This window comes from Sarcophilus harrisii, chromosome 5, assembly GCF_902635505.1.
Source record: "Sarcophilus harrisii chromosome 5, mSarHar1.11, whole genome shotgun sequence".
NCBI classification, from domain to species: Eukaryota; Metazoa; Chordata; class Mammalia; order Dasyuromorphia; family Dasyuridae; genus Sarcophilus; species Sarcophilus harrisii.
The window spans coordinates 172,112,117-172,253,895 of NC_045430.1; the positions used below are offsets into that span (position 1 = coordinate 172,112,117).

General features: G+C 33.6%; 1 long non-coding RNA gene and 1 pseudogene across 1 annotated transcript; one reads left to right on the forward strand and one right to left on the reverse strand.

The window, feature by feature from the left end:
- The first annotated feature begins 17,181 nt into the window (after window positions 1-17,181).
- Window positions 17,182-120,247, forward strand: LOC116419366 (annotated as a pseudogene).
- Window positions 86,731-94,744, reverse strand: LOC116419367. The gene is made up of 3 exons (XR_004229661.1): window positions 94,545-94,744; window positions 88,229-88,422; window positions 86,731-86,876 (listed from the first exon to the last, which is right to left on the reverse strand). It is a non-coding gene; the product is annotated as an uncharacterized LOC116419367 (long non-coding RNA).
- Window positions 120,248-141,779: the final 21,532 nt, after the last annotated feature.

A 141,779-nucleotide genomic window follows, 5' to 3' on the forward strand; every position in this document is an offset into this window, starting at 1 on the left:
TAAGACTTATTTTTGTATCTCCAGTATCTGGCACTGATTGTTAAACTAAGTTGAATTGAACTGAATGAATTACCCCAACTTTTCCAGGGTACTTCTGAACCCATAGTCATAAGACAGCCTTTTTAGAAATATCCTTTCAAAGCAAGAATATTGTAACTGAGAGCTAATCCATACCGACAGTTTAACCAATCTATAGACTCACAGAACTTTGAAATTCATCAGGGACATTAGAGACCATGTTGTCCCATATTCTTATTTTATAGATGAAAAAACTAAGCCCCTAAAGATTAAACAATTTGGTCCTTGTTAGACTATTAATATTATAGCTTACTTGTCTCTAAAACAAACTTCCTGATTGTTAGTACACTGAGTTTTTTCATGATAAACCTTTTTCCCCATGAAACTTGATGCTTAAAAACATTGATTCAATCAAAGTGGAAGTGGCAGCATATAACAATGATGACATTAATTGTTTTTAGTGATTTTCGGTTATTATCGGTTATTTTCTCTTAATGGATCCATTTGATCTTCTACTTCATCATTTTCTATTATATTAGGAAAGAATAAATTATTGTTTTCCCATGGGTAGTCCTACAATATATGCAAACACCACTTTTTTTCACTGTTATTTTAAAAGCTTGTGGTATGCCAAGCAATTATCAACTTAGCATCCATGTCTTTGCTATTTTCAAAATATTCTGATGGCCCTGTCCTACTTTCTCTAAATTGGTTACTAATAAAGATGAAAATATCAAAATAGGAACATGCACATAATGTTCTTCACTGTGATGAGCCAAGAAAAATTGAAATATTTGACCTATCAGATACAGGGTTCTCAAAGTATAAGAGTTAAGTTCATTCAGTTCCTACAAAACAATGGACTTGGGGATCAAGTGCTGTGTCATCACAATTCAGCTTTATTGAGCTCATAGGAAAAAGGAGAAAAAATACAAAATATAAAAGTAAAGAATCTAAAAGCAAACTCCTGACTTTTTAAAAGAGTTTTTAAGCATCTTAGTGATTGGAGAATTATCATGAATAGGCTGTTTTTAGGGATGTTTGTTTTAGGAAGAAGAATAGTATATTATGAGAGGACATGGAAAGGTAGTCAGGTTTAGAAGGGGTCTAAAAATATTTTTCCATCTGAAGTAACAAAGACATCTGCCAGCATCTATACCCACTCATTTTTAAGATAAATGGAACTGCCATACTATGACATCATCATTTACATGCATTTACTAGAATAATACATATAATGGTACCCACAATGATATTGGTCTCATCACAAAAATATTAGATGCAAAAGGAACCTAAGAGACTAACAGATTCTTAGTAAGTTGACCTGTCACTCACAGAGACAGAGGACATTTTAGTTTTTGTTTTATTTTTAATTCTGAACTTAAACATTAATAAAATAAGTACTTAATAAGGAAGAACAAATAAAATAATTTTACATGCAACCATGAATTGCTATATTATATACAGTTTGTTTTCTTTTTCAGTATGAAAAATTCAACATGTGATTGAAACAAATGATTGTGATGCCTTCTGATTATCTATATTTGGCATTTTAAAAATGCTTCAATAATGAATAGAGTGTACTTTGAGGATTTTTTCAAAAAGTAGTGATAGGTGTGTGCTGTTTCATCTATATTTTACTTTGGCCTTCTGGTGACTAATTAGTAGACAATTAAAATGCAATTTTGGGGGATTTCATGGTTCTACAAATGGAGTAACACTAATAGTAATTTTTTAAATATATATTTCTTTTCTATTTCTAAACCATATACTTTTAGTTGCAACTCTTCAAAGGATTGGTGATCTCTCCAATGTTAATATTCCCTCCCTTGGTGCATATTTCAACATATATATGTGTGTGTGTGTATATATATATATATATATATATATATATATATATATATATATATATATATAGCTTCTCACTTTCATCCATATGCTTCCATAAATTCTATACTGAGATACTGACTGGTATAAGAAATATTCAAAGCAAGATGTGTATAGTATGGCCAAAAAATTCAAAATCAGTTTGTAAGGACAAGTTAGAGTCAAGGAGTACAAGCCTATTTATGAAATAGCAGAATCAACTTAAATAGGGACAAGATAATAATAGATCTTCTATAGTCATATGCTTAGGTTTAATATAATAATATAAACATCAGATAGAATAATGCAGCTTCCAAGATTCTTGTAATATATCTAGATAGCTAGAGCTATTTATCATAATAGAGTATAGATGTTGGCAGATGTCTTTGTTACTTCAGATGGAAAAATATTTTTAGACCCCTTCTAAACCTGACTACCTTTCTACTGTACTACGATATACTATATAATTCAAAATTAAATAAGAAAATTATCTGAATTATTTAGATAGATTCTTTTTGACTATTTAAGAAAATTCTGGAGCTAGTTATCTTATTTTTTTTACATGACCAAAACATTATTTTGCTGTACAAAAAGAATCAAACTCTGAAATATTGTACAATTAGCTTGTGAAGGAAATCAAAAATGCAGGTGTGCATAAATAGAGGGATTGGGAATTCAGTGTAATGGTTTTTAGTCATCTCCCAGAGTTCTTTTTCTGGGCATAGCTGGTTCAGTTCATTACTGCTCCATTGGAAATGATTTGGTTGATCTCGTTGCTGAGGATGGCCTGGTCCATTAGAACTGGTCGTCATCATATAGTATTGTTGTTGAAGTATATAATGATCTCCTGGTCCTGCTCATTTCACTCATGGAGCTAGTTATCTTAGACAGAAATTATTCTACCGTCTTCCTTCTTTAAACCATGCCTCTCTCAAAGTTTTTGCATTGGCCTTGGATTATATTGAGATTCTGAATAGCATAAGACTATTAATATTTATCGATGTTACCTCAAACACTTGCCAACTTCCATATGAAACTATTTCTGGTAAATACATATTTAGACTCACTGGAATATTTACTAGTTTTATCTTATTATTCTACTTGGATCTTAAAAGCTCTTTCTAATGAAAAGAAAAATCTCTACCCACATAAGATATCCATACCTGGCACTATTTCATAGACAAAAGATACTTGTGCATATACACACACATTTGTACACAAACACACACACACACACACACACACACACACACACACATATATATATATAGAGAGAGAGAGAGAGAGAAAGAGAGAGAGAATATGTGTATAGATATATCTAGAAATATATGTATATGGAAATCAGTATGTCTCTACACATATACATATATGTGTACATACACATATACAAAGAAAATGTATTTTTGTTAGTCATATGATTCATCACTTGTCTATGGGCAAGACTGGGTAACTAGTAAGTTTCAGAGTCAGGTTTTGAATCCAGGTATTCCTGATTCCAAATATAATGCTAGATTAGATATGATAGATTAAATATAGCTCTATTTTAAATACCCATAGACACACATGTATATACATATATATGCAAATGAAGTAATCCATATAATAATTATATATGTTCGTGGATGTGAACATGGATTTTACATATGTATAGATTTATGAGGGGTAGGAGGAAGCAGTATGGCATAGAAGATGAAAAACCAGCTTCTGGGGGCAAAAAAGGCTTGGATTATAAGCCTCACACTGACAAATATAGACACGTCATTTCACAGAAGACAGTGGTCTGGTTATATCAAAACTATGAACAACATAAAGTCTCCTAGAATAGATCTATAACATTCAAACTGTTTGGCATGATCATCCATATAGAATAAACAGTGGATAAATGAAGTCTATTGTCCAGATTATAATATGCAATTATATGGACAAACTATAATGTTTATCCATTATAACTTTCTTCCCATTGTAAGTTTCATTATAATGAAAACAGACAATAAATGGCCCCAAAGTTAAACAAGAAGAAAGTGGCTTAAATTGAAGTCAGGAAAACTTCTTCAATGATACTAATCAAAAAAGGCTTATATTTGTTTTTAATTCCAGTATTATACAATTATAGTGATGACTTTGATTCAACGTTCACAAATGAATTGAAAATGAGTACCCTTTAGAATACATTATAATATTCTTTAGAAGAGTTGGGGCAGCTAGGCAGTATAACAAATAGAATGCCAAACTTGGAGACAGGAAGACTCATAATCCTAAACTCAAATCTTGTTCCAAACACTTATTAGCTGTATGATCTTGGGCAAGCCACTTAACCCTGTCTACTATAAAATGAGCTAGAGAAAGAAATGGCAAAACAATATAGTATCTATACCAAGGAAATCCCAAATGAGGTCATGAACAGCTGGATATGATTTAAAAACAAAACAAAACTGAACAACAACTATTGCAAACTGAAAGAAAAATATTTGGTAGGTATAGACAAACTTTAACACATGACAAACAAAATATTCAAAGAAGAAATGCAGGTAATCAAAGAAGGGTAATATCTGAAGGAAGGAAGGAAGGAAAGAAGGAACAAAGGAAGGAAGAGAGGGAGGGAAGGAAGGAAAGAAGAAGGAAGACAAGGAAAGAGGGAGGAAGGAAAGAAAAATGGGTAAATAATTTGGATAGAAAAAAAAAGAAAAATTAATGGAAGTAAATGTGTTCCAATATATCTGCATTATATCATGAGAAAGTGAAGGAGGCCATGTTGAGTGGATATCCTATAGGGGAGAAAAAGGACAAACATTGATAAGAATCATCTAGGAGAAGTAAGCAAAGAAGGGTGGTGATTTAATTTCCAGCTTCTTAAACTGTGGTTTTTGATCTCATATGGATCCTCATAACTGAATGTTGGTATTACAAAATTATGATTTATTATCAGTAAATATTTGATTTGTATATTTATTTTATATTCCTACATACCTGGAATCATATAAAAATTCTCAAGCAAAAAGGAGTTACAAGTGGAAAAAGCTTTAAGAAACCCTGTTCTGACTCATTAGAGGAATCATGCACATCACTAAGATTACACATTCACTTGAGTATTTGAGAAAATATTCCTCAATTAACTGCCTGGTACCTATCAGTAAATCATAAATGGTTGGCCATTTCTATAGTTCCTCATACTGACAGAATCACAGATTACATATTTAAATACACAAATACTCATGCACATGCACATGCATACATGCATGAGTTTCTGTGGTGTTCTCTTCTTTAAAATATAATGGTTCTCTCTGGAAGCAGGTTTCTTGGAGAGGTTTTCTGGAGGCAGTCTTAGTTTCAGTTAAAAGTAATAATCATTCCAAATACAGTCAGATGATAAAATGCAAATGTTTACTTTCTCCTTCCTTGGGCCCCAGGTAGCTTTCTTAGAGGCCTCAGATTTCCTTGGTTCTGAGAGGTCTTGCCGCTAATCTTTTGCATCTGCCAGCTTCGGCTTCTCTTCTTCCAAATATCTCTAGCCAGCACCAAGATGAAAGTTGGAATGAATCTGTCTTGCCTCTGAAAGAGGGCTTCTGGCTCTCCCAGAGTGCTCTGTGTCTGTCCCAGAGTGCTCCGTGTCTGTCCCTTTGCTTCTGCCTCTGCTTTCTTCAGCCTCCAGCCAGCACAAAGGTGGAAGATGGAATGAATCTGACTCCACCTCTGAGAGTGGGCTTGTGGGCTTCTGTATCTCCCAGAGTCTCTGCCAGCTTCTTATATATGATCTCCCAAAGGTTGACTCCTCTTCTGAGAGAGTGGGATTATGGGATCTGAGAATGGGATTATGGGTTTCTGATTTGTGAATCTCCCAAAAGTGTGAACTCCAATGTGTACTTAAATACATTAGTGAGGTAGAGGATTTGCTAAGTACCATGCTAAATTAGGCAATTGACTTGTCACTTTGTAAGGATTCTAACAAGTTTCCTTTGAGAATGCATTTGAAGGTCTTAAGAAATTTAATATCCTAGCATTTAATGCATTCTAACAATTTCCTACCTGGATTTTTATTCTTTTTTACTTTATTTCTAATAGATTTTCTTTATGATCTACAAAAACAGGACATCAAAGAAAGTGCTAACCTTTTCTATTGCATTTTAGCTTAAAATGCCAAAATGCTCAGCCCTTTCCATCGTTAACACACAGAGAGATCTAATATTGTTAGCTTGACAGGGCAATGTTGGGATGAATTTAAGATTAGAAAGCATGAAATGTATGGCTAATAATTATGCCTGAGTAATTTGAATAATTCCTATTTAAGATCTATATTTTTTTACTTGTAAACAAGTCTCTGAATTATTCCACCTTATTTCTGGAGTTTTTTTCCCCCTCTTTCTCCTTTGCAGAAAATGGCCTTCTCTATTATATCCTCTACCTTATGTATTACAAAAGATTTAAGTCATTTTTCTTCTTTTAGAAGATTCAGACATTGTTCTGTTTTTTTGATGTGTGTAATATAGACTAGTTATGAAAGCTGAATTATCGAAAGACAACCTGTGCATTTGATAGATGAGCAGAATAAATTTTATTCAGACAGATGAAGTAGTACTTACTTTAAAAAATGAAAACCTGTTTATCAGGTATGTTTTGTCTAGCTTCTCTTGGCTAAATTAGACCAAAAAACAAAAGGAAGGGCAATTCTGATAAGTGCTTTCAGTGTGCCTACTTTAAGTCCTTTGAAAGAAACTAGCTATCTTAAGTTGAATCCTTTAAAAACGTACATTTATCCTTCACACATTTCAATACATTGGTGAGTCATAAGGTGCTAGGCATTTCCTCATGTTCACTCCACTTAGTTGTATTATTGCTTGAGAGTTATGTCTCGCCATACCAGGAGTATCACTGATCTTCAGTTTCTTTTAACCTGAACAGGGGCACTAAGCAATTCCTGTTGAGTTATTGCAATTGTGCTTGAACAACTTATTTTTCAAGAATCATTCATATATAAACAGGGCCCAAAGTTGAGGTTGTTATAAGCAACTGTGAGACTTGTTCTGCTCAAACCTGACTTTCTACTGTTTTGATTAGGTTTTCTTTAGGCGCTGCACACTCAGTCTAAGAAAGTGGAAACATACACCTCTGAACACATAAACTGTAGCCCTGAGGAATAATAAAAACCAATGAACACTAACAAATAAATCTTATCTGTCTGCCTTCCTTCTAGTTAGACCTATTTGTCACACAGAAGAGCTGCCTGGAATCACCAGAAGCAGACTGCTAATGGGCTTAAAACTTTAACAAGGGCAATGAGCAAAATCAGATGCATCAGGTCAGAATGAATGAAAGAAAAAATGATATCTTGTTAGTTCAAATATGGTTTTTGCAACAAAAATAGACAGTATATACCTAAGGAAATTTTGTAAATAACTAGTTAAGAATCCTAAGAAAGAATTCCCACTTCAAATAAATATGTTATTTCTTCCCTAAAAAAAAATTATTTTAAAGACTTGAAATTTCAAGTACAATAAAAAGTTATATTATATTAATTCTTTTGTTCATCATTCCTATTTAGATATTCTACAATTTGTACTTTTTCATGTCTATCAAATATCCAGTTTTGCTCATAAAGTGTTTCTCATTTTAAATATAAATTATTTCATTTGTTCAATTAAACTCACTCTTCCATTGCTACTATTGCTTAGGATCTTATTTAGAGGTGCTTCTGTGCCGCAGTCCCACAGAGATGGATTTCTATGCAGGATGTTAACAGTCTTTAACAACTTTAGATATCTTTCTTATGCTGATAACCAAGGTAAATAAGGAGGGAAATGTGATATTAAACAGAAGTTAAACAGTAAAGAATTTGGTTCCAGTCTGACCTCTGACATTTACTATGTATATATTTTGTCTCTCCAATAAGAATTTACTGTCTTTGAAGGCAATTAATTTATCTGTGTCTCTGTGGTACCAGGATTGGAGATAAAATCCCCAGAACTAGGCATTTAATAAATGATTGGTGATTATTTACAGACTTTTCAACCATAGACAAACCTCTTCATCTGTTTCCTCTTCTGTACAAAGAGGATGATAATATTTATGATACCAATTTCACAAGACTGATGAGATAACACTTGTTAGACACTTTGTAAACCATAAATAAGTGAAGGTGACGAATATATTTAAGTGATTTTCTTAAATGGCCACCACAGAAAAGTAGAAGAAAACAACAAAATGGGAAAGACAAGAGATCTCTTCAAGAAAATTAAACATTCTAGTTGAGAGGGTGGAGGAAAGGGAGGGAAAATTTTGGTTTTGCAAGGGTGAATGTTGAAAATTATCCATGTATATGTTTTGAAAATAAAAAGCTTTAATTAAAAAAAGAAAATTAGGTATTAAAGAAAAGTTGTATGTCCTAAAATGGATGTGATAAAAGACAAAAATAGTAGGGATTGAATAGAAGTAAAAGAGATTAAGAAGAGGTGGCAAGAATATTTTTTTTAACTTTTTATTGACAGAGCCCATGCCTGGGTAGTTTTTTAAATAACATTATCCCTTGCACTCACTTCTGTTCCAACTTCTCCCCTCCCTCCCTTCACCCCCTCCCCCAGATGGCAAGCAGTCCTATACAAGTTAAATATGTCACAGTGTATCCTAGATACAATATATGTGTGCAGAACTGAACAGTTCACTTGTTGCACAGGAAGAATTGGATTCAGAAGGTAAAAACAACAAAAATGCAAGCAGTTTACATTCATTTCCCAGTGTTCTTTCTTTGGGTGTAGCTGCTTTTGTCCATCCTTGATCAATTGAAACTGAGTTAGATCTCTTTATCAAAGAAATGCACTTCCATCAGAATATATCCTCATACAGTATCATTGTTGAGGTATATAATGATCTCCTGGTTCTGCTCATTTCACTTAGCATCAGTTCATTTAAGTCTCGGGTGACAAGAATATTTAAAAGAATTATATAAGAAAGATCTTATTGTTACTAATAACTATAATGGTGTGGTTACTAAGCTAGAGCCCAAAGATATTCTGGAGAGTAAAGTTAAAAGAGCCTTAGGAAGTATTGCTAACAATAAGGTCTTGGGAGTGATAAAATTCTAGCTTGAGTTATTTAAAACTCTAAAAGATAATGGTATTATAGGGCTACACTCAATATGTCAGCAAATTTGGAAAAACAAAACAGTGGCCACTGGATTGGAAAAAGATGAGATTATGTCCCAGTTTTAAAGAAAGACAATGTCAAGGAATGTTCAATCACTGAACAAGTGCTCATTTCACATACCAGTAAGATTATACTCAATATTCTTCATATGATACTTCCAGTAATATGTGAGCTGTGAATTACCAGAAGAACAGAGGTTTTTAAAGAGGCGAGGAACTAGAGACCAAATTGCTTGCTAATATGCATTATATTATAAGGAAAGCAAGGAATTCCAGGAAACAAATTAACTTCTTCTTCATTAATTAAAATAAATCTTTTGTGTGGATCACTACAAAATGTGGTAAGAACTCAAAAAGATGGGAGTACCAGATTATTTTATTAATCTCCTAAGGAATTTGTATACAGACCAAGAAGCAACAGTTAGAACCAAACACAGAATAACTAATTGGTTTAAAATTAGAAAACTATTTGACAAGATTACATATTCTTACATTATTTTTTTAAATTATATGCAAACAAAGTATATTACATGAAATGCCAGACTGGATGAATCAAAAAGGTGGAAATAAGATTTTCAGGAGCAATTTCATAATAATCCTGCTATTTTTCAAAATACACGAATTATTACTGTGATGACAGAAAGTGAAGAAGAATTAAGAAGTTTCACTAGGGGGTAAAAGAGGAGAGTATAAAAGCTGGCTTGAGGTGCACCATAAAACAAACAAACAAAATAAAACCCAAACCCTTAAGATCTTGACAACTTGTTTCATCATTTCCTGGCCAATAGAGGGAGAAGAAACGAAAACAGTGTCAGATTTTATATTCTTAGATTCAAAGTTGCAGACAGCAATTGCAAATAAGAAATCAAAAGACATTTGATCCTTTGAAGGAAAGCTTCGGCAAATCTGGACATTGTACTAAAAAGCAGAAACATGCTCTTGATGACAATCGTCCATAGTCAAAGCCATAGTTTTTCCAGTGTCAATGTATAGCTCTAAGAGTTGGACTATAAAGAAAGCTGAGCTGCAGAATTGATACTTTCTAATTGTGGTCCTGGAGAAGACTTTTGAGAATATCTTGGACAGTAAGGAAATCAATTAGTCAATACTCAAATAAATTAATTCTGATAATTCACTGGAAGATCAAATACTGAAACTGAAGCTTAAATACTTTAGAAATATAATGAGAAGATGAAAAGGATGCTAATGTTGAGAAAATTGATGGCAAAAGTAAAAAGGAACAGTAGAGGATGAGATGGATAGATAGTATCATGAAAATAAAAAACTTGAACTTGGTTAGATTTCAGGAGATAGTAGAAGATAAAAGTATTTAACATACTGTGCCCTATGGGGCCACAAAGGGTGTTAAGATCTCAGGGATAGTCTGCAACATCTTACTTTAAGATGTAAATATCTTTCGGAGTAATGGTGTATTAATGGTTGTTATGGTAGGAATGGAACACATTGGTCAGCACCTTCTCTGCAAGATATATTCTTAGTGTCCAAAGTCCTGACAGTATAGGTGACTTACTTAGAGTTACAGCCAGTTTTTTTCAGGAGCAGGAATTGAAACTTGACTCTTCCTGGTCTTCTTGACTCTGAGGCCAGCTTTCTATTCACAGTACTATGCCACCTCAGTTATTGGACTAGTAGGAATCATAAATAACTTCATGTAGAATTTTTTATCAAAGAATTTTCTTAGCTGAAAATTAAACAGTAAGGAAATTGAATTTCTCTTGGGGAAAAGACAGGCATGATTTTGTAGCATGAGATATTTCAGAAGGCAAGTAAAATATTTGTAGAAAGGAGGGTGATTTAGATGGTTAAGACAAAATAAGCACTCAAGAAAATTAGAGGGACATAAAAAACAAATGTGGGAAGGCAAACACAAAACTTGGATCATTTTACAACTTTGCCTAAGATTAGAATTCTCCTCCAGCTTAATTCCTATCTTGTGCCTGCTTGGGCTATGCCTAAAAATTTATGTAAGAGCATAGTTAATTTACAGTTGAGGTTAATTCACAAATTGAGTATTGTGTCTATAGCCTTATTTGGGATGACACATTCATATCAAAAATTTTTCTGTCTGGCACCCACACAAACATTTCTGCTTAAATCAAATGAAATGATAAGAGTTGGCAAAGTCCCAAGGATATAATTAACAAAGAAGCAAAAGAGATGATATTTTTAGGATACAGAGTTTTAAATAAGAAAAATATCATTAATAGTAAGTATTCAAAGAAATTAAATGATCATTTTAAAAGTTTCAACCATTTTAAAAACGTTGATTCGTTATCCATTACCATTCAGAAAATATCATCCTTTTTGATAGTCAAGGCTTAAATATGTTGTCAAATATAAATTTAAACTTTTTAAACCCAATTATTAAATAGATTAAAAGGACAAAGTAATAATGACTGAAAAAGTATTTTCTTTCTAATATATTTTCTTTCTTATTATCTACCAGTTAAATGTTTAAAAAAATAATGTTTGTTTTGTTAAATGTCTAAATAAAAAAGATGGAAGGATTTCAGAAAAGGTCTGTTTCACTTGTGTAAAGGGGGAGTACAACCCAGTGTACTGGACAAGCCAGAGGGACACTCAGCAAGAACACACAAAAAAAAAAAAAAAAAAAAAAAAACTAAGGTCCCTCAGTACTGACTCAGCAGGTTGATGCCATTGTAGGCCTGCTATGAGGTATCCAGCCCAACAAACCACTTTCCCTGGAACCCTTAGCATAAGGTGTGTGACTAGGCCAGCCCACCCTAATGCAGTGGAAAGCCACCAGCACCTGAGATTCCAGTGCAGAAAAGCCAGTGACCAGGCCAATGGATTCCAGTACAAGAAAATTGGAATAGTACCCCTGTGCACCAGAAACAGAGATCAACTTTAAGTCATAAAATAAGTTTAAAAAATGAATAAACGTCAGAAAAAAAAACATAGAAAGCTACTATGGTGACAGGGAAGATCAAAATACAAACAATAAATGCCTACAAAGAAAACCACAAGGGGGAAGATGAATTGGTCTCAAGACCAAAAAGACTTCTTGGAGGAGCTCAAAAAGGATTTTAAAAATAAATGAGAGGGAGAAGAAAAATTAAGAAAAGAATTGAGAGGTATGCAAGACAGAATTAACAGATTGGAAAAGGAAGGACAAAAATTGACTGAAGAAAATGATTCCTTAAAAAAAATTAATTGACCAAATGAAAAAAGAATTCACTGAAGAAAACAACTCTAAAAAGTAGAATTGATTAAGTAGAAAGGGAGATATAAAATCTAACTAAAGAAAACAGTTTCTTAAAAATTAGAATTGGTGATGAAGAGAGCCATCTACACCCAGAGAGAAGACTGTAGGAACTGAATGTGGTTCACAATATAGCATTTTAATTCTTTTTGTTGTTGTTTGCTTGCATTTTATTTTCTTTCTCACTTTTTTCCTGTATGATTTGATTTTTTGTGCAGCAAGATAATTGTAGAAAGATGTATGCATATATTGGATTTAACATACATTACTACCATGTTTAACATATATTGAACAACTTGTCATCTAGGGGAGGGTATGAGGGAAGGGGAGGAATTGGAACATATAGTTTTGCTGAAAAATTGTCCATGCATATGTTTTGAAAATAAAAAGCTTTAATAAAAAATATTGATATTGGGCAAGTAGAAGTTAATAACTCTATGAAACATCAAGAATTAGTCAAACAAAATCAAACAATGAATAAAATAAAATAAAATGTAAAATGCCTCATTGGAAAAACACCTCACCTAGAAAATATACCTGGAATGATAATTTTTAAATTACTAGACTACTTGAAAGACATGATAAAAAGTAGCTTAGACAGCATTTTTCAAGAAATTATCAAGAATAACTTCCCTGACACTGATGCATTGTTGATGGAGTTGTAAACAAATCCAACCATTCTGGAGAACAATCTGGAATTATGCCCCAAAAGTTAACATACTGTGTATACCCTTTGATCCAGTAGTGCTACTACTGGGCTTATATACCAAACAGATACTAAAGAAGGGAAAGGGACCTGTATGTGCCAAAATGTTTGTGGCAGCCCTGTTTGTAGTGGCTAGAAACTGGAAAATGAATGGATGTCCATCAATTGGAGAATGGTTGGGTAAATTGTGGTATGTGAATGTTATGGGTTATTATTGTTCTGTAAGAAATGACCAGCAGGATGAATACAGAGAGGCTTGGAGAGACTTACACGAACTGATGCTAAGTGAAATGAGCAGAATCAGGAGATCATTATATACTTCAGCAACGATACTCTATGAGGATATATTCTGATGGAAGTGGATTTCTTCGACAAAGAGAAAATATAACTCAGTTTCAATTGATCAAGGATGGATAGAAGTAGCCACTCTCTAAGAAAGAACACTGGGAAATAAATGTAAACTATTTGCATTTTTGTTTTTCTTCCCGGGTTATTTTTACCTTCTGAATCCAACTCTTTCTGTGCAACAAGAGAACTGTTCGGTTCTGCACACATATATTGTATCTAGGATATACTGTGACATATTTAACATGTATAGGACTGCTTGACATCTGGGAGAGGGACTGCAGGGAGGGAGGGAAAAAGTCAGAACAGAAGTGAGTGCAAGGGATAATGTTGTAAAAAAAAAAAATCTACCCAGGCATGGGATCTGTCAATAAAAAGTTAAAGGACTCTGTTCTTCTGAAAGTACCCACAGCCAGTGGCTACTGCTCCTGCACAAACCAGGTATATGCTAGCTCCTTTTTCCCCACAGCTGCAGCTTAGTAAACATCTGGTCTGGACAGTTTCTCTTGGCATCCCTCAAAGTGGAAGATCCTTCAGTCTTCTTCTACCCAGCCCTCAGATGTCCACACTGTCCTTGAGATGAGTTTCTAAGGCTACAGCTAATTGCCAACCCCAGTTGCTCCCAGAGCTTGTTCTTTGTTGATTCTTTACTCAGCCAGAGGTGTTTGCCTTTTACTCAGTCTGATCCTCTGCCCATGGAAGTTAGGTCTATATATGTTCACAACCTTTGTTTAGCAATTGGGAAATAGCTCTTATTTTTATAAATTTGGCTCAGTTCCCTATAAATTAATGAGATTTTTATCACAGAACTATGCAGTAAAATTTTTCCTTACACTCCTGTCTTCCTTCTAATTTTGACTGCATTAATTTTTTTGTGCAAAAGCAAAAATCAAAATTATCTATCTTTCTTTCCTTGTTCTTCTCTATCTCTTTTTTGGTCATAAACACTTCCATTTTCTGTAGACCTGCTAAGTACATTTTTCCATAATCTCCCAGTTTAGTTATGACATTGCACTCTATGTCTATGTCATGTATCCACTTTGACCTTATCTCGTTATATGACATGAGATTTTGGTCTATGCCTAGTTTCTGCCAACATTCTTTCCAATTTTCCCAAAATTTTTCTCAAATGTTGCATTCTTATCCCAAAAGCTTGGGTCTTTGGGTTTATTACATACTATGTTGCTATGGTCATTTGGTACTATTCATGGTGTATCTAATCTTTTTCTTTGATCCACCATTCTGTTTCTTAGCCAAATCCAATATTGATGATTACTGTTTTGTTACATAATTGGAAATCCAAAACTGTCAGGCAACATTTCTTTGCATTTTTTTCATTGATTTCTTTGATATTCTTGATGTTTTGTTCTTCCTGATGAGTTTTATTGTAATTTTTTTCTAGCTCTATAGAATAATTGTTTGGCATTTTGACTGGTCTATCACTGATTTACTAGATTAATGTAGGTAGGCTTGTCATTTTTATTATATTGTCTGGGTTTATCCATAAGCAATTAATATTTCTTTAATTGTTAAGTCTATTTTTATTTGTGTGGAAAGTATTTTGCAATTGTGTTTCTGGGTTTGTTTTAGTGGGTAGATTAAAAAATATATTTATATTATTTGCAGTTATTTAAATGAAATGTCTCAATCTTTCTTTCTTGAGTTTTCTTGGTAGTATATAGAAATTCTGATAATTTATTGAGATTTATTATATATCCCACAATTTTCTGAAAATATTTAATTATTTCAATGAATTTGTTTTTAGTTGATTCTCTAGGATTCTCCAAGTATATCTTAATCTCATCTGCAAAGAGTGATAATTTTTTCTCCTCGTTGCCTATTTTTTATATATAATACATATACATATATATAAATGTTCATGCATGTACATTCACTTTTTTACATATTTCCTTGGGAGTCATGTTAGGAAAGAAAAATCAGAACAAATAGGAAAAACCATGAAGAAAAAGAAGTTGAAAATAATATGCATTGATCTACATTCAGTCTCCATAGTTCTCTTTCTTGATGCAGAAGACATTTTACATCAAAAATTTATTGTAATTGCTTTGGATCACTGAATTGCTGAGCAGAACCAAGTATATCATAATTGATGACCACACAATCTTGTTATTGCTGTTTTCCTGTTTTCTGTTTTGTTGTTGTTGTTGTTGTTGTTTTCCTGATTCTGCTTGTTTTACTCAACTTCAGTTCAGTAAATCTTTCCAGGCTTTTCTAAAGTCAGTCTATTCATCATTTTCTATAGAACAATAATATTACATTAGTTTCACATACCATAACCTATTCACTGATTCCCCAACTGATTGTCACTCAATCTCCAATTCCTTGCCACCACAAAAAAGAGCTGCTACAAACATTTTAGCATATTTCATTGGAATACATTTTTGTGATCTTGTTGGAATATAGTCCCAATCATACGATCAAAGAGTATGCAAGTTTTATAGCTCTTTGGGTATGGTTCCAAATTGCTCTCCAAAATGGCTGGATCAGTTCACAATTCCACCAACAATGCATTAACGTCCCTGTTTCCCCTCATCCCCTCCAACACTGATCATTTTCTTTTCCTGTCATCTTAGACAATCTGATAGGCATGAGGTAGTACTTCAGAGTTGTTTTAATTTGCATTTCTCTAATCAATAATGATTCAGAGCATTTTTCCATATGATGATAGATGGCTTTAGTTTCTTCATCTGAAAATAGTCTATTCATATCCTTTGACCATTTATCTATTGAGGAATTACCTGTAGTCTTGTAAATTTAACTCAGTTCTCTAAATATTTTAGAAATGTGGCCTTTACCAGAAACATTGGCTGTACAAGTTGTTTCCCAGATTTCTGCTTCCCTTCCAATCTTGTCTACATTAATTTTGTTTTTTGTGCAAAAACTTTTAAATTTAACGTAATCAGAATTATCCATTTTATTTTTTGTTTCCTGTATGGTCATTCAAATAGTTAACATTTTTACTATCCATAAAGTTAACAAAGGCTTAATATATTTTATTGTTTTTGATCCTCACAGTAACTCTGTGACTCAACTTATTTTTACAAAATAGGAAATGGAGATTAAGAAAGGTTAAATAATTTGATCAGGATCACACAGCTGGTAAGTATCAGAGACAAGATCCAAGACTTGGTCCTCATCAGTCCTTTTCACTATATCACACTGTCTCTGTTCCTGAGGCATTTCGTTGAACTGCTCTTTCCATACATTTAGAGATCTTCTCCTAAGTACTGCTTTCACTGCATCTCACAAATTTTGGAATGGTGTCTCCTCATTCTCTTTAATGAAATTAATAGTTATTACTATGATTTATTCTTTGACCCACTCATTCTTTAGATTATTTAGTTTCCAACTGCTTTTTAATCTCTAGTTCCATGGATTGTTAGTAAATTCAATTTTTATTGCATTGTTGTCTGCATTTTGGTTGTGAGGTTTTTATGACCTACTACTTAGTCAATTTTTGTGAAAATATACACAGTTGAGAAAAAGGTAAACTTTCTATTCATATTCGGTTTTCTCCAGAGGCCTATCATATCTAACTTTTCAAAGATTCTATTCATCATTTAACTTTTTTCCTATTTATTTTATGATTATATTTATCTAGCTCTGAGAGAGAAGTTTATGTCTTCACTAGTATAGTTTTACTGTTTCCTCCTATACTTCATTTAACTTTTCCTTTAAGAATTTGAATGGAAAATTCAAAGTACTCTCCTATTTTCTGTTGCCACAGAATACACTCCCTTTATCTCCTTTACAAATGGATTCTGTGGCCTAGTATACTCTTCCCCCAAGCCAGATCACTTGTGATCATATACTTCAGTTTACTGCCTGACAGGTGCTGCTTGGGAGTTGCCACTAAGGTTTACATTATCACAAGAAGAATAAGCAACATGGAAGCAATCTTATCTAATGGTTTACTCATGTCAATCCATGACTATTGCCGTAGACATCTGGGTCCACTTCCAACAGCTCCTGTGGAAGTGCTGACTATTCTGGGAAAATTTTCCCCTATTAAGCTGATCTTCCTAAATCAGACCCAGGCCACTGATGGGTAAGCTTTCCCCCCACACTCCCACACCCCCCGGGAAATTGAGTCATTCTTCTATGACAATTGTGTTAGAATCCCCAGAGCACTCAAGAACTTTCAGATTGTTCATGGCTCAATCACCAGTGACCTGATTGAACCTATAAGGAAGCTGCATGTGAGCAAGCCCAGCAAAACCAGAACTTGTCCTTCTGTGTGAGTGTCTGTACCCTCTTTGCTGCTTCTCCCCTAAAGTGTTCTAGATATCAGAGCTCATTTCCTCTTTCCCTTCCCTCTCCTCCACTTCCCTTTCCCACCCATTCTTTTAGACCAGACAGACTGCTTAAGTATAAAAGTAGTTGTATTGTTTGTTGCTTTTTTTTAAAAAAGAAAAACAAAATCAAAACACCAAAAAACAAGTAAAGGAACCACTCTATTGTTGGTTTTTTACTATCTGAATCAGTAATTTTATTTATTTTGTATTCAACAAAAATTAATAATCTTTTATCAGCCTTTAAAAAAAGAATTTTAATGCTCTGCTATCTGATGTATATATATTTATTATTGATAGTACTTCATTTTCTACAGTGCCTTTTTTTTTTTTAGTAAGATGTGGTTTCTCTACCTTTTCCTTTTAATTTGGTATATTTTACTTTTTTCACTTTTGTTTTTTCTGAGATTATTAATGATGTTTTTGTTATTGTTATGGTTGATTATACTGATAGCTTTCTTAATATTGAAAGGAAGAAGGGGAAGGGAAGATAATACAAGGACAAGTGAATAAAAATAAATAATGGTCAAAAGCAAAACAGACTTTAGAAGAGGGGTAGGATAAAAAGAAAGAGAGAAAGATAAACAAAAAAAAATAGAATTGAGAGAAATGCACAACTAGCAATCATAACTGTGAGTGTGAATGGAATGAATTTAACCACAAAATGGAAGCAGACAGCAGAGTGGATTAGAAATTTGAATCCAACAATGCCATTTCGAATTCCTCTAACAACATTTGAAGGCCTGTTATTTATACATATAATAATTCTATTCTTTGATAATAAAAAAAAGTATGTTGTAATGTTTCAACATCTATGAAGTTCAATCATCTTTTAATTTACTCAAATTCAAGCATAGGCATCATTGAGATGGAGATAGATACACAGAAACCAAGGGAATAAGGGGACAGACACACAAAATCAGAAATAGAGAAAATTTAAATTGGGCAATTCTGACTATTGTTTCTCTCAATTAGAATATTATTCAGAGTTAGAATGAGATGAGATGAGAAAGAAGATGAGAATCCATCCTTCTTTCAGTTAGTCTTAGTCCTATGCACCTTTCAAAATGTGAGCATTTCTCTGGGTTGAGTATGGTTCTAAGATCTTCTCTTTGTCCATTTGGAAATTCTACTTAAGCTAGTGAAGCTAATGAGAGGGACAGCCTTAATTGTCCTGCTTTATATTCCTGATAATCTAGAAGACCTTTACTCTGTTCCTTCATTTCCTCGGGTTCTCTCTTGCAAGAGAAAGTGGGATGATAATACCACTTTCTACTATAATTATACTTGTTTATAAAGTCCTTTCAAGCCTGAATCATCAGTTTGCCTTTCTGCTAAAACTTCATTTTTTCTTTTATTTAAAGAAAGTTCTATTCCATTTCTCTCTCTCTCTCTCTCTCTCTCTCTCTCTCTCTCTCTCTCTCTCTCTCTCTCTCTCGTTCTTTCTCCCTGTCTCTGTCTGTCTTTTTCTTCTTCTCTCTTTCTCATTTAACTTGATCTACTGGAAAATAAAAATTTCATTCCATTTTTTCCCTATAGTAACCCACTCAGACGCATCTGTTCTTAGTTACAGATTGTCTTCTTTTAAAGAGACCTTAATCTCTTTTCAACTACAACTGATTTTTAAAAACAATGCACTACTTTAGTGAACAATTTAAGAGCTCTTCAAGGATAATTTTTGAAATCCATGATTTTCAAATTACATTCTGACTTTGTTACCTCATTAAATGTAAGATGTGATTTCATTGTCTAAAAAAATGCACATTTTTTCTATCATTCATCTTGATAAGGTTTAGATTTAGGGAACCAAAATGAGATTAGGGTTTCTGGTTGTCACAGAGTTAAATGATAAGGTCTAGTGGCAGGTGTGGGGTTCAGGGAACCAAATGGAGAGGTTTGGGCCACCTTTACCCCCTTGGGATTCGGTGCAAGGGTAGGGAGTTTTGAGGACTCCTTTCTGGTGGTGCGGAGATTCTCTGTAAAGGAATTTACAGACCCAAAAACCTAGATTGATAAAAGAAGTTTAATTATAAGGATTGGGGTGTAAGGTTAGATACCTTGAGAGAGAGGTGTAAAGTTTAGTTAGGGAAAAAGGTAAGAGTAAAGAGAGGGTGACACTGGAAAAGAAAATTCCAGTGGACAGAGACTCCTTGGTATAGCAAGCATGGTATAGCTGGCATGTTTGGAATCTCTGGAAAGAGAAGATTTTAGTTTGGCTCTTTTATATTGACTGTCTTAGTGGGGGCTGGGACAGCCCTAGTTGGCTCATCAGCTTGGGCTAGGATTTGAATAGAATTCAATGAGTTTCAGGACTGAACAGACCCCACCTAGATAACAAGAAAGAAACTGTTTGTCCTTTGGGTGGGGTCCCTCATTGAGGCAGAGTTGAAGGAGATTTTCTCCTTCAAGGATTTTTAGAGTTTTGGGGTCCCCTCTTCAATCTAACTGTTGTCACCTTCCTTAAATACCCCTTTCTCCATCCTTAAACATCCTTGGAATGATTTATTTAATCTTTTGACAAGTTTCCTTTAAACTGTACCTTTCTTCCTATAATTTATAATTCTATGAAGCAATACAGACAATTTTACATAACTCCCCTTCAAAAGATTTTGTCAATAAACTTGTATTAAAAACTAGTGTTGATTTACATCACTTAAGCTTTCATATAGATTATTATAATTGGTATTAGTATTTTTTCCATTCACTTTACAAATTTAAATTCTTTTCTTGACAAAAATATTTATGCTGTATAGACATGAGAATTGTTTTAATGTATAATTTTTGATAGTTCTTATTACTTGCTCCAATCAGGAATTCAAAAAGAGTACACATCTAAAAATAATTAGCATAAACATCACATTAGTAACAAACAATAAAAATCCATGTGATGAAGGTTTACAATTCTCACAGTAGTCTGTTGCTTTCCTTAGAACATATTCCAGTCTGTCGATATTCTTCTTACAATGCGCAATCTAGAATTAATTCCAAAATACTCTTGATATGGTCTGACTAGGGAATTTTTCTGAGAATAAAGACATGATCAAGAGTTCTTACTTTTCCAGTTTTAGTTTCCAATTTATAGGCATTGATCCACACTTAATACCGTACACCAAGATGAGGTCAAAATGGGTTCATGACCTAGGCATAAAGAATGAAATTATTAATAAATTAGGGGAACAAAGGATAGTTTACCTCTCAGACCTGTGGAAGGGGAAGGACTTTATGACCAAAGCAGAACTAGAGATCATTACTGATCACAAAATAGAAAATTTCGATTATACCAAACTGAAAAGTTTTTGTACAAACAAAACTAATGCAGACAAGATTAGAAGGGAAGCAATAAACTGGGAAAATATTTTTACAGCCAAAGGTTCTGATAAAGGCCTCATTTCCAAAATATATAGAGAATTAACTCTAATTTATAAAAATCAAGCCATTCTCAATTGAAAAATGGTCAAAGGATATGAACAGACATTCTCAGATGAAGAAATTGAAACTATTTCTAGTCATATGAAAAGATGCTCCAAGTCATTATTAATCAGCGGAAATGCAAATTAAGACAACTCTAAGATACACTACACACCCTGTCCAGATTGGCTAAGATGACAGGAAAAATAATGATGATTTTGGAGCGGATGTGGGAAAACTGGGACATTGATGCATTGTTGGTGGAGTTGTGAACGAATCCAACCATTTTGGAGAGTAGTTTGGAACTATGCTCAAAAAGTTATCAAACTGTGATACCTTTGATCCAGCAGTGTTACTATGGGCTTATATCCCAAAGAGATTATAAAGAAGGGCCTGTATGTGCATGAATGTTTGTGGCAGCCCTCTTTGTAGTGCTAGAAACTGGAAACTGAGTGGATGCCCATCAGTTGGAGAATGGCTGAATAAATTGTGGTATATGAATATTATGGAATATTTTGTTCTGTAAGAAATGAAACAGGATGATTCCAGAAAGGTCTGGAGACTTCACGAACTGATGCTGAGTAAATGAGCAGGACCAGGAGATCATTATATACTTCAACAACAATCCTATATGATGACCAGTTCTGATGGACCTGGCCATCCTCAGAAACGAGATCAACCAAATCATTTCCAATGGAGCAGTAATGAACTGAACCAGCTATGCCCAGAGAAAGAACTCTGGGAGATGACTAAAAACCATTACATTGAATTCCCAATCCCTATATTTATGCCCACCTGCATTTTGATTTCCTTCACGCTTAATTGTACAATATTTCAGGTCTGATTCTTTTGTACAGCAAAATAACGTTTTGGTCATGTATACTTATTGTGTATCTAATTTATATTTTAATGTATTTAACATCTACTGGTCATCCTGCCATCTGAGGGAGGGAGTGGGGGGTAAGAGGTGAAAAATTGGAACAAGAGGTTTGGCAATTGTTAATGCTGTAAAGTTACCCATGCATATAATCTGTAAATAAAAGGCTATTAAATAAAAAAAATAAAAAAAGAGTTCTTCCTTTTTCTCCCAAATCAGATTGTAAACATCACCCACAAAGCAATAACTTTAGAGAAGTACATGACGGGACTTATGTTTATGAAGGGAAACAGAGTTTCATTTATATATCATGCTTAACATAAAACACTGCAACTTTTATTTCTGACAGTGACAGTTTGAAACAGTTAATATTAAAGCTTTAGCACCTCATAAAATTTTATTTTATTCTATACACAGGTACCTGAGACTGGGTTCAGAGCTTCCTGGGAGTTGCTTCATTTGAAACCCTAGATCTCAGCCTTGGGCCAGGCCATTAAAAAAATAAGCAGCAACAATAACCTATAGAAATATTACCTAAGGAAAATGAGAGGGATTAGTATTTACATCCTTTTATATCAGTATATTGCAATTTATCAAAATCTCTCCTACTCATTTCAGGCTTTGACCTATGATAATTTCAATGAAAGACATTTGACTTATCAAGGAAAAAAGCAAAAACTTCAGAATTTCCTTGGTAGTTTTTGATTCTTACTATTTAGTAGTTTTCAGAAGTCTCATAATTTAATTTATGCCAGCATCTTTCCTTTCTATTTTCTGCTACCGTTTCTAGAACCATCTACCAACTTCTACCATCACATTCTTCATAGTAGGAGAGGCAGAAGTTTATTTGAAATAAGAAACAAGGTTTTAGATGGCTATCTTTGAAATAAATATAATCACTTCTTCAGGATGGGGGTAAGGGAGAGACAAAAAAAAAACCCAACACCCCAGCTTTTATGAATAGACATTTTTTTTCCCTTTTTGACCCCATCATCCTACCCTGCACAGTCAATAAGATTCATGGTGTAAAAAAAGTAATTCAGACAAAAGTTTTCTTTAGATGCATTCAATTTTTGGCTTACTTACAATTTTGCATATTCAGAGTTTCCTTTCAGTTGCTTAGAAAACCTGATGTAGAACTTTTCTTCATACAAAGCTCTGATTGACACCAGTGGGAGTTGTGTGGGGGACCAGCTGCTGGGTCACTCCTTCCAAATGGCTTAACTGAACATACTCAACCTTAAAGAACTGGATTGTCAATGAGCAAACATTTTGTTCTCCTGCTTTTTTCTCAGTGAAGTGAGTAAAATAATATCTGGTCTTGCTGTCTCTATTCCATTGCTAGTGTAGAAGGAAAAAAAAAAAAACCAGGAAATTAGAGTCAATGGATTATGAGTTCTAGCCATGGAGAGGCTGTAATGAAGTCATTTTCCCTTCTCAAGGCTCATTTCCTAATATCTAAAATAAGATACTTGAATGAATCACTTCTAGAAGTGATTTCCAATTCTCCTTTTTTATAATTTTACGATTCAAAGAAATTAATGGAATTTTTAAAGGTTTCTGCAGCTTTACTATGTTCTCTCCCAGTTGAAAGGGAGCTCTTGAGAGCAAGGACTGCTTCCTTTTCTATTTGTATTCTTACTGCAATGCTTTGCACAAATTAAGTGCTTTATAAATGTTTCTTTATTCGTCCATTCATCAATTATCCATTCATTCATTCAAACATCCAAAGTATTTAACTAGACATCCAGGTCTACCTGAAAGACTGAATTCAAAACAATAAATTTCCTGCTATTGGCAAAATCAAAATTCAGTTAATCACAATATCTAATTTTTAAATTAAGTGAGTGAGGCTAGATCAAGGATCCTTAACATGGTATCTATATACTTTTAAAAGTTTTTTTTAAGGATATTTCAATATAATTGATTTTAAAGTATATTTCAATGTAAATGATTTCCTTTGTAACTATATGCATTTTGTTTTATACATTTAAAAAACATTATTCTAAGAAGGAAATCAAACAGATTTCTTAAATTGTCAAAAGATTCTATGACATAAAAACGTAAGCTTTAGCCTGGATGTTTTTTAAGGTCACTTCCGGTTTTAAATTCTTTGGTGCTATGAATTTGATTTAATTCAGTGCAATTCAACAGATAGTTGTTAAGCTTCTCCTATATTCAGAAAATGCAAAAAAAAAAGTATTAAAATTTTGCATAGTCCATAACTCAAGGAGTTTATAATCTAATAAATCAATGACACACTCATACACACACACACACACACACACACACATATTTACACACACAGGTACACATTCATGATATAAAGTAGAATGAATTAAGGGCAAAGGAGAGACAGAGATAAAATCTTAGAAGCAAGTTCAAATTATATAGGATTCAATGCCATATTTGGGTAGGATCTACTTCAGTTAGTATGTAAGTTATTTCAAGTACTGTTTCATTTTTGCCTTTGTTAATCCCTAGTACCTAACACAGCACCTGGAATACAATAAATACTTAACAAATCCTTGGCAACTGACTATAGTCCATAATACCATATAGTGATGGTCACAAAAGTATGTGAATGTGATATATTATAGAAAAACTGAAATCTGTATTTTAACCTTGAATATATCATAGAAAGAACTGATAAGTAGAAGTATATGTAGGATAATTTTACAAATATATATTTATAAATTTATATATATGTATATATATATATATATATATATATATATATATATATATATATATATATTTACCTACCCACCTACCTACCTATTTGTGTCTAATGGTAGCCATCTCTGGGGTGGACAAGTAGGGAAGAAAAAAAAATTGACATGACAATTTTGTTGGATTATGTGAAAGAAATAGTTAAGTTGCATAGTAAATTTTCAGTTTCATGTACAATCACATTTTTATTGTACTGTGTTACAGAAATACTTATTTTATTCCATTAATAGAAAATTAAAAAAAAAAACTATTGAAAAATGATTACTAATTAGCAGAGTGAAAATGGTACAAGGTCAATATAGTGAAGGATTTTAAGGTTATAGTTAAGGAATCATAAAAGTGACTGACTGTGGAGTCAAAACTTGATAGAAGCAAGAGCAAACAGACTAAAAGGGGATGGCACCTATCCCATAATGCAAAGATTAACTGCTTTTCAATTCAGCTAGCAACTATCTTACCCTATTTTGAGGTTAAAATGATGATTTAATTAAAATTCATCTTAATTTTATTAGAATTTATTCTTTTCTTTATTATCATTTCAATGTTAGCCAGTTGAGACTCAGGAAGAAAAAGAGACAATGTGGTATAGTAAAAAGGACTCATGAGGACCTGGTCTTGGATCTTGTCTCTGACATTTACTAGTTGTATGATCCTGATCAAATTATTTAACCTTCTTAGCTTCCATTTCCTATTCTGTAAAAATAGGTTGTTTCACGAACTGTGCATACCCTTTGATCCAGCAGTGTTACTACTGGGATTATATCCCAAAGAAATACTAAAGAAGGGAAAGGGACCTGTATGTGCCAAAATATTTGCGTCAGCCTTTTATGTAGTGGCTAGAAACTGGAAAATGAATGGATGCCCATCAATTGGAGTATGGTTGGGTAAATTGTGATATATGAATATTATGGAATATTATTGTTCTGTAAGAAATGACCAGCAGTGTGAATACAGAGAGATTTGGAGAGACTTACATGAATTGATGCTGAGTGAAATGAGCAGAACCAGGAGATCATTATATACTTTAACAACGATACTGTATGAGGATATATTCTGATGGAAGTAGATATCTTTGACAAAGAGAAGATCTGACTCAATATCAATAATCAATCAAGATCAATAATGGGCAGAAGCAGCTACCCCCAGAGAAGGAACACTGAGAAATGAGTGTAAACTGTTTGCATTTTTGTTTTTCTTCCAGGTTATTTTTACCTTCTGAATCTAATTTTCCCTGTGCAATAAGAGAACTGTTCTATTCCTCACATATATATTGTATCTAGGATATACTATAACATATTTAACATGTATAAGACTGCTTGCCATCTAGGGGAGGGATTGGAGGGAAGAAAGCGAAAAGTCAGAATAGAAGTAAGTACAAGGGATAATGTTGTAAAAAAAAAAAATTACCCAGGCATATGTTCTGTCAATAAAAAGTTATGATAATAAAAAAAAATTGCCTCATGGAATTACTGTGAGGATCGAATAAGACAAAGTATGTTAAGTCGTTTGCTAACTTTATGCACAGTAAAAACATGAACTATTTGCATAATGCAGCTAAAAGAACACTGAGCTGAGGACTAATCCAGATTTACCAACTAGCTGTGTGATTTTGAGAAAGTTGCTTTCTCAGTACCCAGTACCTTTTTAGTACCCAGATTTTTGATGTGCAGGGAATGGAGTAGATCAAATTTCCCTTTCAAATTAAATAGTCAATGATTTTATGTCTAAGTAGAAGATGAATATCATTCTTATGATCTTTATTTGCTTATCTATTTTGATTTCATTATTATATGTAATAACCTTTCAAGTTCTCAAGTAGAAGAAATAGATAGAAATCAATGGAATAGAGATTGCCATGTAGTTTCATTCTACTATTTTTGGTGTGTCTATTCCAAGGTTTGTATTTATCAGAGGTTTTGCTAATTTATTGTTCATTTTATTCTCCAAATTATTAGCAAAAATATTGAGTTAGGAATCAAGTGCTCAATGTGACATTTAAGCACTCTTCTTGTGGAAAAAATGCTAATCAGTTGTATATTCCTGGTATATATTAGTTCCACTTACTAAATATCCCTCTCATTTTCTCATTACAGAAATTATTACATTGAACCACATCAAATGTTTATCTGAATACTGAGATGATCAGATAATACTGATATGCTATTAATGTTGGAGCCTCCACATGTAGAAAAAGAACTTGACATCTCCTGGAATGTGTATTCAATATACAGTAAAACAATAAAAAGTGAAGTGAGAAAATAGGCATTTCTCATAAAACTTATGCCCTTTACAAATCTCATCTTCTTCTATTGTTATATGTAGAAGATGCTTTTTGAAATAGATTGGGACTTCTCTTCTGAGAATTTTATCTGAAAAGTAACTATATATAGTTCCAACTTTTTACCTTTACCCCTTGAATAATGTCTATCTATATATAATTTCCAAGTGTTTTTGTTTTTCTTTGTTTTCCTAATCAAAAAGAAAAGATGGAAATATATTATATGGATGTCAGAGAAAACAGAATCTATTTATAATTTATAATTTGCACATGGGACTATTGTACAAAACTATGAAGTTATTGAACCCTGCACTAAAAGATGGAATTTCCTTTGTCTAGAAAGATTCAAATGGGAAAGATAGATGGAATCCTACACTAATAATCCTACACTAAGAAATGAGTATCTTGAGTCAGATGAGAGATGGTTTCAGGTAAAGCACTGAACTGGGTGATAATCATGTCAAAGGGACTGTCATTCTATTCCTCTGCTCTATTGTTCTTCTTGAATGTCTTCTTCATTTTTTCCCCACTTGTCTTTCAAGCTGGAAATTTCTTGCTTGCTTGCTTGCTTTTTCTTTGCTTGGCTTTCATTGCAAAAAGCAAGTTGAAAATATAGCATTATGACCAAACTTGTTTATTTTTACCAACTTCTGTTTAATTGTTCAATCAATTAACAAGCATTAATAAAGTGTCTAATATATGTCAGGCACAATGGTGGGCTCTGGGGATACAAAGAAAGTGACAATTGTGTTCCTGCTCTCAAGGAACTTATATCCTGAGTGGAAAGAACACAGTATTACCTGTAAGTAAATAAAAAGTATACACAAGTGATTTCATTAACCCTCTAGTAAGTGAAGCTATTTTTTAATGCTTTATGTAAGAGTTGACACGTGACTGAGCTTTGAGGGTAGCTTGAGATTTGAGAGTAGCAGAGGCCAGGAAGGGGATTTGTGCCAGAGATAGAGGACAGCTTGCACTGAGTCACAGAGATGAGAGATGAAATGTCCTATGTGAGGAACAGAAAGTAGGTCAGTTTGGCTGGAACAAAGACAATGTGAAGAAGAGTAACATTTAAAGAATCTGGGAAAGTATTTTGGAATCAGAGGATTTTGAATGCTGACTAGAAGATTTTGTATTTTATCCTGAAGGCAGTAGGCAGTTGCTCTAACTTTTTTTTGAGAAGAGTAGTGACATAGTCAATCCTATACTTTCTGAATATTACTTTTGGAATTGTACAGAGAGAATATAGGCTATTATAATAATCCAAGTAAGAGTAGGTGAGAGCCAGAACTAAGAGGGTGACTGTGTGATCAGAGAGGAAAAAAGGAAGTGAAAGATATCTTAGATGTAGAATTAATACAATTTGTTATGACCTGTGTTCCACTTAGAAACTAAATCTGTCCCCAGATTAATGCATTGAAAACATAAAATCATATAACTCTACCTTATGCCTTTTTAGGATAGCTTGTTATCACACATACATATACATTTATACAAAATAAATTTCCTTACATAAAATAAATTCATATAATTATACATGAGTGTGTGTGCATGTATGTGCTATAAAGGGAAGGAGAAATAATGTAGGATAATAGTTAATAGAGATGGAATAGTGGAGGTTTTTTAGGATAGGGGAAACACAAGCATGTTTGGAGGCAGTAGAGAATAAACCAACAGGAAAAGATTAAAAATAAGTGATAGAATGTAAATGACAGAGAAGAAAGTCTGCTGGAGGAAATGGGAAGGCATGAGTTTGCTTAAGTAAAAGGGTTAACTTTGGTAAGGAGTAAAGACAGCTCATAATATGAGAATGGAATTAAGGAGAACCTAGTAGTGGAAGGCATATGAGTTGGAAGTGGGGATGAGGAAGAAGAGAAAAAAAAGAGCTCAGCTAAGAGTGTGAGGAGAAGGATATAAAGGTTTGGAAGAACCCTTGCATGTGATAGAGTTGATAAGGAAAGTTCAAAAGAATTGTCTAGCACAATTAAAAGAATTGTGTAGCATAAATTTGAGTAGATCCAGTCAGAATAGTTGTATGGTTTTCTCCACCTTCGTTAAGCAAAATGTGTGTGGGAGTGTAGCCCTTAAGAGTGGGAATGATCCAATTTTGATGTTTAGTAAAGTGTAATGAGAGAAATGATAAAGGGGCTTGAAAGTTTAGAAGAGGAGGACACTTAGAGCTTAATTGGTCTATCAAGAAGTAAAGATGTCGAAACGAGGAAAGAGTGAATAAGGAAATTACCTTAGAAAGAATTGAAGGGTGAAGAAATTGGAAATCACATTATGAGCAAGAGTAGCCTCTCATAAGGGAAGACAAATGGCAAGGTAAAATGCCAGTAGCTTGTGGTTGGAAAAGGAAATTTTAGAATTCTTAAATATGGAGGTGGTAAATTTGTGGGTGATGGGAAGATCGAGGATATCATCATCTTTTTGTGTAGCTTAGGTGAGGGTAGAAGAGTAGGTCATAAGAAGTAAAAAGGTAGATGAACTGAGTAGTTACAGTGAGAGTTCAGGGGTGAGGGTGCAGGGAGAATCAATATGTTCATTGAGGCCCAGTAATATTAAGGTAGAGCGTGAGGAAGAGAGAGAAAATATAAGCCATGTACCCATTAATTGAAGAAGGTGAAGAAGGTGAAGGAGAAGAGGAGAAGAAGAAGAAGAAGGAGAAGGAGAAGAAAAAAGAAGAAGAAAAAGGAGAAGAAGAAGGAGAAGAAGAAGAAGAAGGAGAAGAAGGAGAAGGAGAAGAAGAAGAACAAGAAGAACAAGAAGAACAAGAAGAACAAGAAGAACAAGAAGAACAACAACAACCACCTACCTGGAGGTAGGTTTCAGAACTACTAGAATTTTGATTGAGGATTAGATATAAAAAGAATGAATCTTAAAGAAGAGGTTACTGAGTGATGGAGATAAGGGGAATGTCTGGAAATGGCAATGAAGAACAGCCTAACCAATGATTTTTTGAGGGAAATGAGTGAAGGTACAACTAGTACTGGAAAGGATAACCAAGAAAGCTGTCAGGTGATTGCTAGGAGATGGAAAAAGTGGGAGAGAAAAGAATTTTGGATGAAGATGATAGCACATGTATTATTTGTATCAAATTGCCTGCCATTTTCAGAAGAGGGGAGGGGAAAATTGAAATTCAAACTAATGTAAAAATGAATGCTAAAAATTATCTTAGCATATAATGGGAGGGGGAATAAAATACTATTAAACATAACAACAAAAAAAAAAAAAAACAGGAAAAGAGCTATAAAAAAGATTCTTCCCAATCACTTCATTGAACTTTGCTATCCTTCTATTCTTCTAATTTGGGGAAGGGAGACTCTCTCAAGCTCATTTGCAAGTCACTATCTAAACAACTCCATAATTGAAGTGTGTCATTTTTTGGCTTAGAGATTGGTTGACAAAGCTAAGCAACTTGTCCACATTTATCTTCAGGAGGGATTCATTTTCCGAATTATCTTTCGAAGCCTTCATTTATGACAAGACTCTTATTTTGTTGCTCCTTGCCAATAAGAATGGAAAGATGTTAAGTGTGTATCTTTGTTTTAATGCATCTGGGAGACATACCACAAATTAAGATACCAGATGGTACTAACCAATATTGACTTTGTGTAATTCAGAGAGACTTGCCAACATCCCATTAATTTTATGTTCCAGAAGTCCAGACACCAGCCTAAAAATAATAAATTAACTATATTAAAGTAATGAGAACTCTTTTGTTTTTCCCTAATGAGGAAAAATACATGCAATATACAACTATTTATTAACACCCTGTCCTAATGAGTTCATAGCTCCTTTTACCCTTTGTAATTTATTATCTAAAAGATTTCTCTTCTGATGTGGGAAACTAATATAATGAAATACATTTGGAGTTCTGTAGGATGAAACATATTTATTCCAGTTTCTTTCTTTATACAGTTTCCACTCAAATTATAGACACAGATAGATAACATAAGTTATATTGTGGAAAATGAATCAAAATCAGAGTATGGTTTAATCCACTGCTATTAAAAACAATGCTGGAAATAAGAAGGTTGGTGGGAAGTGGGGAGTCAGCAGGAAAAATACAATATTTGGGTGAAACAAGTCTCAAAAAAGACAAGAGCAATAACAGTCAATATATGTTTGAAGGAATTCTAGCTAAGAGACTAAATACAATAAGAACCATCAGTGTTGTAAACAACCTCTCCAACCTTCTCAAAGCTAATTTGATTGCATGGCAAAAGTCCATGACTCTGTCCCACTAGTCTGTTAGTCAGCTTAGTCTAGGGAATGGTGCTGGGATTCCATGAGGATATATGAATATATCATTGTTCTGCATAATTTTAAGCAACCCATGGGCCTTCAATGTCTATAGGATGGAGATAAAGTTTAATTCTTTTCAGATCATCTTTCCCAATTTGTAGAAGAGATAGACTGCTCTATATGGGCCTAAGGAGCAACAGAAGGAAATCTAACAGTGAGAATAATTGTAATTCATATTTTCATAATATTTAAATTTTAGAAAGTACTTCTCACAATATCCTTGTAAATCAGGGACAAAAATAATGATCTCATTTTACATATTTAAAAAAATGAAATATAGATGATGAGGTCCTGGTAGCTAGATAGATATTAATAGAGAAAACCTGAAGCTCCTTGGGGAAAACTGGAAGGGAGCAGATGAGATCTGCTCAGCCGTAGGGGAGCCTTTTTTTCTTAAGTATGTCTTTTGTTCAAGTAGACTTTCAAATACAGATCCATTCCAAAGGAAGGCCTTTCAAAACCCCACCTTAACTATATCCAATAAGAAAGCCAAGTTACAATTTCAAACCCCTGAGATTACATTTGCCTGTAAAAGATTTGCTATAGATCTCTGCTAAATCCTTTTTAGCATTAACCTACCACTTAATGGTGTTATCCCCTTTTCCTACTAACTAACTCTTTTTTGGGTAAGTCTGATAAACTCTTCCATGGATTTAGCCTACAGTCCCACCTCATAATGGGACTTTATTCTCTTTAATAGCATCTTACTTCTGGTTAACTATTATTTCCACTTGAGAATTTATCTTTCCCTTGTTAATTGTTAATGATCAAAACCTCCTTTCTTGTTAACGCCTATGTGTTAATTCACATAATAATTAGTATTCCTTTGTAACCTGTGGTAGATGACTTGTCTTGGTTGCTCCATGTTGTGAACTGAATCTCTATTTTGTTATTTTATATAATATTCTTTTTACAATTAATTGCTCTTTCTTCCAAAATTATTTTAAATTTACCACTCTTGATTTCCATTTTGCCTCTTTATAGAAAGGTTATAGTAAATGTCCAGGATAGTCACACATATCAGAGTCCTGGATGGAATTTGAAATTGTCTGCTGACTACTAGTCAGTGCTCTTTCCATTATAACACAATGTTAAATCAATGAAAAGGACTGTGGTTGAATGCATGGAGAGAAATGTGACTGCTAGTGGTGCTTTATAAATAAAGATATATGACTAATTGGTTGAAACTCAGTGAGAATGATTAGAATCTTAAGTCAACTACTTATACAAAGTATCTAGTTGACATGAAACTAATGAGATGACCTACTAATTTGCTTGCTCTATTATTTCTCAAATTATGTTATACTTATTTTTTTTCTTCTTTTAAAAATTTTTTTATTGTTATATATTTTTATTTACAAAACATGCATGGGTAATTTTTTTTTAACACTGACCCTTGCAAAATAATATGTTCCAAATTTCCCCCTCCTTCCCTCCACCTCCTCCCTTAGATGGCAGTTAGTCCAATACATGTTAAATAATATGTTCAATTGAATCTATGAATACATATCTATACAGTTATCTTGCTGCACAAGAAATAGTGGATCTAGAAAGAAAAAAATCTAAGAAGGAAAACAAAAATGCAAAAATAACAGAAAGAGTGAAAATGCTATGTTGTGGTCCATACTCAATTCCCATAGTCCTCTCTCTGGGTGTTGATGGCTCTCTTCATTACTGTACAATTGGAACTGGTTTGAATCATCTCATTATTGAAGAAAGCCATGTCCATCAGAATTGATCATAGTATAGTCTTCTTGTTGCCATGTATAATGATCTCCTGCTTCTGCTCATTTCACTTGCCATCAATTCATGTAAGTTTCTCCAGGCTTCTTTGAAATCATCCTGTTGGTCTTTTCTTACAAAACAATAATATTCCATAACATTTATATACCATATTCAGCCATTCTCCAATTGATAGGCATTCATTTATTTTCCAATTTCTAGCCACTACAAAAAGAGCTGCCACAAACATTTTTGCATATATGGGACCCTTTTCCCTTCTTTAAGATCTCTTTGGGATATAAGTGCAAGAGTAACACTGCTGGGTCAAAGAGTATGTACAGTTTGATAACTTTTTGAGCATAGTTCCAAATCACTCTCCAGAATGGTTGGATTCATTCACAGTTCCACCAACAATGTATCAGTGTCCCGGTTTTCTCACATCTCCTCCAACATTCGTCATTATCTTTTTCTGTCATCTTAGCCAATCTGACAGATGTGTAGTGATATCTCAGAGTTATCTTAATTTGCATTTCTTTGATCAATAGTGATTTGGAGCAACTTTTTCATCTGAAAATTGTCTGGTCATATCCTTTGACCATTTATCAATTGGAGAATGGCTTGTTTTCTTATAAATTTGAGTCAATTCTCTATATATTTTGGAAATGAGGCCTTTATCAGAACCTTTGAATGTAAAAAAAAAAGTTTGTTCAGTTTATTGCTTCCCTTCTAATCTTGTCTGTATTAGTTTTGTTTGTATAAAACCTTTTTAACTTAGTATAATCAAAATTTTCTATTTTGTGATCAATAATGATCTCTAGTTCTTCTTTAGTCACAAATTCCTTCCTCTTCCACAGGTCTGAGAGGTACACTATCCCATGTTCTTCTAATTTATTTATAATATCATTCTTTATGTCTAGATCATGAAGCCATTTTGACTTTATCTTGGTATACACAGTGTTAAGTGTGGGTCAATGCCTAGTTTCTGCCATACTAGTCTCTAATTTTCCCAACAGTTTTTATCAAATAGTGAATTCTTATTCACAAAACTGGAATCTTTGGGTTTGTCAAACCCTAGATTGCTATAGTTATTAACTATTTTGTCCTATAAACCTAACCTATTCCACTGATCAACTAGTGTATTTCTTAGCCAGTACCAAATTATTTGGATGACCACTGCTTTATAATATAGTTTTAGATCTGGTACAGCTAGGTCACCTTCATTTGATTTTTTTTTTTATTAATTCCCTTGAAAGTCTTGACCTTTTATTCTTCCAGATGAATTTTGTTGTTATTTTTCCTAGGTCAGTAAAATAATTTCTTGGGAGTTTGATTGGTATAGCATTAAATAAATAAATTAGTTATCATTATCTTTATTATATTCACTCAACCAATCCAAGAGAATTTGATATTCCAATTGTTTAGATTTGACTTTATTTGTGTGGAAAGTGTGTAAAGGGCTGAAACTCTTGAGGCGATGCACTGAGGCCAGTTCAAGCACTTAAGGCTGATTACCAATCGGACAATACTCTATAAACATATGCTTGGAAAATGGCCCTTCCCACTATCCTGTGTTGGCTCAATAATTGGTGTATACAGAGAATTGTAGGAGGGACTAGAGGGTGGAGTAAGATTATTCAGGATCACTGCTGGCCAGGGACAAAGAAGGAAGATTGAGGAGATTCTTCTTCCATCCAATTCAATCCTACCTCTAAAGACAAAGAATAAAGAACAAGGACTTTTGCTTATTCTGACTGTCTGATTCTAAGGTATCCAGGGTGCTAACGCAGTCATCACAAAAATGTTTTGTAGTTTAGTTCATATAGTTCCTGACTTTTCCTTGGCAAATAGATTTCCAAATATTTTATACTATTAATGGCTATTTTAAATCAAATTTCTCTTTGTATCTTTTGCTGGTGGATTTTGTTAGTGATGTATAAAAATGCTGCTGATTTATGTGGATTTATTTTGTATCCTGCAACTTTGCTCAATTTGTAGATTATTTCTAATAGTTTTTAGTTGATTCTCCTGGGTTCTCTAAGTATACCATCATATCATCTGCAAAGAGTGATAATTTGGTTTCCTCATTACCTACTCTAATTCCTTTAATCTCTTTTTCATTTTTTATTGCCAAAGCTAGCATTTCTAATACAATATTGAATAGTAATGGTGATATGGGCAACCTTGTTTCATCCCTAATTTTATTGGGAATGGTTCCAGTTTATCCCCATTATGTAGGATACTTACTAATGGTTTTAAATAGGTACTACTGACTATTTTAAGGAAAAGTCCATTTATTCCTATTCTCTCAATGTTATTTTAATAGGAATGGGTATTGGATTTTATCAAATGCTTTTTCTGCATTTATTGGGATAATCATGGTTTTTTTTGTTTTGTTTTGTTTTGTTAATTTGCTTATTGATAAAGTCAATTGTGCCAATAGTTTTCCTAATATTGAACCAGCCCTGCATTCCTGGTATAAATCCTTCTTGGTCATGATGTATTATCTTGGGGATGATTTTCGATAATTTTTTTGCTAATATTTTATTAAGATTTTTGCATCAATATTCATTAGAGATATTGGTCTATAATTTTCTTTCTCTGTTTTTGTCATACCTGGTTTAGATATCAGTACCATGTCTGTGTCATAAAAAGAATTTGGTAAGAGTCCTTCATTCCCTATATACTAGTTTAAATAGTATTGAAATTAATTGTTCTTTAAATGTTTGGTATAATTCACATGTAAATCCATCTGGTCCTGGGGATTTTTTCTTAGGGAGTTGATTAATAGATTGTTCTATTTCTTTTCCTGAAATAAGACTATTTAAGCAATTTACTTCCTCCTCTGTTAATCTGGGCAATCTATATTTTTGTAGGTATTCCTCTATTTTACTTATGTTATCAAATTTATTGGCATAAAGTTGGGCAAAGTAACTTCTAATCATTGCTTTAATTTCCTCTTTATTGGTGGAAAGTTCTCCCTTTGCATTTTTAAGACTAACAATTTGATTGTCCTCTTCCCTTTTCTAATCAAATTTACAAAAGGTTAAACTATTTTATTTTATTTAGTTTTATTTATTAATTCAATAGTTTTATTAATTTTCTATTTTATTAATCTCTCCTCTTATTTTTAGAATTTCAAGTTTGGTATTTGATTGGGGGTTTTTAATTTTGTTCTTTTTCTAGCTTTTTTAATTGCAAGCCCAATTCATTGATTTTCTTTTTCTCTATTTTATGCAAGTAAGATCTAGAGATGTAATGGGCCAGAACTCTGGAGAAATATACTTAAGTCTCAGTATGATTGATTTAGTACAACAAGGTGTTAACTCAATGGAATTGATAATACAATGGTTATCTAGTTTTATATGTACTTAGTACTTACCATAGTTATATAAGATTGACATCTTTTCTACAAAATTGACACCTATGATGATGTAATGATAATAGAGTATATAAGAGACAACAAGGACTGGAAAGAGATATTCATTCCATCTCACACCATCGTGGTGGCTGGTCTTTCCTGCTGCATTTCCTACACTGTAACCAAGGCTTGTCTGAAGGGCCTCCAGAAAGCTAGGTGAGCCCCAGTCAAGGAAACAGACTATGAAGGAGAGAATAAAGACTTTGGGACTTTATCACCTGACTGCATCCCACAAATTTTCATATGCTGTCTCATTATTGTCATTCTCTTGGATGAAATGATTAATTTTGTCTATGATTTGTTGTTTCACCCTTCATTCTTTAGGATGAGATTGTTTAGTTTACAATTACTTTTTGGTCTATTTTCCCCTGGCTTTTTAATTGAATGTAATTTTTATTGCATTGTGATCTGAAAAAAATGCATTTACTATTTCTGCCTTTCTGTATTTGATTTTGAGGGTTTTATGTCCTGATATATGGTCAGTTTTTATATAGGTTCCATGAACTGCTGAGTAGAAAGTATACTCCTTTCTATCTCCATTCAATTTTCTCTAAAGATCTATCACCCTTAACGTTTCTGGTATTCTATTTACCTCTTTAACTTCTTTCTTATTTGTTTTGTGATTTGATTTATCTAGTTTTGAGAGTGCAAGTTTGAGATCTCCCACCTATTATGGTTCTGCTCTCTATTTCTTCTTGCAGCTCTCTGAACTTCTCTGAATTTCCATGCTATACCACTTGGTGCATATATATTTAGTATTGATATTGCTTCATTATCTATAGTGCCCTTTATCAAAATGTAGCTTCCTTCCTTATCTCTTTTAATTAGATCAATTTTTGCTTTTCCTTGATCTGAGATCAAGATGGCTACCCCTGCTTTTTTACTTCACCTGAAGCATAATGGATTCTGCTCCAGCCTTTTACCTTTACTCTGTATGTATCACTATGCTTTAAATATGTTTCTTGTACACAACATATTGTAGGATTCTGGCTTTTAATTCAGTCTTTTATGGCTTCTGCTTTATGGGAGAGTTCACCTCATTCATATTTTGTAATGTTCTGGTAGGTTTTCTGGAGGTCTCTGGACCAGCCTTCGTTTCAGCTGAGTAATCACCATGAATAGCCAGGTGTTAAAGTCCAAAGTCCAAATTATTTATTGTCTCCTTCACAGTCTAGTTTCCTTGCCTGGGGCTCAGCTAGCTTTCTTGGGAGCCTTTCAAATGGCCTTGGTCTCAGTGGGGGGAGCAGTAGGACAGGCCAACCACCATGAAGCTGATGAAGATGGAATGAATCTGGCTGAGTTTGTCCCAGCTTGTATGCTCTATTCTAATTACATAATCAGAGGTGTGAAGCTTGTAGAATAGGTGTCAATCTAGTGGAACTAGATTGCCCTCTCCCTTTAGAGTTCCTCCCCCTTTCTTATACTTTTCATTTATTTTTTTCTCTTTTCCCTTCTATTTAGTGTACCCCTTCCGTTTTCTCCTTTCCCCTCCCACTGTTCACTAAGGTGAGAGAAGTTTCTCTGCAAACCAAATATGTATAATATTTTCTGTTCAAGCCTAATCTTATGAGAGTTATGTTCACACAATGTTCATTCCCCTCCCTTCTTTCCCTTGAATGTAATAGGTTTCCTTACCTATTCATGAGATGTAATTTCCTCTTTTTACCTCCACTTTTCCCTTTTTCTGATACAATCCCCTTTTCACATCTAGTTTCTTTTTTTATATTATGACAGTAAAGTCAAATTAATCCACCCTTTATATATACCCATAACAGATATACAGTTCTCAAGAGTTCTTTTTACCTTTTTATGCTTCTCTTAAGTCCTATATCTGGAGGTCAAATTTTTTGTTTAGCTTGGGTCTTTTCATCAGAAATGAATAGAATTCACCTGTTTCACTGAATGCCCATCTTCTTCCCTGGAAGAAAATGCTCAGTTTAGCAGGATATTTTATTCTTGGCTGCATTCCAAGTTCCTTTGCTTTTTGGAATATCAGATTCTGGGTCCTTCAATCCTATAAATTGGAAGCTGCTAGATCCTGGGGTATAATCCTGTAGATTATTGTGGCTCCTTGGTATTTGAATATTTTTTACTGGCTGTTTGTAATATTTTTCCCTTGGTGTGATAGTTATGAAATTTAACCACAATATTCCTTGGAGTTTTAATTTTGGGATCTCTTTCAGGAGCTATTCGGTGAATTCTTTCAATGACTATTTTACCTTCTGAGTCTATGATATCAGGCAGTTTTATTTGAAGATTTCCTTAAAAAATAGTGTCTGGGCTCTTTTTTTCATCATGGTTTTCAGGGGGTCCAATAATCCTTAGATTATCTCTCCTAGTTCTACTTTTCATGTCAGTTGTTTTCCCAAGTAGGTATTTTACATTTTTTCTATTTTTTCTTTTTTTTTTTTTTTTTGGTTTTGCTTGACTGATTCTTGATGTCACATTGAGTCATTCATTTCCATTTGTTCAATTCTGATTTTTAATGAATTATTTTCTTCATTTACTTTTTTTACTTTTTTCTGTATTTGTCCAATTGAATTTTTAAATGAGTTGTTTTGTTGTATGGAATTTTTATCCATTTTACAAATTCTGTTTTTAAGGAGTTATTTTCCTTTTCCATTTCACAAATTTTGTTTTCCTGGGGAGTTATTTATCTTTTCCATTTCACAAATTCTGTTTTTCAGGGAGTTGTTTTCTTTTACCATTTTATCAAATCTATCTTTTAATGAGTTATATGCCTTTTCCAAACCCTCTTGCAAAGTTTTCTTTTCCTTTCCTTTCCCGATTTTTCTTCTAGCTCTCTTTTGAGATCCATTTTAATTTCTTCTAGGAGAGCGTTTTATGGTGGGGACCAAGTTATATCACCCTTTGGGGTTTCATCTGGAGACAATCTGCTTTTAGTCTCCTCGGGGTTTGAAATCTGTTGTTCTCTTTCACCATAGAAACTATTGATAGTTAGAGTCCTCTTTGCCTTTTTACTCATATTTTTTTAAAAGTTGGGATCTGCTTTTAGGAGAAGGGAAGTTTTCCAAGCCTCCTCTACAGGAAGCAATAAATAGTTGCAGAGTGGAAGCAGTTTCACTGGGATTGTGCCGAGTCACTCCTGGTGCTGGGTGGCTGTGGACCATGAGACTCTGTTGCTTTGGGGTTCACTCTTTACCTTTTGTGTTTGTGTTGATGTTTTATAACTTTTCTACTGATCTACTTGCTTGCAATCAGGTCAGAGTAGCCAACACTGTGGTAGAGTCATCCCCGAAGATTCTCCACTCTGTGGAATCTGCACCATTCTGTGGAGACCACACCACCTGGGTCTGCACAGCATGCGCTGGCATCCTGTGCCTAGCCACCTCCCTCTGTCCAACTGAAACAGACCTTTTCTGGCAATCTTTGAAATTGTCTTCTACTGGTAATTTGCTGTACTCCCAATATTCATGAATTCTGCAGTCTAGAATTAATTCAGAGGCTGAATTTGCTAATTAGTTGAGGATACTGAAAGGAGATCAGAAAGAAGCATGTGTCCTCTCCACCATCTTGGCCCTGCCCCCTATACTTACTTATATGATGCATATCACATTCCTACATTCTCAGGTAGGGGAAGAGGACAGAGCAGGAACTATTTTTTTTTTTATTCTTATATCCTCATTGCCACGCACATAGTGAATGTTTAATAAATATTTCTTGCAATGAATTGACTTCATTTCTTAACAAAGAATTAGGAAGATTTAGTGAGAGAAGATTCACAAAATGAAGGACAGTCACAGACAATGATGGAAACAAACTTAGTCTGGTAGACCCTAAGTAGAATTGGATATGTTTAATTAGAAAGAAAGGAAGAAAGAAAAAAACTTGGCTGGATTGGACTTGAACTCAGGTTGAGTTCTAGTTGCTATTCTTTTCATTATATCACAATGCTACATACTTCATGGGATTAAAAAGAAAGACATTTTAATAGGATTAGAAAATAACAAAGGACCAATCCTAGAGTAATCCACCTCCATGAGTACAATGAGCTAGGACATGATTGTTATTACTAGAATAATGATTTACCTGGAGGCTATGAGAAATGTTGGTTCCCAATTTTTCTGGGTTTGGTAAAGAATAGGACAATATACATTTAACTGAACCCTGCATTTTCAAAGCAATTCTTAATTCTGCAGGAACATTTATTATCCATAGGAATATGCTTGTTTAAAATAGCCACAGTGTACTAGATCTCTAATTTACATGCCAGTTAGATTCAAGTTGACTCATGTGGGCTTAAAGGAACTAGGTATATGAAATCCACAGGACACTGCAAAAGGAAGTGACACTTGCCTAACTCTGCCTAATATTTGCAATGCTAAATTTCATTGTTTTAAATAATAATGCTTATCAGAAGAGATGATTTAAATCTACTCATTGAAACATTAATGTATGAAATTTTCCTTTATGATGAAAATGACTGTAAGATGATCAGATGAGCTTTTTTTCTTTTCCAAATAAAGCCGGTGAGCTACATAAGTCTATGAAGAACTACATTGGACTATGTTCAGATCTACTCATACCCAGGCACAAAAGCAGACTGGATATAAAGTCTGTGCACAATTGGATTTACCTCTGGAAAACAGATTTACCTTCAGGGAGATGGTGGGGGCTGGAACAGAGGGACAAAAACATATGGCTCAATGTCTTTCTGTGCTGCTGTTTTGAGCTTTAAAAACTTACCTGGTTTCCACATCTTTTTACTTGTTTACTCTCATATAGAACTTTCATACAGAATCAAATATGTGGTGGGCTTTTTCACTTGAGTGATATTTACATCATTTAAAAAACCCTTCTAATTTAAATATATTTATTAAAAGCTAAAATTTTAAAATATCATAAAGTATCTAAGTCTACAAGGCAAGTATGCAGAATGTCACAATTTCTATATATAAAAAAGAAATATTAAGCACATTATCTGACCTCAAGGCTTTTATAATTCATTTGTAGAAATAAGACATATACTCACAAAAAGGTAACTAATATGGAAGTATAAATACAAAATGAATGGCATTAACTATTATCATACAGCAGTTTAGAGAGGAAAGATATGAGCAAGGGTTGAATGGGAAGTTTTCAATTTTCTATCAGCTGCTTCAATTGCCTGTCCTCTGGAGAAGCTAGAGAGCAGAGCATTGTATTCTTCCCAAAATCTTTCTTTATAGAGAGTTCAGATCTTCCTTGGTAACTTTCCATTTTCCATCAGTGACTCTGCTTTGAGTTTCTTTTATGATTTAACCCCTGGGAGCTATAATCCCTACTTATGTAATTATCTAATTTTACTTTATAAATAGATAAGAGGATAGAGAGAGATGGCATAGATGTGTTTGTAGTTTTAAATATATTGATAAAAATTAATACATAAAAGAAAGCACCTCACATAATTCAATTTGAACTGCTTGGCATAAACATTCAAGGCCTTCTACACCTGCTATTCTTTGTCTGGTTTCAAATCCACGAAACAAAATACTCTCATATGTGGTACCTCCTAATGTCCCCTTTCTTCCATCCCTCCTTTCCTGCCTCCTTTTGTGTATTGTCTTTTCCTATTAGATGGTAAACTCCTTGAGAGAAGAAATTGTCTTTCTTTTTATTAATTGTATCCCAAGTTCTTGGCACAGTAGCAACTAGTGGGGACTTAATAAATTCTTTTTGGATTAGATTAGGATATAGAAAAGACAATCATGAACAGTAAGAATCAGCTCTTGTCCCATATAAGTATGAGATAGTTATGTTGACCTAGGTCTTGTTATATAGCACGGAATTTTGTGAACATGCCTAATGTAGACATCTTTTCAAGTCTGGCTCTTTAGATGTTTTAATACAGGTTTTCATTGCATGGAGATTAGTTACAATGGATTACTTGATGTGTTATAGGAGCATAGTTCTTCCAGTCTGATTTTCCTAGATCTACTGAGGTAGATTTTCCCTCTGGATTAATCGCTGTAGACATGAAAGAACAGTGGATTTAAAGGAGAAAAATTTTGCTCTGTTAATTGCCACATATTCCTTTATGACCTCAGTTTTCTTATATGTACAGTGAGGGGACAAATATAATATTGGAGTTGGGTTAAAAAAATTATTGGTCAAAATCCCAATTATTCCTCTTTTACTAACTCTCTGACTAGTCATTTTATTTTTCTGAATCTCAAGCAATTCTAATATTATCAGTGGTTGTTGTAATTGTTCTTGGGATGAAATCTATACCAACATTATATATCTTGCACATATTGACAAGTCTAGTACTTCAGATCAACATATGTTATCCCTCCTGACACATGATTTGTCCATCTCCTTTTCCAACCACACTTGCTCCTGGTGATATATTTTATGTGTCTTCTAGTATACATTATCAATAATATATTGTTGCTACTTACACCTGCCATATATTTTTCCATGTCTTCTGGTATCACTTTCAATTATGATTATCCTGATAATATTATATTATATTGTTTGGAGCCATATGATAAAACTAGAAATATATTGGGGTTAATATTTCTCTCTTTGTCTGCAAAATATTTTGTCTGTGTGTAAGATACATAAACATAAAAATAATACATGGACATATTAATGGAAGTTGGATATATTTAATAGAATTCTGGAAAAAAAACAACAACTGTGAACCTGTTTTATTCTCAGTTTTGAAACTAGTTGTATGACCTTAAATAAATCATCTCTACTATGATCAAAATAACTTCTTTTCTCTTACTATTTAATTTATTATAAATAAAGAGTAGGGGTACCAGATGAATTCTAGGATGCTTTCCAGCTCTTGTTTCTCAATCTTTCAATTGTATCTGATTCTACAGGACCCAGGAACTTTGGGGGGTTTTCTTGTCAAGGGTACTGAAGTGGTTTGTCATTTCATTCTCCAACTCATTTTACAGATAAGGAAACTGAGGCAAAGAGGGTTAAGTGATTTGACCAGGGTTACATAGTGCTTTATCCAATTAATCATCTAGTTGTCCCTTTGTGACAGAAGTAGAATTATATAAAATTTTTTTCTGACTAATTTCTACTTTTAACAAACTTGATAAATTATGTGTAACCCTAGGGTAGGGGTGGTGGATGAAAAATGTTGATATCTAAGTTTAAAGTAAAAGAAAATTCTCATAGAGTAGTTTCAAAAAATTATAAAACTGCTAACACAAAGAAATTATTAACACAAAACTAAGATGCTTGGGTAGTTTAAGGCAGGGTAAGATAAAACCCAAGATTGGGTTTTGAAAGAATCAAATTATTTTAAAATATCACTTAGGAGCAAATTACATTGATTCCCATCCACAGATGATCTTTCTATATGCTCAGGTGAATCCAAATCCCTCCTGATGCTGGAAGACTGTATAAGTATAGTGCTACTCCAGGCATGCCCAAGAAAATATTTGACTGTCCTCTGATTTGGGCCACATCTCTAGGGATTTCCCTTAACAAGATGTAAAATTCCATCTCCACCACAACTGTCATTTGGTACCAGAAATATGACCACTAAAACTACTTATATTTATCTTGACATTATGGCTCTGCTGAGATCTCTGGCTATAAACCAGTCATGACATTATTTGTTTATTGGAGCTATAATTTTAAGGGTGTTGGAGTCCCCTAGCAAGGGTTTTCTCCCTTCCTCCCCCCCCCCCGACATATATTTATACCTTTTCTATGACTGTATAGTGTTAAAGAGCTGGAAGGGTCAATGAAAGTTGTGTCTTGCTTAGTGCCAAAATCTTGTAGAGTTAGACATGAACTCAAGTCTTTCTGATTTTAAGCCTTGCTCTCAGCCTACTACCTAGACAGTATATGGCAGAGATCAAATTTAAATCCAACTCTTTCTGACTCTTTAGTTAGTGTTTTATCTACTATCCCTTATTGTCTCTTCTAATGACATCATTGCTGAATTCTACAACCTGACTTGGTAAATTTGTCTTTTGAAGTCAGTTTCCCTATATTCCTTTTTCCCTTGGAGAGTTTTTTTTTATTTGTTTCTTCAGAAATGATAACCACATGGGCAGAAAGGGGAGGTTCAATGGATTTATGGAAGCAAGTGAATTTAACTGTAATTTTCAGAATTTTAAAACCATACTTATACTTCATCTTTAGATGAAATATAAAGACTTTTGCTATAAACAAATTGGTTAGATAACTGATTTCTTCATTGGTTTTTTATACTAAACAATATGTCTCCTCCCTTCCACAGCCACACTGATAATGTGATTTTTTTAAACTTTTACAATTCAGGCTTTCTGAAATCTAAGGCATCTAACAATAGATACTTCTGGGGCTATTTAAAACATTTCTGGCACATAAAACACACATTACATTTAGCTTGGAAAAAAAGAAACTAGAAACATTAATGAAACCAAATTAGAAGGTTAAAGCCTCTGATAATTGTTTATGTGGAAGAAATATTGTATTGTACAAGAATATAAAAGAAGATTGTGTTTAGGTCTATGCACAATAGTCAACAATTAGAAAAGTCATGTATGTTTTTTAAATTCCCAAATATATCCATTTTCCTAATTTTTCTTTTCATCTAGACTTCTGATTTCATTGGTTTTAAAAATTCCTTCTACCATTGCTGAACAGCAAATGTTCTTCCGTTTATAGTTTTAGAACACTGAGGGGTTAAGTGATTTGTCCAAGATTACTCAGACAGTTTGGAAGAGAGACAGGCTTTGAATTCAATCCCCCTCAAGTAGAACTCCTTGAAACTAGTCCTTAAATCAGCTCTCCAACCAATATGCCATCCTGACTCTTCTCATCACCATATAGGGTTAGGAAGAGTCAGCATGATTGAACAACAACAACGACATTCTTTATGCTTCATAATCAGAATTCTTTTAAAGAGTAATAATCTACCAATAAAGGTAAGACTTTTCCAGCAATTAAAAAATACTTGGCCCTGACAGTGATAGATGTCCAGATGTTGATGGTCTCAGGTGAGCAGTTGTGCCCCCCCTGTCATAAGTGAAATATACTTTTTAGTATAGTTTTACTAGAAAGAACAAGAGGAATATGTCTAGAGAAGATCTGAAACTATAATTATAGTAGAAGTTTAGGCTATAAGTACTTTAGGAGAAAGAATAAAGGGATCCTAATAATGAGAGATATCTTCCTCAAAAAATTTGTGACATTTGAGTTTAGAGCTAAAAGTGAAAAATAAAGCAAATAGACCAATTCTCTTTTTTCTTACTCTCTGCTCCTATCAAGTGGGAATCATACTAGTTTCTTCTATTTATAGGTACTCTATTTATATCTAGGTATAGCTACATATCTATATAAATAAATAAATAAATGGTTAAAGTCAGATAGTAGATAGATATATTAAAGATGGATGGGTAGATAATAGTTGGATAGATAGGCAAGCAGGAAGATAGATGTATAGACAGAGAGATAAATAGATATTTCCTTCATAGACTAACATAGTGATCATACCTCTTTCTGTGTAGTACTTTAGAGATACAAAGCACCAGAGGTATATTAAAGCCCAATCTAAATGGTTCTGAGAGAGATTCAATAGCTAAATTTTTAGTTTGAGCATTTACACTTTTGAAATCAGTAAATGCTACAAATTAGGACTTGATTTATTGTTCTAGTCATTTTCTAGACATAAGAAAATGTAGTGATTCAGATTAAACTCAAAAATGTATCCTGAGTTCTTTTTTTTTTTTCCTTTCTAAAGGCTAGGTTGTTAAATATTTACTTACTAGCATGTTGCCTAAAAACATCTCACTATAATGTTACTACTCCTAGTGACCCTCCCAACAAGCCTGTGTAGTAGAGCAAAAGTTATTTTCCTCATTCTACAAACAGAAGCTCTGCTTGTAATAATTAAGCATTTTGTCCACAGTCACATAGCTAGTAAATGACAAAATCAGGATTGAACTGCAAATTTTCTGATGCATAATCTACTGTTTTTTCCCTTTGTATTAGACTGCCTCTACATCACCACCCAAAAAGCATGTGCTTTGAATTGTTTTTTTCCATTACATAATCTGAATCATTCTCATAGCATCCTTATTTTTACCAGTGCCATGAATTCACAGGAGAACTAACTGGCTGGGAGGAGAAATTAATATCCTTTGACCAACAATACATCAGCTAGTTTTATCCCACAGGAAGTCAAAGGCAAGAAGAAATGCCCTATATATACAATAAAAATTTTAACAGCACTTTTTTTTGGTAGTATGAAAAATGGGAAATAAGTAGATACCCATGAAGGGAAATGTCTAACAATATTATAACATAAGAATATAATGACTTATTAATTCTAAGAAATGACAAATATGAAGAATTCATAGAAATTTGGGCAATATGTTTTAACTTATGCTATGTAAAATAAGCAGAATCAGAAAAATAATTTACATGATGACCACAGTGATATACAGGAAATTAAAAATAAAATATTTCAGAACTTTGATCAATCATAATTTCAGAGCAGTAGATTATAGAGGTGGAACAAAGTATACATTTTTAGACATGACAAAGGGATTAATTTATTTTTGTTTCTGAAGAAAGTAGTTGGTAGGAAGTGGTGGTGGTAGGGATAATCAGGAAATGACAGGTTTTTTTCTTATTTTTTGATTGATAAAAATCTACCTTCTCTCCTTCCATTTCCCTTCCTCCAGCTAACTGAAAAGTAAAACCCTGGTAACAAATATACATAGTCAAACAAAACAAATTTCTATATCGGCCATGTTCAAAAAATTATGTAACAGGATTGTTTAGAAACGAGAGAAAAAAGATCAAGAAAACATTTTTATATGATGGTACAATTTCTGAACATGAAAAAAAATAAAACTTATTGGCCTATAGCTATCAGTCATAAATTATTGGTATGAAAAATGGAATTGCCATAAATATTACAAATAACTAACTCCTCTTTAATTAAAATGGTTTAATTTGGGCAGAACTAATAATAATATCAATTAAAGTGTTGCCAGCCCATCAAATAAGATTCAAAATAAAAAGCAAATTTTGATGGATAGTGTAAAACTATTTCAAGCACTTTCAAGATGAGATGTTGGCTCATTTTGGCCAGCTGCACAAAAGATGACCTACATGTTACAATAAGATCATCAACATGAGTAAGACTATAGAGAGTTGAATTTGGGATCCATTAGGGTCTTTTGTTAGAGAAGTTTTATTTTAAGGAATATTCTGATCTCAAGGACTTCTATTTCCAAAAATATTGATAAGAAAGACAAATACAGAAGTATTACATAGAACATTAATAAAAACCAATATTCATTTTGTCACCTTCTTGTTTTACAAGACAGTTTTATAAACAGTGTATTTTAGGAAAGCTAGATAGCACAATGGATAGAGAACACCCCTGAAGTCAGGAAAACCTGAGTTCAAATTCAGCCTCAGCTGAATACTTCCTAGCTGTGTGACCCTGGGCAAGTCACTTGACTCCAATTGACTCAAGAAAAAAAGTTCCACTTTTCAAAAACTTTGCTACAAAGTATTAGACAGATAATACAACGTCATGGTAGAATCCTGATCTCTGCCACCATATAAAGAATTATTTTTACTAGCAAAGAGAAAAATATATTGAAGAGCATATACTTTTACAAATGTGGGGGATATATATCTAAAAATGACAAGTGGTTAGGATAGATTCTAGCCTTTGATTTCTGATTTAATCACGTTTACTAGTTTCTATCTATCTATGCAAAAAACATTGACAATTCTAAAGTGAATCAGAACTCAAGAACTGGAGGAGGGAAGAAAAAGAGGGGGAGAACAACAACCAGACACTCCTTGCCTTTAATAGGGTTACTAAGGGATATTTTATAGTACATTTTGGTAGTTGTTATTCATAACTTAAACTTAAAAAAATAAGTCCGTTCTCAGACTAGCAATACTTTGTATGTGAAGGATAAAGGTGAGATGAAGTCAACATTATAGGTCATACATATATGTACACACATACACACACACCTGAGAGAATATTGATATTCATGAAAATTAGAAAGTTAAATTCAGAAGGTGTGGGAGTAAAGATAATGGGTTCATGTTGGTTAGAGATATTAATGGACCATTTAGGTAAAAGGTTTTTAACCTAGAGTCTCTGAACCATTTTTTGTGAGACAGTTGGGGTTAAGTGACTTGTCCAGGGTTCATAGTTAGGAAACATTAAGTATCTGAGACAAGATTTGAATTCAGGTTTTTCTGTATCCAGGACTGGTGCTCTATCCACCTTTATGGATCTAGGTACCTTTATAAACTTCTTTAAAAAAATTTTTAATAATTGTTTTCAATATAATTTGTTTCCTTTATAATTCTATGTAGTTTATTTTATGCATTTAAAAATATTATCTGTGGTGTTGGGAGGCTTTATTAGATAGCCAAAGATAACCACAACAAACACAACTCTCCCCTCCTCCCCCAACACACATACAAAATTGAAGAACTCCTGACTTAAGCAGAAATGCAAATTAGGTATTTAGAAATGTGTATGTGGAACTTGGGAAAGAAGGCTATACTTGGTATGTAGATACAGAGGTTATCTACCTAGAGTCAACATCTAAAGTTATGGGATTGAACAAAATTACAAAAGGATCCATTATAAAGAGAAAAATGAAATGAACCATGCCTGTGGCCTTGAGGACAAAGTCTATTTACCACAAAGGGCCTTCTTTAGCATAGTCATGCTCAGAGACATTACCAAATTTTCCTTTTATTGTTCTCCATCCAGTCGAATCTTTCTGCAAATAGAAAACCTGTGTTAACCATGTTCTTCCAAACACATCAAATTATTTACTTTACTTCGTTTACTATAGTATCCAGCTACTTCCTGCCTATGCAGATATTTAGGTATGATGAGTTAGCAGCTTTCCTTTAATTGGCTGTATTGGTAGAAGTAACTAGGGAAGTCTTTGATTCACAGCCCCATTTGTGACAACCTGCCTCACTACCCTGCTATTCTGTCTAAATTCATTCAATTAGATTACCCATATTCATGTTCCCCTCAACTAGGGAGGGGACAACTGAAACTTGATAGTAAGACAATTGAATTCTGGGACACTGAGGCAAAAATACTTGAAAAGATATACTCATTGTTCTCCCAAAGATACATTGGAGAATCTGCCACATCTCTAGATGTTTAAATGTTGATCACACATGGAGCTATTTCCCTTGCAACAACTGCTTCTGTCTTCTACTGATAAAGTAGTATTTACCCAACACTTCAAATGCATTTCCCCTTTCTCAAAAATCCTATGAATTCCTCATAATGTTTATAGAAACTTTAATGCATTCATAATTTATCAAAACTGCAGCACAGTTTTGCTGTAACCACAGAAAGATGACAACTGCTGTCAATAGCCCTAAAGGGGATATTAACTTTGAACCCAATCTAAGACTGCAAATAAACAGATAAAATCAAGGAGAATTAGTACTTCTACACTGCTGTTTCTAAACTGAACTTCATGTTGTACTCAGAGTACTAATTAATTGACTTAAAAGAAGGAAATCAAGAGAATCAAGATTTCTTCTTGACAGACCAGTATGCAATGTGATCATAGATTGGTTTTTCTCTTTCTCTGTCTCTATCTGAAAATCTGTTTGTCTATCTGTTCTCTCTGTTTGTCTCTCTCCCTCTTTCTTTTTCTTCTCTCTTCTCTCATATCTCATTTCAAGGCCATTCTTGAAATTGCCTGAGGTTTTAGACACACAGAACACCAAAGGACTGAATGATTGTTTCACAGGTTAGTAATTGTTTTATCCTTAGCAACACGTGATTAGCCCTTCATCCTCCATGTATCTGTCATAGGCAGCAGGACCTAGAAACATTTCATATCAAGCTTCTTAAGCATTGATATCAACCACCTATAAAATTTTGAGTTTCTTGCTGGAAAGATGTTGTGTTATGCTTTCTAGAGTCCCCAAGTTGGGGTGACAAAATGTACCATTGCTTTCTAGATCCCCCACACCAGGGTGATTAAAATATACCTTCCTAGTGGAGAAGTGATGAGGCAGAGGATGGTGGAAAAATTGAGTCTGTTTATTTCAAGGACTTTCCCCTTTATATAATGTAACAAAAAAAACCACTGTGCATGTGGGACCACATAAACAACTTGCTATTGTACATAGTTTGCCACCTGGTATCACTCTTCCACCTGGTATCTCTCTGCTTCAATCTCAACACAGGTTGTCACTGCCCTCTGACTTCTCAGGAAGGTTGAGAGCCTTTAGGAAAATCAGGGAGCCTAATCAGACATTGTTAGCAGGTTCCTTCTGGGCTGAAGGGTCTCATACCAGTTTCCCCACTGACTGTGACTCTCTACAGAAAGACACTATATAAACACAGAATATTATATGTACTTCTATAAGCTGCCAAGATCTTCATTAAAAAAACTGCATCCATTTGTTTTGATTCTGACAATTCTACACTATTTTGAATATCTCTGCAAACAATAGGTGCTCAAAAGGGGCTTTTGATGACCTGACTTTTCCCATAGTGAGCCTACTTTCCCCCTTTAATCAGAACCCAAATTGTGACTCAATCAGTAAGATTACTAGAGCCTGATCACAATATGATTTTAAAGTAAATAAATGACCTCTTATGGATGATGATCTTTATAGCCCACTGTGGTAGAAAGAACCCAAAACTAACACTGAAATGTTATTCAATTCCCAGACAAGATTAATTGGGAACACTAAATATATTTTGCTTTCCATTAAATCGGAAGACAGTAATGGCAGTATAATACAATCCTTGTCAATCAGCCTTCTGGGCCAATCATATGAAGAAGAGTGATAATACCAAAACAGCAAAGCTGTTCTGTTCAGCAAATGGAAGTTGAGCAATCACATTAATGTAAGTAAAAGGCACTTTTCAAGGACACCAGGAAGCAATGTAAAAGGCTATTGTTATCAGAATGTAGGAAGTAATTATGATAGACTTAGAGCAATCATAAAAAGATAGTTCATGGGGGAGGGGGTGGTGGAAAGGAGTAAGAGGATTGAAATGGCTGAACCAGAAAAGTCAGCTAACAGACTATAAAAAAAAGATGCTTTCTGATAAGAATTACAAAGTACAGAGGTTTCTTTATAATGCTTATCATGATTAGACATAGAATAAGCTATAGATCTCTATAGAACAATGACAGAGAGAGAGAAAGACAGATAGAGAGAGAGAAAGAGAGAGAGAGAAAGAGATGGTTTGAACCTAACAGACATAGCATTTTTATCTATTACTTGTATTCACACATCTATATACATAAGGATATCAGTGGACAATGAGATAAAAGTAGCCTTGAACAAACAATAACCAAAATAGGTGATCCTGGATCTCTAAGGGTAGTATCTCTGGTTATTACACTTGTAAATAATAGCCTTACAGAAACCAATCTACAAATAACACATTCAGTTTTAGCTCCAGAAAGTTGTATCCAAAATGGGTTAATTTCATGAAAAAATTCCTAGTGTACCAGCATGTATTCAAGAATTTAGGTGTAATGTTCTCTGGTTTGGTTTTCTTGGGCTCTCCGGGAGTCTTGGGAACAGCCTTCATTTCAGTTCAGAGTAATCACCACAAGAGTAGCCAGGGGTTAAAGTCCAAATCCTTTATTATCTCTTTCAAAGTCTTGTCTCCTTTCCTGGGGCCCAGTTAGCTTTCTTAGAGGCCTATCTCTCTCCTTGGTTCCGAGAGCTTGAGCTCCCTCTTGTCTTCTCTGCCCTCTGAATCTCTCTGAATGAATCCTGGCTGAGGGTCCTAACTTATAAGCTGTACACTGAGTATAAATCAATCATGATATCACTAGGAAACCATTATTTGTTGTAAGATTAAATCAATCATACTGAACTATGTTAAACTAGAGAACCATCGTCTCTATCAATTCCACTGACTTAGCTCCTTGTTTCAAGTTCAGAGTTCTGGGCCATAACCTTTAAGAATTGGAATCAGATATTAAGGATATGCTTATGGTCCCAAAGGAAAGGACAGAAGTGTTCTATAGAACATAGATCAAGTAGTGAATGTACTAACACTGCAAGAATAATTAAATTATACTCTCTGGAAAGTCAGAAAATGTCAATGATTACATATTGTTGATTACATTACATATATAATGGTATCCAAATCAATAGTACCAAACACGCAGCCAGTCATTGAATGTATCAAATCTTCCTTGTTACTTTGAACTAGAGTAAGACCAGATTCTTTAATTTCTTTAATTAAATTAATTAATTCTACTTTCTTTCTATCTTATGTCAGAGATTATCTTCAATACTGATTGGGATGCTTAAGGAGAGAATCCTACTTTGTGGGACTAGTATTCTGTAAACAACTCCTTCAATTGTAAGAATATCTCCTTCAAAGATAACACATGCATTAGAAGATATGCATGTGGAGGAGATATGCAATCTATAGACTATCTATTGACAAATCACTAGATTTTAATGAAATAAAGGTTAAATTTTTAAAATTACAATATTTGCAAGTGGGAAAAACAATTTGATTCATTTTTGGACCATTCTTCAAATTTCAATTTTGAATACCAGAAAAACTAACCTTTAGGATCTCATCCTCATTAACTTCCCCTAGCCAAGTTAACCTATAGGATATTAAGTTCCTTTCACTGACCTAAAATCTCATCTATTCTCCTCCTCTTAAATAGCTCAGACCCTTATCTATAAAACTGAGATTATTTTTGTTTTATGCTTTTTAATCTTCTTATTGTTACAAAATATCTCTTTTTTATTCCTCTTTGTTCACTGGAACATTTTAATTTTTTCCAAGTAATATATTTATAATTATCAATATTCTAGACAAATTATTTTTTCAAGAACAAATCTTTAACATCACCAGTGCTTTTCCTTTAAAAAAAAGTCTCCATTTTGAAATCTTGAATTACCTTTTTACTTCCTTTTACATATATGATATTATCACTTCATACTCTAAATGATGACAGTGAAAATTGTGTACAGACTCAATTATGGCACTCAAGCCAAACAGGGTTTGGTTCTAAGAAAGAGGTACCTGAAGGGTGTTGGATGCTTGATCTCATGTCATGATGTAAAGTGTTTTTTGGTATGATTCCCATGGAAAGTTCCAGTTAGGATTAAAGAAGGAGAAAAACATTTGAAATTTAGATTAACATTTCTGCATATTTTATTTAATGAACCTCCTAGACATGATTGAAAGTTATTTGATGGTTCTTCCATGATTACTAATAAAATAAGGGAAAGTTTTAATTCAGGTCCTATAATAAATCACTTCACTGACTACATCACAAAAATTGTTAGCAACTGATCTCTCATTAACTGCCAGTGAAGGATTTAATGTATCTTGACTAAGCAAGAATTGTTCAAGAAAAAGAAAAAAAAGGAATCTCGTGAAAAATAACTGAGTTAGCAAACATTTTGCCCCCAGTAGAGCATTATCTGAAACTTAAAAATATGTATTTCAGAATTTCTACCTTGTCCCTGAAGATGGTGTTTTTTCTGTGACTTGTAAGATACTGTGTCTTTACTGTCAGCAATTAAATGGTTATTGGATCTCCAAGAGAAAATCTAAATCTACTTGACTATATATTCTTTAGTGAATTAACTAACCTGTTTCTTCATTTTGGTATTGTGAAAACTTTAGTCAGTTGATGAAAACTAGTCTTTGTTTACATTTTCATCAAATAGTACATAAGCATTGGTTTGAAAAGTACTCAAGTATCTAAGTTCCAGTGTTAGGCTAGCTATCAGTAAACTAAAACTCTAGGCAAGGTCAGTGACTTCTTTATATCTTCATTTCATTTTCTGTGAAATGTAATAATCATACTTGTACCACCTATATCTCAAAGGTGCAAACCTTCAAAGGAAAGAGATCTACAAAATTTTTTAAAGCATTACATAAATGAGGTTTATGTGTATTATCATGAAGAAGGATTTTATGACAATCATCATTTAGTAAAAATCAATTGAACACAAAGTTATGAATAGGAAACAGTAAACAGATACAGGCTTCTGATATCTCTTTTTGCCCTCACTTTTATACTACCAAAAAGGAAAAAAGTCATCTGAGATTTTTTAAAAAGCAGGCTGTCCCTGGAATAATAAGGAAGTAGGGAAAGACTGTAATGCATGAATAATCATTGAAAACTTTTCAAATAAGGTAGAAGGGTTTAAATCAGTAGTTCAGACACCTTCATTTGAGAGTACTTAAAAATTGGTCGAAAGCAATGAATATAATAATGAATATCTTCAAGAAGAAAATGAGAAAGTCAGACCCATATATTACAAACCCAGAAGTTATAATAGGTATAACCTCTTATATACAGAAAAAAACATTGAGGTGAGGAGAGGAGAAGGAACCTTTTTTGGGAACTGTGGACCTGTGATTTAATTAGATAAGAAACTTCCAATGCAGAATCATCCTCAATTTCTTTATAATATATAGTCTAGGGGAATCAATTAGGGAAGAAAGATAAATATATTTATACTTCATATAATCAATATAATTCAATATGATCATATAGACAATACATGGTCTCAGAGGCAGAACATAAACCCAAATCTTGACCCTGAGGTTGACCCCCTACATAGCTGTCATAGCCACCTTTTAAAAGAAATCTTCTCTCCCACCAAATATCTAAGAACATAATATATCATAGGGTCTTTTAGGAATATATGTATATATAATAAATATACATATATATAATAAATATACAAAATAACCTCTGGGTTTGTAATATATGGGTCTGACTTTCTCATTTTCTTCTTGAAGATATTCATTATTATATTCATTGCTTTTTTTAAAGTACTCTCAAATGAAGGTGTCTGAAGTACTGATTTAAACCCTTCTACTTTATTTGAAAATACAAATATATTATTATTATTAAATTAGAGGAATGCACATATTTTTACAGATAAAAGAAACTTCAGAGATGATCTGGTACAACTTTTTAATTGATAGATGAATAAATTGAGACCCAGAGAGAGGAAATGACAGATCTAGTTTTCTTTCCAATAAGATATGCTGTTATTTCCAAAACCAGGGAAGTTAAAACATTCTTGACTTCAATAATACTTTAAAGTTTTTTTTCTATATGACTTTGTTTATAACAAACTTAAAATAGAGGTAAAGTTAGATCAAACTGGCATGAGGTAGACTTGGAAAACTTTTATGCTCAAAGACCATTGTATAGATACTCAAAGGTTTATGCTCAAAACATACAATGATCAAATCTCTTATTCTAGATAGTTCTTTGCTGTCTTAAACTTTATCATCAATCATGTAGACTATATTGTCACCAAGAATGTAAAGAAAGAACTACTCTATAAGGGTTATAATAGCATGAAACTGAGTAAGTGGATAGTACTTCTATTAAAACGAAAAACTCCCTTAACAGAGAATTTTTGGAGGAAAAGTGATTTTAAAAAACTGTGATACTGACACAGCCAAAGAAATTGAGGTCCTATTGTATTTACTACTGGTCAAGATTTTATTGGTAATTTGGGATATTGCAGTGACTGAGGGTCATGAAGAACATGGCAAAGACTCAGAAAACTGCAATAACAATTACTTAATGCTTAGAGATGAAAGCTTTTAAAGAATAGCTAAAGAAATTGGAATAATTTATCTAGAAGAAGAAAATCTGATGAGGGAATTTAATAGTTTTCAAGTACTTGAGTATAATGGGTAAGGTTTTGTTTGCCACTGTTCTTCTTTACACTTATGATTCAAACAAGACTTATAATGAACTTATTTATAGCATAGGATAATTAAGCTTACATATATTAAAAGTGAGATTATCTTGTTGTTTACCAATGGCACAATCTTGAAGATCAAATATTTAAATTTTGCTAAATACCATAGATTTCATTCAACTCTTGATAAAATATCATCACTTCAGCACTAAGGAAGTGGAAGGAAGAAGAGAAGGAGGAGGAATAGAAGGTAGTGAAGGAGGTGGAGATGATGATGACAGACTTTGGATCAGAATTAGCAAGTCAAATAGAATTGATGCATTAAAGTATAGCTTGTTATAGTATTTACTCTTCCCCAGGCAGGCTACATTGAGCACAAAGTGATAAATGAGAAATTTGTGGCCTTGTCAAAGGACTCATTGGCATCCTGAAGCCAAGTCTCATAGGAAAGAGTATGTTTAGAGCAATTAACACCTTCTCAAGAGTAATATTAAAGTATATATCAGTTAAATGACCCACAACGGACAATAAAAACACAAACAATATTAACAAAATATAAAGACATAATTCTAAGGCAACCACAAAAATGGACATTTTCTTATCAAAAAGGAGAAAAAAGACTGAAGTTGTAAACATTTTAAATCTATAGAAATATTTCCTGAAATTTTGGTCCTAATAAATGCTCACTCAGAGAATAACAGCAAACACTAACAATAGACACGTGCCACTCAACTTATCATTGAAATAACTAAAATTCAGGACCGGGACTTCATAACCAACATGTACGTGAACTAAAGTAACAATAAGTCAACAAAAGTAGCATAAAACAGAGATACAACTTATTGTGATACAAGTATAGGAGTGGTACAAATTAGAAATTGTTGCTATTAGAAATTTCAGAAAGTCCAAGAGACATCTTGTACTAAGCTATTCAAAGCTCATCTATTACCTCAACCACAACCTCCCCCTCAGACACCAAAAGACAAAAGCTAGGACCTGAACCCCAAATCATCATCTTTACTTCCAATCCAATCCAATCCTATAGTCACCATCTAGGAAAGCAACTCTTATAAAGAGAACTGATTATTTTTTCTACTTGTGCTATAATCCTTGCTTCATGAGCAACCACTGCTACTGAAGACCTGGAAAAAAAAGTTCTTGCCACCTCAAGTCCTTAGTTAAACATTCAGCAACAGAAATGTATCTGGTTTTATCAATGGACATAAAATTAAAGAAGCTCCATTATCAGCTATTTTCCCACTGTAACTAAGGAATATGGGGTTTTCCCCTTGGACTTATAGCTGAAACTTTCTATGAATATTTTCTCCTCCATTAGAATGTTAAGTCTTTGAGGGGATGTATTGTTTTACTTTACTGTTTGTAGTATGTTTGTAACCATAAATACTTTTTTTCATTTATTCATTCATTCTTAAGTATCTGGATTAATGAACTGATTCACAGTTTGTAAGGAAATAGCAGAAACTTACATGACAATCCTGAGTGATAAGTGCTATTATTATCCCCATCTTAGTAAGGAAACTGAAGGAGAGAGAGGTCAAATGATTTATCCAAAGTCACACAACTAGTAAGTAACTGAAACCAGTTTTTAAACTAAAAATCTTCCTGACTCTAGGCCAGGGCCAGTACTTTATTCACTGTGGCACCTGCCTGCCTTTAATACTCACTGAATATATAGATAATTATTATTAGGTGACCAAAATCATATACTGGAAACTTGCTGATCTTCATAATATAACAGGAGGAAAGTCCCTCTGTTGCAAATGAAAACATTCTAAAGCACCTTGAAAATTCAAGGACTTAATTGTATTAAAATTGATGGATTACTAAAGACAAAACTGTAACCAGCACTGAACACTGGCCCCCCAAAACTGAACACTGTCTCCCCAAAACTTAGGAGCAATATATTGAGCTGTTACCATGTCAAGTCCTCCTAAATCTCAAGCACATGGAATGAAAAGCTTTCAAAAAATAGACTTAGAAATCAAACCCATGCAGAAACAGCACAAATTATATACCATCCCAGTTACCATGTCTGAATTGTCTGAATAATGCTATTAGTGAGTCTACAGGAAATAAATTCCCCTCCCAATACTTTTATTCAAATCCAAAAAAGGAATAAAATCAATCATTTTATTGATCTTTAAAGTAGGCTGCTGAACAAGAAACTTAAAATAATAATAGTACAATAGTATTATCTTAGGGCTGTTTCTGACTGAATTACATCAAACATAAAGCTGAAAAGAATACTACAATAATAACCTATATTTATATAGTACTTTAAAGTTTTCAAAGACCCTTTACACACAATGCCTCATTTTATTCTTATAGGTAACCTATGAGGCAGATACCATGGGAATTATTATTATTTCATTTATCACTTTTTATAGGTGAGGGGAACAGAGACAGAGGATGTTTTGTTCAAAGTCCCATAGAAGTCTGATTCTAGCTTTGCTACACAAATGACATCCTCTTTACCTTATTAGGCTTTTTGTTTGTTTTTTGTTTGGTTAGTTGTTTTTTTTTTTTTTTTTTTTTTTTTTTTTTTTTTTTTTTTTTTTTTTTCTTTTTTTGCTGAGGCAATTGGGGTTAAGTGATTTGCCCAGGGTCACACAGCTAGGAAGTGTTGTGTCCGTGATCAGATCTGAACTCAGGTTCTCCTAACTTCAGGACTGGTATTCTACCCACTGCACCACCTAACTGCCCCTCTTTGTTAGTTTCTGATTTAAAAAAAAAAAAGCAAATACTTGCCCCCTGTAAGGAAGGGAGTGGAACTAAAAACCTATTAAAAAGAGTAGCAAACTGAGTTTTGATTCCCAGTCCTAGTTTTGTACATATGGCATTGGAAAAATAGTTTAACCCATTCAGAGCCACCCTTACTTCATTACATTTTTCTCTCATCTACATACATATGACAAAATATTTTGAAGGTAATATAACTGAACCCTTCCAACACCATGGTAAGTCATGACTATGTACACTTCTAACACAATTTTATTATTCAGTACTTTACAACCATCCAACTTTTCACTATCCATAATAAAGCCCATCTCATTGGGTTCATGTAAGAAGAACAAGTCATCAAGGATTTGGTCAAGATAGACTTTGAAGAAGGAAGTTGAGATGCAGCAGTTCTGCAACTAGAAATATTCTACTCATAATCACTTCCTGGTGAATAGAGGGAGAGGAAATGGAAACAGAGTCTGATTTTATATTTTGTTTATATATTTAAATACTTTGGCCATATTATGAGAAGATGAACTCATTAGAAAAGACCCTACTATCGGGGAAAAATGAAGGCAAATGGAAAAGGCAACACCAGAAAATGAGCCAGATACGTAGTATCGTGGAAGCAACGAATATGAGCTTGGTCAGACTTCAGGAGATTGTAAAGAATAGACAAACCTGATGCCATGGTCTGTGGGGTCACATAAAGTCATTCATTCCTGAAAAAATGAACAACAACATATTCCCTCCTGCATATTACTTAGTGAAAATTCTTTGTTGTTATAATTCAGTAATGATAGAAATGCCAGATAAAGAATAATATGTCTTGACTTCTTGAACTATAGTTTAGTTAGTGCTATAAGTGAGAAAGAACAAAATAAGTTATAAATTACTGTGTTATACCCTGAATAAAATTATTATAGCCCTCCTCTCCCCCACCTCTTCTTGCCATTAGAACTTGAAGCTCTGGCCACTTTACATACCATTGTAGCATAAAAACTCCAGATGCCTTATCTCAATCCTTGCTGGGATAATTCCCCCTCCTTTTGAGTATTATCCCCTGCCTCTCTGTCTACTGCCTTCAACCTTTTTATCTTGTTCCTTTTTCTATCAGGATTTAGTTATGATCCTTTCCTGTAATTATGACTTGTCCTCTCACCCAGTGTCCTTATTCCCTTTATCTGCTTTTGTTTCCCCTGTAAGATTGTATATTCAAGTGATGTATTATGTTTGCAAACCCTGTTTAGCTAAAACCCTATAAAAGTTCCTTGCCTCAATTCCTTAGTGCTGAATGATTGTTGAACATGAGTTCCATTCAGTCAGCTAGTGTATACTCTCCACATTAAAAGATTATAAACTAATCTCTGTCTTGCTTCAGTTTCTCTGGCATTACATTGCTAACAAGTTTCCCTAAGGCAAAAATTTTAAATACACTATTGTGTATTGTATATTGTACAATTACAATAAAATTTCCTGTCCTCAAGGAGCTCACATTTTTCTTCAGGGGATACTATTTTCATGTAAAGGAGGTACAATTAATTGAGGAATCTTCCTATCAATCTCACCAAATCATTCCCCTATAAAGTAGAAAAATATACACTGGCACTTTTTAAAGTGGACAGTTGATAGTTGCTAGGGTTTTTTTTTTATTTTTATAATAGTGTTTTATTTTTCAAAATACATGCAAAGATAGTTTTCAACATTGCAAAACTTTGTGTTCCAAATTTTTTCCCTCCTCTGTCCCCCAATTAATCCAATATGTTAAACATGTGAAATTCTTTTTTTATTGTACAATTAGCCTGTGAAAGAAATAAAAAATGCAGGTGGACAAAAATATAGGGATTGGGAATTCTATGTAATGGTTCTTAGTCATCTCCCAGAGTTCTTTCGCTGCATGTAGCTGGTTCAGTTCATTACTGCTCCATTGTGACTGATTTGGTTCATCTCGTTGCTGGAGATGGCCAGGTCCATCTGAAATCATCCTGTTGGTCATTTCTTACCGAACAGTAATATTCCATAATATTCATATACCACAATTTTATTCAACCATTCTCCAATTGATGGGCATCTACTCAGTTTCCAGTTTCTGGCCACTTCAAAGAGGGCTGCCACAAACATTCTTATGTGCAACTCTTTTAAACATATTTCCACATTTATCAAGCTGCACAAGAAAGACCAGATTAAAAGGGGGGAAAATGAGAAAGAAAGAAAAAACAAACAAGCAAACAACAAAAATGAAAATATTGTGTTGTGATCCACATTCAGTCCCCATAGTTTTCTCTCTCTGGATGCAGATGGCTTTCTCCATCACAAGTCTATTGGAACTGCCCCAAGTCACCTCATTGCTGAAAAGAGCCAAATTCATCAGAGTTGATATCATTTAATCTTGTTGTTGCTGTGTACAATGTTCTCTTGGTCCTAGTCACTTCATTTAACATCAGTTCATGTAAGTCTCTCCAGGCCTTTCTGAAATCATTGCTAATTATTATGACCTGGAAATTAGCAGTGTGATCAATAGAAGTTCTTGTAGTACAAGATACATGGCATATCTGCCATCAATGCCTTATAACATATCATCTAAAACAATTCCCAATAAGACATTTAGTAAATACAGCTTTCCATCTATTTTTACACCGATTTTCTCTCTTCTAATAAAATTCAATGTGCTTGAAGACAGGGACTATCTGTTATACTCCTGTATGGCAAAGGTGATTTAGCTCTAGTACAATGCCTTCACTTCACAAGTTTCCAAATAATATGTATTTAATTGAATTAAGTGCCAATATTTCTTAGATAAAACTTAAAGAAAATCAGACTGGAGGCTAAAAGTTGAATTAGTATTATGACCACCATCATCAATAAACATTCAAATGCTTACTACTATTATTAATAATATTCTTAGTTCTCATTGAAAGTTACATCTATGAAAGAACTCTTATTGCTTTAGCAGAAAATGGAAGCTAATTTCCTCCAATTTTAATCATATATGATTTAACCAATCAAAAAAAAATCTGTAAAATCAGTACCAGAATTCAGTTATAGCTATTTCACATTGAGGAAGTAAACAAAGAAAGAAAGCAAAGAAGGGTGGGGGAGGAGGAAGAGAAGGAAGGAGGGAAAAGAAAGAGAAATCATAGGCATGTTCTTGACAGAGTTTTAGGTATTATTTATTTGATCAGTATTATGGGTGTACTTAGGCAGCTATGTAGTCATGGATAGAGTACCAGGTCTCGAGTAAAAAAAGACTCATTTTTGTGAGTTCAAATCTGGCCTCAGATACTTACTAGATGTGCGACTCTGGACAAATCATTTAACTCTGTTTCCATTTCCTCATCTATAAATTGAGCTGGAGGAAAAAAATGGCAAAACACTAGTATTTTTTCCAAGAAAACCCCAAATAAAGTTATGAAGAATTAGACATGACTGAAATAAACGACTGAAAAAAATGCGTGTACTTAGTATTCAAATGTAGGAAGAAAAAAAATCCCTGCTGAATATTTTATTTTCAGTCTTCAACTGATGACCTGACAACGTCCTTATGAATAATCATATTTCCTTCAAGCAAAAGGTCAATGTGAAGATATGCTGGATCAGTTTTCCAATAAATAAAACATACAGTCATCATTAAACTTAAGTATTCATAGTTTTATAATAGATACATAATTATTTTTTATCAGATAGAATGTAATGACTATCTTTAATAATAATTTACAACAAAAACATAGCTTTATAACTCAAGTCAAAAGCTTGTGAGATAGAAAAAAAACTTGTGGTTTCTCTACTGGATAACTTAATATCCAATTTAAGTCTCAACCAATCCCATATTTCTGCACAATTACTCACATCTAGAAAATGTGGATCAAGGAAGCTTTAGGTCATCAAAATTTCCTATGTATGTGTTACAATATTATTTGGGGGCTCTATTAGCAGGTAGTTCAGAGCATTCAATGGCATTTGATATAAGTCTTCCAGATTTGTTAACAAGTATAAGCATAAAGACAGAAAAAAAGATTTCCTGTTTATTATATAGGGGCAAAATGAAAATCATAGGTTTATACTGAAAAAAAAAAAATCCCCAGAGGGAGTTGTGATCAATATAAATTGCTAAGACCTGGTATAAGAAGGGCTGTCCCTCGAAGTACTATACCTTTTTCCAAGGGAGACTTTAGTATCTAGCAAGAGGAGAATAAGAAGGTCAAGACCAATGGAAACTTAACTACTCTGCTCTCCTCAGAAGGAGGGAGTACTGAGCCAGAATTATATCTGTCTTGCTCCCTTAAATATTGTTAGCATAGGAGGTATGATTTTCAGGTTCAAGCTAATTCCTGATTGCTCTTTTATTAAGGAGGAAAGTAGGATTACAAGTTTATATGTAAGACTGGACTTCTTTCCCATCAAATATCAGTTCCACAATGAATATACCTAACACTTAGCTAAGAAACCCATTTATCCAATTTAATTTCCAAACAGAAATCAGAGAAAGTGTACATATGAAAATATATACACATAATATAGAATGAAGGTCTCCCACTGAGATCAAGATAATTCAATGAGAGAGAATAGCAAGCTGGGGAAGGGATATAAAGTTGACTTCCAATTCCTTTCATTCACCTTGTTCCAAGAGTTGTTTCCTTCAAGAATCTGAAGTAAGGTTAGCATTTTCTATTTTTTCTCTCAAAGGCAAAAGCCAGTAGTGCCAGAAATACTGTGGCTGCAGAGCTCAAACCATATTAAAGAACAGAAGAACTGTCATTTCTCTTGTGCTTACTAACGCTGTCCCAGCTCTGGAAAAGGAGCAAGGCATTAATCTTCATCAATAAGGAGAAAGTTCTATTTAACACCATAGAAAAACTTGTTTTTCCCATATATATGTTGAAATGGCTTATCAATTGGGAAAAAAATACATTTAATGCAGAGCTCAAGGTCATTTGCATAAGATTCTCTTTAGTAGTTAGAGAACAATACTTGATGATTTACACTTTCATGAAGGATAAAATTGGCAAAAACTTGGAAAAACAAAATTCCTTTGCTTCCTGGATCCCAAATTCAAGAGAGAAAATATGATTCCAGATTGTCTTTGGAGTGGGGTCATGAAAGGAGAGAAAGACTCTCAGAAGAAGCCAAAATGTAAAGGACAGCAACCTCATCATATCCTAAGCTTACTACTAGAGAGATTTCATGAATTTGTGTGAGATCTAGGACTCTCTTTTGGTTAAGCTGAGATAACTCAATGCCAGCATGAGAGTTCATTCACACATCCAACCATTCTGGAGAGCAATTTGGAATTATGCTCAAAAAGTTATCAAACTCTGCAATACCCTTTGATCCAGCAGTGTTACTACGGGGCTTATATCCCAAAGAGATCATAAAGAAGGGAAAGGGACCTGTATGTGCAAGAATGTTTGTGGCAACCCTCTTTGTAGTGTCCAGAAACTGGAAACTGTGTGGATACTCATCAACTGGAGAATGGCTGAGTAAATTGTGGTATATGGATATTATGGAATATTATTGTTTTGTAAGAAATGACCAACAAGATGATTTCAGAAAGCCCTGGAGAGACTTACACGAACTGATGCTGAGTAAAATGAGTAGGGCCAGGAGATCATTATATACTTCAACAACAATACTATATGATGACCAATTCTGATGGACCTGGCCATTCTCAGCAATGAGATGAACCAAATCAGTTCCAATGGAGCATTAACAGGGACACTAGAGAAAGTTTCCTATTGAAGGTAGCTCTTTCTTTGGGCCTTGAAAAAAATGATGATTAATTATTAATTGCCAATATGGGATAATCCCAGATTTTTTTCCCTTTTCTATTTCTTCATTTAGTTACTAAGTCCAAGAACCTTCTGAAGGACAGGGTTGATAATGATATTGTGTTCATTCTTGGTGAGGCAGAGAGAGACAAAGAGGGAAAGAGACAGTGTGTGTGTGTGTGTGTGTGTGTGTGTGTGTGTGTGTGTGAGAGAGAGAGAGAGAGAGAGAGAGAGAGAGAGAGAGAGAGAGAGAGACTCAAAAAAGTTGCTAAATACATATTGTGAATCATTTCCTTCCATCAGACCCTCATCTTTTTGTATACTAGGTCTCTGTAATACTCCCCCTCCTCTACTCTTAGTCCTCAAGACATACATAGAGAAGAAAATCATAAAAAGAGACAGAGGTTAGTGCAAAAAGACCTAAATTTCTTCAAATAAGAAACTAATCTGCTTGAGAACTACCCTAAAGTAATATGTGATTCACATCTATTCTTAGTCTCCTAGCAACCAAGAGCTTTACTATGGAGAAAAAGACAGGAAAAACATTTTAAGGCCTACCTGGCCTCAGATGTCAAATAATTAATTACATGATTTGTCATGAAAATGACAAAAATCATCTTCTTGAATTAGATAATAAACATATGCAATCAATAGCTTGGCAAATAAAAGTTATGATCTCCTCCCCAAAATAGAATCAAAACTCAAGTGGTATGTTTGGACAGATATAGACCCAAAATTATTCAAGCACATTTCTTTTTACCTTTTTTCTACCTGACAAACATTCCATTACTGCTTTTTCTTCTGTGTCACATTCAGAGTAAAAGAATCTTGATACTACTGGTTATTTATGCACTACATAGAACTCACAATACAGCCTTAATCAGATTAAAATGTAATTGGGAAACATTCAACAAAATTATACATAAATAATACATGTATATGTATATATGCATATATAAATAATATTAATGTATGATTTTCTAAGTCAATATGGGGCCCACTGAGATTCTCCTGTATAGTTACTGGCCTTCATTTCTACTCAAGTTTGACACTACTTATCCAGAAGATTTTGCTTTCATCCAAATATCACCACACAAAGCAAATTATGAAACAAAACTATGTTAAAGAGAGAGAAATGCTTAAGTAATATGAAAGTCTTTGGCTAATGGTGATTCCCATTAAGGAGAAAATTCATATTGGCTTTGGATCAGTAATATGAATAGATATTTGTATTAATCTCTATATATCTATATCTATCTATATCTATATCTATATATCTATATCTATCTCTCTCTCTCTATATATATATATATACTCTCTCTCTCTCTCTCTCTATATATATATATATATAGAGAGAGAGAGAGAGAGAGAGAGAGAGAGAACTGTAAAAAGCTGACTTTGGCCTTCGGTTTAAATGGATTAGTTTTTAGAATTTGTTGTCAATGTGAAATAAATTTACCCTGACAGCTGCTCTAATACCCTCACAAACTAATATCAAAACATTTAGCACCATCAGTATAATCATTTGACTTAGAGCTGAAACTTTGGCATCCAAAGTCCTTTCAGTTCAATGAGACACCTGATTATTTTTCTTATAAATAAAAAATATTCTAAAAGGCAGAAATAATCCTATCATGCAGTACTTTTATTTTTAATTTCTTGGTGATTATTAGATATAGCATTCTTGCAGAAATTATGCATTCAACATTTTCCAAATCACAGAATATAAGTGTTTTACATATATTGTCACATTTCATCTTTAGAGAGACCTTAGAATTCAACTAATCCAACCCTTCATTTTATAGATGAAATTATTGAAAGTGACATATATTAAGGGATATCTCAAGGGTCCACAAAGATAAATAGAGAGAATGGAAGAGTTAGAACCCAAATATCCTGAATCATAGGACTATAGATCTAGATCTCAGAGACCATCTAATCTATCTCAATGTTCAGATGAGAAAATTGAGACCTGGGGAAATGAAATGATTTGCCCAGGAGCATACAGCATGGAAACTTAATCCTAATCCCCTCTCTCCAGATAGAGAGTTCTTCTCACTGAGTCATGTTCCTCCCAAATCTTTCCCTTATGCCATGTTGTATCTCAGTGTGGTAAATCATAAATAAGAAATTTATAAGGAAGTTCTACTTACATGGGGCAACTAGGTGGTTCAGGTTTTAGAGCACCTCATATATATAATATCTGTGTAGCTTGGGAAAAATACTTAAACCTATTTGCTTCAGTTTCCTCATTAGTAAAATGTAAAAGGAGGAGAAGGAAATGGCAAACCAGTCCAATATCTTTGCCAAGAAAATCCCCAAATGTGGTGACAAGTCAGGACTGGAAAAATGACTGATTGTACTGTATTTATATGATGTGATTCAAGAAAGACCAAAAGTTCTACTTCTATTAAAATATTTAGGTCCATTAAGTGGTCTGCCACAGGACCTTTACAGTTTGTCTTCAGAAAATATCTATTAAAATACAAAAATGTTATCTGAGGAATATACCCACCATCATCATAGTTACATTTTACATTATTAGTTTGTTGTCTCTGATGGGAGACAATACATGAATGTCATCAGATATTCAGAGAGCTCTCTAAGCATGAGACATAATACTGATGGGGAAAGATAAAGGTCTAAATCTTGTATTCAATAAATTGTAGTACTGGATCATGAGATCCATAGGGGCTGGGTGAAAGGACATAAAATGAAGACAAAGGGGACCAGAAAAGAAATGAAGGAAGTGATGAAGATAGGAATTTTTGAGCTGGAAGGGATGTTAGAGAACATTTAGTTAAAGTCTTTCACTTTTCACATTTAATTAACAATTTCAAAATCTACTTGGTGAACATGTGTGTCAGTAACCCTGCTAAGTGATGAACTTAGCATGAAGAAATGCTTGAATGATGAACTTGGTACTTGAAGTACGTGCTTTCATGAAGTTTATATGCCAGTAGTAGAAAGTGAAGAAACTAAGGCTCAAAACAATCTAATTTCTTGGCCCAAATACTTTGCTTCATTTGTGGCAGAGCAAGGACCAAAAGTCAAGTCTCTTAACTTCTAGTCTATAGTTCAGCACATTACATATCATTATTTCTCAGATTGGTGAACTGCACAATTTTGCCTGGGGCCAGATTTGGTGTAGCTATTTATGATGTGATTGCTTTTGATCCAACATAAATAATCAAGAGAATGCTACTTCAGTTACTTCTCTTGAATAAGCAAAATGACAAGAATGAAAGTAATCAACTTTCTTGTTCTCCATTACTGATACTGGTCTTTTAGTATGTTTCTTAATCCCCAAAGAAATTGCAAAACCTAACTCAGAATTATTAGGGCAAGTAGGGCAGGAGAAGTAAAAGTAGATAGACATGTCCATTGTTGAAAAGAATGTAACTTGTGGACTATAACACTGGACTTGGAGTCAGAAAGACCTGGATTCAAAATCTGCCTCAGACACATTCTAACTATGTGACCCCAAGAAAGTCACTTCATTTTTCTTAACCCCAATATTTCCATCTGTAAAATGGAAATAACAATACTGCCTACCCCACAAGACTATTATAAGGATAAAAATATATATGGAATTTTTCAAACCTTCAAGATCTGTTAGCTTTTATTTTTTAACCCAATTAATCTTTACATGTCCCATTTACATGGAATAATACCATAAAAATAAAAAGTAGCTAAGAAACTATGTTTTTTTTCTTTCATGAAGAAAACAAGTTCTGGCAATGGGAATAATCCCAATTTCAATCAGAGTATCACCCCAACATATCTTCGGGCTGCATAATATAGTAAACTTGTGAACTAGGAGACAGAAGACATAGCTTTATATCTGCCATTAAATAAGTGTGTCACCTTGGAAAATTGACTTAGTTTACCATGGATCTGTAATCTCTCTGATACGGCAATGCATTCATGCCTCATCACATATAGTTCCTCAACCCTACTAAGTATACATCTTCTTTTCAGAGTTCCGATGCCATCAGAAGTAATAATTTGTCTGTTTGCCTAAAAATAGGTAATCCTTGGCTCCTCTGATGACATATGGCAGTTTCATGCATGTACTATTATTTACTTAGTAGTACTAGGTTGCTATGGCCAAGAACCATAGCTTCTTTTCTTCTTACTAGGGTTTAAATTAAGGAATCAATGGAATAACTCAATCAAATACATGAAAATCTTCTACCAGAAAGAACCTTTGAGGTAGTAGGAGTGAAACTAGTTTCAGAACATGATGGAAGTCTTTCTAAGAGAAAGCAGGAGCAATATTGTACATGTGCATGTGTCTGAAAACCCAGATGTATCTCTGAAGGATCTGAGCTTGCTTTCACTAAATATCTGCATGTATGAGAGCATGTATGTGGAAGAGTATATTTCACACTCTTCCTAAGGAAAAAATTAACATAACAAAGAGGTGCTTTTTTCTCTGAGAGCTCTGACAATTGAGAAACTTCTTGATACCCTTCTTCAATATTTATGTTTTATTGTCTTCATGAGTTACATGTTGCAATGTGTTTACAACTACCATGTTCTTCTTTGAGTAACCTGTAGTTTTAATTTTGTGATGATTGTGTTAAATGAATCATGATATCTCTGGAAGAATGAAGCAGGGAACAATTTAGGCTCATTTGAGAGTACTGAGCAGTTTTCCAAATATAATCCATTAGGATATGCTGGAGTCAGTTTTAATATCAGGTGAAGTCTTGCTAAAATTTCAGTGTGACAATTTATACTCAGAAATCATCAACTGCTAAAAAGGAGAGCACTTACGATCATCTAGTATTAATAAAGAGATGGATAAAATATTAATGAAAATTTAGCTTAAAAGTATGTCATATATATGCCTTTTAATTTTTTTTTTGGAGAACCATTTACCAAAATACCCTTGATCCACCTTTTTCCTCTGCCCAGTTGTGGTCTGAGCTCACTGTCAATTACCAAAATATTTATGACATATGTATTGATTAACTAACTTAATGAGAGTCCTTTACAATTAAAAAAGAAGATCCATATTTATAAATGAGATAGATTATAAAGGTCCTCTATTGATAGGATCTTGGGATCAGTTTTAGAGCTGAAAGGAACTTGAAAGTTCAACTTTTCCAACATCGTCATTATATAGATGAGGAAACAGCCCAAAGCTGTGACCTGTCCAAGGGGGGAAATCAGGATTTGAAAGCAGGACCTCTAGATCTGTGATTCTATAGGATCCAAATATTTCTACCATATCAGATCACATTCCTATACTCCTTTGCAACTTAACAAAAGACTTCCTTCATAAACACATGGGTCCTGGGGTAAGAGAATTGTATTTCAAATATCTTCTCTGATGCTAATTACCTGTTCAACCTTGGGATTTGATTTCCTTATATATAAATTGAGGGAATTCCAATTCTAAAATATTATGAATAATAGAAGATGAACAGAATAAGAGTGTATGGTGACTTGAGATGAAAAATTTGCCTGAGGTAACTCACAAATTTCATGGATATGTTAAAGAGTTAACTAGTACTTTGATGCCATTAAAACTAAATAGCAGATTTTCAAATACCATTGAATTTCCTCAAGAATCTGCCCCTGAAATCATTGTTCTCTATGAGACTAATACAAAAATTTCTGCCTCCTCTCACAATCAACAAAATTGCTGATTCAGTCCATCAGGCTTGATTGTCTCCATCTGTGTTCCTCTTCCCAGGTGGAACTCTAGACCTCTAGCATCCTAAATGATTCTTTCTTAACAAAATGAGGTACCTAATTCAACAAATTCATTTTAGCAAACATTTATCAAGTGCCTACTATATTTAAGCATCTCTGTTAGCAACCTGGGATAAAAAGACTAAATAAATAATAGTACGTCCTTTCTTTGAGGAGCTTTATTGGGGGATAAAGGAGGAAAGGAGAGAGATATAAAATATATAAGGGCAGAGCATGTACAAATTGATTTTGAGTGTCAATGACTAGCTAATAACTGTATCAATAACAATCCCCAACATAAATCCCTTCTACTGCAGCCTAATTGATTTATTCACTTCCCCAGCCTTGTTTGACTCACTCCTTTCACACATTTCCACTGTGCCCTTTTTCTTCTCTTCAGTGTATTTTATCAGTCCTTCAAATGGAATTAATAATAGCAACAGCCTTACAGGATTGTTCTGAGGGTGGGGTGAAACAATGTATATAAAATATCTTGTAAACGCTTATGAAATATTATATAAATATGAGTTATTTATATAATTGTCCTCAAGTGAAATCTCAAATACAACCTTATCTTCCAGTTATTATCAATCAGTGTAATGCACTCACCTTACTATAGCATCTTCATATAACTTAGATGTATCCTTCAAAATGATCAGAATGTAAAAGGCTTTCTAAAAAGCCCATTTCTATCACTGCCAATCTCAAGGAATGAGAAGGAAAAAAAAAACCTATGTGACAGGTCTTAGAATTAAAATAGGACTGTGTTATTTGTGTCTTCTTTGATTTCAAAAATTACAGCTGGGTAGGAACAGTTTACTATGTGAATAAGCTTTCTTCAAAAAGGTAGCTTCAAAGAAACAAACTCCTGATAGCCTTTCATTTTCAAGGATTTTTTTTTATTTTGAAAATTTATAATTAATGTTGTTATTTCTTTTTTGTTGGGCATTGAAGATATGTTTGGCAATAAGAAAAATGATTTCTTTCCTGGAGATGAATCTTGTAAGCCAATCCTTGAAACATTCAGCTTATAAACTTTCCTTCAAAGATCCTTTTTTACATAATAGATAAGATGACACTTTTCTTGGTGGTCAACTGTATCTTCTTTACCTTTTGCTTATCAACATACTGAATTGAAGAAATCAGAGAACTTGAAAATATTTCAGAAACCAAGTCTTCCCATCACTGCCTTCATGAGACAGGAATGTTGTTTATATCAACATCATAAAAAACTGACTATAGGAGTAGGGAGGTGGTGCAGTGGATAGATCACAGCCCTGAAGTCTGGAGGACCTGAGTTCAAATCTGGTCTCAGACATTTAACATTTCCTATCTGTATGATCCTGGACATGTCACTTAACCCCAATTACCTCAGAAAAAAAAGTGACCATCCAGGCTCTGTTTGATGATTTCTTATAATAGAGAGCTCACCATCTCCAAAAAATAGTCTATTTCTATTTTCAAACAGTTCTAATTATTAGAATTTTAAAATAACATTTAGTCAAAAACATGACTCCCTATGATGCCACCACTTCTGTCCTAGCATGCTTTCCAAAGACAAAGTTTAATCCTTCCTTTACATAATAATCTTCATGCTCTTTAAAGACATTGCCTCTCCAAAGTTTCTTTCCTCCAAATATCCCCAGGTTTTTCCATATGAAATAGTTAAGACATTCTTAAAAATGGGAATACTCTGTTTGGGTAGCATACTTTATAGCAGTTACTCGTTTTCCAGCTAAGATTCTGTATTGTCTGTAGAAAGACCAGAGAACAAATATTTAGACAATACTATCTTTCATTTTTCAAGCTATTTGGATAATTAGACAAAAGACTATGCCTTTATTTTATGTCAGTGGTCTTTGACAGATTAAATTGTAGATATGTTTCATAAGTATGATTTTATAGCACATTTTATGACTACAAATCAAGATCAGTCAATATTTATATGAAAAAAAACCTACTTGCATAGTGTAAATAATTACCAAATACAAACCAATAATTAGCTTTTAAAATAGAATTGTAAACAAAAGAATAATAACTTGCCTGATTCATAGCTTTTGTAATTATCTCTGGTCATGGTAGATGATAAATGTAGCTAAAATCCCACCTTCTACAGGAAGTTCTCTTTATATTAATGCTGAGATTATCTCATATTTATTTTGTACATAATTCTTCTCATGTTTCTCTCTCCATTTGATTGTGAACTCCTTGAATGCAGAAACTGTTTTTATCTTTCTTTGAAGCTCCAGTGGTTAGCATAGTTCCTGGCATACAATAGATGCTTAATTAATGCTTAGTGACAACTTGAAATGACATTCACAATATATAAAGAAGAACTTTGGAATTCTTCAAAATAAGTACATTTGATAATTCAAATTATTTAACATTTCAAATTCTTTCTGATTAGCTCTTATCAATAAACCCAACACAGATTTGGAAGAAGAAAAAAACCACGTCTTTCCTACTCTTTGTTTAGTTATCTTATTATTTAATAAATATAAAACATGAATATTTATATTTATTAAATATTTATTTAATGTTTTGTTAGTTCCTCATCCCTTTAATTTACTCTTTACTCATCTCTTTTTGGAATCAGTTTCCTTCCAATCTTATTGAATGTACTTTCTTCTCCAAGAAATCTTTATGGACCCTCTATTTCCCTCACCTGCTAGTATTCTTTATCCTAAAACTAGTTTGCTTCACTTTGTCTATATTTTATAACTACCTACACATACAAAAGTGTTTTTCCCCTGCCCTCTTACAAAGTAAGCTTCTTGAGGGAAGGAATTAATTCACTTGTGCTCATATATATATATATATATATATATATATATATATATATATAAAACACAGTGGCTGGTGTGTAGTAGGCACTTAATAAGTGTTTTGTTGATTAATTGATTAGTAGTAAGCCTATCAATAAAATGGATCCCTTGAAGTTTGGATCTCAGTAGTGGATGGGGCAAACCAATAATTTTATCATTATTGCTGGCTTTAGGAAAAGCTTCCTTCACTCTCTTCTTCTATGTAAATACCACCCCCATCATCATAATGTGTATACTTTGATGGAAGGAATGAGTTCTCATTATGTTTTTATAAAATATATATTATAATAAATAATAAAAGTAAATAATAAATTTATGTAAATATGAAATAAATGGGATTTATTTATAAAAAAATTAAAATTTTATCTTTACATTAGAATGGTAGGATTATAGCCTTGGAGCTAAGATGATAATGATGATTAACCAATATAGAAATCTTTCCTAAAAGGAAGCCTATGTCAAGATCATTCAGTTTTTAAAAACTGAAATACTAAACTTCCATTTCTAGGGGAAAAGTTTTTATTTTCTTTAACTATCTCGTGATAGTTAAATTGTAGTTTCAGCAAATCTGATTTTATCCAAGGGAAATTTCCCATTAAAAAAGTCATTCATCATAATAGGCTTCCTATGGAGGCATATGACTGCAACCCTTATTTGTCTTTGAATAATCCTATAGAGGGGGTACAATAAATCTCCATAAAGTTTCCCAAACGGGGCATTTTAAGCCTACTAAAAATGCATGTGTTTGTGCTTTCCCCCCATTCTCTTAGTGCTTTTCCTCCACCATGGCAAAAGCCCTTTACACAACTTCACAATAGTCACAAAACAGGAAAGATTAATTATCCACTCTGACACCTTACTGGATTAATTTGCATCCTAACTATGCAATTTTAGACACCTCTCAGATGGGGAGTCTGCCAAAAGGCTGTCAGAGATGTTTACAGAACATTCTTGACATCTCTGACAGCTGGCAAAGTAAGATAATTTGGATTAAAATAATCTTTGTGGGGTTTGGTATCATTGGGTTAATATGTGTGTATGTATATATAAATATATATATTAATGAAGTGTGGCAGTGGTGTTGAAATTGTTTTCCTCTAGCTGTTTAGAGGAATAGGTCCTCTTTTGAATATAAAATCAATTATCTATAGGAAATGAAGTATTTCTAGTTCTTGTCTTAGGAGAGTTATATATAATTATATTAATATTAACAGTATAACTATATATTATTATTACTAATAATAATTTTAAGAGTTCAGGCCATAACAACAATCAACAAAAAATACTGTCCCTTCAACAGAGGGAGCTCAAGGTCTGATAGATCTGGTATTTTGTCAATTTTCATTTCATAGGAACTAGAAAAGAACTTAGAAATAATCTTCATTTTACAGAAAAAGAAAGTGAGACCCTTATCGTTAACCAACTTGCTTGGGGTGTATAGTAGTTGCAAGTATTGGAGTTCTCATTTGAACCAAAATCTCTTAACACTATCCAACAATCTTTCTACTCTGCCACTGATGCCTTTAGGCAAACATTTTCTTTTTTCTTTTTTAAATTTTTTTTATTAAGAATTTTTTATAATAACTTTTTATTGACAGAACCCATGCCAGGGTAATTTTTTACAACATTATCCCTCGCACTCACTTCTGTTCCGATTTTTCCCCTTTCTCCCTCCACCCCCTCCCCCTGATGGCAAGCAGTCCTTTATATGTTAAATATGTCACAGTATATCCTAAATACAATATATGTGTGCAGAACTGAACAGTTCTCTTGTTGCACAGGGAGAATTGGATTCAGAAGGTAGAAATAACCCAGGAAGAAAAACAAAAATGAAAACAGTTTACATTCATTTCCCAGTGTTTTTTCTTTGGGTGTAGCTGCTTCTGTCCATCATTGATCAATTGAAACTGAGTTAGGTCTCTTTGTCAAAGAAATCCACTTCCATCAGAATACATCTTCATACAGTATCGTGTTGAAGTATATAATGATCTCCTGGTTCTGCTCATTTCACTCAGCATCAGGTTCATGTAAGTCTCTCCAAACCTCTCCGTATTCATCTTGCTGGTCATTTCTTACAGAGCAATAATATTCCATAACATTCATATACCACAATTTACCCAACTATTCTCCAATTGATGGGTAGGCAAACATTTTTAATGAAGTAGAAATGACCTAGGTCACTCTTGAGATTAATAGAAGAAAACTTTTTTTTTTTTTGCTATTATTACTGCTTTAAAAGAATATAAACGATAATTGTGCATATGATATCCTGGGTACTTTTTTATAATCATTAAATGAGCCTTAAATGTGCGACACAATGTGTTCTAAAACTCTTAGTGAAGTTTTAAGCTATAAATTCTTAAAATTGCACTAAGATTTTGGGGAATATGTGCATACGTGTGTATGTGGATACATACATAATATGTATCCACGTACTTATGAAATATATATAAGCAAAACATACTTACATATACATGCCTATATCTATAGGTATTCATGTATATTATAGATTATGTTATGTATATATATATATATGTATCTCTGCATATATTCATATACATGCATTCATATATATGTATGTATATTACATATGTATGTGTGTGTGTATGTGTATGGTGTATGTGAACATGTGCAAGATTTTGCTGGTCAAATACTCATCCCCAAACTATCTATTGTAGCGAGATTAGTGTGACCTTCTTGATAGGGAAAAAGAAACTGTCATTACAGGAAACCCAACACTCTCCAAAAAGAGATCCATTCTAGAACCAAGACAGAGGATTAGAATAGACATTGATTAAACTACATGAATACCTTCAAATCTAGGACTCATTGGTCATGGGCTAGTTGAAGAACTACTGAAGGACACCAAAATGGGTGATTTAGCAAAAACTAGTAATCATTTAAAAAAATTAGTCATTTTTATGTCCCACCAGTCAGTACTTTGCTCCAAAGAAAACAAGAATAGGGGCATGCTACATCATGAATCTAATTGATTAAATCCTCTTTCTTTAACATCTTCCTAAGGCACCAGAAAACCCTGAAGGAGCTCACCAGAATTCTTACTTCTACAATGCTAGATTCAAGAGTAAAGCTTAAGGTAGGCTACTAAAACACTTGAAAACAAAACAAAACAAAACAAAACAAAACAGCTGAGCACAAATTTTTTATTTGAAGAAAAAATTGTCTTAGAGAAAAGATGAATGGTCTTAGTGATGCTAATATGATTATACAGGAAAACTCTATAATAAACACTTCACACCTTCCAATTTCATGGAGCACAGAGTATTTCAAGTCTAATGAAACTGTAGATTTATTAAAAATGACCAGTTCATATTAACATCAAAGGGCAAACTAAAAAAGAGATATGAGAAGATATCTTTTTTCAACCCTTTGTAGGGGGGGACCCACTATTACATATAAAATCATATTTTTTGATGTGCTGATGTGCTGACTCATTGTGTACCCACCACTAGAACTCCCAGATATTCTTCAGCAAATGGCTGAAGGGAGGCTGACTCCCCCCTTTTGGACTTGTAAATATGGGAGATTAGGGGCCTAAGTGAAGAAATTTCCATTTATTTCTATTTAATTTCATCACATTTATGTTCAACATATTCTAATCTGTCAATATATTTCTGTTTTTTTTTATTCCTCAAAATTTTGTATCACATGTAAATTTAATAAGCATATTACATATGAATTTACCTAGATGACAGTTTAAAATTAGTAAACAATACAAGACCAATAATAGATCTTTGTGGAACTCTATAAGAGACCTTGTTCCAAAAGCTAGGAACAAATCATGACTTATTTTGGTCCAACAAACAGTTCAACTTATTCTAAATCAACCTAATTATATTACCATTTAATCACCATTTAATCCATATCTTTCCATGTGTCTGCAAGGAGAATCCAGGAGTCTTTATCAAAAAACTTAAGGAGGGATAGATAAATCATTTTTATATATTTTGTATGTGTGAAGTTTTCAATTTTTTGCCCCAAATTTCACTATCATTACTAATGCTTTTTGGGTTCCTTCTGATGGTATCACTTGTTCCTACATGAGTCACCCAGAAGTTAGAAATAATCATCAGATTTGACAAATCTTGAACTCTCAATTACTTTGCAAATACATGCCCTGGGTAAAATCCCTTAATAGTTAATGATAATAACAAAATAAACATAACTGCCTTATAATCCCTCGATAGGAATTCACTAACACCATTCCTTATCTCCTCTTATGACTTATTCAATGATCTCTTTCCTGACTGTGGAGACAAGTCATCTTTCTTCAGATTCTTTGTCTTCAGAAAATTCAGTGTCCACCTTCATGGTAAGAACCTACAACCAATTACTCAGCTTCAAGTGTTCAGGGTTTTTTTATGCCTTAACTTTTTCTACTCTCTAACATGCTAAGACAAATGATATTTTCCTTCTGCCTCCTTTGATCTTTTTTATTCTTTGTTTTTATTTTAAAATCCCTTTCTATTTTTCCAAGCAATGCTTTGTTCTCCTTGAGAACCTAGAATAAAGAAGCATTCCTATTGTCCTTTTACTCACATTCTAAGGAGTAAACCAACTTGCCTTTTGAACAGATTTAAAGGAGAGACAAGTAAAAGTGCTGAGTTTAATATTCAGCAATAATTGTTCCAGAATGCAAGAAAGATAAAATTTCCCTAAGAACTGCTTTGGCTGCTTTCCATGGGTTTTGTTATGATGTCTTATTATTGCCATTCTCTTGGAGGAAATTATAGATTGTTTCTATGACATTGTATTGCTTGACCAATTCATTTTTTTAGAATGAGATTATTTAATTTCCCATTGGCTTTTCATCTATCTTTCCCTGGCCCTTTATTGAATAAAAGTTTTAATTATTGTATTGTGGTCTAAAAAGGAAGCATTTACTACTTCTGCCTTTCTGCATTTTGTTGTGAGGTTTTTATGCTCTAATACTGGGTCAATTTTTGTTTAGTTGCCATGTATTGCTGAGAAAACAGTATATTCCTAGAATATTCCTAGAAAGAAAGTCTCTATTTAATTTTCTCCAGAATTCTATCATAGCTAGGTTTTCTAGGATCCTATTAACCTCCTTAGTTTCTTTCTTGTTTATTTTGTGGTTAGATTTGTCTGATTCTGAGAGGGAAAGGTGAAGATCCTCCACAAGTATAGTTTTGCTATTTATTTCTTCTTGTAACTAGCTTAACATCTTTAGAAATTTGTATGCTCTACCACTTGGTGCATTTACACTTATCATTGTTACTACTTCATTGTTTATGGTACCCTTTATCAAGATGTATTTTCTTTCCTTATTGCTTTTAAGTAGATATATTTTTACTTTTGCTTTATCTGAGATCAGAATTGCTACCCCTGCTTTTTTTTTAACTTTAGCTGAAGCATAATACTATTCCAGCTTTTACCTTTACTCTGTGTCTCTGTGTCAAATGTGTTTTCTGTAAATAGCATATTGTAGGATTCTGATTTTTAATCCACTCTGCTATTCCCTTCCATTTTATGGGAGAGTTCATCCCATTCCCATCCACAGTTATGATTTAGCAGCTTTATATTTACCTCCATCCTACTGTATATACTCTCCTGTATATACTTTTGTTCTCTCTTTCCACCCTGTCCTTAGTAGTGTTTTATTAACCCACCTCATCCATTACCTTATCTTCTATTATACCTCTCTTTCCCTTATTTTTTTCTCCTAGAATTTCTGCCCTCCCTTCTATCTAGTCCTTCCCTTTTTTTCTACTCTTTCTCCTTTACTTCTTTATAGGATTAGATAAATTTCTATACCCAATGGAATGATTAAGTAACTCTCTCAGAGACAAAACTGATGAGATCAAGATTCAGAAAATGTTCATTCCCCTTCTTTCTTTCCCTGGATTGTAATAGATCATCTGTTCCTCTTTGTGTGATGTAATTTGTCCCATTATATCTCCCCTTTCCTCTTCTTCAAATACATACCTTTTCCTACCCATTAATATCTTTTTCTTTAATGTCATCACATCAATTCACAACCATGAACTCCTTCCATGTGATACACCCTCTGTCTTCCCCAGTACCAGATTCAGTTCTCAAGAGTTACAAGATACTGTTTTCCCATCTAGGGGTGTAAATAGTTTAATCTTTAAGTAATATATATTTATTTCCCTTTTTTAATCTTACTATGCTTCTCTTGAGTCCTATATTTGTAGGTTAAATTTTCTGTTTAGTTCTGTTTTTTCAATAAAAATGATTGAAAGTTTTTTTTTTTTTATGTAATTAATGATAATTGCCTCCCCTGAAAGATGATGCTCAGTTTCACTGGGTAGTTAATTCTTGGTAGTAACCCCAGGTGTTTTGCCTTCCAGAATCTAGTTCTTCAGTCCCTTTGATTCTTTATTATACAGATCCTCCCAGATCCCGGGTAATCCTAACTGTTGCTTTTTGATATTTGCATTTTGTCTAGCAGCTTAAAGTATTTGAGAATATAGTTTTGGAGTTTTGCAACAGTTTTCCTTAGGGTTTTCCTTGTACTATCTTTTTCCAAAGGTGATCAATGCATTCTTTCCAAGAGTATTTCCCACTTTGTTTCTAGAATATTGTGACAGTTTTCCTTGATGATCACTTGAAGAATGCTATCCAGGCTCTTCTTTTGGTAACAGGGTATTTGAAAGCCAATGGTTTTTAAATTATCTCTTCTGCATCTTTTTTCTAGGTAAGCTGTTTTTCTAATAACATATTTCGTATTATCTTTCATTATGTCATTCTTTTTGATTTGTTTGGCTGAGTCTTCACGTCTCATAGGTCTTTAGCTTCCATTTGTCCCATTCTAGTTTTTAATATGTGATTTTCTTCAGTTAGTTTTTGTATCTTTTTTTTCCAATAGGTTAATTCTACTTTTGAAAATGTTATTTTCTTCATTGGATTTTTTTTTTTTTTTTTTGCATTTGGCCAATTGCATTTTTTAAATTGCCTTTTTTTCCCAAGCTGTTGACTCTCTTTTGATACCTTTCATTTTTTTCCTCATTTTTTCCTTCTATCTCTCCTAATTGCCTTGTAAAGTCTTTTATGAGCACTTCCAAGAAGCCTCTTTGGGCTTGAGACCAATTCATATCACCTTTTGAGATTTCCTCTGTGCAGATATTATCCTCATCTGAGTTGGTGTTTTGGTCTTCCCTGAGATCATAGTAGCTTTCTATGGCCAAGATTCTTTTCTGTTTCTTGCTCATTTTCTTTTAGTACTTTTTTTTTTTTTTTTTTTTACTTTTATGGTCAAACTCTGTTCCAGGAGTAAAGGGGGCATTGTTCCAAGCTTCCTATGCATCTTTGAGCATTGGTTTTGAGCACAGGGACCCTTTGTGTTTACAAGAGGTAGTTTTGACTGATTTTTTTTCAGGAAACAGCCTGGTTTCCCAAAGTTTGCTTTCTGATCTGGGATTGGAGGTTGCCTCACTGGTCTGCTCCTCTACTAAGCCAGGACTGAGGATTTCAGGTGTGGTGTCCTGTGATTAAGACCCTCTCACTGACTTTTCCAGAGTCTCTCTGAACTGAGATGAATACTGTTATACTCAAGTAGTTTTCTGGCTTCACTCTGCCATCTTCTCCAGACTATTATTAAGAGAATGTGTAGTTGCTATTGCTGTTTGTCTTTGTTCTTGAAAAGGACCTGATATCAGGCAGATATGTCATGACTTGCAAATGAATTGGATTTAAGTGAAGCAAGTTGGTAGAAAATTCCCAGCTTCACTTTTTCCTCATAAATCATCTGGTACAGGGGCATAATACAGATTAGGCCAAGGTAGAGATGTTAATATGTAAAGATAAACAATTTGGTGTGATCCATTTACATGTTGCCCTGCCCACCCTGCCAAAAAACACATATACATATACCTTGCAGTAAATAACAGACTATGATAAAACATTTGGCTGAGAATCAGAGGTGACTACAAAACAATATGACACTAGATGGCACAGTGGATAGAACACCAGCCCTGAAGTCAGGAGGACCTGAGTTCAAATGTGGTCTCAGACATTTAATACTTCCTAACTGTGTGACCCTGGGCAAGTCACTTAACCCCAATTGCCTCAAGGGAAAAAAAAAGAAGAAGCAATATCTTTCATACACATTTCCTCAGAATGTGTTTGGTTTGGTCTTGTTATCCTTCCTGCTTTTATTTTCTGAAATGCTATTTTTTCTCATGTAGTATATGGTAGCCTAAATTTTTAAAGTCCACTGAAGATAAAAATAGAGCATAATAGAAAGATTGACAAATCTGTTCTATTTTCCATGTATTTGTCTTCCTACATCATCTTTGAATGCTCTTGGAATAATTTTGTGGTTAAGTATCCCACCCAACTTCTTATAAAGTTATTTTTGCCTCAGGTGCTTTTCATTCTTTCCCCCCTTGCAATCTCCCATCAACATTCTTCAAAAATATTAAAAATTAGTTTGTATTTTACATCAGCATTGCCCTTGGCTACTATTTGTCTTGAGTTGGCATGGCAAATATTTTCTTGATAAAACAAATAATAGCTTCTTTTGGTTTCTCTATTATGGTGGCCATTTTACATCAATAAAGTATAAGAATTTAAAGGTAATTCAGTAAACATAAAGAATTTGCTGATACTATGAGCAAAGCATTGTGCTAAGTACTTGATGAGATAAAATTCAATTCAACACAATTTAAGATGCTGTTCTATAAGACAATGGATTTTTTGAATAAGAAACAGTTTCTCAAGAACCTTATTCTCTTATGGTATTTGTGATTATATCCATAAGAATGCAGATGCCTTAGATTAATTTTAAGCTTCCTGAAGACAGGGGTGGTTTTGTTTTTGTCTCTGTATCCCAAGTGTCTGGCACAGTGTCTGGCATGATGAAGGCATTTAATGAATATTTGTGGATTGACAATACATACACAAGCCATCATAATACAAATGAATACAATGTAGCTATATCATATATGTGCAATATAAGGTAACTCATTAAGTTTGAAAGAAAAAAGAGACATTCCTAATTGGGAGGATTTAGAATGTTTTCATGGAGGGTCTAGCATTTGAACTGGGTTAAGAAATAGAGGGGTAATTATTGATGGACCTGAAAAGCTGATCATTTTTTCCCTCGTCATTTCTTTTGAATACAACCATCTTAGGAAATAGCAAGGTACTTTGATCATTACTCATATGTATTATGCTAAAGGGCCAAAATTAGCTTCAGACATGCCCTACCTTTTTACTGATGCCACCTTGTTCCCTGATGGAGAATTGAAAATTATTTTTCTAACAAATAAAACCAGAGCAGTATTATTTAAATTATTAAAGAACTTTACTGGTATTTCTGGAAATCAGCATTGCTCAGTGCTTTGGGTAAATAGGGAGCTATATTCACTTCAAGTAATTCTGGTCTTCTAATTATGAACACTAGTAGTTTTCTCTCCATCTGCTGTGTGAAAGTGTCCAAGAGTTCTTTTATTCATAAGGTTCCTCATTTAAACCAGGTTTTTTAGAAATTGATTTTTTAAAAGCCAGCTAAATAACTGAGGCCAACATTTTCAAAGACTCTTCATTAGGCGCTATATTTTTGTTTTTGCACCTGCCATGCCACAGGGCATGATTGCACCCAGCTAATTATGGGGAAGTCTGACTAATTGTATCTTTAACCCCCCACAAAAGGGTAAATGGCTATTTAGTCCCTACAATTTTTATAAGAACAGAATTGCTTGTATAATGAAAAAGTACTTTGTGACAATTTGACTTGAATGACTTAGTGTGACAACAGAAAAAACAAAAAATATATACTAAAGAGAAAGTTGATGTTTGGATATGAAATTATATTAGTTTTCCTCCTTCACCTGGTTTATAAAAATTTTCATACAAACAAAAATTTTGATAGAAAACCTTAAATAAGTGAAATTCATTATGAGTGGTCCCTGTTTTCTCACAAATATTAGTTTACTTTTATTATTAAACATATTAGTGATAATTAATAATGGTATTATTGTTATTGTTGGGTTACTTTGCATTCGCATCCAACTCTTTGTAACCTCATTCAGGATTTTCTTGGCAGAGATTCTGCCGTAGTTTGCCATTTCCTTCTCCAGATATTTTATAGATGAAGAAACTGAGACAAACAAGGTCACAGGACTTGCCTTGTATCTCACAACTAATGAGGATGTGAGGCTGGATTTTTACTCAGGTCCTCCTAACTCGAGTTCAGCTCTCTATCCACCATGTTCCCTACCTTCTCCTGAAAAATTAGTCATCATCAATAATTAGTGTTTGCATTTATGTTATATCTCAAGGCTCACAAAATGCTTTTACATATCAATAACTCTAAAGGGTAGGTGGTCAGTGAAATGAATTTCCTTCCTCATTTTGATTTTTTTCTCTTCTAACTATATATAGAAAGCTAAATGTTAGCATTGGATGTAGTTAGAATGACCTGAATCTGAGTTCTGCCTCAAACCCTCGCCAAGTCTCTTAGTACCTCTGGCCCTCAGTTTCCTCATCTATAAAATGGCCTCTAAGAATTTATTTTACCTCTAATTAGATGATGGTTAATACGTTTTTAGAGATGAAGTAGAAATTGTCCTGGATTGGGAGACAAAAGAGCTTTGTCCTTTGGTGCCTCTGTAACCTTAGATAGGGCCCTCAAGTTTGCTGGTTTTATTTCATCATCTGAAAAATGAAGGCTTAGGCTAGATAGCCTGCTAGACCATCTCTAACTCCAAATCAGGGATCCTCATCCATGACTACAATGGGAAAGAAGTCTGGTCACTACCAGTTGTACAGTTTAGAAATAATCTTAAAGCTACCAGTTTGAATTTCTGCTGAGGGGATCTATATTCTCCTAAAAGTTTTTTTTGAAACCCTGAAAAATTTCAGTGATTTCAGTCAACCATTAGTGAAAAAAATTTCCCTTCTCTTAATAGAAATATGAACCATTGATGTGGAATAAGTTATATGTTGTCAGATATATACAAGGTATTAACATCTTTTGCTTAACTGAGCTCCTTTGCTTCAAGGGAGGATTTCACTGAAGAGTAATGGAAAGAACATCATTAGAAAGTGAAAAAAGGTGCAATAAAATTATATCCAAAACTTCAGTTAGGCCCTGAATTCATTCATTAAAAGGGCTTTCAGTCCCTGTAGTCTTCTCTCTGATTGGATAGCTCCTCTCTGCACCTCCATTTAAGATGTATGCACTGACAGGTCATTTTTGCATCTCACCAGACTACAAGCTGGACTCTTCCATAATGCTCCCTTAGCAAGTATCTTCTTCCTACCCTTCCTCCCCAACTTCTTTTTGCATGTTGTTTTTCCCTATTACAATGTAAGATTCTTGAGAAAAAGGGCTATTATATTTTTTTGTCTGTATTTGTATTCTCAGCACTTAGCACAATGTCTTAGTACATTTTGTTGTAATTCAAACAAAGGCACAAAGTTCAGTAAATAAAGCAAAAGTAGATTTTTTGTTTTGTTTTGTTTTTTGAAACTCTCTTGTTTTTACCATAATCTAGTAAATGTTGGCAATCTGGTGTCTAGTTCTCCCACTTCTTTGATATTTCTCAGGTCACAGATTGCTAAAACCTAGTTTGCAGAATTTTAGGCACAGTCTTTGCTGGAGTGCAAAATACCTGCAATTGTCTGGTAACTTGAACTTTCTTTGGGATTGTCCTTCTTTAGGATTGTGACATAAAATGGCCTTTTCCAATCTACTTTTGGTATATTTCCTTATATATTGAGTGCAGAATTCCATCATCTTCACCACCTTATTGTTAGCAATACTTCCTAAGTCCCACTTAACTTTATTTTCCAAAATTTTTGACTCTACATCAGGAGCCACATTATCATAGTTATCAGTGATGTAAAAATCTTTCTTATATAGTTTTTCTATATGTATCACCTTTTCTTAATCTTTATAAATTCTGTTAAGTCATTACCATTTTTGTCATGCCCATCATGCCCATTTTTACAGGAAACATTCTTGATATCTCTAACTTGTTTGAAGATATCGCTTACCTTTCTCATTCTATTGTCTTCTATTTCTTTGCATTGCTCATTTTTTAAAAAGCTTCTTATCTCTCTTTGTTATTCTCTGGAATTCAGCATTCATTTAGATATATAATTTTCATATGTCGTATTTATTACATAAATGCTAGCTATTATTATTATATAAATGGTTATGTTTATTGCATTTTGATATTTGCTTTATCTATATAAAATGATTGAAAATAGTGTTTGAAATGATCTTTCTATAGTAAATGACCAGTAAAAGATGCTTTCCCCCCAAAGAGAACCTTGCCCAGCATGTAAGACTTCTTTTCCCATTGATTTGATGTGTTTCAAACATTGTCAAAGGACCTCCAGCAAAATCAATCTGATTGTCCAGTCCAAAGCTCAGTTGGATATAATTCAAAATGGAAGCTACAATTTTTGAAGTCAATTTTCAAAATGTATTTAACAATAGATTTAGAATTAGTAATGAGCTATTTGAATTTTTACCACATCAGTAATAAATACTCTTGCTTGTTTCTCTTTCAATTGACCAGATTATATCTTTCTTATAATGGGAAATAATAAAGTTTTAATGATCTTGTTAAGTTTTTAAGAGAAGCTCACACATCCATAGGAGTATTTCCTGGAGCATTAAATTTTGTTGCTTTTTCTTTCACAAATACTTACAAACTCACTATGGTTTGCTTCAAGCTCTAAAAAGAACAAAGAGAATAAAAAAGGAACTATTTTTTATGTTTTTTTGTTTGTTTTCTCTTGGAATCCAACTTAGAGATGCTAAGAATCTTTAGAAGTCTGTAGCATATTTTGGCAACAAGCAGTAGAGGCTGAATTGAAATTTTCCCTGTTGGTAAATGACATTTCTTGGACATTCACTGAAACAGAACATCTAATTTCAATGCCTAAATTGCCTTTAAAAAAAAGAGTAGTTAGACTTTTAATCTCCCCTTAGCAATCCCTAGCATCAACATATCACTCTCTGGATTTTACTAATTGGGCCCCAAAGAACAGAGAGATCTTGAGTACACAGTTGTTTTCTCAGGTGGAACTTTCATTCAACTTTCAATGCTAATCTTTTTCAACCATTCAGTTACTACCCTCTGCTCAGTGACATTTGTTCTTTCAATAAAATTCATATTTAGATTCTAGCATAGGACTAAGATAAGATTCTCCTATAGTATAATTACCATCTCTTTCCAGCATTCAGCTGAATGATAAATCACTAAAAAGAAAAGGACATAAAAATTCAATAAAAAGAGACTATATCTAGGAATTCTTGCATATTCTTGGGGAGCAGGGTAATATGAAGTACCAGTACGAAAGGATATAAAGACAATGTAATCATGGGCAGTCATTCTGGAAGAGGAAAATGACTGATCCTTCAAATAGGGGTGGCCAATCCTTCATAATGACCCCACAGAAAATTTGAATGTATGATCAACTCCACATATTAATGGAACTTTGGGGTGGTATTATGGGTCAACAGTCTACAAGGAGGAATTTACTTCCCCATCCCACTCCATCAGTGTCTAGTGTACAACAATATGTTAATCTCTTGCTTCTGGACCCCTTTTTGTATAATGCTTTTTAAATTATCACATGAACAAAATTGAAATCTCTCCCACTTTGAGGAGATGATTTATTCCTTACTGTTTTGTTGAATTCTGGAATGCCTATGATGGAATTTGGAATAGTAGAAAATGTCAGGTCCTCTGGAGTGGTCTGCTCTGAAATGTGCTCTTGGTGGGCTAAGGCAATGTGTAGTTTCATAATCATACCTCAAAGGACATGCTCCAAATATCTAAACATGAATGAAAAGTAATGTGAGGCTTAAAACATTTCCACAAGTATATGCATCTCTTATCAGGTACACATAGTGTTGATAAACATAAAATATTAACACTAACATTTGTGTTCAAAGCTGCTCCATTGGGCTAGTTATTGTCCTTATTATTTTTCCTGACAGCATGGATGTATATCTTCTGGATCATACTCTTTTTGCATGCATTTACTGTCAGTATATTAGGGAAGGCAATTGGTGGCCTCAAATGAGCAAATCAATCACCAAGAAATGATAGATATACTTGCCCTTATTAGCATGACAATGTAAGCAACCATATTAAATGACTACAGAGAGTGAAGTTTTGAAGTAGGGAGAGATGCTACTGTGCTCAAAGCATCAGCATAGCTTTTTCCGTGTTTTTCCCTTTACTATTTTTAGCTATATGCGCCCTTCGTGGCTGTTTCACCTAGTTCTTAATTCATATTTTTCTTAAATGAAGTAGGACAGGGTAGAAACCATTCACTTTTGGTGAAAATGGATTGCATTGATTTGGATTAAGAGGTAGTCGTATTATCCAGGAACGAGTGGTAACATCTTGTAGATAATGGGATTAATCAATCAATTTATAAATATTTAGTAAGTGTCTATTATGTTACATGTACTATGCTAAGGATTGACTAAATATGTTATGTATTTTTTTAAATAGGGGAACAGGAGAGAAGAGTAGAGGAAAATAATTCCTTTAGAATGAGTCAGTTGTGAGAGGTGAAGGTTGAAAGCAATCTGGGACAAATAATTTGGGTGTGACCTCTTTAAACTTGATCCACTAAGAAGAGTACAATTACTCTTGACCCAGATCACAGAGGGAGTAAATAGCAATGACCTTGGACTTCTGGTTGCAAACCCAGCCACTTGTTTCCCCTCTAATACAAAACTACAATACAAATATTATTCTCATATATCCATTCTCTATTACATTTATTGCTTCCCCACAAGACTATTTTTCTCAGTTATCATTCTGTTTATTTTAGCTTTTCTACCTTTACTCTATTATGGCTACAAAAAGTATAATTAAATATCCTGCCTCTTAACAAAATAGTTGATGGCCCTTAAATTCATCCTCTTCTCATCTCAAGCCTCTAACCCACCAGTTTCTTTGAACTTTAATTTTATGCAATCCACAATGCAATTAATAGCTAATTTTATCATATACCTGAGGCTTGAGCCTCAGACCTCTATATTGAAACAGCCCTCTACTAAACACTGAAAGGGGGTTATAATTAGGCATTAAATGCAAAAAATGTGTGAATGTACTTTAGTAAAAATGTTTCCTGATAAATGAGAAATCCTTATTTGAAAAACATAGCTACCTTTAAAATCTTAGGTGATTGCTGGGAATGATAGCTCACTTCTGTGGTTTCAGTTACTGAGGGGGCTGAGGGCAAATGGAACTCTTGAGTTCAGTTCTGCTCTTCTATGGGTCATTTCAATTGATGTTTAAGTCCAATATCAATATGGTGAGTCTTGAGATAGAGGGAAGCACAGCCCTCTTTCCCTGATTTGCCTAAGGAAGAATGAAACTGAGTCAGGTCAGAAACTTGTCAGTCTAGTGGAATCAGCCAATAAGTAACCCCTGCACTTCCAGATTGGAAAAACAGAGAGATCCAGATTAAAATAAGCAAAACAAAACAAGAAAAGAAAACTTAGTTTTCATAAATATGAAATGAAAATATGCATATTAAAATAAAGAATGAATTTCCTAAAGTTCACTTCCTGCCATAATTGGCTCAAATTTTAGTCATAACCAGATTCAGTAATAACCATAACCCAAGGTAAAGTTTAATGTTATTTTTGAAATGTGGCTTTTTTTTTCCAATATGAGATAGACTTGGGGAGGAGAGAGTTCTTGGGTTCTAGTCCTCCCCTTTTCTCTAAACTATGTGATTTATATCATGATGAGACCATATCCACTTGACTTAAATGAACTTAAGAACTCCAGCCATAGAAGAGGAAAATTTTCCAAAGCTATCACCCCAAAGAAGATCCTTTCAGATTTGGGTAGTAGCAATGAAAGTTATATCAGTGTTCCCTCTAGCAATCCATAAAACTAAAATAAGTAGAGTCACAAAATGACATAAATGAGATGTTAATTAGAGGGAGAAATGCATTTTAAGATATAAATTTCCAAAGAATCACTCTATTTCAGTTTCCTCAGAAAAGTTCGAGTTTTAAAATGAAATCTTGGCATGTCCTACTCTGTTTTTCATACTACCTGTGAAAAGTTAAGCTCACTTTGACTTTTATGATCATTTTCTTGAACAAATTTAACTTTGGGTTTTGAGAAATGTTTAAAACAAACTTATAAAAAGGCTCCTGAAATTCTAGATAGACCTCCAATAGAGGAAAATAGACACGAGTTGCAAAGTATCACTGACTTGCAATCTGCAAAATAAGCATGATAATATACTAAATAATAGCTCGTATTGATATATTGATTTAAAGTTTACAAGTTATTTTACATATATAATCCTATATATCACTGAAACCTTGCTGAAAGTACGTGCTGTTTTTATATATAAGGAAACTGAGGAAGACAGATTAAGTGACTTGCTAGTGAGTGTCTAAAGGAACATTTAAACTCAGGTCTTCCTGCTATCAAGTCCAAAACTCTCTATCTACTTACCTGAACCACATAGTCATTTAAGTGTTGTAGTATTAAATGTAAGTTTTCTTCTGGGAAATAAATAGCTAGGTATGAAATTACTAATCAAATACTTTTTACTCAAATACTCAATCAAATACAATTACTAATCAAATACTAATCAAATTACTAATCAAATACTAAACAAATACTTTAGATATTAAATAAATCATTATTGTTATTGAACGTCTAATATTCCAGAATCTTCTGCTGTTTTTGTCAGATGTCCCAAAGCCCTAGTGCAATATTAGTTATTAACATATTGTTAAAAATTTTATTGTATAATGTACATGTCATATCTAATATTTTCTCATTAAAAATTGGTACAATAGTAGAAAGTATAAAGGAGGGAGAGCTTGCATACAAATGAGATTGCATTTTTAGATAAACTGTTCAATTTCCAAAATTAACATGAAAAATAACAGTATTTTTGTTAACTTACTTTTTCTCCTTTCTTTCAGTTATTAGTATTTTATTTTGTTCAAGCACATGTAAAGATAGTTTTCAACATTCACTTTTATAAGATTTTGAATTTTAATTTTTTCTTCCTTCCTCCATTCTCTTTCCCCTCCTTATGATAGCAAGCAATCCAATATAAGCCATACATATACAATCAGGTTATACATTTTTACATATTTGTAATGAAAAGAAAAATTATGAGAAAGAAAAGAAAATTTAAAGTAAAAACAGTATTCTTTGATCTGCATTCAGACTGCACAGTTCTTTCTCTGGATGTGGTTAGCATTTTCCATCATGATTTTTTGGAATTGTCTTGAATTGTGGTATTGTTGAGAAGAGCTATATCTATCAAAGTTAATCATCATATGATGTTACTGTTATTTTGTAAAATATTCTCCTACTTCTGCTCACATCATTTAACATCAATTCATATAGGTCTTCCCATGTTTTCCCTGAAATGAGTCTACTCACCAATTCTTTCTTTTTTTAATTAATTTTTTTTTATTTTCAAAACATTGGCATGGATAATTTTCAAAATTCACCCTTGTAAAACCTTGTGTTCCAAATGTTTTCCCTCCCTTTCCCTCATCCCCTCTCCAAGATGGCAAATAATACAACATGTTAAATTTGTGCAATTCTTCTATACATATTTCTACAATGATCATACTGCATAAGAAAAATCACATCAAAAAGGGAAAAAAATGAGAAAGAAAATAAAATGCAAGCAAACAGCAACTAAAAAGGTGAAAATACTATGAAAAATCCACATTTATTTCCCACAATCCTCTCTCTGGGTGCAGATGGCTTTCTCTATCACAAAATCATTGAAACTGGCATGAATCATTTCATTATTGGGGGAAAAAACCCAAGTCCATCAGAATATTTTATTATTTTATTTTATTTTATAATTTTTAAAAAATTTATAAATTATAACTTTATAATATAATTATTTTATAATCTTCTTGTTGCCATGTGCAATCATCACCTGCTTCTCATTTCACTTAGCATCAGTTCATGGTAAGTCTCTCTAAGCCTCTCTGAAATCATCTTACTGATCATTCTTCTAGGACAATAATATTCTATAACATTCATATACCATAACTTATTCAGCCATCTCCAACTGATGGACATCCACTCAGTTTTCAATTCCTTGCCACTACTTAAAAAAGGCTGCCACAAATATTTTTGCATATATGAGTCCCTTTCCATCTTTGGCTAATATTTCATTTAAGATTTTTGCATCAATATTCATTAAGGAAATTGGTCTATATTTTTTTCCCTCTGTATTGATCCCACCTGATTTAGGTATCAGCACCATGTCTATGTCATAAAAAGAATTTGGTAGGATTCCTTCTTTCCCTATTTTCCCAAATATCATATCATCCTATAGGACTTCATTTGGAGATGATTAGCTTTCAGTGTCCTCAAGGTTTGAGGTCTGGTCTTCTCCTTATCCATAAAAGCTATCTATAGTCAGACTTCTTTTTGCTTTTTTGCCTATTTTTTTTAAAGATTGAAGTCTCTTTTTAGGACAAAAGGGAGATTGTCCCAAGTTTCCTCTATGGGCAACAGCAGCTGATCTGGTCTGGTGCTACTGACTGACTTTTGGTGCTGTCATGTATTCAGAAGCTCACTACTTGCCCATTGTATTTGTGTTCAATGTCTCACAACTAATCTTCTGATCCACTGGCTTCCAAACCAGGGGAGTAGCCAACACTGCTATATTTTGGCTAAGAGCCTTCTGGTAAATTCCCATGCCATTCCAGGGCATGGACACCACACTGCCCTGGGTCCCTGGGCTGAGCTTGCACTTGGATGCCTCCCTGGTCTCCAATTAAACAGATATTTTCTGAAGTTCTTCCAAAATGTCTTCTGTTGAAAATTTGTTATACTCCAAATATTTGTGGATTCTGTCACTCTGAAACAAGTTCAGAGGCTTGATTGGGTATTGATCTGAGAGATACCAGGAGGAGCTCAGATTAAGACCTGTCTATTCCCTACCACATTGGCTCTGCCCCCTGTTCATATGCTAACTTACTTTTATATATAACTTTACTTTTATAACTTACTTTATTCTTTTTCTTTGTTTCATGGGTTATATGATATGTGTTACATGTGACTCATGGAAAACTTCAATCATCGAGATTTAAAAATCAGTGTCACTGACAGATGATGGAGAAACACATGTGGACATTCTTGAAATATAACAAAGCATTACTATGAAAAAGAATGAAAATAAGAAATGTCATTAAAGAAACATATGACCAAAAAAGATGAATTTATCATGTGGTGAAAGTTAGAGATAACTGGTGGACAGTGCATATTTTACACTGGCATTTTCTTTACTTTAGGAAAGAGAAGAAAGTAAGAAGATTAGAGAACAAATATTTATTAAATATCTAATTCATGTTCTGACACCTGGCACACAGTGCCAGGTACTGTGTGAAACATTTTGCAAATATTATCATATGTGATACTTGGAACAACCCTGATATGGGGGGCTATATTATTATTCCCATTTTACTATTGAGGTAACTGAGGTAGATAGGTGGAGTGAGACTTCATTATAAAATGTAATATGGAAATGTTGGAGGAAGACATGGACAAAAGTGACATAGATGGACAGTCCTGACTGGATTTTCATCTGGGGGATATGAAAGAAGGAAGAAGAAAAAGTGGGAACTCTTACAAATTGCATCATATTTTTCAGTGAACCATGTGGCAAGATTGATAAATAAAAAGATAGAGGAAGAGAATTGTGAGAGGTTTTAGCAGGGATAAAAAGGTGTGCCAAAGAAGTTGTACTAGGTGAGTTAGTGAGTCAATTAGGGAGGTAAAAGTTTAGGCCCAGTTCAGATTATTTGATATAATTTTAAAGTGAATCTAATCAACACAGCCAACTATAAGTTGAACTATGGATATGAACAAGAAAAGAAGCTAATTTTAACTATTAATCAGAGGTCACAAGCCCAACAGCCAAGATTAAAAAAGAAGTGAATAAAATTAATTTTTGATGGGTCAGAAAGGACATAAATAAAAGGGTAAGGAGATATCGGTAAGGAGATATCAGTTCTAGTTCTAACTGGTTTGATACTTAGTTCAGTGATAATAGGAAAATCATTTTGCTTCTATAGGCCTTATTTTCTAGCTCTGAAAATGAAAGGACTAATGGAGATTTTATCTAAGTCATCTCTGGTTCTGAAATGTGATTTTATGAATCCTCTGTTTCCAGAAAAAAAAATCTTGAGTGACGTTAGTGATTATCAAACTCCTGCTCCTACCATTAAAAAAAATCATTTCTAATATGTGTAGGCCTTGAAGGTGGGGGAGAAGAAAAGCAATCAGAGTTAAGTGACTTGCCCATGATCAATACATCTACTACATGTGAAAGGTCAGATTTGAACTCAGACCCTCTTAATACCAGAGCTGGTATGCAATCCATTATGCTATGCAGGCTTTTTTTTTTTTTTTTTTTTTTTTAACAGATGTATTCTCTGGGCTTCTTTATCTTCTTTTGAAGAATTCTTAAAGGAAATTTGTGAATCTCCCATGATCATAGAGTCATAGAAACTTAGAATGTAAATAAAACTCAGATGTGATCTTGTCCAGGCTGTTTAATTAAAAAATGTTCTCTGTGACACACCTAAGTGGTCATTCAACCTCTGTTTGAAGACCCCCAATGATTAAAGGACTCATTACTGCCTGAGGTAATGCAGCTCATATCCTTTAGTAATTTTATGATTGTTGAAAAGTTTGGTGGGAGGGGGGCTTCCCCTTAGGTTGTAATATTATTAATATTAATATTATACTCTGAAGCTTCTGTTTCTTTTTTTTTCACAGATATGTGTAGCACATCAATACTAGCATGTGAAACCTGAAAATTTATTTTTTTATTCTTGAAAAATATTAATATTTATTAAATACTAAGTCATAAAGAACTATTCATTAAATTATAATGGCTAATAGGTATATAGCACTTTACAATGTAAAAAGTACTTTTATATCTATTATCTCAGTTGATCCTCATGATAATCTTATGTGTAAGAGAGAACGTATGTATAATTAAATTCATTTTACAAATTAAGAAACTGAGGATGACAGAGATCTAGATCATTTGCCAAATACTAACTTGGTCTAACCAATTGTCCAAAATAGAGAGTTCTTAATCTTTTGTGTAATTGTGTGTGGAAGGATTATCATGGACCTATATGGTAGTTTTATGTAACTTATAGATACCTTCTCAGAATAATATTTGCTCTGTTATTTGTTTTTGTTCAGTCATTTCAAAATTTCTGTAACCCTATCTGGGATTTTCTTGGCACAGATAATGGAGTACTTTGTCATTTTCTTCTTCAACTCATTTTATACATGAGGAACTGAGGCAAACAGTGTTAAGTGATTTGCCCAGGATCACACCGCTAAAGTGTCTGAGGCTGGATTTTAATTCATGAAGATGAGTTTCCTTACTTCAGGGTCAGCACTCTATCCACTGAATCATCTAGCTGCCCATGATATTTGCTACCTACCTTCATAAATGAAGATAGTCTGGTTTGGACTTGGATCAATCCAGTTTTCTGATAGATTATGTTTGATATAGGAACAAAATGAAACACTCAAAGGTCATTCAATAGTTAACAAAAGAGAGATCTTTTTAGCTCTAGGTAGAGGATATTCCACAAGGATGGGCATTGAGGACATGAGTTGATTCAGCTGATCAAAGCTCCTTGGCCTGAGTTAGTTACCCATTGTGATGTCAGTCAAGCATCAAATAGTCCCTGAAGGTCCTCGAAGTCCAGCACTCTAGCCACTGTGCCAAATAAACTAAAGAAATTAAAACTTAATGAAATTCTATTTTTAATCAACTAAACTTTATTTTAAAATATAAATTTTACAAAGGGATATTTTTTTTAAATCAAATCATCTCTTTTACCCTAAAATATAGAGCTTTTTCCAGGCTTCTCTTTTGAATTAAAAATGTACCTTTCCAACTAGATCCTGTTCCTCTAGCTCTGAATTTGCCATGAAGAACCAGCAACAGAGTTTGAGAAATGCTGACCAGTGGTGAAATCTATTAAAAATTTTAATTTCAATAGTCTTTTACCAAATAGGAGTTGTGAACATGAAAAGCAAAATATCCAGAGTAGTTCAATGGCAGGAGGCAATGGGGAAGAAGAAGGAAAAAATATAACTTTTTTGGCTAGGTTTCAGTGTACTGGAATCCTTGGGAATAAGTAGGCACCTCTTCTGTTGGCAGGAATAGAGTTGGCAAAAAATATACCTGGTCTGGAAAGGATTTGGTATGATAACAAGAAGAAATGATATCAAAACCAGCAGGACAGTATCAGGGGAAACTTTAGATAAGGTTTGGAGAGAGTGCTGAATTGTGGGACGAATGAAATAAGCTTTTATATAACACTGAACTAAATGCTTTGCAAATACCCCATTTTGTTCCTTACAACCCTGAGAGTTAGGTGCTCCTATACCCATTTTGCCATTGAGGGAAACGTTGGTTAATTGATTTGCCAAGGCTCATATAGTGTCTGAGACTGAGTTTATACTTGGATCTTCCTGATTCCAGAACCATAACTCTATTCACTTGGCCACTTAGCTGCCAAGTCACTATACAAGCTTTCTCTTCCCATACCAGAGCTATATAGAAGTGCTAGGGAGTAAGAAAAGTGAAAGACAGAAAACCAAAGAAGAGTAGTGGCTAGAAGGGATGCAATAATTGGGGATACACAGAGTCTGGGAAATATACCCCCCTCAGGGGGGTTCCAAATTCTAGACAAAGTACTTGAAAGTATTCAAAGTTTTATTCAAATACTCAAAAATAGTAGTAATGTCCACTGAGACTTTTATCTGCTCCAGAGTAAAATTCTTTCAATTTATAATAATTTTGAACAGTTTAGAATCTTCTCACCACTTTTTGTCACCCTCTTCCAAATGAGTACTGGTTTGTGCAAGTTATGCTTCTTAAAATATGACACTCAGGAGTGTACACAGAATTCTAGATGTGGGGTTTTGTCTGAACAGGCTTAATTATAGAACACTATCAGGCCTTACATTCTGGACAGGGTTTATATTATTGAACACAGAGACTACTTTAGCTGTTTTGGCTGCCATGTCACATTTTTTGACTTACATTTGGCTTACAATTTTTTAAAACTTTCTTATTTTGTCATATGAACTATTTGCTCATCAGGTATTCTCCATTACCCTGCCCCGCCCCACCCCCAGGACAGTTGGGGTTTTTGGAATCAAATATATTACTGTACATTTTTTTCAATTTCAGCTTTGGTCCATGTTTCTAATCTGTGTCTATATTTTAGGAACCCAGTTCTGTAGTACTATTTAGCTCACAAAGAAACTTTTCTCACCCAAAAGAAACTAGGAGTGGAAAAGGGATAGGAAAAAGGCTGGCTATTAGAAGGTAGAAGAGAAGTAGAAGGAGAAAGGGATAAGGAAAGGGGAAGTATTATAAAAGGGGAGGGCTGTTTGAGGGAGTTGGTAGTCAGAAGCAAAATACTGGAGAGGAGGTAAAAGGGGAAAGGAAAGAGAAAAGTATAATTTAGAGAAAATAAAATGAAGGTAAATACAGAGAGTAATTTTAACTGTGATTGTGAATGGGACGGATTCTCCCATAAAACGGAAGCAGATAATAGAGTAGATTAAAAGCCTACAATAGATTCTCCACCAAAACAAAACAAAACAAACAAACACATTTAAAGCAGAGTGATACATACAGAGTAAAGGTAAAATCTATTATGCTTCAACTGAAGTAAAAAAAAAAAAAAAAAGCTAGGGTAGTGATCCTAACATCAGATCAAGCAAATACAAAAAAAGATCTAATTAAGAGAGATAAGGAAGGAAACTACATTTTACTAAAGGGTGCCATAGATAATGAAATAATAGCAGTACTAAACATCTATGCACTGAGTGGTACAGTATCCATATTCCTAGAAGAGAAGTTAAGAATGCTGTAAGAAGAATTAGATAGCAAAATTCTACTAGTTGGGGATCTCTGACTTGCTCTCTCAGAACAAGATAAATCAAACCACATAAATAAGAAGTTAAGAAAGTAAATAGTATTTTAGAAAAGTTAGGTATGGTAGGCCTTTGGAGAATATTGAATGGAGACATAAAATAATACATATTTTTCTTGGTGGCACATGGAACCTACACAAAATCTGACCATGTATTGGGGGGATAAACCCTCAAAATTAAATACAAAAAGGCAGAAATAGTAAATACATCTTTTTCAGATAACGAAACAATAAAAATTACATGTAATAAAGGGCCAGGGAAAATAGAGTAAAAATTAATTGGAAACTGAATAATCTAATGTTAAAGAATGAGTGAGTGAAACAAGAAATTATAGACATAATCAATAATTTTATCCAAGAGATGACAATAATGAAACAACATACCAAAATTAATGGAATGCAGCCAAAGCAGTTCTTAGGGGAAATTTTATAACTCTAGGTGCTTACTTGCATAAAATAGAAAAAAAAGATGACCAATGAATTGGGTATGCAATTTTAAAAGATAGAAAAAGAACAAATTAAAAAACTCCAATTAAATACCAAGTTTGAAATTCTGAAAATAAAAGTGGGAGGATTAATACAATTGAAAGTAAAAAAAAACTATTGAACTAATAATAAACAAAACTAAGAGCTAGTTTTTATGAAAAAATAACAAAATAGATAAACCTTTAAATTGATTAGAAAAAGGAAAAAAAAGAAAATCAAATTATTAATGTCAAAAATGAAAAGGGTGAACTCTCCACCAATAACAACAAAATTAGAGCAACAATTAGGAGCTATTTTGCCCAAGTATAGCCAGTAAATTTGATGAGATATATGAAATGGATGAATACTTACAAAACTATAGATTGCCCATAGTCTCATTTTAGAAAAAGAAATTGAACAAGAAATTAATCAATTCCCTAACAAAAAATATCCAGGGCCAGATGGATTTACATGTGAATTCTACTAACACGTAAAGAACAATTAATTCCAATACTATGCAAACTATTTTGGAAAATAGAGAAATAAGTAGTTCTAACAAATTCCTTTTATGACACAGATATGGTACTGATAACTCAACCAAGTAGGATCAAAAAAGAGAAAAAAAAATTATAGATCAATTTCCCTAATAAATATTGATAAAAAATCTTAAATAAAATATTATCAAAGAGATTACAGAAAATCATCCCCAGAATAATACACTACGACCAAGTAGGATTTATACCAGGAATACAGGACTGGTTCAGCAAGAAGAAAACTATTAGAATAATTGACTATCTCAACAACCAAATTAACAAGAAAAAGAAATTAAGAAAATTAGAGTAGGTAATGAGGAAACCAAATTATTACTCTTTGCAGATGATATAATAATATACTCAGAGAATCAACTAAAGAACTACTAGAAACAATTCATAACTTTAGCAAAGTTACAGAATGCAAAATAAATCCACAAAAGTCATCAGCATTTGTATATGTTACCAACAAAGTCCAGCAGCAAGTCATACAAAGAGAAATTCCATTTACAATAACTGTAGATAATATAAAATATTTTTGAATATACCTGTGAAGGGAAAGTCAGTAACTATATAAACACAATTACAAAATACTTTTCATACAAATAAAGTCAGATCTAATTAACTGGAAGAATATCAAGTGCTCATAGTCAAACCAAGCTAATATAATAAAAATGACAATACTGTCTAAACTAATCTACTTATTCAGTGGCATACCATTCCATTTCCCAAGAAATTTTTTACAATGCTAGAAAAAATAATAACAAAGCTCATATGGAAGTACAAAAGATCAAGAATTTCAAGGGAATTAATGAAAAAATGCAAATGAGGATGTGTAGGTATACACAGGCCTAAAACTATATCATAAAGCAGTGGTCATCAAAACCATTTGGTACTGACTAGTTGATCAGTGAAATAGGTTAGGTTCATCAGACACAATGCTGATAAAGGTTTCGTTTCTAAAATATATAGAGAATTGGCTCAAATTTATGAGTTCAAGCCATCCTCCAATTGATAAGTGATCAAAAAATATGAACAGACAATTTTTCGATAAAGAAATTAAAGCCATTCATAGTTATATGAAAAAATGTTCTAAATCATTACTGATCAAAGAAATGAAAATTAAGACAACTCGGGTATCACTACACACCTTTCAGATTGGCTAAAATGAAAGGAAAAGATAAAGATGAATGTTGAAAGTGATGTGGGAAAACTGAGTCACTAATACCTTGTTGGTGGAATTGTGAACTGATCTAACTATTCTGGAGAACAATTTGGAATTATGCCCAAAGTGTCATCAAATTGTGCATATCCTTTGATTCAGCAATGTCTCTATTGGACCTCTATCCTAAAGAGATCATAAAAAAGGGAAAATGTTTGTCACAACCTTTATTGTAGTGCCAAGAAACTGGAAACTGAGTGAATGCCCACCAGTTGGGGAATGGTTGAATAAATTATGGTACATGAATGATATGGAATATTATTGTTCTGTAAGAATGGATCAGCAGGATGATTTCAAAGAGGTCTGGAGAGACTTACATGAACTGATGCTGAGAGATGTAGTAGAAGCAAGAGAACATTGTACACAGCAACAAGATTATGTGATGATCAATTCTGATGAACAAAGCTCTTTTCAACAATGAGGCAATTTAGACCAGTTCCAATGATCTTGTGATGAAGAGAGCCATCTACATTCAGAGAAAAAGAACTGTGGTCACTGAGTGTGGATCAAAACATTTTTGTTATTTGCTTGCATTTTGTTTTCTTTCTCATTTTTTCCCTTTCTGATCTGATTTTCTTATGCAGCATAATTGTGGAAATGTGTATAGAAAAATTGTACACATTAAACATATATTGGATTACTTGTCATCTAGGGTGGGGATAGGGAGTAGGAAAGGAAAAATTTTGGAAAACAAGGTTTTGTAAGGATAAACGCTGACAATTAATTATCTATGCATATGTTTTGAAAATTAAAAACTTTAATAAAAAAGATAGGTAAACTCTCTGAGTAAGGATCATGATCCCTCTCTCAACTGATCTCCAATCATACTGCCCTATTCCTATATTTATTATATCCTCATTTACATTATATTTATTTATGTACATATATGATCTCTCCTATTAGATTATATATTCCTTGAGGACAGAAACCAAGTTTTCCTTATCTTTATGTCTCCCAACTTCTAGGACAATTAATTATGTCATATAACATTGAATACATTTTTTTAGAAATTAATGCATCCAGGCTTGGAAAAAACCGCTTACCTATTTGCACAGGTCAAGAGCTTTGTATTACCAATGTCCAACAATGGGGATAGGAGAGAAATATGTATAAGGCTAATTTCATAAGAAATAATATAAAGACTGAAGTGTTTTCAACATCTCTGGCTAGCAGAAATCTGTGCACAACAGAGGAATATAGTTAAATAATCACAGGAACTCAGGACTTCCGAGCTGGAAATATTCTCATTTTATTGACAAAGAAACCACTAAAAAATAATCACAAGTGAAATCTTTCACAACCTATCATTTCATCTAAGGCCATTAATTTTCAGGAAGAAGTCTACTACAAATCAAATGTATGTTTGGACACAAGATGGTATCATTTATAATATTCACTGTTAATAGAAAAACACTAGTACCATCTTCAGTTACCTGCCAGTGATAGACATTGATCAGATCTGATGTCAGGATAAAGATTTATTAATCTGTGACATGATTTGATTCAGTGCTTTCCCTTTTATGTACCCAGAAGTTATTAATCAAGCTGGGGCTATTTTTAGGATGTTCATTTCTTTCCATATATCAATTGGGAAAGTGGAAAGGGAAAATGGGAGATTAATGGGAAAACCAAGAACACTAAGTAGATATTGAAGTGCTGAAGATTAAATAAAAGAATGAGAATCACATTAATTTGTGCCATGTTGTAAACTCTGGGAACCTAATCTCTGAATCATGAAATAAAAATTATATAGTGTTTATTATCATTAGGATCTCTGAATGACCATTTGTAATCAAAGCTATCCCTAAAGAATTAGGGTAATGATGTGATCACAGTAAAGAGTATAAGGAAGAACACATGGTTATTTTGTCCTGCAATTATATTTTGTTGAATTATTGTCATGATTCTAAGTCAATTCCAACCTTGACTTTCTCAAACTTTGGTATCAAATATGAAATTTTACATGATAGATCTATTTTAGGAATAATAAATTGGGCTACTCATGTGGTGTGGCTAAACAATGAGTACAAGGTAGAGAAATTGCCACATATATAAATGTTAGTTGTGATACTACTATTCTATGTAAGGGGAAGTATGAAGCAGGACTGAAAAGCTTGTCTGTGATAGTAAAGTCTTAACATAAAGAATGTCTTAATCTTTTAAAAGGTGTTAGAACTAATTAACAAGTAGGTCTATTTGAGAATGCAGTTTTCTTAAGCCAGTGGAAGACACAGAATTATTGGAGTTTCTTTTCTCCCTATATTAAAGCATTGTAGATTATGATTTAGTTGCAGATAATACTTAAATATACTTCCCATAGAGATATATACAGATAAACATCAATAAATTCCTATATTAGTATCATAACATACCTCAAGCTCACTAAGCTGACTTTGTGTTGAAGATTATGAAATTGTTCACCAATTAAGTAAGAATTCAAAAGAAGGCTAATTGTTATGGGAAGTTTTTTGTAGTTATTTTCTTTCTATATGAAAAGAGTGAATTTGTGACATTTTCCTCAACTCTGTATTTTGATTCCATAAATTTTCTTCACTACATTTGGAATCAGAAGATCTAATTTAAATTATCACTCTCCTGATCACAAATTGTATAATTTTAGAAAGCTTTTGCCCCTCTGAGCTTCTGTTTCCATGCCTTAAAAATGAGGGTATTGTAACAAGTTATTTCTAAGATCCTTTCAATCACAAATTCTGTTTTATAATCTTCTGTGAAATATTATTTGACAATAGTACAGCTACATAATCAAAATACAGCTTATCATCAGAGCAGTAGCTAGGAATTTTTGTGTCTGGAGCCAATAAATGGTAAAGCATGTGCTAAGGAATTGGAGGAAGAATGGTACAGAAGGGAAAAATACAGCTCATTTTAATTTGTCACCCATCTGCTTCTCGTATCAAGTACTTGTTCTTGTTAACTAGGTATTAAGCTCAGTTCTGCTCCCAAGGCCTACTAATTTCAGTACCCTTTAAATTCAGAAACCTTAAGTAAAGTTCTAGTTGCCCTATCCTAGTTACACTATTATATTAGACTATTATGTTAGGCATTAATGATAAATTAATAATTTGTTATTTTTTCCTAGAGGAAAATATAACAGGGACAATTAATTAAGTTCTATATGAATAAATCCTCATTCTATCTGAGTATCATGTTAGATAAACATGCTTTATAGGCTTAGGCATTTTCATAAAACCTTATTGTGATGATCTCATATTTTAAAATCAGCCAGAGTCAGGCATTCAGGTTAAGGGAAAATCTTCAATCTTTATTCTCAGTAGAGGTGAAGGGGGATCTGAGGTGAAGGGGGGATCGTGATAGCAATGTAAGCAGCTGCGACAAGAAGCCAGCCAGCAGTCTCTTTCTGCTTCTCTCTCCGCCCCTCTGCCTCCACCCACCAAAATCGTCATTTCCTATAGAACACATCAGGACTTGCACAAAGAGTGGGTGGGGGCCATTCTTTCTCCAAGCATATATATTAATAAAGTATGGTCCAATTACTATTTAGCCTCATGTGCTTGGGACCTCAGTGCATCAACTAGAGCTTCAGCCCATTACACCTTATTTCATGTTATCCAAAGAAACTAGCATTGCTACAAAAATAAAGTACTAGAAAAGCATTGCTTAAATCCTTGTGGGATACTCAAATACCTATTTTCTGCCTCAGAATCAGAATAAAAAATGAGATGTTTATTCACAGAAGCATAGCTGTCAGTCTGAACACCCCCAAAGTGAAAGCACAAAGAGAAAAAGGAAGGAAGGAGATGAAAGTAGCTCACTGCAGTGCAGAAATGGAGTTTGGAAATTGCTTGCAGGGTATGAAGCCATGATTGGCTGTGAACTAACAGCACCCTTTAGGAACACATTAATCTCTCTATAATAAATCTTTTTATTTTTGTTTTGTTGAAACTTTTTTTTCTAAATCTACTGTCACTTCACAATAAACAATTTTTCCCACCCTAGAACCCTCTCAGTTTCCAGAGAAAACAGTCAACCTATCAAGCAAACATAGTGGATAGCTTAGTACTCCAAGAAAAAGGAAGCATGTTCTCTCTCAAGTTGTATGGAACCAAGATTGGTGATTCCAATTAACCTGATTTTGTATGCTCATTAATGTTGTTTTCATTTATGTTGTTGCAGTCATAATGTACATAGTTCTCTTGTTTCTAATTTCTTTGCTTGCTATCAGATCTTATTTTGACATATTTCTTGCAAGTGCTCATATCCATATTTCTTTCCTGGCAACAATATTCCATCATATTCATGTACCACAATTTATTGGACCATATCCAATTGATGAGCACCCAATTCTTTTTTCAAAAACAATAAGATTTGTCCCCATTTTTTGCTTCTAAAAATGTTGCTCTGAATGTATATATGTATACACATGCATATAATATTACATAGGTATAGAAATAGATATTCAATCCCATCTACATCCATAAGTGAGGGAAATTAGGTGTCACAGTAGATAGTGAGCCAATCCTAGAATGAAGAGCACCTAAATTCAGCTCTATCTTCAAATACTTACAGGCTGTGTGACCCTGAGCAAGTTACTTAACACTGTTTTGCCTCCATTCCTCATCTGCAAAGTGAGCTGGAGAAGGAAATGACAAAACCACTCTAGTTTCTTTGCCAAGAAAAGTCTAAATGGGTTTTTGGAGAGTCAGATATGACCAAAACACCTCAACAACAAACCATCTTCATAGAGAAGGATCACAGGTTATAAACAGAGTAGTGACTTTTTTTTGCATAATCCTGAAATCTTTCTATGATTACTGGACCATAGCCACCAATATAATTGTTTATTCATGTTCTCACAGCCTCTCCATTGTTCATTTCTATCTTTTATTGCTTTTGCTAATTTTATTATTTAAAGATGAAATTGCATAATTATTTTAATAAATATTTTTCCTATAAGTGATGTGGTTATCATATTTGGATAAAAGTGTATTTCTCCTTTTGATAATTGTTCAAAGATGAGAATAATAAATATTGGATGGGCTATAGAAATACAGGTATATTATTATACTATTGCTAGAGCTGTGAATAGGTCCAAACATTCTGGAAAGCAATTAGGCTTAATTTAAAAACTGATTAAAATATACAAATTCTTTGACTTAGAGATACCATTGCTAGGCTTTTTCTCCAATAAGGTCATAAATAGAAAGGTCTCATGTATATCAAAATGTTCGTGACAGTACTTTTTGGTAGCAAAGAACTTGAAATTAATTAGATGCCCATCATTACAGGAAATAGTTAAATCTATCATTATGAATGAATGTGATGGAAGTGTAAAGAATTCATAGAAGAATGGGAAGATATATCAGCTGATGCAGAATGAATAGGAAGCACAAAGAGAAAAACAATAAGCAAGTTGCCTACAATGTAAATCAGAAGATTAAAAAAAAAAAACATGAATGCTGTGCAATTATAAAGATGTAATTTGGATCTAAAAAGAGATAAAAAAATGTTCATTCAGTCTTTTCTTTACAGGGATAGGGGACTATTGATGTGAGACAAATTGTTTACTGTTAAACTTGATTGATGAGTTTTGCTGAAATATTTTTTCTCTTTTTTTATCCTTTGCTACAATGATATTCTATAAAGATGTTATAAGCATGTATCCCACTCAGATAAAGGCATGGCATTTCTGAGTTTGATGATGTGGAGCTCACAAACATACAAAGAAAAAATAGAAGAAATAAGAAGAAAAATCCTAAGAAAATCCTAAGAAAAAATCCCCAGGACCAGATGGATTTACATGTGAATTCTACCAAACATTTAAAGAACAATTAACTCCAGTGCTCTATAAACTATTTGGAAAACTAGGGATTGAAGAAGTCCTACCAAATTCCTTTTATGACACAGACATGGTACCGATACCTAAACTAGGTAGGTTGAAAACAGAGAAAGAAAATTATAGACCAATCTCCCTAATTAATATTGATGCTAAAATCTTAAATAAAATATTAGCAAAAAGATTACAGAAAATCATCCCCAGGCTAATACACTATGACCAAGTAGGATTTATACCAGGAATGCAGGGCTGGTTCAATATTAGAAAAAATATTAGCATAATTGACTATATCAATAACCAAATTAACAAAAACCACATGATGATCTCAATAGATGCAGAAAAAGCATTTGATAAAATCCAACATCCATTCCTAATAAAAACATTTGAGAGGATAGGAATAAATGGACTTTTCCTTAAAATAGTCAGGAGCATATGTTTAAAACCATCAGTTAGCATCATATGCAATGGGGAAAAACTGGAACCTTTCCCAGTAAGATCAGGAGTGAAACAAGGTTGCCCACTATCACCAATATTATTCAATCTTGTATTAGAAATGCTAGCCTCTGGAATAAGAGTCCAGAAAGAGATTAAAGGAATGAGGAAACCAAACTATTACTCTTTGCAGATGATATGATGGTATACTTAGAGAACCCCAGAGATTCTACTAAAATATATTAGAAATAATTTATAACTTTAGCAAAGTTGCAGGATATAAAATAAATCCACATAAATCCTCAGCATTTTTATACATCACCAACATAATCCAATAGCAAGAGATACAAAGAGAAATTCCATTCAAAATAACTGTCAATAGCATAAAATATTTGGGAATACATCTACCAAAGGAAAGTCAGGAATTATATGAGCAAAATTACAAAAAAAAAAAACTTTCCACACAAATAAAGTCAGATTTAAATAATTGGAAAAATATTAAGTGCTCTTGGATAGGCCGAGTGAATATAACAAATATGACAATTCTCCCTAAACTAATCTATTTATTTAGTGCTATACCAATCAGACTCCCAAGAAAATATTTTAATGATCTAGAAAAAATAACAACAAAATTCATATGGAAGAACAAAAGGTCAAGAATCTCAAGGGAATTAATGAAAAAAAAATCAAAGGAAGGTGGGATAGCTGTACCTAATCTAAAACTATATTATAAAACAGCAGTCATTTGGTATTGGCTAAGAAATAGATTAGTGGATCAGTGGAATAGGTTAGGTTCAAAGGACAAAATAGTCAACTATAGAAATCTAGAGTGTGACAAACCCTAAGATCCTAACTTTTGGGATAGGAATTCATTATTTGACAAAAAACTGCTTGGAAAACTGGAAATTAGTATGGCAGAAATTAGGCATAGATCCACACTTAACACTGTATACCAAGATAAAATCAAAATGGGTCCATGATTTAGGCATAAAGAATGAGATTATAAATAAATTAGAACATAGGATGGTTTACCTCTCAGACTTGAGGAGGAGGAAGAAATTTGCAGCCAAAGATGAACTAGAGATCATTATCGATCACAAAATAGAAAATTTTGATTATATCAAATTAAAAAGCCTTTTTACAACCAAAACTAATGCAAACAAGATTAGAAGGGAAGCAACAAACTGGGAAAACATCTTCACAGTTAAAGGTTCTAATAAAGGCCTCATATCCAAAATATATAGAGAATTGACTCTAATTTATAAGAAATCAAGCCATTCTCCAATTGATAAGTGGTCAAAGGATATGAACAGACAATTTTCAGATGATGAAATTGAAACTCTTTCTACTCATATGAAAGAGTGTTCCAAATCATTATTGATCAGAGAAATGCAAATTAAGACAACTCTGAGATACCACTATACACCCGTCAGATTGGCAAAGTTGACAGGAAAAAATAATGATGAATGTTGGAGGGGATGCGGGAAAACTGGGACGCTGATGCATTGTTGGTGGAGTTGTGAACGAATTCAACCATTCTGGAAAGCAATCTGGAATTATGCCCCAAAAGCTATCAAACTGTACATACCTTTTTATTCAGCAGGGCTACTACTGAGCTTATACCCCAAAGAGAAAACTTAAGAAGGGAAAGGGACCTGTATGTGCCAAAATGTTTGTGGCAGCTCTGTTTGTAGTGTCTAGAAAGTGGAAAATGAATGGATGCCCATCAATTGGAGAATGGTTGGGTAAATTGTGGTATATGAATGTTATGGAATATTATTGTTCTGTAAGAAATGACCAGCAGGATGAATATAGAAAGGGTTGGAGCGACTTATATGACCTGATGCTAAGTGAAATGAGCAGAACCAGGAGATCATTATACTCTTCAACAATGATACTGTATGAGGATGTATTCTGATGGAAGTGGATTTCTTCGACAAAGAGAAGATCTAATTCAGTTTCACGTGATCAATGCTGGACAGAAGCAGCTACACCCAGAGAAAGAACACTGGGAAATGAATGTAAACTGTTTGCATTTTTGTTTTTCTTCCTGGGTTATTTTTACTTTCTGAATCCAACCCTTCCTGTGCAACAAGACAACTGTTCCGTTCTGCACACATATATTGTATCTAGGATATACTATGACATATTTAACATGTATAGGACTGCCTGACATCTAGGGGAGGGACTGGAGGGAGGGAGGGGAAAAATCGGAACAGAAGTGAGTGCAAGGGATAATGTTGTAAAACAAAAATTTATCCAGGCATGGGTTCTGTCAATTATTCTTTTTAATAAAAAAAATTCAATATTGCAGCTGTAGGTTAGCAAAGGGCAGTAAGCTGGGGAAATTCTACCTAGCCTCAGAGATCTTCCCTAGAAATTCAAAAAATTTCATTATGCATATATTTTAAAACTTTTGCCCTGGTTTAAAAGCAGATATATGACCCATCATGAAAAAGTGCAGATAATGGTAAATCAGAACAAATAGAAATTTTAAAAAATTTAACTTCAACTAATTTGAATGAAATAACATGTTTCATCTAGTATTGCTTTCTCCTTGAGCATTCTTAGAGGGATAATCTGTAATGTTACTGATTGAACAGAACTTAGGGTATAATCATAAAATTTTGGTTCTAAAATGGAATTTAGAAGTCACTTATCACTTCACTCATATTTTGCAGATGAGGAAACTGAGGTCCAGAGATGTTAAATTTCTTGACAAAGGTTAGATAACTAGTTAATAATAGAGCTGAGAGTTGAACTTCTGTCTTCTGATCTTCTGTGCAATATTCTTTCTACCATAATGTATCTCATACAAAAAGGAGTACCGATTTTTATTGATTTCTGAAAATCATGGGTTTTTTTTCTGAATTTGTAGTAGAAGATCTGGTATTAAATCTCTACCCTTAATAGGTTGGTTACATCACTGTATAAGCAAAAGGAATCAAGTTCACCTCTTTGATCCTCAATTTCTACATTTATAAAATGGAGTAATAGAACCTGTATAGCAGTGCTCTGAGGAAAGTGCTTTGCAAATCAAAGTCAAATATTGCATAAATCTGAATTATTTTTATTACTATTTTTCTCCTTTAGTTAGGATGATTTTTCCTGAAGATTATCTGGGCATATTGGGAGGAGGTGTGAAATGCAAAAACATACATGAATATAAGGAATAGGGCTCTTGGGAAATGTTTCTCAGGGATGGCAAATCTGTGCTACTCCAGAGTGGCATTCTGTCTTAACTCCCCAAATGATTCAATCTTTGTTGAAAAGAGAATCAACATTCTTTGACAAAGAGACCTAATTCAGTTTCAATTGATCAATGATGGACAGAAGCAGCTACACGCAAAGAAAGAACACTAGGAAATGAATGTAAACTGTTAGCATTTTTGTTTTTATTCCCAGGTTACTTTTACCTTCTGAATCCAATTCTCCCTGTGCAACAAGAGAACTGTTTGGTTCTGCACACATATATGGTATCTAGGATATACTGCGACATATTCAACATATATAGGACTGCTTTCCATCTAGGGGAAGGGGTGGAGGAAGAGAGAGGTAAAATCAGAACAGAAGTGAGTGCAAGGGATAATGTTGTAAAAAATTATTCTGGCATGGGTTCTGTCAATAAAAAGTTATTATAATAAAAAAAAAGAAAACTCTCAAAATGGGTCATGGAGAGTCATATACTACTGAAAAATGACAAAACAAAAATGTCCTATTCTTTGCCCAGAATTTATATGTATCAATTTGAGTTCCCTTTTCTTTCATTTATATTGACCCAATTTGTAAAAAAAAAAAAAAAATTCCAAGTACAGTGGAGGTATAGAGATCAATTTATTTGTAACTTTAGGGTCTTGGTTAGGATTTTAAGATAGTGATGTTCTAGCCAATTTACAAGAAAATAAAAGTACAATAAAGAAACAAAACAAAAAAAAAGGGAAAGAAAACAGAATCAACACTCTTCCAACTGCTGAGATATTGGAGTGCCTGAAAGAATCCCTGAGATCCACTGCTGGAGTGAGAATTAATATTTTTGAGTACCCCAAAGTAGGAGAGCCCTGAATATAGGGTCAGGAAAGTGAATTCAAAACTATCCTGATAATTGGGATCATAGATTATGGTATCCTAGAGTTTAGATGTGGAACAGATATTAGAGATCATCTAATCCAATGGTCCCCTTCTCTTAATTTTATAGATGAGAAAATTTATGTTTAGAGAAATCAAGTGACTTGCCTATTATTAAACAATGTCTGAGGCAGAATTCAAACTGAAATTTTGTACAAACAACTAGATTTGATAAATAACTTCCCTTCTGTCAGGAATTATTCTTAATAGATGTTTTGTTGTTATGGGATTTTCTGTATGGTTGTTGTTGTTGTTGTTGTTGTTGTTTGCACTCAGCATTTCCACAACACTCCCACTCCACAAACCCCACTGTCCCTCAGCTAAAGACATGGTGTCTTCATGTCCAGATGGCTGTAGTTCAGAAATATGTGAGGAAAGTCGGATTTTCTAAAAGGATTTTTTGCATTAACTGAAGATTTATTACCTCCCTAATTAATAGTTTAATGATGACTATATGTGTAAGTTTTCACAAAACTACTGTCATTTTATCAAAATTCCTGAAAATATTACTAAATAACTATATGTGTTTCTTAATATCTTCTTAGGACAGAAGTTAGAGTTGAGAATTCATTTGGGGGTGGAGAGAGAAAATGAAGGAATGGAAAAGAAGCATGATGATAGAAAACTATTACTCTATTCTCTGGGCTTATTGCATATCCTCTGGTATATTATTATTTTGGAACAGAGGGAACATAATATAGTCCCTAATTGATAAGGCGGCATGACAAATTTGGTGATCACACTGATAGTTTTTATAAAATCACTTAAGATGTTTCCCATTGGAATGCACCAGGATCAGCATAAGTAACCCCAGGTCTGCCAGAGTTGATAATGCCTCTTTTAATCAAAGAGCTCAGAAGGCTAATCAGATGCTCTCAAAGGAAGTTGAACCATAACCCTGTGAAAAGCTGAGTTACATTATCAATTCTCCTTCCCTTTGCAACTGGATTATTCCAAAGAGAAATTCCAAGGATCTGCCAAAGCCATAATGAATTGAGGCTAAAACTGAGTTTTAACAAGAATCAAAGGATGGTAAACATTCACTGCTTCTTTTTCCTACATAATTTGTCACACTAGTACCTGAGTCTTCCCCTTCCCCTTTATAGAGACTTCCCAAACTCCATAGTCCATCAAGATTGCATTGAAAGGGTGGCAAACTTGTGAAATGGTCAGAAAGTTTGTCTTGATCTTTTTCCACTTTCTTTTTCTTAATCTCACTCTGGGTTATCAATTTTCATTTGAATTTTGCCACCTTTAACCAGCATTGCCCAACTTCTATTACTCTCATCTCATTCTCTTACTCTTTCTATTTCTTGAGCAACTTTTATGTAGGAAGTTCTTTTCATTTAAATCAATATAATAAACATTTAGTCAGTGCCTATGATGTTTTAAGCTATATGCTGTGCTTTTGACTGCTAGCCAGTTAAACTAATACAATGAAACTGTCACAAATAGGTAAACATTAAGGGAAAACTTAAATACTGTCTTAGAAAAGGAATATCTTTCCATGCTGGTAGTTTTATGTATCAGGACAAACTGTGAAGAAGCTCATAGGTTATAGAAATTTCTAGATTTGGATTTGGAAGGGATGTAAGAGGTCATCTAATTCATCCCCTTCATTTTACAGATGAAGAGAGCTTGTGACTTGTGTAGAATTTCTCAGGTGGGATTCAGACCCGGATCTTTTAGATTTTCAGCCTATTATCTGTCTTCTACAATACAATATTTCATGGAAATTGTTGTTTTGGCTTTACAAATCACAAGGTATTTTATTGCCCACAATGTGGTGCCATTCCTATCTTACATTGATCATTGAAAAAGCAATAATATTCTATTCTGTGTGCAGCACACTGCCAGGTATTCTGAAGCACACAAATACTTCTGAGTTCATTCAAGTTCTTGCAATTGCTATTGAGTACTTGATGACCCTAAACTAAGCACAGAGTATCTCTGAGGATTTCCAGACATAAGACCAATAAAGGCTAGATCATTTAAGACAAAAGAAATTGATTAAATGAGCAAGAAAAGCAGAAGTCAAACTCTCCATCAATCTAGAGAAACAGAATCAATCCTGCATCATGTTATATCAGAGCATATCCTTTATTTTTAGAGCAAAGTACAATGAGAAACTTTCTTCAGTTGAAGGTAAATTCCTGTTATGTTTACCCAAAGAAAACCAAGTTAAATCAAATATTTGGTGGAAGTCTTAAAGGGAGAATATAATGCCAAAAGAACAACATAAAACCTGAAAAATATATGTTTTTAAGGGTAAAGCATGAACCTCTCAATAAAATATAGAGGAAATGAATAAAGAAAAGAGATAATGGAAAGAGTATTGTATTTGGAGTTAGATGGATGACGGGCTCAAAGTCTTTGTAACCCTGGACAATTAACTTAACTTCATTAAACCTCAGTTTCCATATCTGTAGATTTAGATTAGATTAGAAAAAGGTCAACCTACATTATCATCACTGTCTTGTCCTAAGGTTTATAATCAAATCTCTAAAGTCCTTGACAGAACAAAATCTATAAACCTGTGAAGGTTTTTATTGAGCCTTAGGTTTTTTTCTCTTTTTTTTAAACAGCATTAGAGAAGTATCTGCCTGCTTCCCTCCCCCAACTCCAGGACAAGTATTATAAACCCAGAAACTATAGCAAATCATACCAGTGACTTGACAAAAACAAAACAAAACAAAACAAAAACAAAAACAAACAAACAAAAAAAACCAAGTGGCTAGGTGTTTTAATTTATTTTGGTTTTTTGTTGATCTAATCATATTGTCCTTTCTGATTCACTAGAGAAAGATGTCTATATTTATTAAAGGGATCACTAAGTGTTAATACTTTGTTAATCCCTTATTATCTTTGTAATCTGATCTTTACTTCCTATGGTTATATGGAATGTAGAGGGAGGGAAGGATTTGTTCTTACATTTCTAAGGCTAGGGAGGACTCTGACTTCTTTCATGGATGAGTCTAGAGTATGTTTGTATTTATTAATTTTAAAAATCATGTTTTTTCTTCTGCCCGACCCTAGATCATATAGAACTACATCCAGATTAGTTTGAATAATGAATCCTGTAAAGTGATAACATTCTTCAAGTTTTCAGTGAACCAATTGCTATCTTTTTAAAATAATTATAACTTTGAATAGTGCAAATTTGAATACACATGACCACTTCATGTGAATCATTATTCAAACTAATCAGGACCTAACTGAATTAGATATCTCAGTATCTAATAGATCTGAGATCTCATCAATTAGGGAACTATATATATATATATATATATATATATATATGTATATAATTGCTCTAAGCCTTTTCATCCTGCTCAACTTTTGTCCATGTCATCCCAGTCCATACCTTTCAAGAATTTCTTAATTATATTTTGCTTTATGCACTTTAGAGGAAGTTGATTTCATGAAGAAGATTATCCAAGTGAAAGAGCCCTGAAGCTTCTTTAAAGAGGATCCCAGTTTCAAACTGCTTATTCTACTAAGGAAAGATGTTCTATTCCTGAGAAAGGGGTTTTCCTTTACTGAAAAGCTATCACAACCATGTACTCAGCTAGTTCTGGCTCATTGTGGATACTGTCCATTGAAAACAAAGCTTACCACTGTTTCTTTATTATTCATCTTCTCTTTTGTCTGAGAGCCAAAGAAAGCTTTTCTTATTCTTGTTCTTTTTCATCTCCTTTCTTTTTTTTTTTTTTTTTTATAATTCCTTTCAATTTCGTGGGAACATGTCAGAATCACATCATTACAGGATGTTATAGGTAAAAAGGTTCTAAAAGATAATCTGTCCAATCTCCTCATTTTACAGATGACGAAAAGTAAGCCCAGAGACCTGAGTTTGCCCCAGATCAGGTGGTGAGTTAGAAATGATTTATTCCAGTTGAGTTCCCAAGAGGACATTTTGTATTTGTCCTGGCTTCCAAAGGATGAAACCAGAAGTCCAGAATCTTTAGAGCAAGCTTCACTATTAATTGATCAATAAGTGGAATAAACTCCTAAAGGAATAAATAGGCACCATTACCATAAATGGTCTTAAAATAGGGAAAGGGAAAAAAGAGCATTTAGGAGAGAAAAAATAATGTTAGCTATAACTGTGAACTTAGGGGAACTGTCCCTTGCTTAACTGAGCCACTTTTTAGTCAAAACAGAAAAGGATTGCAATCTTCAGGACAAGACTGTACTGTGATGATTATGTAGATTGATCTCCTTCTATACAGTATAAGCATCCCTAAAAACAAATACAATTGCATATAAAGAATTTACTTCTGCACTAAATCATATTTTTCCATCAACTTCCACTATCATTTCAGGAGATGTTTCCTCACAGGGAGAAAAACTGGCCTTAATAACACAAATTCTATTTCAGAATTCACTACAAGTAATTTTTGTTTCTGACAAGGTACAGTGTGTATGCACTTATTATTCTGATTTAAAAACTTCAATGTTCACATTCAAATACATTTATAATTATTTCCATAGGATCTAATTTCAAATATTCAAATTGATGAGACCTGAATGTTTGAGCAGCAATGTTGTATAAATCCATGCTACTCCATTTTAGGGATGAAATATTGTTATAGTGTGAGTGTTATATTCAAATCTCTAATCTTTTATGTGAGTGAGAATAGTAAGTGGGGAGCTGGGAATGAATTGACTGAATTCAACTTGTATAGAATGGAAAGGAAAAAGTGTCAGTCAATTCATCAACTTTTATAAATTGCAGGTGGCAGTTCTCTTGAAGAGGAATCCAAAAACATCAATATCAGATACTTACAGTGAAAAAAGCATGATTCATAGCAACTGCCCACCCCAGCCCACATAAGGCACTGAAAATCTACATGTCTTCCATGTTTGATATAAATACCATACTACCAAACTAAGAGTCAGATACTGTACTAAATTTCTAAATTCTTAATATTATGGCTTAAAAGCCCCAAAGTATTCTTTTTTCCCCCTCCAGATATCTCAATCAATATAAGTAATCACTAGCCTTCAATAAACTAAAAACAGGCTACTGTCCCATTAAGTGGATATAAAGGTGGTTCTTTTCCTTTAAATGGAATGGGATTGCTATTAATATGTGTTTGCTGACACTAATGGTTAACTAATTGATAACAAAGCTCTCAAAAACCTCTTAACCTGATAAGAAAGATAGTCTAAGTGCTGTGCAGACTTAAAACAAGTCTGAGACTTGTTTTTTGTTGCTAACTGCTGTGAGGCAGGACTCAAAATAAGTGATCAAATTGGTTTTGACAAATGTTTACTATCTCCATATAAGAATAACTTCTGAAAATGTTATTAAGGCTCCATTGTATACTCTGTTTGGTAAATTCTTGTGAACTAATGAATTTTCCCAAGACAAAAAAAAGGCATTTGGTTAAGGAGAAGGGGACAAGAAGAAAGGGTAAAAATTTATCTTTCTATAAAGATTTATTCTATAGATATTAGGTCTACAGGTAAGCCCCCAAAGTTTTCTCTCACTTCTATCACAATTTAGGTATCATGCAGGTTAATAGAATGCATAGTTATTCTCATGATTATATAAAGATGTGATATTACTATTATATGTATATAGTTTGGTAGTATGAATATAAATCTACAAGAGTATGGCTGGCTAATGTGAATGAAAACTTGTATACATGAAAAGGTAATCCAGTGGTGTGAATGGCTTATGGCAGTAATTTGGACAGATCAGGTACTCAAATGGAGTCAACTAAAACTCTGCTAATTTTGACTATTTTGTACTTAAATTATTTATTTGCAAATCATATAAAGAAACTTCTCCCAAAAAACTTAATTTTATGAATTATCAATTAAAAATTAATTTTTTTGCAATTAACACAAATTAATTTTATTTCCTTCCTTTCACTACCCTATTGTACAAAAGAAAAACAGAAACAGAACCTTTAGAACAAATAAGCATAATCAAGAAAAACAAATTCTTGTTTATATTTAAAGATCTCTTTCTCTCTCTCTCTCTCTCTCTCTCTCTCTCTCTCTCTCTCGTTCTTTCTCTCTGTCTCTCACTTTCTGTCTCTCTCAACTTATAGATGTAGATATAGATTATCATTCTACATTTTGAATACATCACATATGTGTCAGGACGTAGGAAGCATGCTTCATTTTAGTCCTATATTGTTGAGTTCTTAAGTCTTCCAAAGTTGTTATATGAATTGTTCTCTCATCCTGTTCACTTCAATCTGCATCAGTGCATAGAACAAGTCTTCCTAGGTTTCTCTAAAACCATCCCTTTCATCATTTCATACAGAAAAATAACATTCCATTATATTAATTTACAATAATTTGTTCAGCTATTTCCCAATTGATAGATACTCCATAAGTTTTCTGTTCTCTACTATCACAAAAAAGCTCCTATAAATACTTTTATATATATGGATCCTTTTTTTTTTCCTTTCTTTTTTCTCCTTTGGATAAAACCTAGCAGTGAGTTTAGTAATTATGGGGGCCTAGTACCAAATTGCTTCTCAGAATGGCTGTGCCAATCTGCTGTTCCATCAATAGTATCTTAAAAAGGCTTGTTTTCTGACAGCCTCTCTAGCATTTGACATTTTCCCTTTTTTTCATCCTTCCAAAATCTAAAGAATATAAGGTAAAATTTTGGAGGTATTTTAATTTGCATTTTTCTAAATATTATTGATTTGGAGCATTCTGTAAATAAGTTATTGATAGCTTATATTATTCCTAAGAAAATCTCTCCTTTACATTCTTTGAACTTTGCTTATATTCTTTGGAGAATGGCTCTAAATTCTTATAAATCTGAATCAATACCTCTTATAGCTCTGAAATCAGATTTTATCAGAGAAACTTATAGTAAAATTTTTTCTCCTTCAATATTCTATTTCATTTCCAGTTCTAATTTTACTGGTTTTATTTGGGCAAAACTTATAAACATTATGTACATTTATTACTTTTCTTTTATGTGATTCTTTTTTTTTTCTTTAGAGGTCATGAAGTGTTCCCCTATCCCATCTATTGTGCCACCCAGCGACTTAGATGGTACAGTGAGGGGTCTGAAGGAATACAACCTCAAACATTTATTAGTTGGATGACATGAAAAAGTTCCTTTTCTTTTCTCTGTTTCAATTTCTCCAACTGTAAAATGGGGGTCATAATATCACCCCCTCTCCCAGGTTCTTATGAGGATCCATTGAAATATCTGTGAAGAACTTAGCTAAAAGTAGGCACAATAGTAGGTGCTTAATAAATGCTTGTTTCCCTCCTCAATCTGTAAATTGAAAGGGTAATTTCTACCTTTTTCTATTTTTTAATGATTGCATCTTTATGTCCAACTTATATATATTTTTTGTAGCTTATCATGGTATATATTGTAAGTTATTGGTTTATATATCATTTTTGCCATGCTGCTTACCAGTTTTCCAAGCAGTCTGCAACAGATAGTCTTCTCTCTATGGAACAACTTGACTCACTGACTTGTGCGCTTTAGTAATTTCTTTACTGTGGTTAAACTCCTATTAGAAATATTGATGGAAGGGCAGGTAGATGGTGCAGTGGTTAGAACACCAGCCCTGAAGTCAGGAGGACATGAGTTCAAATCTGTGTTCAGACACTTTAACACTTCCTAGTTGTGTGACCTTGGGCAAGTCACTTAACCTCAATTGCCTCAGCAAAGAGAGAGAGAGAAATATTGATCGCCCATTTTCATGTCTGTTACCTTATCCATTTCTCATTGTTAGATGTGATTTATTCCCATTCTACATATGATGACATATTGGCCCTATCATGTTTTAAAGAGTAGTACTTATTTCTTTCAAGCCAAATAGTATATTTAAAAATTTAATCTTAATGTATATTTTTGGTTCTTATTCTTCATTTGTTTGAGATTGTGATTTTTTTTTAATTCTGGATTTTGCAAGCAAATGTATTATTTAAATTGTTTGTGCAGTCCTTTATGAAATAACCTATGAAATAATAATTTTGGTAATTTGTTTCTTTTTGCTTCTTTTCTTTTTAAAAGCACATTACTTTTCAAATATCTTTCTCCCTGATCCCTTATCCAATAAGTACTCCCTTATAACAAAGATTTAGAAGGAAAGAAGGGGGGAAAATGATTTAGTAAAATCAACAGATATATTGATTGCATCTGACAATAATTATAGTATTCCATATCCTTAGCTGTGCCTTTGTAATGAAGGGAGAGACATTTTCTAAACTTTTCTATGGGTCAGCGGTTGGTCATTATGATTACACAGTGTTCAGTTTCATTTTATTGTCCTTTCCATTATAATAGTGCTCATGTGAAAAAATACAATCTGAATTTCAGTGTAAAACTCCTAATGTCATAGCTCTATATGCAGCATCAGAGAGTACCTAGTTTCTTTGTGAAAAGTAGGGCACTGCTGTGGTTTCAGTAAGGGCTCTGTTGTGTGGATGGAATGGAATTTTGTAGCATCGGACATTTAAAAATGGTTTTGTTGTTTTCATTTATCTATTTGGATATTTGGAATTTGGAAATTTCCATTTGGAATTTTCTTGGCAAAGATAGTAGAATGGTTTATTTTGTCCTTCACATGTTCATTTTACAAATTAGGAAACTGAGGCAAATAGGGTTAAGTGACTTACCCAGTGTCATACAGCTAATTAATGTCTAAGATCTGATTTGATCTGGTCTTTCTGACTTTGAGCCTGGTGCTCTATCCACTGTGCCAACCAATACTCCATATAATTAATCTATTTGTTAATAATGCAGATCAATATGGAATTACCATTAAGCAACTAACTAAAAACAGAATTATTTTCTTGAGATAAAATTAAAAAAAATGTGTCATTTTTCTGACAATAGGATAAAAGATCAAATTTCTACTGAACTCACCAATGCATTTCCAATAGTGATCTTGTTTTGTGCCTATTTTATAGGGCTAGATTTAAGTTCAAAGGAGAAATAATGAATGTAAAGCCATTGTAGACTTTCCAAGCACTAAGCCAATGACATTATCATTAATGACTAATGAAAAATTCAAAATGTGACTGATTTTTCAAAGAGAAACTTCTTCCTGCCCTCCACAAACATCTTCTTTCTCCTATAGATTAGTTGTAAGCAAACTATGCCTTTTTAAATCTGTAACATTATGGAAGTAGTTTTCTTTTGAGGCAAATGATATACTCCCATTTTATTTGGAGAGTTTACAGATGGACATTTAGAAAATTGCATAAATTGAAGGTTTTATAAGTCTGATCTGATAGCTCAATTAAAGAAGGAGAGCAAGAGAGAGAAAGAGAAGGGGGAAGGAGAGGAGGGAGAGAGAAAAAGAGAGAGAGATAGAAAGGGAGAGGGGAGAAAGAGAAAGAGAGATAGAAAGGGAGAGGAGAGAAAGAGAGAGAGAGATAGAAAGGGAGAGGGGAGAGAGAAAGAGAAAGAGAGAAAGGGAGAGGAGAGAGAGAAAGAAAGAGAGAGAAGAAGAAGAACAAGAACAAGAAGAAGAAGGAGGAGGAGAAGGAGGAAGAGGAGGAGGAGGAGGAAGCGAAAAAGGAGAAGAAGAAGAAGAAAAAGAAGAATATTGTGTATCATTGTTTGGTAACAGTAGTTAAAGATGATAGTTGAAGTCACAGACAAAAGAAATGCATTGAGTATGGGTAGATAAGGAAAGTAATACAGAGAGAACAGAAATGGAAAAAAGTATAAATTTTGTATATGTATGATACTTATTTTAAGGAAAGGGAAACCAATGCTTCTTATTCTTTGTAATATTCTCTTTTATTCATAAATAATGTTTTTCATTCATTACACACTCATACTTGTTAATTAGCAGATTGGTAATGTATGTTAAAAAATTTTTTTAAACTAGTTTTTTAAATCAGTTGTTGGGATTTGGTAGAAGGGAAGAATTAACTAGTTTTTGTTGTTTAAAGAGTTAGCAAATATTTACAACCTACTTATCTAATTATAGTTCTTAGCTTATAAAGAACTGACTCAAAATTGATATATTAATGAGTCAATATATTTTCAATATGAAGCTATCATTTCATTGCTATGGGGAACTAATGGTGTGGAAATTCCCTCCATTGATGGAGTTCAGCAGCTTATCTATAATTAATGGTCTCAGATAGTTTCTTAATGCACTAAGTTTAGGTAATTTGCATATGATAACACAGCCAGTCAAAGGTAGAACTTGAACCTACTTTTTCTTGAGCCAAAGACCTACCAGGTCCAAAGATGAACTAGAAAGTTAAATAAGTCAGTGTCCCTGACCTCATAGGATGCACAATCTAACAAATAGCTTTAGAAACAAATAATTTATTGCAACTGCAGATGAAAAATTCAAGTCTGGGAGGAGGAGGGAAGGAACAAGGTCAAGTTATTGACATCTGAGAGTGGGGTTCAGGAATGGATTTATGGATTAAACAGCAATTAAGTTGAGCTATTTCTTCCTATTACATCAATCAGCTTTATGTATTTTCGATGGAGATGGGCTGAATAACTCCCAAGAAGTTGCCTGTGGTATCCTAGACCAAGAAAAGCCACAAAAGAAGAGAAAAAGCAAAGGGATTTTATCTCAGGAAAACGAATGTTTGATCTCTACACAGTATTCAATAAAATTGTGACATGGATAAATAGATGGTTTTTATGACTGCTTGTATGACAATAGCTATCCTCCAGATTCCCTCAAATCTTCCATAGTTAGACTTGTGCCACTGGATCCCATCAGTCTCTCATTTCTCTGTTGCTTTTTTTTTTCTTACCTTCCTCTAACCTCATAAATGTCCTCTACCTCCAGCTTCAGGCATTCAATACTTTGCACTCTCATCAATTGTTCTTGTCAAATCTGCTTTAAGAAAGAATCAGTCATTTCTACCTCAACATTAATAGGATTTGAGAAGGAAAGCATTAAACTTTAGTCCTACTTAAACCAATACAAACAAAGGTAGATGAAACGTGTAGAAGTACCTTTGATAATGTCCTACTCTAACACTTCCTCAGAATGTAGAGGTGGCAGCTGGTTCTCAAATGCCATACTAGCAGAATTCAAATTGACTGATGAAGTTAGAAAGACTTCAGATAACAATACAATGAGATATTGTGTGTTCTCCATTGGAAAAATACAGGCTCATTATCAGAAAAGTGGCCATCAGGGAATGAGTTATTCAGTCATGGTGATCTATAAGATCCTAAGATGAGATATGTTCTGCATTTATTCTGGCTGTGATTGTTGTTTGTCCTTTATTCTCAAAGAGGACCACAGCATAAGAGAGGTGACGCCATGGCATGCAAGTGAACTGGAATTAAGTGAGGGAAAGTCACCAGCCTCATTTTTTCCTGTTGAACCACCTATGTTCAGTGGCAAGATAAGGAAAAGGCCAGGGAATGGCTGCATTGACAACATGCATATCAGTCAACATATTTAAATCTAGATATTAAACTCTTAAATGTTACCTCTTAGATGGATTAGTTTTTGTTTAGTTTTGTTTTTGCTTTTTAGAGAGGGGAAGGAGTTCGAAGTTATTACTTCATTTGTGATTTCCCAATGTGGAGACTCTTCACTAATAAAGACTAGCATTCATTTTCAGGTTAATAAGTTGTAAATTATATTTTTGTATATTGTATTGTACTTTATTGTAATGATATTCTCTTGGAACAATTTGAGGTTAAGTGACTTAGCTGTGTATTTTTTTTTTTGTGTTGTTATATGTCATAGTAAAACTATGACAGACTCTAATGTCACCATTCTGTCCACTATCCCTATGATGCCTCTCACATAGCATGTTTAAATATTAATATTTATCTATTTTTGTGGAATTTTGGGAATGTGCTAGTGTGATGGAGAAATTATTAGGAGTTAGGAGAGGGAAGAAGACCTTCCTGAGAACTTGACTTCCTATATGACTCAAATGTCATTAATATAACTATATTTCATCGTAACCCTTCTTAACAGTATTTTGCTTCTGTTGTTTTGTTGTTCAGTCATTTCAGTTGTGTCTGATTCTTAGTGATCCCATTTAGACAAAGACAATGGAGTGGTTTTCCATTTTCTTTTGAAACTGCATTTGAACTCAGAAAGATGAATCTTCCAGACTCCAGGCCTGGAGTTAAGGTTTGAAAATCACTTAAGGCATTTAATCTCATTTGGTCCTCAAAGTAATCCTTTTGGATAAGTGTTTTTGCCATCATCATCATCATCATCATTCCCATTTTATAGGTGAGGAAATTGTGCTCAGAGGTTAAGTTTCTTTACCAGAGTCACAAAGTTGAATGAGAATCTGAAATGGGATAATATTCCTCCTAGACCAACATTCTATCCTCCCAGTGACCTAGTAGCCATGAAGAGGAACAAAGGTACAGGAATGACCACAAGTTTCTATCTGCTTCAGGCAAGCAGCAGAGCTCTCTGAAGCAGCAGACTGAGAAGGTAAGCTACAAGTTGAGAGAATCCTGTTGTCAAACTAGTGCTCTGGTGAAGGACTAAAAGGATCATTCAGAAAAATCCATCTCTTCATTGTCTCCAAGAAGAATGTATAGTCATTTTTCTCCCATGTTGTACCATTTTCCTTGATCAATGTGTATTTAATAACTAGAGAAGCTGTGATTTATCAAAGTGACCTATCTGAGAATGAGGTGAAAAACACTTAATACTGGGAGCTTACTCTGTCTAAGGAGTACATTCTCTTCATGAAGGAGGAAATGAATACTATGGGCTCACACCCACACACAAAATATGAGGAATAATAACAATAATATTGATACAGTGCTGAGTATATGTTAGGTACCATAAACACTTTACAATTATTATCTCACTGACTCTCACAACCATCCTGGGAGGTTAGTGCTATTAATATCCTCATTTTATAAATGAGGAAATTAATGTAAACAGAGGATAGGTGACTTTTTCAGTATCATACCATTAGTAACTGTCTGAGGCTAGATTTGAACTGAGATCTCCCTGACCTCTCTCAGTGACTGAGCCACTTAAAGAGAAGCAGAGAAGGACAAAAAATCATGTAAGAAAGTAGTAGCTATGTAGAAGACAATTCTGGGGACCATTTAAGTCCCTCTTGGTGCTTTACTTGTGCAGAATCACAGAATTTCAGAATTGCAAAACATCTCTGACCATTTATTCCAACACATTCCTATAAAAAGAATCCCCATTACAACATACCAATCCAGCCTTTGCTTAATCCACCTTCAATAAGAGGGAATCCTGCTACCTCCTGAAGAAGACCATCCTTCTTTTTTATAGTTCTTATTGTTAGAAAGTTTTATTTACCATTAGTCCTTTGAAACTTCTAGAAATTGGAAGCCACTGGATGACCTTTGGGGTCAAACAATACAAATTTATTCCCTCTTCCACATAGAATTTCAAGGATTTGAACTATGATGTCTTCCCCCTTTACTTCTACAGGTTAATCACTCAACTGATCTTCATATGGTACAGGTTTAAAACCATTCACAAATCCAGGTACTATCTTCAAGATGCTTTTTGCTTACCAGTCTTCATATATCAGAAGAGTATTTCCCCTTTCTTTTGTATATTTGTCATGTTATATAGATTTCCATTACTTTCTGGTTTAAAGCAAAATTTCTGCAATATTCTACAAACCCAAACTGTTAACTATCATTTCTGCATGTAGACACTACAATGGGAAGTAGTATTTTCAGTGATGTTTGTGAAGCTCCAAGAGATCCTAAAATGCTTTTGGAAATAAAAAAGGATAACTAAGTAACAAAAGTAGACTGGGAACAGTGTTGTTTTACATTTTATCTTTGTAAAGACAGGGCCTAACATATTAGTTTGAATATATTTTCCTTTGTTTTATCATTTTCAGCATCCAAAGAATTCAATACAAAGTGGCCAGGCTACTAGTGATAAGCTGTAACAAAGAGCCAGACTCTTTGGGGGAAAAAAAAAGAATTAATATGTTGATGAGTCTATATTTGACATCTTTTCATTATGGCAGAATCTACTGGATGGGCTTAAGAAAAACCATTTAAGGGACTCATTTCTAAAATATATCAAGAACTGATTCAAATTTTTAAGAATACAAGTCATTCCCCAATTGATAAATGGTCAAAGGATGTGAACAGGTAATTTTCAGATGAAGAAATTAAAATCATTTCTATTTGTGTGAAAAAATGCTCTCCATCACTGTTGATAAGAGAAATGCAAATCAAGACAACTCTGAGGGATCACTTCACAACTCTTATATTCACTAAGATAAAGGGAAAGGAAAATGATAAATGTTGGAAAGTATGTAGGAAAAATGGGACACTAATGCATTGTTAATGAAATTGTGAAATGATCCAAACATTCTGGAGAACACTTTAGAATTATGCCCAAAAGGCTATAAAACTGTGTATATCCTTTGATCCAGTAATGTTTCTACTGGATCTGAACCCCAATAAGATCATAAAAAAGAGAAAAGAACCCATATGTGCAAAGATGTTTGAAGCAGCCTTTTTGTAGTGGAAAGGAATTGAAAATTGAGTAGATGCCCAACAATTGGGTAATGACTAAATAAGTATTGGCATATAAATGTAATGGAACATTACTGTTTTTTAAGAAATGAACAGGATCATTTCAGAAAAGCCTGCAAAGAATTATATGAACTTATGCTGAGTGAATTGAGCAGAACCAAGAGAATATCATACACAGTAATAAGAAGATTATGTAATGATCAAGTGTGATGGACTTGGCTCTTCTCAACAATGCAATGATTCAAAGTAATTCCATAAAGTTAGGATGAAAAATGCCATCCTCGTCCAGAGAGAGAACTCTGGAGACTGAATATAGATCAAACCATAATATTTTCACCTTTTGTTTGTTTCTTTCTTTCATTCTCATATTTTTCCCATTTTGATTTTATTTTTCTTGCACAACGTGACAAAAATGAAAATATGTTTAAAAGACTTTCACATATTTAATCTGTATTATATTATTTGCTGTCTTGGAGAAAGGGGAGGCAAGGAAGGGAAGGAGAAAATCTTGGAACACAAAGTTTTACAAAAATAAATGTGGAAAACTATCTTTACATATATTTGGAAAAATAAAATACGCTTAAAAATTCCAAAAGAAAAAAAGACCATTTAAGGAAGAAAAGAAAGTAGGTCAAGTACTCATGCTACAACATTTTTTCTTCTTTTTTTACTCTCTACCACAGAATGCATTTTACCATAGAAATGATGTTATGTCTAGTATTAAATTGCAATACCAGTCCAAAAAACCCATTATGTTCACACTATAACTGAAATAGAATTCTAGTAAAATAGACAAACAGTCTGATCAAATGGAAAGATTTTTTATTGTGTGGTCAGAAGTTATGAAAACAAATTCTGATACCTCTTAATTATATGTTCCTCTCTCAAGAACACCTCCCTGAGTCTCCTTTTTCCTACTTTTTAAAAAAGGATGACAGTAATACTTGCTTTACTCATTTTCTAAAGATTATGAAGAAAGCATTGGTAAATTGTGATGGGGATTGGGAGAGGACCTGTAGTTTCATTAGTATGAGGAATTCCCAAGGTTAAAGAAACTCCCAGTATCAGTATAGGTACTGGGACATATTGTGTCATTTAGTTGCTAACTCTGAAAAGTTTAGTGTCTTGCCCAGAGTAGCATAAACAGAAGGTAGGACATTGATTTAGATCTTTCTGACTTTGAGGTCAGCTTTTTATCCATTATACCATGTTGCCTCTGACAAAACTGTCAAACTCATATGAACAGGAGCTGCTGTTATAATTCCTATAAATTATCTAATAATTTAAGACAGATTAATTTTTTAATTAAATCCTTGTTTATTCTCAAATCTTTAATAACCTACTTTATAAGTATGACAGAAAAGATATCCAACTTATCCAAATAAGCTTCATTCTAGATTAAATAGACTTCTCTAAACAAGCATGGAAGTCTTAAATCCATTCATAACTTTGTTTCTAAGGGAAAATGTATGTTAAATTCTAGATAATGTGCTTCCAAGTGAATTATTGGAATTACGTCTCTTTTGTTTTGGGTTTTGCTTTATAGTTTTAATGTTGTACATGTTATTGTATTCTAACTCTCCCAAAAGCACATAGTAAAATAGAAAAATGGTCAGAAAATATGTAATTCCTTGAGAATAGGGACTGTTTTTGCCTTTCTTTGGATTCTTAGTACTTAACAAAATGCTTAGCACATAAGTGCTCAGATAATTATCTTGACTTGATTTGATTTTAAGCAACCACATGATTTCTCTAAATAATTAATTTTAAAAATCCAGATAAAACAAGTATTAGGTAACATTTTACATCCTCCAAGTAACAAAACATGATAGAAAATTAAAATCATCAATGTTAGAGAGGCTATCAGCATACAGGATAATTACTACAATTGGTAGAGCTGTGAATTGCTCCAACCATTCTGGAAAATCATTTGTATTGCAGACATTTCTTGTTTTATTCTGTTTCATTTCATTGCACTTCATAGATATTGTGTTTCTTACAGATTGAAAGTTTGTGGCAACCCTAAATTGCTGCCAGTTTCCCAACAGGTTGTGTTAAGTCTCTATATCACATTGAGACTTTTTAATTATTATCATATCTGTTATAGTGATCTGTGATCACTGATATTTGATGTTACTATTGTAATTGTTTTTCAGACACCATGAACTGCACCCATATAAAATGGTGAACTTAATAAATGTATGTGTTCTGACTGATCAATCAACTGGCTGTTTTTGTTCTCTCTTGGTTTCTCTTCCCTTTCTTGAACTTCCTTATTACTTGAGACATAGAAATTCTAAAATTAGGCCAATTAATAACCCTATAATGACCTCTAAGTGCTGAGGTAAGAAGAGTTAGTTAATCAATGAGTCAAACTTCATTGTTATGAAATTTCTGCAGCCACTCCAGTCTTCAGGAACTTCCATCCTGATCAGTCAGAGTCATCAACATCAAGGTAAGACTTCTACCAGCAAAAAAATTATGACTTGCTGAAGGTTTCAGTGAGGCTTAGCATTTTTTTAAGCAATTAAGTATTTTTAGAATAAGGTGTGTGTGGTGGTTTTTAGGAATAATTCTGTTGCATATTTAATTGACTGCAGCATAATGTAAACAAAGATTTCATATGTACCGGGGAAACGAAAACATTCATTGTGATATTTAGTCTATTGCAGTGGTCTGAGTCAGAACTTATAATATCTCTTTATGCTCATATATGCCAAAATATGTATGGCAGCTCTTTTCATGATAGAAAAAAAGGAAACAAAATGGTTACCTACCATTTGGGGAATGACCAAGAAAAACACTGCATACAAATGAAATTAAATATTATTTTGTGATATTAAATATTATTAAGAATTCAGAGAAATATTGGAGTACCTATATGAAGAATTGCAGAATGAAAAAGCATAATTATTTGAACAATGTACAGAATGACTACAATAATGCAAATAAAAACACAATAAAAGGAATCAGAATGCCAATTAATTTTTCAATAGCCAATCTCATCCTGGGAAATGGATCATTATAGTCTACTTTCCCCCTCTCTAAGTAGAAAGGTAGAAGATTATGTAAGTAGAATGTGATATATGTGGTCTGATATTTTTTCTTTTTTTTTTCAAGAGAATATTCAAATGGGTAGGGTTAAAGGTTATAATTAAAGGGAGATGACTGTGACATAAAAATAAGAGGCTTAAACAAAAAATTAAATTTAGGAAAAAGAAAATGGTATACCATATGCAGGAGATACGATATTTGTATATTAAACAGAATAATTAATTAATCAGATCATCTCCATTCATATGCAGTGCCAGTTATCAGTGCAAGGGTAAGGGCAAGACCTGAGATTTCATCTGGGTAAGGAACTCCCAGGTGAGGAAACTACCTCTAAATATGTAGAACTTCTCTACATTTATAATCTTAGAGAATTGCCTCCAGCACTGAGAGGATGTGACTTACCCAGAGTAACAAGACTAATATGACACAGGCTACATATCAAGGATAAGCTTCTCTGTACTACCCCCGTGAGTACATATTACAGAGGCAGCAACATTAACACATCAACTTTTTGTGATATTTAAAATAAAAAGGCATTATTATTGTAAATGCATTTCCTAAATTACAAGAACTACAAAGTACCAAAATTGCCAATATTTTTTCCCATTTCTGTGCTATTCTACGCGACAGTTCTGTTAGGCTAAAGATAATTTGCCAAGGTTCTACAACTATCAGAGTTCCCACTAAGGGAAACTTGCTCTTTTGTGGCTAAGGTCTGAAATATTTTGTGAAACAGATCTATATAGCAAAAAGAGGAATTTTGACTCGGCGTTCATTTTAACTATGAAAGCCAGATATTTCAGTTTGGATACTTAGGACTAAAGTATTGACAGTGAATCAGAGAAGCTAGGTTCTTTCCTCTGATACATAATCTCTTTATAATTTTGGATAAATTATTTATCATCTTGGACATCAGTTTGTTCATCTGCAAAATGAAAGGGTTAAAAAAAATCAAGAGTTTTTAACCTTTTTATATCATAGACCCTGGTGGCAGTATGGTGAAACTTATGAACACCTCATAACAATGTGTTAGATGCCTAAAATATAGGATTATGGAAGAAATCAATCTCACTGAAATAACATTATTGACATATTTTAAAAACAAGTTTATAAATCCCAGCTTAAGAACCCCCAGAGAGGCCTGTTCTGGATCTATGGCATCCAGCTCAGGAAGATTCCATTATCCACACAATACTGTTGTGTCTTCTTGCTACAGATGAATAAAAGTGCCAGTATTCAAGTCAGCCCATGGGGAACTATTAAATGTATCTGTATTGTCTTAAATCATTGGTTACATTTATGTAGAAAGTCCAGTGTTCTGCATTTCCCTTTGTTAATATAAAAGCCCTAAGGGCTATACAGGAATTTGTCACATAGGTCAGTGCCAGCTTCATGACTTACACCAAGTCATTACTATTCAAGGGGTAGCTGAGCAGCTCAGACCCTGCCAGACTAAATCCTGGAGACTCAGAGGTTGAGATTCCTTATTAGCAGAGTTTTGATATTCAGGAGACAAACTAGAATTTCCAATTCATTCTATTTAACTCTGTGACCAGTGATCAATTAGATCCAGGAAACTCTGATCATGTTAAGCCAGCACCCTCCAAATGCCCACCAAAAGAATTTCAAAGGATAAAAAATCAATTCAGGGACAAAGTAGTACAGAATTAAATGAAGCTCTTAAAGGAATATTATTTGTTTTGTCTTTTTAATCTCTTGCCAGACTTTAAAAAAAAAGTTAAATTTATATCCAACAGCCTCAGAATCAAGAAGATGAGGAGGAAAAAAAAATCTGTTCCCTAAGCAAACAAGACATTTACCCCCTTGACACCCTATGTAGACTTGGAAGCCACACTCCTCTCACAATTGCTGCATTCTACCTCCAGAACAATGCCAGACCCTTAATGAGGGAATGGTTCAATCAATTTGAAATGCAAATGAGAAAGAAGGAATATAAAGTGGTGCCTCTAGTGCCCAGCTACCAGGACTGAAAGAGGCAAGGGATTGAAATAACTCAAGTTATTTGAGAACTCAACCATTCATCTGAGAGTAGTAAGAACATGATTAAACTTTATGCTTCTAATTTCACCACATTCTAATGGAAGAATGCCCTAAGAGGGCATAATTTCACAGAATTCAAGGTTTATTCACTCACCAGATCTCACTGATTTACTTGTTAATTGATTAGATCCATCAAACATTTATTAAATGCCTACTATGTGCAAGGCAGTGTGCTAGATTCAGTGTGCTAGATTCTGAAGCTAGAATAGAAAAGAACAGAGAAAAAGTGTTTGTACTCAAGGAGTTTATATGCACTCAAGGGTTAAGGAGAAGACACATAGTTTCAAGGACATACAAGTTAACTTCAAGAGGATCATGGATTTAGAGCTGGAAGGGACCTAAAGTCATGAAATCCAATTTGCTCATTTTATAAACAAGAAAATGGCCTCCCAAGGAGAAGTAACACAGTAAGTAAATGACATGGAATTTGAATATATGGTCTTTGATCCAAAACCTAAGGCTTTTCTCACTGAATCATGCTGTCTTTGCACTAATAGCTCATCAGATTTCTTCATCCCTAAAATTTCTCACATGTAATTTGATAATTTAAGAATGAATATCGGCTACCAGAAATCCTGCATTGTTAAATGTAGGATAAATTAAGTATGTAGCTATGATAGGAAAAAAAAATCTATAAACATTTTAAGAGAAGCTTATTTAAATTCTTCTTACAACTAAAGTAAAACCCAATTTTTGCTACTTGTGAAAAATGCTGAAAAGTTGGGTTTCCACAGTGTTGCAAGCTTTGAGGTTGTGTGGGATTGGGATGGTGGGTACCACTGACCAAGAGGTTTTCAGAATGTGAGAAATTAAGGAAGATTAGGATTCACAGAACAATTAAGTGATCAATAGAAGCCTTGAGCAAATAAGAAACTGGGGGGCTAAGAAGGCACAGGTGGATTCAGCCAATCAGAGCCTTTTGGTTTTGAGAAAACCACAAACAAGGTAACAGCCCATCCAGCCCAAACTAGTGGGGGTCAATGACAGGACTTGACCAAATCACTACTGGGCCTGCTTCATAGGCTAATTGAATATCAAACAACATACCCCAGAATAGTTTTCTGCCATTTTTTGAATATGGGATGTATGATGGGGGGTGGGGGGGACATGTTTTATATATATTAAAGGGAAACATGTAGTGGGAGTATCAGAAAGACTGTAACCCAGATAAAAAAGGACCAATCCATTATCTGAAGGGAGGAGCTGTGTTACAGGAGCAAGTATAAAGGTTCCCCCATTTCCATACTCAGTGCTCCCTCTTCCGGAAGAAGAGTAGGGCTTGCTTCTGACCAGAAATATTAAGAAGATTTTTTAAAATTTTTCTTTAATAAATTTTCCTTGATATATGATTTTCAGTGTCGAGTGTTATTTCTTTTTTTTTTAATAGCTTTTTATTTACAATATATGCATGGGTAATTTTACAGCATTGACAATTGCCAAACCTTTTGTTCCAATTTTTCCCCTCCTTCCCCCCACCCCCTCCCCTAGATGGCAGGTTGACCAATACATGTTAAATATTCTAGTCTTATTTCTAGCACACTGATCCTGAAAGAATGTTTAACTGAATTTTCTACTTCCTTGAACATGAAATAGCATTGGTGATCATCACTGGGGAGCACTCATATAGTCTTAGCATCATGACAGAAGCTCCACTTTGCTGGAAGATTATAGAACTAAAAAATTCAGTTAGGCAATTTTGGCACATTCTTTTGAAATATTCTCCCTATATTTATCAGTTTCTTCACTCATTTCAAGCTTCTCAGAAAAAAAAAAAAAAAGCATATCATCCAGGGAATCTATTTCCTTAAATTTCTTCAGACAGTTAAATTTTTAATTTCTTTTTAATTCATTGTACCAATAATGAGCAATGAATTTTCTGCATTTAGCTAGTGGGCACTTTGGTTGTATTAGCCAGAAAAGGCAGTTTGCTTCTTATCCAACAGACTTTTTATTTTTTTTGGAGGATCTGAGATAAGAATTCCAAGTGCTCCAATTGTGTAATAGAGGTGAATGAAGCCTTAGTAAAACTATTTTCAAATACAATTTAGAGATTCCTTCTATCATACCTGCAAATCAAAGTTATTAAAATTTACATCAAGCAAGGATTTTATGAAACTGTACATATGGAGAATAAGAAATCACAACAGAACTTAAGGGACATAACTTTAAACATATTAAAGCTATCCACTTATTTAGCCAAAAGGCACTGATATGTCATAATGACTTCTGCATGTCTTAGAAGATAGTCTTCAAGAGTTACCATGGCCAAAAAAAAAATCCAGCATTCTCCAATAACTAACCTAGTGTGAACTATTCAGAACACAACTGGGCCATTTCTCAGTATACGCAAATCTTACTGATTTTGTGGGACCTGACAGACCCTTTGTTTTAATGACTAGGCTTTGAGAAGTCTGAGTCACCTTCATCTCTTCATGACTCACCGGAGCAGATTTTTACTGGAGGTGTAATCCTATTTCAATTGTCATCTACTCTACTAGAATTTTATAAATATCTGATTTAATATTTAAGTTAACAATATTTATAATACTTTTTTAAAACTTGGAAAAGAAACTTCATAAATAAAATTGTTTTAACAGAATTTATTTCAATTAAATACCTTATTCCAGGGGTCCTCAAACTTTTTAAATAGGGGGTGAGTTCACTGTCCCTCAGGCTGTTGGAGGGCCAGACTATAGTAACAACAAAAACTTTGTTTTATGGGCCTTTAAATAAAGAAACTTCATAGCCCTGGGTGAGGGGGATAAGCGTCCTCAGGTGCCACATCTGGCCCGCAGCCATAGTTTGAGGATCCCTGCTTCTCTTTTAACATATTAAGAGAAATAAACTATTTATCACATGGCCATTAGAGGTACACAACATAAGTACTCTGGACCAAGGGTTCCCTCTTCTGAAAGAATTATACCATCATGGAATGGTCTACCATGTACGTCTCCCAAAATGGCTTAACCAATGCAGTTCAGAGTTCCAGACCTTAAATAATCCAAGAGTCTCAACTTCTCAATAACAAAGACCATAGACATTGGCTGCCATGCACAGCAAGTCAGTTTTTAAACTACCACCCCCACCAACATCACTGTCATATCTAAAACTATTGTAGCATTTTAATATCTTCAAAATACCTTACAAATATCTCATTTTATTCTCACAACAACCCAGGAAGTAGATGCTATTATCATTACTATTTTACAGATTTAGAAACTGAGATAAACAAGATTAAGTGACTTGGCAACATTACATGGCTAAATTCAGATTTTAATTCAGTTGTTCCTAACTCCAGGTCCAGCATTCCTTTCCATGTCTTTCTGCAGATCTTTAAAGACATACCCAGTAAGCTGCTGTCTATTAATTATGTCATAGGATTGTAGAATTAGAAATGGCAATTTCTGCTGGAAATTCAAAAATCGCCAAATTCTCCAACTAAAAGCTATATAATTTATATAACATTATAAGATCATTACATGATCTTTAAGTACTCATAAATTTCTCTTTTCAAAGAAATAATGGGAGGATCAAGGAAGGTAACAAATCAAATACATTCTTCCATTCCCTAGACTCTTATCAAACAAGTGGAAATCTAAAAGGAATGTCACATGATCCTCTCTCATTCCCTCTTCCTTTCTCAAGGCTCAGTCACTACCTAGGGGAGAATTTTGTATCTCTTTGTTGTGTTCTAAATGCTTCAGTTTTCTCCATAATAGAGAAATCTTGTTGACATAGGGAATAGTAGGAGAAAGTAAGAGTGGTTCAGAGGCAGTTCTGTGGGTCTAAAACAGGGATTACTAGAGGTTTATGAAACAGGGACAATCACAAATTAACTGACAATTATAGTGTGATTTCTAGAGCCTCCAAATTGAGGGGCTAACTATAAGCACCTGCTATTGATATGTAAAAGCATCTTTACTGTAAGTATCCCTTGCTTCAAGTGGAACACAGGTGGTCACATCCTCCTTGACTTCACAGGAAGGGTGAGAGGCACCAAGGGGAACAGAACCTATATTGTCAACAGGTTCCCTCTGGGCTGAAGGGTCTTATACTTATCCAGAGTTGCCCCACTATCTGCGGCCCTCTACAGACAATTCTATTTTTTCATGTATTTTGAGACTGAAAATAAGAGGATATGTGAAAGTTTTCAACCTAATCTGCAATACTTCCAGTTTCTATTTGAATATCTCCATCATGAGGACTTCACTACTTCACAAATTATCGCATTCTGTTCTCCCCCAATTTATTTATTTTAGACTTAGATACAAAATAAGAAAAGAAAAAAAAATTGCCATGTGCACAACAAACCATAAGAAAGAATTCAAAATCTAAAGCAATAAATTTTCGTTTCAAATATATCACATTGTTTTCAGAGCTAACTTTAAAGAGTATACCCTCTTTAAAACATTCCCTATGAGAATAGGGCTCCAGAACTACTCTTCCATCTAATTCCTCTGTATAATTACTCTTTTTACTTTATCTACATGGTTTTCCTTTTTAGAATCCCACCATACTTAGTTCTATTCTAATCTTTCTTTAGAGCTACCAAGTTTGAATATACAGTTTGCATTTCCATGTATAAAAAGTAAATAATTTGTCTTTATCGAGTCCTTTGTAATTAGCCTTTGATATTTATTTTATATTTCTCTTGGAACTGGTATGTTAAATTTTCTATTAAGTTCAGTTCTTTTTGCAATAAAATCCTAAAGTCTGACAAATCATTGAATATCCTTTTGTGTTGCTGTTGTTTAGAATTATGCTAAACTTTCCTGTGGATGACATTTTTGGTTGCAACCCCAGTTGTTTTGCTCTTCAATATCTAGTGTTCCAAGACCTGCAATGTAGCTGTTTTTAGAGTAGCCACTGCTAGATCATGTCTTATTTGAAATTTTGCTCTTGCTGCTTATAATACTTTGTCCTTAACTTGAGGTTTTTGTAATTTGACCATGATATTCCTATAGGGATCCTCCTATTATTTCAGGTAATGATGAGTGGATTCTTTTCTAGTTCTACTTTCCCCTCTTCTTCTAACATTTTGGGAAAATGTTGTTTATTGTTACATTAAGATTCTTTTTTTAATCACAGTTTTCAGGTAGTCTTATTATTCTTATGTTTTCTCTTCTTAATCTATTTTCCTGAACATGTTCATGAGATGTTTCAAAATGTCTTCTATTTTCCCCCTCAATAATATTTTATTTTTCCAAATACATGTAAAGATAGTTTTCAACATTCATTTCTATAAAACTTTGTATTCCAAATTTTTCTTTCTCTCTCCCACACTTTCCTGTTCCCCAAGACAACAAACAATCTGATATAGGTTAAATATTTGTTGTCCTTTTAAACACAGTTCCATATTTATTATTTTGTGCAAGAAAAATCAAAGCAAAAGAAAGAAAAAACATAATTGTCTTCTATCTTTTTCATTCTTTATATTTTGATTTCTAACTTATTTAATTATTTCTCTAGTTTCTCTTTGCCCAGTTTTAGGTTTTAAGGAGCCATTTTTCTTCCTCAAGATTCTGGATCTCTTTTATTCAGTTGGTTGGCTTTCTTTTCATAATCTTCTTCATTTTCTTGGATTATTCTTATTTTTTAAATTTTCCCCTCAATCTCTGGTATTTGATTTCTAAAGTCTTTTTTAGTTCTCCTTTGAATTTTTCTGGGGGGTAGGTGACCATTTGACATTACTCTTTGGAGTAAGAGAGTATTTTTTTGCTTCAGTAACCTTCTCTGAAGATAAACCTCTTCTCTGTAGTTTTCTCTACTCCCACAGTAACTCAAATTGCTTGGGTTCTTTCTCCTTTGCCAGCTCTTTTTTTATTTTATAGAAATTACAATCACCTCTAAGTCCTGAGGTGTGGACAATAGTGCCTCTAGCCCCAGGTTCTTCTTGCTGTTATTTTTTTAAGCTTTGCCCTGGAAAGGATTCTATGAAGTTATTAATCCAAGTATTAAGACCCCCATTTTATGGATGAAGATACTGAGAGAGGGGTTAGGGGATGGATCAGTGAACCATATCACCTGATTTTTAACAACTTAATACTCAATTACCTTAAACTCTCATTTCTTCTTTAGTATTCCAATTTTCTTATAGTTAATTTGTTCATTGAAGGGCAGCTAGATGGCACAGTGTCTAGAGTGCCAGGCCTGGAATCAGGAAGACTCATCTTCCTGAGTTCAAATATGGCCCTACACATTTACTAATTGTGAGGTTCTGGACAAGTCATTAACTATGTTAAGCTCATTTTCCTCATCTATAAAATGAAGGTAATAATTGCATCAACTCCTAGAGTTGTTATATGATATAATAATTGTAACACACTTAGAACAGTGTTTGGTATACTAAAGGCTATATAGATACTATTATAATTGTTGTTGTTATATTATAATAGGTGCCATTGTTAATAGCACTACTATTAATAATAATACCACTTTCCAGAGTTGTTGAGGATTAAATGAATTAAAATTGTAAAGTGCTTAGCATAGATCTTGCCACACAGGAAATGCTATACAAATGTCATGTTATAATGTTGTTAAATGTGATATAGAGGAAACAGCATTGGATTGGGAGTCCAAGAACCTGAGTTTGCATCCTGTCACTCCAATGTGCCACTAGTAGGCATGCTACAAGTCTTTCTTAGGAAAGACATGTAATTTTTTGCAACCTCTTCTTCCTCAATATAAAAAATATTGGCTTAGAATAGATGTTCTCAAAGATTCCTTTAAGTCTAAATCTTCTGAAACTTAAGAAGCCAGAGTCATTTCTACTATATCATGCTGCTGATATCTTGCCCACAATAGACCTATAGATTCTTGAAGAATCAAGCTTGATGGACACTAGTATATCATTGGGATTCTAATTTGACCATAAAGTTCATTTTAATTTACTTAATTTGGATTTTTTTCATGTTATAATATATATATATATATATATACACATGTATATGTATATGTATATGTGTGTATATAAATACAAACACACACATATATGTGTATATATAAACATATATATATATATGCAGGTAAAATGAAAATATTCGTAGTTCAATACCATTTTCATTTGGAGAGCAGAAGGGTGATAGTTTAAGGGCAAAAACCTAAGAACTAGCTATTAATAACTCTTGTGTCAAATGAACAAAAATTCAAATTAATTTAAACAATTATGATTAGAAAAGTTAAAGTTGAAATAAAGTTTTCAAGATATAAAGAGGATCAAAGTAAAACATTATTCAATTATATTGGGCAAAATATTAGAGCTAGGCAAAATGTTGCCCATATTCTCCCCACTCTCACTTCCCTATCCCCAAAGACAGGGGTAAGGAAAGCTGATAACAGAAAGAGATTCTGGGAATAGGCAGGGCTTTTAGTGCATTTTCCCATCCTCTGCCTTTATGAAAGGGGACAGGAAGGTTACAGCAATCAGATAAAAAAGTGCTCAATGGAAAAGTAGAAAGTCTGATTCTACTCTGAGGACAGTTCAGGCTAGTTACTCTCCCAAAGATATTGACTAGACATCAAAAGCCTGCTGGGTTATAGCTCAGATATGACTAATTTCCAGGCAACATGGATCTAATGTCACTAAACTCTGCTGTAACAGCAGGAAAACACTGGAAAAACATTAGGAAAAAATCATAACTCAATCAATTTGCAATCAACTTGAAGGGGACATAATATTAGGAAGCAATATAGCTTTGAGAGCAATCCATGCCAGCCTCATTTAATTTCCATATATCATAGGCCAAAAAGAATTTATCATTTTATGACCAATTGATGGGTGATGTGCTTTCTGTACTTCACTAGGCCAGTCCTGTGACGGCAGTTATATGCTCTTGTCAGACTTATATTTGAAGTCTTTCCAGCTTGGGAGAGCCTGCCACAGATTATGTCCTATGGGCCTACCCTTTAAGAAGCCAGATTCACTTCCATATTATGATGTGTATTAGAGTCAAAAATCAGTGGACAAAACTCAGTGCTCTGGAGACTATGGTAGTAGAGAACAAGGTTAGACCTTGAAAGTTCTAACAGGTTAGAGGGGTCGTAATTATAGGCCCATTAGTGAGCTATGACTGTCTTGAATGAGCAGTCCAGTAAATAGCAGAAGGTTGCTTATCACATGATTTTCCCCCTCAATTCAACTTATGAAGCAACCAAATAAATAGCTTTCCAGGTTGCATTCCCCTTTCACTTTAGCACTGATGATGGCAAAATAACGGGGAAAGGTAGAGCACACTAAGAAGACTATTTATCTTTGTCCAATGACCAATCAGTTGCTAAATTATTGAATGAATGCATGAATTAACAAAACATATATTAGACACTTACTGTGAGCAAAGCACTGAGTTATATGCTGGTGATACAAATAGAAAAGTAACAACAACAAAACACTGTTTCACAGGATTTGGGAAATGAAACATGGGACATCTCATCTAGCAATGTTTACAATTAAACCCAGAAAATAGAATACCATGAAGAAAATTGGAGCTATACTTTTGACATCCAGTAAAGAAGAAAAATTCTCCCATTCCTTCCTGTTTTCCCAGTCTATCACCTCATTCTGGCCTTATGTTCTTCGTTTCATAGTCTGAACCCCATGGTTGACCATTTCAAGCATACATTATACTCCATTAGCCAACAATTTCTTGTTTATTCCTTGCCAGTGTTCAAATCTGATTTCTTCTTCCCATCTTCTACCTTATCTGATACTTGTATATTATTGTATTGCATTGTATATTCCCTTCTCTGCTACATACAAAAAAAGCATCCAATAGTCTCCCATCCTTAAAAAATCTCCAGTGAAACTCACAAAAAAATCATGAGCATTCATTGCCTCAACTTTCTCACTTCCCACCCACTTATTCTTCTATCTGTCTATTTCTTTTCAATCTCTTTTGCTAGATTATTATCCATCTCCTGCCAGTCAGGATTACATAATTTGCAGCACTCTGTCCCAGGTGGTCGCTTAGCCTTCTACATAGTCTCTCTTTGTGATCTCATCAATTCCCATGAATTCAATTAATTTTCTATGCAGATGACTCCTTCCTTCCCTCCTTCCTTCCTCCTTCCTTCCCTCCTTCCTTCCTTCTCCTTCCTTCCTTCCTCCTCCTTCCTTCCCTCTTTCCCTCCTTCCTTCCTTCCTTCCCTCCTTCCCTCCTTCCTTCCTTCCTTCCTCCTTCCCTCCTTCCTTCCTTCCTTCCCTCCTTCCCTCCTTCCTTCCTTCCTTCCCTCCTTCCTTGCTTCCTTCCTTCCTTCCCTCCTTCCTTCCTTCCTTCCTTTCCTCCTTCCTTCCTTTCCTCCTTCCTTCCTTCCTCCTTCCTTCCTTTCTTCCTTCCTTCCTTCTCTCCTTCCTTCCCTCTCTTCCTCTTTCCTTCCTTCCTTCCTTCCCTCCTTCCTTTCCTCCTTCCTTCCTTTCTTCCTTCCTTCCTTCCCTCCTTCCTTCCCTCTCTTCCTCCTTCCTTCCTTCCTTCTCTCCTTCCTTCCTTCCTTCCCTCCTTCCTTGCTTCCTTCCTCCTTCCTTCCCTCCTTCCTTCTTCCCTCCTTCCTTCCTTTCTTCCTTCCTTCCTTCCCTCTCTTCCTCCTTCCTTCCTTCCTTCCTTCCTTCCTTCCCTCCCTCCCTCCCTCCCTCCTTCCTTCCTTCCTTCTTCTTCTCTTCTTTCTTTCAAGGCAATTGGGGTTAAGTGACTTGTCTGGGCTGACACAGCTAGAAAGTATTAAATGTCTAAGACCTTATTTGAATTTAGGTCTTACTGACTTCAGAGCTGGAGTTCTGTCCATTTTATCATCTAGTTGTCCCCATTTCCTCTCTTTTCTGTGCAAAATGTCCTACCAGCTATTTCCTAAGTACCTTAACCAGCACCTTTGCATAGGCAGTTGCTTATACCTGAAATATATTCCCTTATCACCTCTGGGCTCTTGGGATTTTTATTTCCTTTACCATTCAGCTCAAGTCAGGTCCCATATCCTATGTAAAGCATTTCCTGATTCTTTCAGTTCCTAGTATTTTCTCTCTCCTCAAATTATCTTGTATTTTCTTCTATAAGCATATGTTGTATTCTGCTCTTGCTACTCACCCTCACTCCACCCCTATCTCAATAGAATTTGAGTTCCTTTCAATTAGGAACCAAAGGGATGATTTCACTTTTGTTTTTGCATGCATAGCTCCTAGCATAGTTCCTTGACCACAAAAAATACTTTAATAACTTTAGTTGAATTAACTAAGAGAAGGATATCAGAAGTGTTCCTTGATGATTAAAACTGAAGTTAAGAATTTAAGGATAGCCAGGTGGCACACTAGATAATGCTGGGACTGGAGTCAGGAGGACTTTTCTTTCTGAATTCAAATCTAATTTCACACATTTACTAGATCTGTGACCTTGGGTAAGTCATTTAAGTTTGTCTCATCTATAAAATGAGCCTGAAAAAGAAATGGCTAACCACTTCAGTATCTTTGCTAAGAAAACTCCAAATGGGGTCAGAGAGAGTCACTTGTGACTGAACAACAACAAAGAGGTTAGAAGAATTATACAACTTTATATTTAGAAGTAAATTTAAAGATCCTGTTTTTAGTCTAAGTATTTTGTTTGACATAAGAAGAAACTGAGATTTGTACTCACTCACTAAATTCATAGCTACCATCACATGATAATTGTTAACTGAATAGATAGGAGTTGAACAGATATGGCAAAAAAATGATGTACTCATCTGAAATGTAAGTTGCAGAAATAGAATTAAAGTTTATATACAAGTAACAAATAAAAGTAACAAAAAATAAAAGAACAAAAAAATGAGCAGACTATCATTTAAAAAGTAACTTTTTGATATTTTAATCTTTCTTGGACAAAAGATACTAGTATTTTCAAGTTGTGATCTGCTACATATTTTGACAATAAAAAGAGACCTCATACAAAAAAAATTGAGATCCTTTATCATAGGGTACCAGCCATATCTGTGATATTTAGAATAAGAACTAAAAAGATGATGAGAAACTAAGATGCTAAAGGATTCTCAAGATTAAACTGTTTAATGTATTGTACTTGCCAAAGCAGGAATAATGCATTTTAGAAAAATACCAGTGAACAAAAGAACCAAACCCCAAGGATCTGATTAGGTGAATCTTAACAATTCTTATGTGAAAAAACTGAAAAAGTTCTGGAAGAAATCAAAAGAAGCATGAAATAGTAAGTTACAATAGTTAAAGATTTCATTTTTAAATGGGAAGCTTTTCAATTATCTTCATGTCTATGAAGTTACTTTAAATTGTCCCTCTCCACGATGAGAGAAATCCAGCTTCAATTGCCATAATAATGAGTTAAGTGTAAAGAAAACCTTTTTGACTGGAAAGGTAACCTCTAGTAAATGTTGCCAAGAAACACTAAGAAATACTCTTCCCTGAAGATCTTTAGAAGGAAGATAGATAATTATCTGTCTTAGATGGTTTAGGTATTGGCTAATCTTATACTAAAGGCTAGCCTAAATGACCTTTCAAGATTCCTTCCAATTTTAGGAATAAATTATTCTATTTATTTGCAAGAAGCAAGGTACCTCATTTCTACCGTTCTATTTATCCTGCAACTCCCAAGAGGTGAGAACATGGGAGAGATCCTTTTGAAGTATTTCAGTAGCTTACATCAAATTGCTCTCTGAAAAGATGAAGGCATAGTCTTGGGTCATTATAATGGTTATAGATTTGAAACAAACAAAGAAAACAGAGGGGTGTCTTAAATGGGAAATTACCTTCTCCATACTTATTATCTTTAATATAAACTCAGTCCAGGGGCAGAGATTATAGATATCAATTAGAGTCAAGATGCATTTATCCTTTGCTTGCAAACATTAATTGGTCACTGTCACTGCTGGCTGATTGTACGTGTCTTATTATGCTGTCATTCTGAGCAACAGTGGTAGTTGTGGTTAGGGCAAGAAATTTAAATGTCTCTAAAAAAGAATCCTCCCCTCTTGCTTCCTCAATTTCATTTATCAATGGAAATTTAAAAATAAGCTCATCACTTTATGAACAATTATCACAGTGATTATTAGCATAAATGTATGTTTAACACTTTGATGTACCAGGTTTAACACAGTGCCTAGAACACAGTAAATATTTAATAATTTTTTTATACTTAATTATTTTTCTTCCAACAAAATGAAATTCAAGAATGTGTCCAAATTCACATATTAAAAATATAGATGCAATATTAGAATTTATAGACTTATTTGGCAAAAAATAAAAAGTCCAAGTGTGTCAGTGTGACATTCTTTCCCTCACCCTGCCCATTATTATGGCTATTAGTAATGCTATTTGAGGAGGCAAACACTGAGAACTCAGAAATAAAATTTCTCGCTAACCTTCCTACTTAGTCCCATTTCAGAGATATTAGGAAATCATTATTATGTTTTTTTTCACTCACATATTAAAATGTGATTTTACATTTAGGGGCAGCTAGGTGGCACAGAGTATCAGGTCTTTGGGAAGACCATAGTTCAAATTCAGCCTCAAACATTTATTAACTTTTTGACTTTGGCAAAGTCACTTAATCTCTGACTTGGTTTCCTC